The sequence below is a fragment of the Melanostigma gelatinosum genome (assembly GCF_949748355.1).
Source record: "Melanostigma gelatinosum genome assembly, chromosome: 12".
NCBI classification, from domain to species: Eukaryota; Metazoa; Chordata; class Actinopteri; order Perciformes; family Zoarcidae; genus Melanostigma; species Melanostigma gelatinosum.
This window is the reverse complement of record NC_136645.1, coordinates 26,686,353-26,805,402: the sequence shown is the minus strand read 5'-3', so window position 1 is coordinate 26,805,402 and position 119,050 is coordinate 26,686,353. Positions and strand designations below refer to the sequence as shown.

Sequence of the window (119,050 nt, the reverse complement as noted above, 5' to 3'; positions counted from 1 at the left end):
TACCTCTGTACACAAACCTGCTTTCAGGTCACAGTCCAGCATCTCCACCAAAATATCCAAACTGCAGCACTCATGAGCCATAACACAGCAACTTCAGCCTTCAGCGTTCACCACAAAGAAAACAGAAGAGACGACTGGTGAAGGTCATTATATATCATGTGACCACTACACCGACTTCAAGCTTTTCATTCATTATGTTTGTATATTTTGTAAGTTTAACAGACATTTCTTCTGCTCCACTATTCTCTAAAGTCTAAATGATCTCACAATAGAAGAACAAAACTCTCAACTGAATGAAATTATTTTTAATATTCATATAAAATGTGTATTGGCAGGTGATCGATCACACTCATTCATATTGACTTGTATATTGACATAAGACAGTTCTGACACAAACACATCTTCTAATGTCCCATCACTGATGGATGACTGTGGCTTCATATCATATGTGTACTGAGGACAATATTCTAGCAGCAAATTGATTCAAGAGTGACAGAGCAGTTATTGATTCATTGTGTTCATCTGTGGAAGCTCTGTGCTTTAACAGAACTGGATAAGGAAGGCTGTAAGAAGCTGTGGGAGGATAATTGCCACAGAAAACACACACACACACAGAGAGCTGTGTCAGTGTTGTCTAACAAAGCATGTCTCCTGTCTGCTTGGGACGTGCGAGGTAAAGGCCCCTTCATAAGTGGTCAGCCCCCTCGCTGACCCCTCTCATGGCTCCTCAGTGGAGGAAATGATTCGGTCAGTGTAGAGACAGGAGGGGAGGCCTGGAGGAGCATCCAGCCGGCCGGCAGCACAGAAGAAGAGGCTGCTTGTGTACAGTGGGGAATGGAGGAGCTTCACCAGTGCTTTGTTTACCAGCCACATACAGCTGCATCAATGGGCCTGTCAAGTGAGTTCCCTTATTCACAGCGCTTTTCTATGAAACAGAATCTGGCTGACATGGCCCTGCTGACACTACAATAGTCCTGACTCACTTGTTAAGGCTGGAAATGAAAATGTAGACTGGAGTTGTTGATAGCAGGTCCAGTTGGAAGACATTTCTTTTTTATTTTGTGTCGGTTTTACTAAAGCCGTCATGATTTACATTATTTTAGATTCTAGATTCTAGATTATACAATTGCTTCATTTAATTAAATGTCATGCAGATCAATAAAATCACAACAGGTTTTTCTTCCAGTTTCATTCTTTGTGGTTTCTGAGTTTGCATGCAGCTACACTCAGTGTTGCTGTAACTGACAACCTCTAATCAATGACACGTGCAGACACGAGCTGAGGCCGGACACACAGCGCCGTCTCAACTGAGCCCCGCCAGCCAATTACAATGTTTGGGAAAATAAATGAAATGACTAACAAAATAGGTCAAATTAAGTGTTTCCCTGACACACTAAAGGACCTCCCTAATTGCTGGTCCCTGAAGGGACAAGAATACAAAAACAACAAAACCTTATATTGTAGCAGCCGATGACGGGGGAAAGATGGAGAGCCGAGAATGGGCTGTGGGAGAAGAAAGGGAAACAGCATGGTTTGTGTAATTACATGTTTTGCCTCAATCGGCGGTGTGTGTACCGTCCGTCAATCAACATCAGCGAGTTCCACGGCTGGAGCAGATGGCGGAGGAAGGAAGTGAGCCGGCCATTGACTTTGTCTCTGCTGAGGGAAGGAAGACGGGGACAACAGAGCGGCTCCTCCTCTGAATCACAGACTATATTGCATGTTGGCATATTATTGAGTTTCGCCAGGATTGCCTCGACTAGAATAACCGCATTAGATACGGAGGATATGGGAGGCAGGGACAAGTCAGTACAAAAACCTTCATTTCTTTTTTATGTTACTCCATCTCAAGCAGGTCGACCACTCTCTGACACTCTGAACTCCAAGATGCTATCCAGGATAACTCACACATCCTCATGCTACTTGTGTCATGAGAACACGTGCTCTCTACACGAGTGATTCGTTTGTAGAATCTCCCCACAGAGCATTTCCTGTTTCTACCAGCTCCACCGTTGTGACTAAATGTGCTGCTAAATCAAATTACAGTGTGACTTCCTGGAGTGAGGGATGAATGAATGCGTGGAAGATGGAGTGGAGTCTTTGAAGCCTTCGGCTGATGAATCTGGTTAGAGAAGAGCCACAATGACATTTCCTCCACACTGTTCGGGGGGATTGGGAGCTGGAAATTGCCCCTCAGTGCTGAACGAAGCCTAAGCTTTAATTAACAGCAGCACACAATAGGTGACGGACATCGCCCACAGTTCACAGCTCTCATGTTTCAATCCCTCACTCAAGGAAGTGTCTGGGAACTTTGGCAGGTGTCGAAGGGAAAAGAAAACACGCGAGCAGTCCACCTTTGTGGTTAAATCACCAGCACAGTCATTGTGCTTTTCAAAGGGCGCAGGCTCATCCTCCGCTCCATACCTGACTAACACTGACTCTAACCGGGGCTTAGAGGGGAAATCCACCCTAACACTCTTTAACACTGTCACAAAACAGCGAGGGGTGAAGTGTTTCTGGACTCATTGAAATACTTGCTTTCAGTCTTGTTGTTTACTGAGCAGACTTCGCTCATCATATCATTATGATTTTCCCCACATTGCTATGGAATCTGATGATTAATAGTAATAATCAGATGTCTTGACAGTCACACAGTCATCCATTATAAAGATGTATCCTCCAGCAGTAGACCAGAATGCATTGCAGCTTTAAAATATGTTTGTTACATTTTGAGCAAAATCATTCAAACATACTAAATTGTAGTAAATCACAAACTTAAGTATATTTGAGATGTCTGTAATCCATAGTTAGAGAGAATGGAGTTCATGTTCTATATACAGAGAGGTCACAGCTGGAGCTAAAAGCTAAGACTTTTGGCATTATTAAGAAATTGTAATCTGGGATGAGTTTTGTTTCACTTACAATCTGTTAGCTGTCACAAATTAGTATCAACATCGTTTCTTGGAGAGAGTGTTGATTTTCTGAGAAAAAATGTCAGAAAATCCCTCCAAAAAACTTTGGGAAGTATAGAAGTTTTGCCAAGAGTGCTTTTAACCAAGCTTTCATTTATTTAGTAATTTTTCTTTCATTCAGTTTTTCTTTTATAGCAACAAACATAACAACATGCTCCCGATAGTACAACCACTGAAGTCTGTGACTTTGTTGAACACTAAGTCCTGGAGTGAATCAACACTAATATTACATTCATTTCAATTCGTTGAAACTGGCTCCACTTTTGCCATAACATGCTTCCCCTTTTCCACCAACATGGAGCAGGTTACGTTCCGGCCCGCACACCTATTTAGTACACTGAGTATTTCGACCAAAAATAAATTGGTTTAAAACCAAAAAGTTGCTTCCCAGCTGAAATGAAAAGTAGCATGTTTTCCTTGACCTGAAGTGAAAAACCCGGAATGACATCAGTGGGTGTGTCATATTCTACAGGTTGGAAAGAGAGGATGGGGTTTTGCACACCTTCATATCATAATCGGTAACCTGAACCAACACACCGACACCAATGCAGTCCATTGGACTGAACAGGTAGTTCAAACTGCAGGCGGGATGCAGCCGACAGGAGGCAGTGCCCTACATCTTTATGGGAGCCTGAGGCTACATCCATACTACTTTAAAACAAAAACGATCTCCGTCCACACGGCAGTTCAGCATCGTTTTCTAATTGATCTCCGTCCACACTAACACGCCTGAAAACAAATATCACGTGACTCTTCACGTACACTGGCCATGTGGGTGGTTGCTGATGTAAACAGGAAGTAGATTGGTTGCTTAGTAAAAAAAATTGAGTAATAAAGTAGTCTTTAATAATGAAAGGTCGTGTTTGATACTTAAGATCTTCCTCTATGAACTCAAACACACAGTTCGTGGAAAGTTTCAGAAGTTTTATTTTTTAGACTTAGTTACAGCGCTGCAGGTCTATTTCTCTCACACATCAAATTGACTTTAAAATCATCACTTACACATCAAGGTTTACGAGATTATCATCCATAAAAGTGGTCAACACACGTCTCACACTCGTTTCCTCTCGGTTTCGTTGTCTGTTCTCACTCGTAGCTCTGCTGGTGGCTTATCTGTCCTACTGAATAGCATTAATGCTTTTGTTCCTTTACATTTTATCTGCGGACTTCACAATAGATGTGTAGAACAAAATAAGCATGAATAAGAACCGTGGCTACAGACGTCCGCTCCGTAGGTCTGATAACGCCGCTGGCCGCTTGCTAATCGCTCCAATAACAGCTGCTTCCTCCGTAATAATGCAGACTTTAACTGAACAACAGCTGCTAGTAAAGACAACACGGTCACACCTGTAATCAGTTGTCCTTGTTAAATTAACCTGTAGTCGATCGGTAATCAATGTTGTTGTTTGTGAGCTTCCGGGTAAGGGTCACGTGATATGGGCATGACGAATCAGGGAAGGACACGTCGTGACTGCTAAGAACCAATCGAGTAGCGACCGTGGGTGTGGGCGTCATTGTTTTCAACCGTCCACACGAAAACGCAACCCGGAGTTTTCAAACGTATCCGTTTTCGGTGCTCAAACGCCGGCGTAGTGTGGACGCTCAGTGTAAACGTTACAAAACATATGCGTAGTAGTGTGGACATGGCCTAAAGCAGCGGTTCCCAAACTTTTTAGGCCGCGCACCCCCTTCTACATCCCGACCGGGTTCGCGTACCCCCCCCCCCCCCTTAAAAAAAAAAAAAAAAAGAAGAAGCAACAGAGCCTTTTAAGCCTTCATAGCCACATAAGAATCGGACCAATGAGAGAACAGTTTGCTCGCGCGTGGCATTTGTTTACAAGATTTAGTCCGCTGTTAAATGTTGCAGTGTGAACACAAACTGAACAAAGGAGCAACTGCAACAAAGCAAACGAACTGAAGGTGTGAAAACGCCCTGAAACACTGCAACAAAGTTTCAATAACTTTCAGTGACACAAGGCGTCACTTTTAAAGAGCAATACGGATGCGAGGACACACGCACAGGCTCAGAGGCAGATTATCACATTTAATTTACAATTAATGAGCGACTAATGTAGCCAGGATGTCTTCGGACAAAGCATCGATGCGGCGCGACACAGTGTTGTTGGACACCGGGATCATGTCCAACTTGTTTGCTTCTTTCTCCCCAATCATACATTCCACCATCTCTCTGGCAGCTGGCAAGCTCACGTCTTCGGCGATTGTGTGCGGTAGCCCCTTTCTCGCTATTCTGTGTTGGGATCTAAAGGAGCGTGTTTGGGTTATCAGCATTTAAGAAACTGAATTCTTGACATCAATAGAATTATTGATGTATGTAACAATTATTAATGATTATTAATATAAACGGGGCACCACCCTGCGAACAGGGACCAATAACCAAACGATAAAACTAAGTCTCATAATTAGTAGTCACTCATAATGTCAATAGTCTGCGTATGACTATACATTCAGTGACAGTGAAGGTTTTAAGTTCGAGCACAGGCTACTACATACAGTCTTATCAAATACATATGCACAAGTAATCACAGACGACTGCTCCTGAAAGTATAACAGAGTTTATTAAATCAAAATAATAAATGATCAGATCAATTAATATTGCAACCAACAAACGTTATCATACAATTTTATATGCCTAAACTAAAGAATGAATAAAATGGATGAGGGTGTATGTCTGTGTGTGTGTGTGTATGTGTGTGTGGGTCTGTGGGTGAAAAGGAGGGGGAGTCTTACAGCTAGAGACTACAAAGATGGCGGCGTCGAGTGACGCTGGCCAAAAGGGGAGAGGCCTTAAGAACTACAGCTAAAAACTACAAAGATGGCGGAGTCGAGTGACTCGGACAAAATGGCAGTTAGGCTGCTGTATGTAATCACGTGCTGCCCAGGCACACGTGATTACATACAGCAGCCTAACTGCCATTTTGTGATGTGAGGCGATCGTTTCAACGGGGTTTCTCAGGTGTAGAGCTAGGAGCTGTGTGTGTTACGTGAGAGGAGGAAAGAGAAAAAGGTGGGGGCTCATGAATCAAACTTCTGCGCGCGGTCCGCGTTGTAGTGAGCCTGAGTTTGCTGGTTCCATCACGCATAAGTATACCGCTGTCGTCTTTGAACTGCCGGTAACATATGCCGTGATAAGCCACGCACCTCAGCTCACTCACAGAGTCGAGTTAATGAAAAGAGAACTTCCACACGGAGTGGAAGACAATGAATGAAAATAATCCCAAAGAAACAGTCATAGCAGTTAATACACGAATACAGCGGCGCTTCTCTGCGCCGTAATGATTGCGTAATACCTCAATATCACGCGACAGTAACTTAAACACACAAAAACACGGGAATATCAACATATAAATGAATGGCCTGAATTAAACTTACGTTAATTTAAGCTAAGCTATGCCCAAATGCCAAGAACCTTACTTGTCGATGCTTCGTTGCAACGTTGAAGTGTTAGTGAGCAAAGCGTTTTCCTCGTCGGGAAGGGGGACAGGGGGGAGCTTGCTTGCAGCGCGGCTTTGCAGCGGGCGCTGTGTGTCGCACGGCTTTTGCTGGTGCGGCTTCGGTCCGTCGGCGTGGCTCTGGAGCAAACGCAGGTCCGATCTGTACTCGCTGCAGGGAGGACGGTTAACTTCGGATGAGACGACGTGTCTGCGCGTCTTGCCGGGAATCCTCGGTCACGAGAGGAGCGAGGCTTCGTCGGGCTCCTCTGTGCCGGTTTGTGCACAAAATAAAAAGAAACAAAAAGCAGAGAACGGATCGCTGAAGCGGAGTCGTCTCGCGGGCTGAGTGGAGCCGTACTCAAAGTGGAACACTGTCGTTTCGTCCAGCAAAACGGCTCGTGACCTGACAGGGTTTGAGTAGGGGAGAAGGGCCGTTGCGTCATCGTGGCCTCCGTCGTGCTGGAGGGGGGAGGAGAGGCCGATGTATCTTCATGCGTCCAGGACGAAGGTCCGGGTGAAGAGCGGTTGCGTGCTCCCTAACTCAACCGAGGTCGATTGGAAAAAGCAGAGAAGTGTGAACCTGCAGACAGTTTTGTAGAACAGTGGTTGAACCACAGGGGTCCTGGGCCTCTGTTGGCCTTCGGCCAATGAGATTGCAGCGGTGCATTCAGGTTACCATGGTTTTTTTTGGGGGGGGGGGGGGGAATTCACACCCTAGTGGGAAATCCCTTTGCTCTTATCAACTACAAATCAGGATGAACCCTTTGCTCGACAAAGTGAAGGCCTGATTCTCTTTGTCCACAGCACATATTTAAGCCATTTGGTCAGAGCCCAACATCTGTAACCAGATATGAAGCCCGTAGTGCGTCATTTATAGACCCAACACATGAATGAGACTCCAGTTGTTTTTGGCTGTTTTGTAACTCCTCCAATTTGGATATAAAGAATGTAAGGGGCTTTTGACTTGCACTGGCATGCTTGGTGTTCAGGTGGCGACGTAAATAAGAGCTTCAGACTGTTAGCCAGAACCTCACTGCACACCACGCACTGTGGCTTTGGGGAATCTGCGTTGCCAATCCAAGTGAAGCCCAGACACAGATACTTTTCATCATATTTCCTCTTTTTTTCCCAGTCTGATGCTCACTCTCATTTCCTCTTTTTTCACCTTGACTCCGCGATGGGCCGATGTGCTCCCGATTTGTCTGTGCTATCCCTTCCTCCTTTTCGGTCTCCTCCGTCTCATCTTCCTCTGACTCTGGCTCGATTTCTTCTCCCGGTCTCTCCCCAACGCACCTCTCCGTTCCCCTCGCCTCCGATTCCTCTCTCTCTCTCTGTCCCTCTCCTCTTTTACGACTGATAGCTTCAGATGTCCCACCTGACAGTTTTTAAATTAAAATTACATTTTTTTTTTTTATATGTAATATTATTACACCATCAGACCGCCATTACACTTTTCCTCTCGCGCACCCCCTAGAGGCAGCTCGCGCACCCCCAGGGGTGCACGCACCCCACTTTGGGAATCCCTGGCCTAAAGGTTGGGGGGGGGGGGGGGCAAGTGAGGGTAATAGTGGAAACAAAGTCTGCCACAATGGCCTGTAATTGCTCATGGGGAGGCTACAAGGTCTAGGGAGAAGAATTCAGAAACATACTTTGCTTTGGCAGATGCTCAAGGCTGCAAAACACTGTTCCCCGCAGTGCATTGGGCTTTACCTTCAGGATTAGAGAAAGAGCTGAATGAACCCTGCACAGGTGGAGTGGGATACACGGCATTCATTCCACTGAAATGAAATGGCCTCAATGTAAATCAATGACACACTTGTTCTTAGTTCAGGTGTTACGTAACCTCTGTCTTTATTCACCACCACCATTACTGCTCTAATTTATTTTCTAAGTTTGGAAATCCTTACAACACAGTCTGAAATGATTATTTTAAATGCATGGTGTACACACACAATAAAATGAAATGCTAGAGGATTTGCGTCATGTGATCTTTCGCCACCCACATCCAGTCTACAGCTCATGGGTGGATCCTCACGTCAGGGCCGGCCTCAGCCCGGTGGCACCCCTCACACAGTCGGGGAGAGAATGGAATGGAGACCTGCAGATATGCAAACACTCAGTGAAAATATTCGTGTTATTACTTCTCAGACTGCACAGGTAAGAAAGAGTATGCTGAGATTCTGAAGACACTATCACAGATGTGTTCAAGATCAACTTCTCCACCATCATTTCTATGACTGGTGACACTCCTCCTGAACCGATGACTGTCATTATTTCACTCTATCTCACTACAAAAAATGTATGACTAATAATTATAATTCATCCATCTGCTATACCCACTGATGATCATACTGATTCATTGTTTGCCTTTTCATTTCTCTGGAACGTACTTATTTTACTGCTTCGTTGTAAAATATATTCCATAGCATTCATCGAATTCTAGTTTTTCTATTTGTTGCCGGTATTCTGGAGCTGGGCAGAAAATAATTTGTAGTACTGTGTATGATTGGGTATGTGACAAATCATAGGATTAGATTTGACTTGGTCATTTTGGACACGGGTGTGGTCTGATTTGTTGCTCGTGCCATCCACTATGAAAGTATACAAGTTCACATTAAAGCCCATGAGAGAAGTACAGGTCGGCTTTAATGTGAGCTCTATATTCACTTCAACCTCTGTCACAAAAATCCACAGAATCACATGTACACCAGCTTTTCAACAAAGGCTAAACATTTGAGGGAATCCAATTCTAACTGATATTTTACATTTGAAACTTTGTAGATGCATCATAGCCCACAGACAGCTTAAAGTGAAGGAGGAGAAACTCACTGGGGCCGTGTTGGGACTCCAGTGCACCCCGTCGCCTCAGCAGGATCCTCTGCAGCTGCTCATCGTGGTTTGATGACGGAGACACTGCCTTTGGTTGGGGGGAGGTTCTACTGAAATTCTCCTTGACAGATTCAACAAGAAACACATGCATACATACAGATGGTGTGTTCAGGAACAACGGAGCTCAAAATGAGAAGATCTTGAAGAAGCTTTGGAGTGGATGCATAATCAACAGTAGAATAATCTGCTGGTTTCATTCTTCTTCGTGTATGTATAGTGTGTCAACGTTGACTGCAGCTCTTTAAATGTTGCAGTAGCACTTTCTCTTCCTTTAATACATCAGACTAGCTGTTCCACCTTTGTTGAAGTTCATCTTGTTTTTTTAAATCATAACTTCTGGTGTGAACACATCCATGTAGTGAAGAATCCAAAGCCTCTCCTTTGGTGTACTGTCACTGACAGTTCAACCAGTCAAAGACGGCTTGTGAGGACATTGGATTGTTTTAAAGTCCCATTACCATGATTCCTTTGAGTTCCTGGATGGCAGAATTAGAGGGAAGCCTCTCCATCTGGTAAAAGGAAAAAAGGAGGAACAAGACGGGTTTGGTAAATAAACAGCAGTCGGACACATTATACTTATTTTTCCTCATTCAGCACTTAGAGGCTAAACTGCACCTCTTACCACAGAGACGAGACACTGTAGGCAAGCATGAGGATGCATGCTTTCTACAAGAAGCAAATGTGTAAACACAACCATTTTGAGTCACGTCAATTTTCCCATCCTCATTATTTATAATTACCTCATAGAGCAGGTCCTAATGCTGTCTAATTTGCCAGCGTTGTGGCGGAGGAACATGCAGACTAAAAGATGTCTTGGCCATCTGAGAGCTTCTTGTTTTGATAAAACATGACAGATAATCCCACACACTGATGGATTTAAGAGCTCTGAACAATATATGCGTAACAATGTAGTTTGGTGATTTCGACAAAAATAACACATTTTCTGCCACAATCATGGCAAAAATGCACACGCACTTCCTTTAATGACTCTCCCATTTCATGTTTTCACGTCTTCTCTGTCTATTTGAGTCACGGTGAGACGTCTCTGCAGATTGTAATGATTGTCTTCATAGCCGATTTTCTGCCTTCAATCCTCTTGAAGCATCATCGGCTGGGTTTTCGTGATGAGGGAATATTTCTCCCCTGAGCAACATTCGAGCTGTCCATTAGTGTAGAAAACGTGTTTACAACAAAGGTTTGAAACCTTTATCCTCCTTTTTAAGGTATTTCATAACTTATGAGCTGTCAGTCCAAAAGGGGAGATGTTAGTGTGAGCTTTTGCCCCCAAATGCAGCGTATACTTAGCATTGCTAAGGGATGCAACTGCGTCATGGCAGGTGTGTTGCTCAGGACCAAAACAAAGTGTGAAGCTGTTTTGATGAGCAACTCTCGAGAAAGTTGTGAGCAGCGACACGTGAGGTGTTATGGGAAAATATGTCATCATCTTATGCTTTAGGATTGAAGAATGTAAGTCTTTAAAAATGCAGGCACAAAACCTATTTGAGTAGATGATTCTATCAGTTTTGCATCCAGGTGTCTTGTTATTTGTTATCTGTTATCTTGTTATCTGGTTTCCTGTGCATTGTTTCTGTCTTCAAAGACGGCGACACACAGAGGTCTAGATTACGGTACTTCCTGATCAGCATCAGCTGAAGAGCATGACCCTCTGTATGTATATGTGATGTGTGATGGTAAAACAGGCTTATTCAGACTCTGTATTTCTTGTGACTGAACTCTTTGATTAGGTCACAGTGACCCAATCAAAGGAAGCAGTATAAATGTCCATGTATCTGACTATGTTGTCAGAGCACCTCTTGCAGATGACGTGATGTATCTGTGAGACTGTGTTCTCTTTGCTTGCAAGCAAATAAAATGACTATTACAACCTTGATCGTTCATCCAGACTCTGTTTCATTTGACATTGATTTGATAACACTTTGACACTCTTCTCCCGACTTCATAGAAATATTCCACAACAATTTGGCGTTGTCGGCAGGATTCGCTGACTGTCTATCAGAGCTCCAGAGGGACTGACCGGGGGAGAGGCCTCTCCCAGGAATCCAAAACTGAAGTTTCCTGTCTTATACCTCATTAGCCGAGAGAGAGAGAGCCGGCGGACCCGAGGGAGTTTCTGATTGACAGCACGCGAATCCAACGAAAAAGAATTAATTTCTACAAACGGGTAAGAAAGTTAAAATTCCAATTGTAAAAGTAATGGTAAAATTATGCTAAGGTCATATGATTTAACAGACACAGATGAATGGTCAAGTAGTCATTTTTAAATTTTTTATTATTTGGGTAACAATTGTTTTTGACGTTCGTGGTTTCGTTTTACGAATGTGGTTCATGTAAACTCCCTTTTTCATTTTCTGGCATATCACTATTTGCACGCTTTTACGTAGAAGACAGACAGTTCCCCGGCACTAAACTGCAGCTTTAATGAACTGGCTGTAAAAACACAGCAGGTCGCAGACATTGTCAGGGTGATACGCCGTTTAAGAGGATTGTTGAAGGTACCTGTCTCCTGCTTCTATTCGGTGACTGGCCGACAGGTCGAAGTTGAACGCCTTTCTTGATCCGATGCATCATCTCCTCCACTGCCTGCTGCCTGATGTCGGTTTCTGGGAGTGAGACACACACAAGCAAGAGAGACAAAGATTAGTCTTCGGTGCCTTTTTTTATTTTTATTTTTTATTTTTTTTTAAACAGACACGTCATATTTAACGGCTTCACTGATACTAAACAGGAGCCTGCCTCACTGGGAACCAGTGCCAAGAACTAAAGTGAGTTTCAATGATTTTGAGAGGCACGAGGCACTGTGTAATTCACAGGCATCATTAGCGCTGCACTTGAAATAAAGCTCATTTGGATCTGAAAGCTTGAAAATAACACAAGCCCCCATGCAGGACCAATCAATGAAGTGTTTGTGCTGCAGCATTTCCCTCGTAATTATGCCATAAACATTGACTGCACTGGATTACTGTAAATACTGTTCTCGGGTGGATTTGGCTGTATTCACGGGAAAATAAATAATCATTGCTGTGGATGTTAATTTTGTGGTATTTAAAGCGCACATTTCGAGTTCAGAGCCTCCTCCGGTGGGTGAGGTTACCAAAATGATACTGAAATGAATTTCTGCACACTGTCTAAAAACACAAACACTATTCGGCAATTTCCATCCAACCTTCTGTGAGGATAAGGTTTATCAACTTCACAAAAGATGGGAACAAAAAACAGAATCCTGCAATAATGCAGCGCATTGGCAAAAAATATGAATATATAATTTTCTAACAGAGAACATTCAACGGCATACACAATGGAACTATTGTCAGAAGATGTCTTTGTAATGTCACACCAAGAGTATTTTGTGTTTAAGTAACAGTCAAATATTTTCCTCCCAAGTGCTCTGAAAGAGACTATTATTCAGGTGTCAGAGCAGAAGATCCTTGGGTGGCACATATTCAACCCTGTATGTGATTCCAACAAATACCACGTGCGAAGCGACCAATTCAGGACTCGTATATTCATTTAAGGGAATGAGGACGCAGTATAGCCTGTTCAGTCAACATGGACGATCCACCTGCTCCAGTCAAGGCTTCCCTTTTGTCTGCACAAATTGAAGAATTTATCACGTCGACCTGATAGGCCAATGATCGAGATTCAAGTTAAAGTTTCGAATACACCACTTGCGTCAACATTTGTCCTTCTACACAAACGTGACATTGATTTGCAAAAGAAAGGGCGAAAAGGATTCAAGAGCAGTTTTCCGACACTGACATGACAAATAGCAGCCCTTTAAAATACTAAATGACCATACGTCGCATAGAGAAAAGAAAAGATAGCCAGGATGTGTGAATTGAAATGAAGTACGAGTTACAGATCATGGACATTAAAACAGTACTTCCTTCTCTGACATCTTGGAATACAAAAGATTCACTGAAATTGAATATCAATTTCTATTTGCACAACGATCATCTGAAATTGTCCTCAGTCCCTCTACTCATACACACTTTTAATTCATAGTGTACATGATTATTACACCATCAGTATACAAAACACGTTATTACAATGGTCAATAACATACAGGTAGAAATCTGACCGTACATTTAACCCATCCTAAGCATTTTCAGGTTGCTGAAAACTAAATTATAACTTGTTTGAAAGATTTGTTGCTACTCTTTAACACCCAACCTGGAAAACACTACAGACAATTGCATTTGTTATACATATTTTGCTTTTCCCGCCTGAATTTAGTTTCAAGTCTAGTCCTTAAAGCAGAAAAGGTTTAGCTGATTGTAGCTGATTTTGATATTCATATGGACGTTGATGATGATAGCCTGAGTAAGCAAAGCTTCAGAGACTCTATGGTGGTGGAGACCTTGCATCTTTCCAGAGTTCCAGAGAATGAGATGATACGTTGATCTCATTCTTAGATTGGCTTCTGTCAGCACACCCTCGACCTCGTCTCAACAAAACAGAGGACTCCTGTGCTAACTTTAGTCCGTCCCAGATTGATCATGTCGATAGTGCTACAGGCTCACTGCGAATGACACTAGACTCTATTGCTCCTCTAAAAAAGAAGATAATAAAACAGGCGGTTCGCTCCATGGTAAAACCCTCAAGCCTGCAAATTTAAGCAAACATCGCAAAAACTTGAAATGCTATGGCACTCCACCAATTTGGAAGAATCTCGGTTAGTTTGGCGAGACAGTCTTAGAACATATAAGTAGGCCCTCCATAATGCCAGAGCATCTCTCATTATTATTGGAGAAAAATAAGAACAAGCGCAGGTTTTCTTCAGCTCTGTTCTGCTCAAAGCTCGACCCCAGTGCCGAGATTCTGATCTCTGGGGACTTCCCAGTCTCCATGCCGGATAAGCAAACTTTCTGTTTCCTCCATCAGATAGGATAGAGCCAGCACTCCACCAACCTATCAGGAGGTACACGGACCGTACAGCCCCGGTTAGTGGCACACAGATGGCACACAGAAGTGAAGAAGGATAGCAGTGGTATCTCTGAGTTTCAGCAGTTTGGTTGAGTTTTGTGGATTCTGTTCTCTTTTTCTATAACTGTTAAGTGAGATGTTTTTGTACGGACCCAGTGGTAGAAGTATAGTGCTGCCCCCTAGTTCTTTGGAGCAGGTGGCCAGGTATTACACAGTGCACCTTTAACTGCATATTTTGCATTAATACTGGTGCTTTATACTTAAGCACAACAAACAAAGACCTGCATGATATAATGCACATTATGTGGATGTTTGATGGGTACCTGGTGCCTTGGCTGAGTCCTGGACCACCAGTGGGATGTCAGTACTGATGTCTCTTCTCTTTCGGATCAATGACAACAGCAGACTACAATGGGGGGCACACATGAAGATCAAGTGGTTGTTATTTAGGCAGCTGCTTTCACAGCATCCCTGTGTTTCTATTTGCTCCCTAATCATCCAACATCCTTTCATGAACAAATAAAAGTTTCAATCACAGTCATCCATCAGCTTTTTTAAATATTTTAATGAAAAAAGAAAACCAGACAGACAGACAGCTCTCTCAGTGACTAATTCCACATGCTGAATTGAGTGAATAAAGTTGATGAAGGCCAACAGTGAGGCTTCATAGTCAACCAATGGCTTCAAACAGCTGTTTCTGGTGCTCACCAAAAAATATGTTTCACTGGAAACGTACTTGATCAAAGTAAAAAGGATTTGCCTGACTGATGACGTGCAGAGCGTATTGTGTGTGTGAGGTCAGACCTGAGTGGGTTCGAGGCCGGAGCTGGGGCTGGAGGAGGTGGAGGTGGTGGGGGAGGTGGAGGTGCTGGACCTGGGGGCGGGTTGGTCACTGCCTGCAGCTTCTTCTGGAGCTCCTCAACTGAAACACATCCAGTTACAGTAGACGCACAGTAACAGCACCAAGAGCAGGAAAGGGAAATCTGACAAACAACTAATCTCATGGTCACACTGTCAATCAAAGGGGCCTGTTGCCTGCTGAGAGCTCGCATAGCGTACAGCACAAAGCTCCACAGTGCGTCCTATCCTAACAGTTCCAAATATGTCTTCACCTGTAGACCGCAGATCCTTGACCTCCAGTTCAGCCTTGGAGCATTTGTCGCTGTATTCCCTTTTCTCCTCTTCCACGAGCTCCAGTTTACGCCTCAATGCCATCATCTCCCTCTGAGCCTCGCAGCTCTGCAGCCTGTCCTCCATCTGCTTTATCTGACAGGAACCACAACACACACTCATTGTTCACCACCATGAGTTTCTACACTTTTGAACCTGAACTAGCGTATTGTTCACTGAACAAACCGTCACTCAACATGAGCAACCTGGAAATATATAAAGAAAGAAAGAAATGTACACGTACAATGAGCTCTGCAGCATTGTGTTGGCCGTGGCGGCTGCAGATCCTACGGTGATGGTTTTTGATATAGCATTGGCTAGCTACCAGTTGACATTCAGTCATCTGCTCCCCAACCCCAGCTCCTTAACCAGTGTTTTAATTGTTCCTCAAATGAAGGGTATGGCTCACCTCCACCCAGCACCAGGAGGGATCAGTGATCCCACTCAGCTCTGATTGTTTCCATCAGTGCCAGAGGAGGTGGGAGGAAGCTGGAGGCTACGCTGCTTTTATTCATCAGTCTGGCAGGTCATGGCCCCTAGGTTTTACCATCATGGCCTGTGAGTCTGTGAGCCTGTGAGTCACCAGGTATTTCCCCCCCTATGTAATTAACCGGCTAAATAATTCCTGTTTTGATACATATCAATCAGAGGCACTACAGGTGTAAAGCACAGGAGGGAGTCATATATGTAATCATTTTCTTTTTTTGAACTATTGTAATGTAATGAGAGGTCAATATGGCAGGCTATAGGGTGGGGTGGTGCAAGGTAATTCACAAAAACAAGTTTTAGTCTTCTTTTATGGGGGAACTCCATTAATTCTCGTTATCAAACTCAAAAAGTCCAAAACAAACAAAAAGCGTCCAAGAGGAGATAAAGCTTCGTTAAACTGAACAGTATTAAAAAAACTCAACTTTGCGTGTCCTCGGTTTCACCGGCTACCGGGTCTTCTTCCTTTCAATCCTCCTCAGTCTGGCTCGGCTCTTTTCTTTACGCCGTTCTCCAGTCCAGGTTAGTTCTCAGAGCTCCTTCCAGCCGTGTGCTCTTCCTCCTCCTCTCCTCCTGCAGCTCTTAAGTCCTGCCTCAATCAGGTGGCTAAAACACCCACCTGGGTGAGTGGTGAGGCCTTCTGGGAGCTGTAGTTGGCGCCATCGGCGGCCATCTTGTGATGTGGCTGCTGATCATTAAAGGGGAGGTAGCATCTATCTACCACCTGGCCCCTGGTGATGCCACAGTATGTTTTTGTTTCTAATGAGTAAAGCATGAATGAATATGCACACAAGCGATTTTGGTCGACTGCTATCTGGAGCTGTTACATACCAGTGTTACATACCAGATCCTGGGTCTTCAACCAAGATGTGTTCAGGCAGCCACAATATCAAGAATCTGCTTGGAACTTTTATTATTCTGTGAATGTTTGTTTTGCAGAATGTGTTATTTCCAATTCAAAAGATGAAAAAGTATTCTTCTTACACTGTCGTCAGACATGTTTGAGCCGCAGAATGCATCAGCAAGCAGTGACAGCGCACTGATTCATTTAGCACCTAAAGGCTAAAGTCATGGTGGAGACAACGGAGGGCCACGGTGGAGCCAACGGATGGCCACGGTGGAACCAACGGAGGGCCACGGTGGAGTCAACGGATGGCCACGGTGGAACCAACGGATGGCCACGGTGGAACCAACGGATGGCCACGGTGGAACCAACGTATGGCCACGGTGGAACCAATGGAGGGCCACGGTGGAATCAACAGATGGCCACGGTGGAACCAACATATGGCCACGGTGGAACCAACAGATGGCCACGGTGGAACCAACGGAGGGCCACGGTGGAACCAACGGATGGCCACGGTGGAACCAACATATGGCCACGGTGGAACCAACGGAGGGCCACGGTGGAGTCAACGGATGGCCACGGTGGAGTCAACGGATGGCCACGGTGGAGTCAACGGAAGGCCACGGTGGAGTCAACGGAGGGCCACGGTGGAATCAACGGAGGGCCACGGTGGAGTCAACGGATGGCCACGGTGGAACCAACGGATGGCCACGGTGGAGTCAACGGATGGCCACGGTGGAACCAACGGATGGCCACGGTGGAGTCAATGGAGGGCCACGGTGGAGCCAACAGAGGGCCACGGTGAAGTCAACGGAGGGCCACGGTGGAGCCAACGGATGGCCACGGTGGAGCCAACAGAGGGCCACGGTGGAGTCAACGGAGGGCCACGTTGGAGCCAACGGCGGGCCACGGTGGAGCCAACGGATGGCCACGGTGGAGTCAACGGAGGGCCACGGTGGAGCCAACGGATGGCCACGGTGGAGTCAACGGAGGGCCACGGTGGAGCCAACGGAGGGCCACGTTGGAGCCAACGGAGGGCCACGGTGGAGCCAACGTATGGCCACGGTGGAGTCAACGGAGGGCCACGGTGAAGTCAACGGAGGGCCACGGTGGAGCCAACGGATGGCCACGGTGGAGCCAACGGAGGGCCACGGTGAAGTCAACGGAAGGCCACGGTGGAGTCAACGGAGGGCCACGGTGGAGCCAACGGAGGGCCACGGTGAAGTCAACGGAGGGCCACGGTGGAGTCAACGGAGGGCCACGGTGGAGCCAACGGAGGGCCACGGTGAAGTCAACGGAGGGCCACGGTGGAGCCAACGGAGGGCCACGGTGGAGCCAACGTATGGCCACGGTGGAGCCAACGGAGGGCCACGGTGAAGTCAACGGAGGGCCACGGTGGAGCCAACGGATGGCCACGGTGGAGCCAACGGAGGGCCACGGTGAAGTCAACGGAAGGCCACGGTGGAGCCAACGGAGGGCCACGGTGGAGCCAACGTATGGCCACGGTGGAGCCAACGGAGGGCCACGGTGAAGTCAACGGAGGGCCACGGTGAAGTCAACGGAGGGCCACGGTGGAGCCAACGGAGGGCCACGGTGAAGTCAACGGAGGGCCACGGTGGAGTCAACGGAGGGCCACGGTGGAGCTAACGGAGGGCCACGGTGGAGCCAACGGAGGGCCACGTTGGAGCCAACGGAGGGCCATGGTGGTCATGGTCACCACACACTAAAGCCTGATCTTCTGCACTCATCTGCCACTGCCTCAAATTTGGGTTTGTGTTTTTTCTTTTTCTTTTAAGAGAACTACACATTGAGAATGTAATTCAATCCAAAAGTCCCCAAATGACAAGAGCATATGAGTTTTTTTCAGGAGAAGACATCTCAAAGTGAGGCTCAACTTCCACCTGCCTGAAGAACTTGCATCCTCTCTCCCTTTATCTTTCAAGGGCGTAGGTTTGCTTTCAACATTGGTGGGGGTCTAATTAATGCTGAGCATGAAAATATTTCATTTCCAGAATTCATTTATGGTGGAAATGACTAGTTATGTGAAAGAAAACACAACATTTGAGGTTTGGACCTCGGTGACCTCATAGCTGGTTACAGTCGTGCTGTTCACACCAGAGGCACATTCCTCTGTGCAAACAAGCGATTCTGCTCCTCAGTGTGTGTGCGTGTTCACTCCAACGATAATGTGAACGACTTTGGTAGGGACAATTATGTCCATGTGCAAACCTACACCCTTGCTCTCTCTCTCCGTCTCTCAGCCCAACCAGAGACAGGTTCTGCCAAGGTTTTTACTCGGGTTTTATTTTTTATTGCCATTGTCACCCCAGATCTTGCTTATGAGGGAATGTTGGGTCAATGATAAAGTACTGCTCTATATGAAAAGCCTCTCCAGATAAATATATTTTTGTTCTGATTTGATGCAACGTCAAAACAAATGAACTGAATTCTGTACAGATGTTGTATTCACCACTTCCTCAGTCTTCCATGTCCATCATGCCCAATCAAGAACCAAAGACGCCAAACTCTATATGTAATGCTACATCCATAAATTGTGCAGGAGTTGTGTACACAGACCTGGTTCTGGTGCTCCAGCCTCTGTGTCTCCAGATCCTGGGTCAGTCTGGTGACCTGGCTGAGGGCTTCTTGTACAGCTTGACTGGGCGAGGAGCTCTGCATCAGGATCTGACTCTGTCTCTTCAGCTTTGTTTGCTCAACCATCATCTGAATAAAGGAAAATGGATATTCCCCCATACCAAAGACAGTCAGGGAGTACAAGTGACAAAACAGCATAGTGAAAGTCATCAAACGCAGAATTAAAGAGGACCACAGAAGGTTATTATAGAAAACTCACCGCTGTGGCAAAGCCTTCTGCCTCCGTCCTCAGGTCCCTCTCCAGCTTCAAGGTGTCCTGTAAGGCCTCATATTCCTCCACAGCGAACTGAGACACTGGACAGGAAATAAGACCATGCTCATGATTAGCATACGATGATTAGCATAGCATTCACATAATGCCGACCCCCCCCCCCCCCCCACACACACACACACACACTAACCTCTGTTATATTTGCCCAGGAGTTTCTTTTGCCTTACTGTCTCAGCAATTAAAACAGTGTTATCGTGTTTCTCTTTCAGCAGCTGTAAGGAGGAAGAGAGTAGAGAATAACAATATGAGTTCTGTTTCATAGCAATCACTGTCATTGTTAAAATGGAGATAACAAACAAGGTTTTTACAAATAACATTTGAAGTCACTCGTTTCTCATTCAGGAGTTATTTCTTTTTTATATGAATGATGGAACCAACAGCTGGTTGTTGGGGAGGAAAATACACCACAAATGTTTTTTAAATAACTATACACGTATGCAAAGTGTCCATGACGGGTAGTAAATGGGGTTTGGTCTTTGGAAAAGCATCCAAATGTCAGCCTTTTACAGCTCCATTGAGGAAACATATGGAAACTGGTCGGGATGAAAATGATCCAGTGTTATACTGTCATCAGTGGTGTTCTCCAAGCCTACAGTAACATACTGACAGTCTGGCAATGTAGTGCAGAGTCCTGACAAACGTCTTCTGGGAGAAAAGTATCATGGTCACATGGTGATTTGTCCTTCTGATTGGTTGCAAGCGGGAAGGTAGAGCAAGAGGAGAGAGAGGAGGAGGAAGGAGATGTGAGAACAAGCATTTTGGTTTAGGTTCTGTCTGCATCCATTTGTTGACCTGCAGATACTGAAACCAACACAGAGCTGGGAGCCCTCAGTAAGCGGTGGGCGACGCAATAGGACACCAGACCAGAAGACCATGTAGTGCGAGTAAGTCCACCCTGCAGGAGGGGAGTGAGGAGTTCACTGGGGTTCAGATGGGCCCACATCCTTTCTTGAAACCATTGCCATACAGCACACATGTTGGCCTTTTAGTAGCTGGTATAACTGCAAGGCTTCGTGTAAATGTAACTCCCTTATACCTAACAACAAGTCATTGCTCCATTTCTGCCTTCGGTGTGACAAAACTAACTCAAACAGAGACAGATGCTACCAGCTAGGGTGAAGAAAATAGCACAAAAAGGTTCGCTTAGCTCACTGCACCTCAGAAACAAAGTCAGCTTGCCAGTACAAATATAGAGATACAGCAGTGCCTCTGCTGTCACAGTTATCCGAGGTTAAAACCATGCCTAAGTGTTAGACATGGTGCATTTACCAGCAATAATTGAAATCATTCTGAACTACTGCTGGATGAGTAATACAGGTGGTTAGTGTGCACAGCATCCAAACTAAGTTGGCTGCAGGTGCAGGACTAAAAACCGGTCACAAGAAAAGGAGAACCTTCTCTCAGTAACAAGTCTGAACAATTTGGTAGCCTTGCCGTTGACATCAATTCATTGGAATCATAATGACAGAAACAGTGCTGGACAAAAGGAACAATCTCAAACCTACATCGTCCCTGGTTTCCCTCAGTTGTTCTCTCACGGCCCCGAGGCCAGCGACTGCTTGATGTTTCTCCAACTTATATTGTTGCTCTGAAAGAAAGGAAATCAAAGTCGTGTTAAACACGGCTCTTTCTTACACACACCAATGGTTGTTTATCATATTGGATGTATTTGCAATAAAGTTCCCCTGGTGGAGTCCTCACTGTGATTCTTTATGTCATTTGGATGTTTGGATGAGGTTGTTGTCACCTGATCAATGCTATCAAACACAGTAAACCCTGTCCAGCCGAGGTTAATGTGTCCGACCTTTAATGTAATACTAGTTCTATCACAGTAACTCAGTATCTGAGGCCAACGTACACACCATGTGATCAGATACAGGATTTGTGTTGCTTTTAGATTGGGAATAATTGACATCCTTTTACCCCAGAACAAAAGAGAAGATCCGAGAACACAGGACAATATACTGCATTCATTTATTGCTTTGTGATATGTTTGCCAAATTAAATGTAATATACTGAGGAATCAAACAATGCTTCGCCATCACACTGTATTGTTATTGCTCTATGTTTTAACTGCATAAAATGAATTTCTTTGCACAGGAAATTACACAGAGTTTAAATCTGTAACTACAAGCAGCTCACAGCAGGACCAGACTGGGACATTTATGAGAGTGCTTAGCAGGAAAAGGTTGCTGACATCTGAAAAAAAAAAATGTTGTGGGGGGAGGGGGGGAGAGATGCCCTTTGCTGAGTAAGACATGTATTGTGAAGGATTCTCACATTAAATGGAAATGCTAAAGAAATGTCTGAACAGATGAACAGTATGGAGGATGGCAGCAGGACCCCACCTGTGATATGCTCAGCTCTGAAATGACAACAGATGTTCCGTGATCACACCCAGCTGAGACCTTTATGTAACTGTCAAACAGGGAATCTTTGTCTGACTGTCAACAACTGCTCATGTCATCTGCTTCACGCCGCCCTGCTTTACTTTACACCCTCCCTCTAGCTTTGAATGTTGGTTTTGACAGTGATAGAAGTATTATTGATACAACTATTGATATTGATACCACACAGTAAATGTCCTGCATTCAAATGTTTAGTTCAAGTAAAGAGTGACAGAGAGGCAGTATAAGCACGATGAATTCAGATTTACTGAACGTGTGTTGAAGGTGGAGCTTTCAATTCCAATATGACGCTGGGTAGTTTAATAAATGACAATGCATCATATTTACATTGTTGAGTCAAATGTGAATCTGCAACGGAACCAGTAACATTTCTCTGTCAGGTAAAAGTAGAACTACAATGTTTTCCTCTGAAGTAGCAGTGAGTTATTTTGGGGTGCAATGAGTAACAATAGTAAGATCTTTCAGTATTTTTCACAACTAAACATCATAATAAATCTATAGCTGTTTGGGGCCCCAGACCCAGGTTGACTACCTTGCTGAACGTTAAATTCCAGTAACTGTGAAGTTGTTTGTATAAGCAGTAAGCAGCAGCACAGGCCAAACATTCAGCCCGCACTCGTCAAACTGCACTAGTCTGATAAGAGTGTCAACTTGTAGAGAGAGAGTATCCTCTTTGTTCCCTGGCAGGAAGTGAGTTGACCAGCTGTCCATCAACATGCAACTGTGAATGTTCCACGAAATCAGCCAAAACTCTTTGAGCAAGTCAACGTCTTTCTGTACATCTTCTACATCATAGTATATCATTTGTAAATGGCATGATTATCACTCCTTTATAATGCCTACAGTCTTGAATAAGACTGTAGGCATTATAAATACTTCAGGCATTATAAATACTTCAGACATTTTAAGACTCACTGAACATACTCAATGTAGTTATTGCTTACTTGCGTTATGCAGATGAAACGCACAGTTTAGCAGTTTGCAACATGACTAGTTCACACTTTTCCACCCACCATATTGTAGATATTCTTTCAATACCTGCAGTTTGGTACATTTAGCATGTAGAGTATATACTTTGATTGAAATTATAAATACATAAATAATATTTTTATAAAAATAGACAACGTGGAAGTATTGCACTTCAATCAAAATGTCCAAAGAATTCAAAAGAAAAGAATCCTGCACATTATGGTGATATACTGCTGCAGTCCTAAAAACAAGAAGTGAGTCAACATGTTTGCACGTCCGGTTCCTTCTTTGCCTCTGAGTCAGTGGGTTTGCTGAATGTGTTTTTGGTCAGAAGCCTGAAATAAGGTCTGTGGTTAACACAAGCTGAAGAGTCTAAATGAGACGAGTAAACGTCCTCACTAGTCCTCCTTTAGCTTCGTGGTGGTGACATGAAGTCATGTGACCGTGATGGAGTTCCTTCATAGCCTGACGTTAGCTTTTTACTTCTGCTGATTGTATTCAAGCTTCAAAAATCATAACAGTGGTGTTCATTTGTGAGAATTTTCATGCTTAACAAAACATTTAAATATCATAAACGTTTGTTTTCCACAGATAATCCTGCAACAATCCAGAATCTAATGGAAGAATCTCATCGGCTGTTTGTGGAGGGAACCAGCGTGTTGGGTTGGCCTACATCATTCCTGCAGCACTCAATGGATGGACTTATTTATCAATGATGTTTTTCATTAGACTTAATGAGGTCAAATTTATATATTTCAGAAGAAGGTCGAAGGCCCAACATTTGAGTTTATAAATGTAAACAAGTATGTCGTGTGGGTTGTGGACAGGAGGGCCACGCAGGATGTCAGAGTTTGTGTCAATTCATTTTAAAAGAATCGAAATACTCCTGACTAGTTTCTTTCTGATCTTCTGCTACACTATGAACCATCCAACCCTCTCACTTGGTCCGGGTCAGGTGTGCTTTCTGTCCTCCAGTCAGAACTAAACATGGACAAGCATCATTCTGTTTTTATGCTCCACATATCTGGAACAAACTCCCAGAAAACGGCAACTCTCACTTCTTTTAAATCCATGCTGAACACTTTTCTGTGTGCCGCTGCCTTTTATCAAATCATTTCTTACACTGTAACTTTTATTCTTGTATTTTACTTATTCTATTTTAAGCTTGTTTAATATGTTCTATTCTCTTAGATTTGTAATGAGTTGTAAATGTCCTTTCATAATGTCTTTTTGATGCACTTTCTTCGAGGGTTTTGATGTTTTATGTAAACCTTTTTACAAGCATTAGCTACAGGAATAATGCTAACAATCCCACTAATATGTTTGCCGTTTCTATGTGGCTCGAGCTACGATCGGTGACATTCATGGGACATATACATCCCAATGAGAGGAGTTGGAGACAACTTGTACCTGAGATGGTGGTCTGACACAGGGGAGAGAGGCAGAAATGACTGGCTGCATGTAGCTCTTCACTCTCCTCCTCCTCTTCATCATCAAGGTTGATCTCAGTGATGATCTCTGGGCTGAGGTGGGGCAGCAGCATCATGCTCTTCCTCTTCAGAGAGCGTTTCTGACGGTTCAACTACAGTCAGGAGGCACAAAGAGAAACATTAAAGGACATTCATATGTGATTGTCAAGAATATCATGCATATCACAGATCAATGGCACTCTGTGGCAAACTATTTAAGGGGACATATCGTGTTCATTTTCAGGTTCATACTTGTAATTTGAGTTTTTACTAAAACAGTTGAACTCTGTCTGGAATGCTTCATCTCTTTTAGCCCCCGTCCCCCAAAACAGCCCCGTCTGCTCTGATTTGTTTGTGAGCAAAATTTGGTGCACCTTTGCAAAGGTAGTTCTCAAGCCGTGGGCGGTATACTGTAATGAGCCTGCATGTGACAGATGAAGAGGAGGAAATCACACTAGAGCAGCGCTGGGAACAGGCTATTGCTTGACTCCGGGTATTGCTGCCGACAGCAGACAATGTCCACATTACCTGCAAAATAAAATGTTAAATCTTTTGTGCTATAAAGTACCAGCATATTTTCATCCAAGTCTCAAAGCACAATATGTCACATGGCTTGTCAGAGCCAATTTTGGGGCAATAATCCCATTCATTTTAAAGGTTAATCATACAAACATCATTAAATACAAATATTTAATTGCCACATGAAGCACTTTAGAAAGCATTGACTCATCGACATAGTACTAAATGTAAGCTTCAGACATGCTGAACTAACTTCTATATCCTGGCCACTCACACCATAAACAGCTTACAATCAGAACCAATCAAAAAGAAGGAAGGTGTGATTTGTGATACGCTGAGAAACGTCTTTCTTCTGATTTTCTTACTTCAGGGGACTTTTTCTATCTCAATAACACGAGAGCTTCAGGTGGGACTATGTTCACATACATTTATGTCTAAATGAGTACTGTAACTTATCATTCAGCACTGACACTCAGTATGGTCCAGTAATGCCATCCTTTTTATTCCAATTCACGGACTGAGATTAATACCATATCCATAATTGGCCAGATCTGTATTAAGAGTATGCCTTTTTGAATACAGAAAATAAATAATATATGGTCGTAGTGTGTGCTTTATAACATAAATTGTATATAGTGTGAGAAATGGTCTTGGGGGCTTGAGACCCTTGATTGACACTCGAGACTCCCTGAAAGCCTCGATAGCAACATTTTGGGGGATCTCTGGAAACTGTCAAAAAACAATATTGTCAGTATTGCAGTATTGAAACTGTACTCATGCTGTACAGATTGTAACGGCAAATGAGGCAAATTTGGAATTTTGGGCTATACAAATAAATTGAATTGAATTGAATGGATATGAAGATAGAAAACGTGGCATTTTCCTCTCACATATGACCATTGAACACCTGGTTGTTCCTGGTTCCAATGTTGCGTTTCCCCGAAGAACCTGAGAAGCAGTGGATGTTTTTCTGCTTCGACATCGGGCCTCTGTGACCCAGTCTTTTTTAAGATTAGATAGAATATTTTTCAACCTCTGGCCTGTTTGCTGCGGCTGAATTATTGCGATGGACCTGCTGCGCATTAGGTGAAAGGCTGTACAGCGACACACATGTTCCTACATGTGACTTGGTGGTGTGTGTGCCAGGCATGTTTAGTAGTTGATTGCATTGTGTTGCATCTATTAAATCTTGCAGACTTATATTATGAATCGAGTCTTAAGACTTCAGCATGCAACACTGGAGAACCAGGTAGATTGCTAATGGGTCATTCGCACACTGTATATATTTAATGTATAGTATTTCATTCATTATACTTTCTTTAAAAATACGATGGTGAAAGTACGTGGAGGCGATAGGAACAAATCGGATGGTTGGACACATTAACATAGCTTTCTCATGTCATACCTCCTTCTAAACTCAGGTGGACATGATCATGCAGAGAAGGATGAACAAACAAGCTGTAGCACTCAACTTTTCAAAGATTTGAATGGAAAATTATTTCACAGATAATTTGCTCAACAACACAGCCATGACGATAGTGTGTGAATACGCTCACAAGATTACATTGTGCAGCCACATGACCAACACACAATTGATGGCATACTCAGCACGTATTTCCTAAAAGATGACATGAATCCAACAAAAAGTGACATCTTACAGCGCCTTCATTTCTCAAACCTGCATAGAGAGACGAAGTGTTTGTATTAAGCCAGTAGAAAACAGGCACAGAAATGAGGAAGCAAATGAGATGTTGATTTCCTCTTTTCTTTGGCCCTGCAATCAGTCATAATGGCAGGACGCATGCGAAGCAATGATAAGGTGTGAAAAAGCAGACATTGGAAGGGACGCAAAAGCAGTGAATATCTCTCCTTTTAGATGTAACCACAGTTTTTTTGATGGGACATGTATTTGCATCTTGCATTTCTATGCATCAAGTTTTTCTGTGCGATTATCACTTCCAACACGTATTCTCAGGTGCTATCTACCTATGAAATGATTTGCAAATTGATCAGTTCTTCATGACAGATACATACTAAACTGCAACAACGGCGGCTCCCTTTTTGAAAGTTCAATCATCAGGACGGCCATAAGGAGGCCATTGCTAAGTAAATCCGGAATGAAACCGAGGGGAAGGAGATGGATGCAAATGTTTCTGTCATCTGAAGGAAGAAACATGCCTGGAGAGAAGACAAAGAGAAGGCCAGCCATAAAAGAAACATTTATTAATGGCATCCTGGTGGGAGCAGATTGTAGCAATTCCATTTTTGACGATGCCCTTTACACCAAACTGCACTCAACAATACATCATTTATTATACACTGGAGGTCACCGTTACAAAGACACAGCATCTTCATCTTACCGTTGATGACATCAACAGAAAAAAACATTCAGCATCAGAACTCTGATCGACTGGTTGTAAGCTGTTAACTCCCTCCATTTGCCTTTTCAATTTAAAGAATTGCTCTGAACTCTCATTGTGGGCTGGGGAATACTTTGTATGCAATATTACCATCATTAGGTACAAAGAAATGAATACAGAGTTCAATTTGTCCATCCTTCTCTGGGAACAATTCCTTATGTATTTTTGGTTGGATTTAAATGAGTAATAAAATAATGTTAACACCCTCAGAGAGCAGGAATTGTGACTCTACAATACAACTGAAATGCTATGGAAAGGTCAACATTGTTCAAAAAGGTAATGTCACTTATGTGCAACCTTATTCTGTTCACAGCACTTGGATTTATGGTGACTGAATGTTGCTTTTAACTAAAGTAAGTGAATAGTTGATGTATGTATATATTCTCGGATATGGCTAATCAAGGACCACTTCCACAACAAACTGTCTCTCGGGGTCAGGGACTTGGAGGATAGGGGCAGAAGTAAACCGGGCCTTGAGGTTCTGAAAGGCCTCCTCAGCCGAGGGGGACCACTGGATGAACCTCCGGTAGAAGTTAGAGAACCCCAGGAATCGTTGCAGCTCTTTACGTGAGTAAGGGACTGGCGTAACAGCTGACACCTTGAAAGGCTCCATCTGCACGATCCCCTGTCTCACGATGTACCCCAGGAAGGAGACAGATGAGTGGAATTCACACTTCTCTGCCTTAACGAACAGAGAATTCTTAAGGAGGCGTTGAAGGACTGCTTGGACATGGTGAATGTGCTCCTCTCGGGACCTGGATGTCTCTCAGCACATCATTCTCCAGGGCCTGGAAGACGGCTGGGGCATTGGTGAGGCTGAAGGGCATAACCAGGTACTCGTAATCGCCAGTGGGAGTGTTGAAAGCAGTCTTCCACTAGTCACCCTCTCGGATCCGGACCAAGTGATAGACGTTACGCAGGTCTAGCTTGGTGAAGATGGTAGCTAGCTCAAAGGCAGAAGAGAGGAGTGGGAAGCGGTTCTTAATGGTAATGTCGTTGAGGCCCCTGTAGTCAATGCAAGGCCTCAGTGACCCCCACGAAGAAGAATACCACACCAGCAGGTGAAGAAGAGGGACCGCTGATCCCGCTAGAAAGGAATTTATGTACGCCTCCATGACCTCTCTTTCAGGTGCAGATAAGGAATACAGGCGACCACTGGGTGGAGTGGTGCTTGGTTGCAGGTCAAGGGCACAATCATAGGGGCGATGTGGAGGCAGAGATGAGGCCCTGGCCTTACTGAATACCTCCCGATAGTCATGGTCAATGTTCCCTCTAAGCTGCGCGCTTGAGCAATCGCGCACTGCTCGCACATTCTCAGCGCACAAGAAAATATATGCAGCGCATAAAATAAAATTCAACATAAACGTATTAATTAATATCTAATATTAGTCCTAATCTTATCTAATCAATTAAACCAATGATAATAATAATAATAATTTTTGTTTTCTGTACTATTTTGCGACGTAACTCAGTGAGTGACAGGTGTCCAGCCAATGATACGATTCGGTTCACTTACGCTACGCAGCCAATCATAGCATTGACACTATTGCCCTGCCCATTCGCGCCGTGCAGGTTAGCTAGCTAACAACAGTGCGGCGGAGTTACGAGACGCAAATGCTAACCCCTTATCATGGCGAAACGAACGGGCAGCGACACATCCACTCACCAAGCCATTGGAAAAAAGAAATGTGGTTATTTTAAGATGGAATGGCTGTCGGAGTATGTTCAAATAGAAGAACAAGCGGTGAAACTGGGTGAGATTTTCTTGAAGTGGCACATTTGGACCAGCTGATGCGCATAAAGTCAAAGCAAGAAGCAGACGAAGCCATCAACCTGGACAAAGTGTACAACCATTGGAGAAGTGAGAAGGACAGACGTGAAAAATAAGGTAAAATTTAAGTCAGATTTGTGCATATTCTAGTGACATTTATTAAGATTTTTTACTTATGGATATTAATCATTAAATTATGTTACTACTAGATAATTTATGGGTAGTAGAAATGATAATAAAAAACTGAGTAATTACATATTTTACAGACAGAGTTACAGGAATTTACACTGTATCACACAAGCTACAGCACACGTCATTGTGCAAAATGTGAATGTTTTAATGTGAACAAAATGTTATGTCTGAAAGGTGTATATGTATCATTTCTTCCACAACAGGACCCTCACACAGGCCACAACAGGACCTCACACAGGCCAAAGCAAGACTCTTCCCATGGCCAAGCAGGACTCTCACATAAAACATACTACACATCTCATGAACAACAAGATTTTTGTCTTTTTCCTTTAAAGTTTGTCAAATCACTTATATTAAAAGTAAACTAGTGAAAATTGCTGCTGTAATTTGATTCTTTTAATAAGCCATGTAACTTGCTATGATCCAAGGTTTTGAACAGGTGTGATACTGGTGTGTGGCCACAGCGTGCACATCTGATGTTGCTCACAGTGGTCCTCAGTGTGCTCAGGGAGCTTGTGTGTATGCCCAGACACATGAAAAATTAGAGGGAACATTGGTCATGGTATTCAGTAGGCACCCCTGAAAGGTCTGAAGCAGAGCTGGACAATTCTGACTGCTGCGGTGCAGGAGCTTGTTTCAGAAAAATCAGGTGACAGGATGAGCTCCACCCCAGAATGGTTCCTGTTGCCTAGTCTATGTGGGGGTTATGGTGGCGGAGCCAGGGGTACCCCAGGATTAATGGATGCTGGGGTGACCGCAGGATAAGAAACTGGATGGTCTCATGGTGGTTACCAAACAGGAGCATACGGACTGGTCTGGTGAGTCACTGTCCCTAGTAGGTGACCATCCAGGGCATGGCAGGGGTACCCGGTCGATACCCAGCTGAAGGGCTAGGTCCTCATCAATCATGCTGTCGTCAGGGCCAGAGTCAATGAAAGTAGCGAGGGTGTGGGATCCATTTGCGAGCAGAGGCTGAACGTGGCACAGGAGTCTTTGGTTGGGGGAGAGTCTTGTGGTTCGGCTCACCAGTACCTCCCCTCTTACTGGCGGGCCATGCCCTTTTGCTGGGCACCGGGATATAAAGTGACCCGCCTGGCCACAGCACAGGCAGAGATTTCCCCAGCGGCGGCGCTCACGCTCCTCTGGAGTGAGACTGGTGTGCCCCACCTGCATGGGTTCAACGCCCCCAGGTTGAGGCCCTGGGGTGACGCTGGTAGCTGCCGGAGGACCTTGAGGCCGAGTGGAAGAGCAGCGATCTATCACCCCCTTGCGTCGCTCCTGTCACCTTGCCTGGATGAGTCTGTCCACTCGGGAAGTCAGTTCAACTAAGCCATCCAGGTCGGAAGGCAAATCAAAAGAAACCAGTTCATCTTTAATATACTCAGCTAGTCAAAAGCTGAGTATACATACACTTAACTGCAGAGTTGCAGTCGCTAAGGCGTGCTTTCGTGTGAAACCCAATGGCATAATCTGCAACTGTCCGGTCTCCCTGACGCAGATCCATAAGTCCCCCGGTAGGATCAGGGCCCTTGGAGACCGTCCCGAACACCTTGTGTAGCTCCGCAGAAAAAGCCAGGAAGGAAGAGTAGGCTGTCGTGCGCCTCTCCCATTCAGCGGTGCCCCACAGTCATGCCCTGCCTGTCAGGTGGTTGATGGTGAAGGCTACCTTAGCCTCCTCCAAGGCAAACGTGTAGGGCTGCAGGGAAAACAAGATGGAGCAGTTTGTGACGAATGGGTTGAAGCCCTCAGGTTCTCCAGCATAGCGCTCTGGGGTTCCCACATGGGGCTTGTGTGCTGGAGTGGGCGTCAGAGGGACAGGAGGAGGAGGAGCTGAGACTGCATGCTGGGTCAAGGCTGCTGTTAAATGTTGGACCCGAGCGGCTAACGCAGCCAAAGCCTGCTCCTGGGCTGCTGCTGACTGACGTGTCTCAGCGGCGATGTTGGTCATCAGCGCCTCATGCTGCTGGAGAGCCCCTCGATCCTCTCGAAACGGCTCCATGGTGCAGGGGTGTGTGCTGGGTCCATCACTGGCCACATTGTAATGTAACCGGTTGTATATGGACCCAAATGCAACACACAAGATTCCAGGGATGGTTGGCTTTTATTACAAACTTGCACGTACAGCAGGCAGAGTTAATCAGAGTCAGGAACAGAAGGCTGGTGGTGTTTACCGGGAGTCAGGCGAGACGGTAGACCAGGGGCAGGCAGGGTTGGTAACAGGAGATCAGTCTGTGACAGAGTGCTGGAGAGTCTGGCATCCAAAAGCAAAGAACCATCTGGCAATGTGTGTCTGGGAGGCGGGAGTCTATATAGTGGCTTGGTTAGTGATCAGAGACAGGTGAGTGAACAGGTGAAGAGAGTTGGACTGATGAGGAGGGAGTGGCTGACAAGTAGAGTGAGGAGGGTGTGGAGCTGAACTGTGACAGTATCACAAAACAAACCAGCCATGACATTCCTGGTTACACTTCTCACTGGCCATATTACATACAGAGATAAATTCATCTTCAATGAGTGCATCATTTAAGTTATATTGCAGCTTCAGATGTTCATATTGATATTGTAGCATTGTACAACAGCATCAATGGCCAATTTGGAATTATGCTCAAAATTCAAATTACAGAGTCAAAAAGGACAAATGTCAACATAATTATGATTCATATAGGATTATCTAACACAAATTGCTTCAAAGTAATGATTACAATCCATTAGTGAAGAACTCACTTTGGATCACAGCAGACTGTTTACACATGGTGGTTCTTGAGGCCCATTGTATTTAAATCAATATAATATCTGTTGAAGGTGGAGCTTTCAATTCTAAAATAATCCTGAATGGTTCAATGAATAACAATGTATCATATTTGAATTGAATTGTTGAATTGTCATATTTGAGTCAAATCTGAATCTGCAACGTAACCAGTAACATTTCTGTCAGGTAAATGTAGTACTACAGTGGTTTCCTCTTAAGTAGAAGTACACAGTAGTCTTCAGTTCAGTTGTATATTTCTTACGTGCTTTGGGGGGCTTTTATAAGTTATTTTAAGGTCCAATAAGTTTCAATATTTTTCATATCAGAATACATCTATATCTTTGGGGCCCCTGGCCCAGGTTGCTACCTTCCCTAACAGTAAAGTGTCCCCTGGTGTTCTCTGAACCGGAGTGTATTCTCTGGTGTTTGTGACCGCGAGGAGCCGTGACTCATCTATGACATGTCAGGTGTGTTGCTGAGGACCAGAGGATCAGCAGTGATCAGCCTGTTCTGAACAGACGTGTGATCAACGAGCACTGCACTAGTCTTTTCAATGCAGAAAATAAACTACAGGATTACAACAGAGATTCACATCGAGAATATCACCATGCTGAATAGTGGAATAATAATAGCAGTACTGACATTTGTAATGTGTGAGTTAAAATGTTATGCAGGTATTGGGAGTGTCCTGAGAGCCCAAATATACTGTTTTTAAAAGCCAGACATCTCAACAGGCCCTGTAAGACGAGGGCGACAAACAACCCAAGGTAGAGAGGAGGACTGAAGGCCGGGGAGCGCGAAGAAAATAGGCCTAAAAGTTGACCTTCACCATAATTCTCCATCAGCCTCCCTCCCACTGGCCCAGGGGGACTGTGAGGGATTTGTCCAGAAATTGAATGATAAATGATTACAGTGATAAGCTCGACACCAGTGGGCTGCAAAATCACTATGTGCCAGGCTCTCCCACTCTCAATCACAACTCCCAAAAAGTGTGCTCAAAAAGTGTGCTCTGAATCCAAAGAATCCAGGAACTGGAGGACCACAGAGTCCTTTTGATTGCAACGTACAAATTGAACATGTCAAAGTGACAGTTCCTGGAATACACTGACCAGAGTGTCTTAAAAAGCTGATTTGATTCTGTAGTGTCATTATTATTCAGCCCAACGTGTTCTAAATCAACAGTTCTGATTCCATTATTCCTCTCTTGTTTTAATTTAATGAGACAATTATCTTGGTTGTGAGCTTGTTTTATTGGACTTCATTTAAACTTGAATCTAGGCTTAGTTAGGTAATGTAAGTAGCACAGATAGGACACAGAACACATTGGTTATAATACTGAGCAGTTGACAGTAAAAGTGTACCTTGGAGGCCAGGGCTTCAGCACTTTCTCTACATGTCCTCTCCATCTCCAGGTTCTGCTGAATAGCATTGACCTCTTCAATGACCAGCTGAGAAACTAAGAAAAAAAAGAAGAGACAAAGTAAAGATACCTCTCCATAACCACATTGCCTGTAATTCATAACTTGCTGAGAAGCATAAAATGGTATGTTAATCTATAACAATGTTTTGATATTTAAATCTAGATTCATGAACTATGCCTCACAGGTTTCCATGGATCGTGGTTATATCTGGACCATGGTCCAGCCTCCTGTCAGGGCCCTGCTGACACCCACTGCTACTGTCTTTATTATTAGTAGTCGCATCGCTTGCTATTGCTGATACCCTTCCTGCTTTTGTCATCAGTGTTGTTCTACTATATCTATCTTTGCTGTTATCACTGGTAGTCATTTTTCAACATTATTTTACAACTCTCATTATGTGAATCATTTATGTCATATGCATTGAATGTGTAACTCTGTTGTGTTCTCTGTTATGTTATGTACACATGACATCTATACCAGCCCGCTGGAGGAAAGGGAGGCACGGGAGAACCAGAACCAGGATTGACTGAAGACTGTCAGACCTCTGCTGCAGTAAAATGAGAGGTTTTCTACACGGACTCTGGTGCCCGGAAACACTGCCACTTTTAAAAAGCAACACAAATTGAAAGTTCCTCGTAGTAACTTTAACAAAAGTATCTGTTCTGGCCTAACCAGTAAGAATCGCTCCCTTGTTAAGAACCATTGTTAGTTTCACATTTAGCCCCTCAAACAGACAAAGCAAAAAATGAACAGATTGAAATCAATCCATGTTCAGAGTGGCAAACATACAAGAAAGACAAGAACATGATGCATGGTCGTCTTACAATTTGAGCCCCAGAGCCAAAAAGCTCACAAGTGAGTAGCCTTTTCAGATGTGACAATGTTAATGAAGTACGCAAGGAAGATTAACAAATGTACTGAATGACTGCTTTCATGTCAAGACAAACTTTAAAAGTCACCTCATGGCCATCCAACCCGATGAATATGGCATCGACAACACAAAGAACATGATTCGGATTTTCCCAATGAATGGGCGCATGCCTGTAACTTCTCGCTTCATTGCGCAGTTAATTGACAGAAGAGTGCTGCAACACTTGACACTGGAACATATTTCTGCTCGCTATTGTGGCTGCCATGTGAGTAGGCTCAATGCTGAGTGCCCTATGTTCATCAATATCATTTGAATTCAAAAGGAATGGAACCAAATTTTGTTCGCAATGTATCTTTTGTAAAGATAATTTGCCCGACCTTTTTATTTCCATTAGCCATCAGCCATTAAGCCTAAGGTGCTTATTGACTGCATATAGACCGATTCAATGCAGGAAACAACTTTAGCGCTTACGACTATAAATAAAAGTTTAGAGTGCACACAGGCATTTTGTTAAGAATGTTGCACGTAACCCAGGGTGAACAGAAACATTTGCTTTTCAGCCTTATTTGTTTAGCTAAACTACTGTAGCATGTACAACAACACGGCACTACAAAGGTATATGACGAGGAGTACATTTTTATTTGAAAAAATCCTGGAGGGTGTTAAATCAAGTGAGTATAGGCACTGGATTTATAATCTAAGACTGTATTTTTATAAAAGTATATCGAGGACAAGCTGGAAACACAATATACCTCAGTTTAAAGGAGCTGTATTTAAAATGTAGAACATTAATATAGCATCAAACAATATTTTCAATGCAAAGATAAAGTGGAGTACCGTCTCCCTGAGCACTCTGTGTGTGTTGTTATCAAAGCCTCTCGTCTCTTTGTTCCCATAGCTGGCCGGCCGGGGGTCTGTTAGTGCATGTTAGTGCATGTGAGCGTTCCCCACAGCGAGGCACCAACGAGGCGTCCCCCTCAGCTAAACACGGTGAGCTCTGCTCATCAAGTTTAACAAGCCACAGATCTACAAGATCTCCAGGAAAACTCCAGAAGACATGTGACCATGTATCGTATTTTACATTTGTCTTCATAACTCAAAGACTTGAAATACACAAATCATATTTTGATCAAATAAATACATATATATATATATTGTATGAACAAATATAAGACACAAAGTATTTTATTGATGAGCTGCTGTATTTTAATAGGCGCTTGTCAAATGTAATTTTTTTACATTTAAATTGAGTAAACGTCAACATAAATAAACAAGGTGCCTACACTGGGCCTTGTTTGTTTACTTTTTTATTTTCTGTTTAGTAATGTAGTCATGCATTCAGTGCAATACATATTTCATATATAAAGAACTTGATTATTTGATTTGTGTGGATATGAAACAATAAGTCATTGTACACAATGACAACAACTCCGTAGCGATTGAGATTTAATTGATTAACAACAAAGCTTTCCCTGTTATTTTCCAAAACTGTGTGCCGTCCTAAATGTTATGTAAAGTTAGACTCTGTTACCCAACCTGACCGTGTCTGAAGGCTGAAGCTGAGCGCCATCATCACCCTTTTTATACGAATTCATGGGTTTATGATTAACAATTTAGTTATTCATATATTTTACATTTAGATAAACATTTTTATTAAATCTGCAACAATGCTTAATCTTATATATGAACTCAGATGTTTTCAAGTTTTGAGATTCGGTAAACCTCAAGCTTTATGTATAAAGGCACATTTCAGTCAGTAACCGTAGATGAATTTTATATGACTGCCAAGCAAAGGTTAGAACAAATGCAAACAAATCTTGTTAGTAAATTGTGACTGGTTTACAAATATCAATTATTTACACTGAGCTAGAATAAAATGATATATCCAAAATAGGAGGATAACTGGGATATGGCATTAGTGTGCATTCAAATTTCTGTTTAAGATCTCTGGGGACGTAGAAGATGTATATGTGAAAATAAGGATCTTGCCATGATTAATATAAAGTATTGGTTTTATTAGTATGAGTATTTTAGTCATATAAATTGAAATCGACCAAAATAGAAAAATAACTTAAAGATGTGGATTATACCTCAAGAAATCAGTCTATTGGAGAGAGTTCAATAGAAGGACTACATGTTATTTTGCATCAAAACTCAGTGTCCTTCAGTCTATTAATCACAATTGGATGTTTCTGTGTCTTATCTACTCCTCAGGAATGTATGCCCATAAACCTAGCAGGCTCAGCCATATACTTCCTAAATAGTTTGAGTGTTCAGATTGAAGCCCAGTTGTTGTGTGTCTTATCTGCTGTGTCTATCGAGGCACGTGGTAAATTGAAAGTTCCACCGCTTAGTGAGCTGGGGGTCTTGAGAACAGTTTCTGCAAGGAGTTTATCAGTTAAAATGTTAAGGTTAAAGCGTCTTTATCGTCATCGTTACTGTAGCGGCAATCTTCCCTCCGTCCGATAGTCCACATTAGCACACACATTAGCACAGTCCAGTACGTTTGGTGCTGGACTGGCAGCGTACAGTGGGTTTATCAGAGCTCTTTGAAAGTAAAGAACCAACACAACGAACCAAAAGAGAAAAACGTTGCATGGAGCCGGGACAGGCGGCAACCTACGGGTCTGATAAGGTAAGACGATGCGGAAGCACCTTAAACTTGCATTCCTTCTAATAGCCATCAGGGGGGCGACTCCTCTAACTCCTCTGGTTGTATACAAGTCTATGGGAAAATGACTCTACTTCTCACTTGATTTGTTACCTCAGTAAACATTGTAAACATGAGTTTATGGTCTCAATCTCTAGTTTCAAGCAAGTGGCAACCTACGGTGCTGAAGAATGTAGCCAACGCAGTTCCTCAAATGTCCACTTGAGGCCAACTGAGGTCTCTATAGCTAATATCCCCAACTGTACGGGAGAATAATTTTGATATCACTCACCTGTTTCAATTCTATTCAGGTGTAAAGTTATGCATATGGTTGATTTTAGTGTAAGTTGGGTGTTGCCTTAAGTCGCTTAGCTGCTAGCTGGGAGTGAGGCTGTGTCGACACTGCCAAGATGGAAACAGCCGCAGCCACCCTTTGTGCTTCACAACGGCACTGTGTGCTTTTAGTTCATGAAATTGAATTATACCACTTTTGTTGCCTGAAAATATATATCTTATTCAGCGTTCGGTTGCACTTAGCTCCACCATATTGTGTCACATCTGGTTGCGAAAAAACAAGATGGCAATGGCCAACATGCCAAACTCAAGGCTTCAAAAGACATCCTGGTGACTACGTCCACTTCTTATATACAGCGTATCAGCTGAGGTTAACTGCTGAGTTGGTGATAATTCTCTGTGCACTTATTGAGTGACAACTTTCACATTACAGCCATTCAGTCATTTGATGTATGGTTGATATGAAACATATTGATTAGTGCAGCTTAAACTAAACCTTGGTAGTTTAAGTAGAACAGTTAGTAGAAAAAAAAATCTGGTAAAATTAAAAATCACAAACCGTAATGTTGTTTAAGATGCAATCACACCTCAGTACAAGAAAAACGCCCCTGAAGAATGGCCTGCCACTTAGCTAATCAAACATTGTGGTTGAGCGAGTAAGAAATTAAGCATTAGTGCCATTGTTGTGGGCAATTCCTCCCCCCAGTGACACCTAATTAAGAACTTGATGAACGGCGGCGCCGGACGATATCCACGTTCCTGCAGCGCCCTCCACATCAGTCATTCAACAGCACTTAGCTGCCAGTTTCCATCCTCGGCCTCGTCTCCGTTCCTCTCTGCCTGTCTCCATAATGCTGTGGCCACACTCAGCAACCTTACGAAAGGACGCCTTGAACTAAATGACATGTTAATTATAATTACTGGTAGCCATGGTAAATAAACAGCGGTGGAAGTGTTGAAAGTGTATGAGCACGAGTCAACGGGGGGGCTCTGACACGTCAGAATTGGCAGTCTTAATTGTAAGTTTCGGCCTCCCCATCATCATCACTCCATCTTTTTCTACTCTCATTTTTCTGCCTGTCTTTTTTCATCCTCCTCTCAGGAAAGACAGTGATTACCCCTGTGCCGACGGGCTGCATAATGGTATCAGCGCCGCCAACGGAGCAGTGAATTAAATTGTATCTGCAGCCGCTGTGAAGCCTTGATGAGGGGGGAAGATGCCTTTGTGGTGTTATCATTATAACACAATGGTCATGTTGTCGTCAACCTTGCCATCGGCAATTGAAAAGGCATGATTGTGTGTTGGGGGCTTTTTCTCCCATCCCCATTCTACCCCCCCCCCCCCCCCCCCCCCCCCCCCCCAACCCTGCTGGCCCACCCCCAGCCGTTTCGTTGTGAATAGGAGCAATTTTCTAAGAGCTATGAAATCACGTAATAGGTCCTAATATGCAGCTGCTTGGCACAGTGAGGCAGCCTCTATTAATGCGGAAATCAAACACAATATGTGTTTTGGCTGGAGAATCGCTGAATACACAAGTACGGGCCAGATTTATTCAGATGAAAATCCACACAACTCCACCTTTACAAAGACAAACTATTTGCACTATCTTTTGACATGTGGAGCCTTATTTTAAATGTGGTCTTCACTAAAGTGGTCATAGCAAAGCATTCAACCTGTCAGGAAAATCAGTTTGTAAAATTGAATGATGGGCCAAAACATTTTAAACGTGCAGTGTTTGGAAACAGGTTTGTGATGAAAGCTGAAGCAGTGACATTGCTATTCCAATGCCATTATCTGGTTCACATATTTGTACAGCTGTGAAGGTTTATTGTCTGCAACTGCCCGAGGGGTCAACTAAAAGGGCCCCAAACAGCTATAGATTTATAAAGATGTTAAGATATGAAAAATGTTGAATTATCTCCCTATTCTAACTCATTGTACCCCGAACTAACTTACACAAGGCCCCCATAACACAAAGATGTATGCAACTAAACTGTATACTACTTCCTATGTACTTCTACTTCAGAGGAAGAAGATTGTATACATTTACCTGAGCTGTACCTGAGAAATGTTATATGTTGCAGATTCAGATTTGACTCAAAAGAACATATAACAATTAAAATATGACGTGTTAGTAAACTGTTTAGCGTCACATCAGATCCACGTTGAACAGACATTAAATCAATTCTAGGATGTTGGGCTTAATTCACAAACTGCTCGACACAAATCTGTGCTTAAACTGAAAATACAAACAATTTACGCACAAAATATTTTTTTTACCTGAATTTGTTCTTAGTCTGCATAAATATTTAGAATTGCCTCAGACCATGCATATGCACAAATGATAAAGGCCAGCCCAGCTGTCTTACTGTAGACAAGCACCTTTCTACTGAATATTCATCAAAAATGGCTTTAAAAGGCTTCAATTAAACAAAAATAAAACTGTTAACTTACAAATGCATTGGACAAAATGTATCAAATGAGTTTGAAATCGTTGCTGTTGGATCACACGAGCTGAAAACAACGCAGCCACCACAGAAATCTAATTCTACAAATCGCTATAATATTAACGATATAAGCAAAGCCTCATTTGTTTCTGCAATGGTGCAGAAACACTGAATGAACAGAGTGAATAGACAAAACAAAGGTGAGCAGCATTCAAATGTTGATTAGAATTGTAATGCCAAGGTTATGAAAGAAGCTTTAAACTAGTACAGCTGTAATACATTAATTAATGAATTACATAATTATGAAATCAATTACATCAGGATGAAAGTCCTTGGTGGATGTCTTCACTTTCACACTCATTTCATGGACATATCCCACTTATGGATGTTAGTCCAATAATTGTAGCGAATGTCTCTTCTGGAGAGTCTTACTCACAGGGGAAACACACCCAAGTTATGGCTGACTCACAGCGGTGAAATACACTCTGGTTCGATTCCTTTCTAGTCGGCTATCTGCCCATGCTGACTCCAGGGGAGTGAAGAGGAGTTCGGTTGTAAAGTGAACTGCAGACTTGAGCCCACGCGGACGACATGCTGGACTCAGTCTGCAGAGCCCTGGAGCACTTTGGGTTATTCATGTTGAGCAAATGAAGTGTCCAAATTACACCAATTTTGACAGAGCACTCCCTTCGGTCCCCAGCAATGGACCTGCCAAGTGTGGAGAACATCTGATGTTCTCAAGATGTTGATGGATTGACAGACAGACGGACATTCCTAGCTCCACAGTTAGATACATCAGTGAGTTAGAGCTTGTTTATAGAATGAAACACGTATTGACCTAAGAGAGAGAGAAACTCACCTTGCTGGAACTCATTGAGCTTCTTGATGGCCTCATCTCTCTCCTCCTCCAGCTTCTTGCACTTATGTAAAACAGACAGACAGAGAACAGTCAACGCAGGACCACTGCTGTTTTAATCAACCGTCAGCCATCTCAGTACAAATGAGTGAAAATCAAACCAGACATTTGATGCCAGTTTGAGTTTATAAACAATTAGAGTCACTGCTCAAAAGGTATTGAGCTTTAATACCGAGCCCAAACTAGGGTTACCTATAGTGGTGTAACGGATCACGGATCGATTCGTGATCGGTTCGGGTCACCCCTCGCGGTTCGGGTCACCCCTCGCGGTTCGGGTCACCCCTCGCGGTTCGGGTCAACCCTCGCGGTTCGGGTCAACCCTCGCGGTTCGGGTCACCCCTCGCGGTTCGGGTCAACCCTCGCGGTTCGGATCAACCCTCACGGTTCGGCACACTTGTGAACCGCAGATTAATTGAATATTTTTTTCAAACAGTTTAATCATCATAGTGTGCAATAAAGTCTTACTGCTGCTGTTCCCTTTCAAGAAACAAATCCCTGAATATCAATGCAGAGTGAACAGATATAAAGCAGTGGTGTGTTCACGTGAACGGAGCAGGTTAGAAGCATTTAACTGTGAAAGTCATGGTGAGCGTAGGAGCTTGAGAAGCCCCCGGTGTCATTTAAGTCGCAGGTTTGGGAGCATTTTGTCTTCCCTGTAACTTATAATGACGGGATGAGGGCGGTGGACAAAACCGGCACGGTATGTAGGCGTTATTTAAAGAGAGACATATGACGACGGCAATACATCGGGCATGGTCACACATATGAAGCTCCACCATCCCGTCTGTCAGCGACGGGAGCCAAAGCACAACAACAACAAGGTATCATTTAAGAAACCGTTTGTGGTGGAGGAAATTTAGGTTCAGAATGGTGTTTTAAGATTATAATTAGAAGTGTTTAATGATTCATAATTAGTAGGATTATAATTAGAAGTGTTTAATGATTCATAATTAGTAGGATTATAATTAGAAGTGTTTTAGGATTCATCCTTAGACGAGTCATAATTAGAGGTGTGTTTTAGAATTCATAGTTAGAAGTCTTTCTTACTAGAATTTGTAGCACCTAGGTGGATAGTAAAATGTTAGCAAGTACTTGGGACGTACCATCTATGCTTGTAAAACTTGTGAAGTTTTTGCCAAAAGTTGCAAATCCTTATCTTTATATAGTATGTTGACCATAGAAGTGTTAAGCCATAAAAGACAGTCATTGAATGTATTAAACTGTGAAGAATAGCCAAGGGTCAGACAGGGATTTACACGTCACACCCGTGGGAGGGTTTTTCAGCTGGCTGATGAGAGAAGGAGGAGCCAGCCGGATTTAGCCAATAGAAACTAAGACGGACATTATGGGATGTTTTTCAACTATGTAAGGAGAAGCAGAGAAAGAACTTTCTCTCTCTGCTCTCGTTTCATCTTGTGGGTGGTGACGCTTTCAGGGTGAGGCGCGGGTGAATGCTTTTTCACGCGGATCATATTTCTATATATTCTGTAAATAATGTACTTCACTTTGCAATTGTTTTAGCTTCTGTAGTATTAAATACTCTTGTTTATAATTGAAACCACCTGACTTTTTGGTTAGGCTGGAACACATGCGGTCTCTCCCACAGTTGCAAGAGGCTCTTGAACCTAACAGTGGCAGAATCAGACCGGGTTAAAGATATGACAGCATCTATTGGGGTCTTTATTGATGGAGACATGAGGCCATTCTCCGGTGTGGAAAACAAAGGATTTCAAAATCTGGTTAAAGTGCTCTGCTTTCTCTTTTTTTTCACTCTTTGATGCTGTAGAGTAGACATTGGCTGTTTCTTTCTTTCAATATTGATCAAAGGAAGAGGGCATCATCATGTTGCACTTAAACTTAACAGAAATTAGTATTTTTAATGTTTTATTTGTGTTTGTTGTTGATTTAATTTAGTTTCAAATTGGACATCTTCAATATTTTTGTTTTTATGTAAGACTACAGCCAAACATTCTTTACTTTAAGTGTTCTTGAAGTTCTTTAATTAATAAATGGAAAGCAAAGTTATGTTTGACTCCTCCCCTTTTCTTTGCTGATCCGAAAAATTATCCGAACCGTGACTCAAGAACCGAAGCGTGAGGTTTGTGATCCGATGCACCACTAGTTACCTAATATGGGTTTCTGAGGGCTGATACTAATTAGGGCTGAACAATTTGGAGAAAATATATTTATTTTCTTATTCTCATTTTTATTGAAAAACATTATGGTGTGATGTTTCGGGGATCTGTGCAAATCCAATCCAAATGTATTTATAAAGAATTCAATAGTTAGCCAAAGTCCTGTGCAATCAAACTAAACTACAGCAACAACCATAAAAACAACACAGTTAACACAAAAGACAATAATATCGAGAAGCATCTCTCTAAAAACCAGAGAATAAAAATGTGCTTAAAAGGCATTGGGGACTAACATGCAGAGACAACTCATTCTACAGTCTGGGGGCAACCACTGAAAAGGTCCGATCTCTTCTGTGCTTCAAACCCGATCTAGGGACAACAAGCAGCAAGTGGTCAGTAGACCTGAGGGACTTTGATGGGATATATGGTTGTAAAAGGTCAGAGAGATACCGAACAAAGATGTTTTCTTGAAGGCTTTTACCAGGGGGATAGACCAATACAAATCAAAAGAAATAAAAGAAATGCAAAACATTTGGCTGCCAATATTATACGTCGAGGGCTTCATCGTGAAAGGTAAGGAAGGAGGGAGTGGTCTGTGCTGCCTTTGTCAAGGTTGAAAGGACTCAGGCAGCAACCTCCGGGTCTGATAAGTGAAGCTGATGTGCAAGTGCCTTAAACGTGAGTAGTTGAGTTTAGTCTCTATATTGTATACGGCATCTCTATCACGGCTTCACTCCTTCTCAGTCCAAATAGTCACCTCACGTTCACTGTTTGCAAAGAAACAAGATGGTGACGGACAAAATCCAAGTGGCCCAAATGATGAACTCGAGGCTTCAAAATGGCAGTCCACAAACCAATGGGTGACATCACGTCGGATGCGTCCTCTTCTTATATACAGTATGTTTGGACTACAAAGCCTTGTGTTGGAGACGCAAATCAAGCCGTTCCCCACAGCGTGATTGCTTGATGCCTTTACTCGTGGTGAAAAAGCTCACAAAAATCGACCTGGTTCTCAAAAAAGCATGTCTCTTTTTAAAGTGTTATATTCTCGTTCTGTGTGAAAGTATTGATGACAAAAACACCGGTTCAAAAAAACGTATTGACGCGCAAATGAATCACACGAAACAAAGATTGTTCATGGAGTGTGCTCTGGCTGGGACTCTGTTTGGCTTCGGCACAGAGGCAGCTTGGTTCGAGAGGCAAACAGCAGACACCCTCCATTGTAACAATGTGGCACTACTTAATAATAATAATAATAACTTTAATTTATATAGTGCCTTTCAGGGGACCCAAGGCCGCTTTACAAGAGTAACAAAAACAGTTTAGACAAACAGTCAGAAAAACAGAACAAGTAAACTAGGGGCCGAAAGCCTTGGCGAACAGATGGGACTTGAGGGCCCTTTTGAAGGCGTCCAGAGTGGAGATGTTGCGGATCACCGCAGGGAGAGAGTTCCAGAGGGTGGGGGCTGCCACACTGAAAGCTCTGTCCCCGAAGGTTCGCAGTTTGGACAGTTACTTCCACCTTTCATGCTAGAGGTGCATGTCTGGGAGAGGTAAACATGGTTCAACGGGTTGTTTTTGAACAAACGATAAGTGCCGTCATTTGTCTTGTGGACGGAGTCTTTTAAATAAGTCTCATGTGTGCCGAAAAAGCTCCTACTACTGTTACACTACAAGTGCTTTCAGGTAATCCGTCTACTACTACTGCTAGGCCAACTACTACTTGTACTGTAACTGTGTACAGATCCCATAGTACTGCTGCTTCTAACTCAACTATATGGATCAAGACTGTATATTGTCTTTCTGATGATAACACTTACCTCCATGGCTGCTGTCTCATGCTTCCTCTGCAGGCCCTCATACTCCCGTAGGGCTGTGGGGGGTAAAGGATACCAGTAAGCCATATTCAGTAAATCACAATAAAGCAAATGTCAGTGAGGAACAGAGAACTCTCTTCACCCTGTTTAATAATAACAAGTGGAAGCTTCTCAAGCATGTGACACCTCTTCATTCAGTGACTGTCCTGAGTCACCTGACTATTACAGCAGGGCAGTGACGCTCTGCTTCTTTTAATATTTCCCTTTGGTTTAACTACAATAGTAAAGGGAACTGCCTTCTATCATGGATGCGTAGATAATCTGGATGGTAGCCAGATTATTAAAGAAAACAGGGCTTTTATTTAACACATGTACATGTGTTAAATACTTTATCAATGAGAACAAATAGGTGGAGTTAAAAGGCTGCTGATGTTTTCCTCTCATGAGTAAAACAAACAGAAGGTACACTGAACTTTCATATTGGAGTCAATGTTATGAGATATACTTTCCAATGCAATGCAGACATAAAGGACAATGGAATAAATTGCACAAAATGACTTGAGCTCAATAAAATCTCCTGCAACCCACTTGTGGGTCACGACCCAGCCTTTGGGAATGACTGTGAACCTTCCAACACAACCAACCAACCACTGAACCCAACACAACCAACACACACTGAACCCAACACAACCAACACATACTGAATCCAACACAACCAACCAACCACTGAACCCAACACAACAAACACACACTGAACCCAACACAACCAACACACACTGAACCCAACACAACCAACCAACCACTGAACCCAACACAACCAACCAACCACTGAACCCAACACAACAAACACACACTGAACCCAACACAACCAACACACACTGAACCCAACACAACCAACCAACCACTGAACCCAACACAACAAACACACTGAACCCAACACAACAAACACACACTGAACCCAACACAACCAACCAACCACTGAAAACAACACAACAAACACACACTGAACCCAACACAACCAACCAACCACTGAACCCAACACAACCAACCAACCACTGAACCCAACACAACAAACACACACTGAACCCAACACAACCAACACACACTGAACCCAACACAACCAACCAACCACTGAACCCAACACAACAAACACACTGAACCCAACACAACAAACACACACTGAACCCAACACAACCAACCAACCACTGAAAACAACACAACAAACACACACTGAACCCAACACAACCAACCAACCACTGAACCCAACACAACAAACACACACTGAACCCAACACAACCAACCAACCACTGAACCCAACACAACAAACACACACTGAACCCAACACAACCAACACACACTGAACCCAACACAACAAACACACACTGAACCCAACACAACCAACCAACCACTGAACCCAACACAACAAACACACACTGAACCCAACACAACCAACCAACCACTGAACCCAACACAACCAACCAACCACTGAACCCAACACAACAAACACACACTGAACCCAACACAACCAACCAACCACTGAACCCAACACAACAAACACACACTGAACCCAACACAACCAACCAACCACTGAAAACAACACAACAAACACACACTGAAAACAACACAACAAACACACACTGAACCCAACACAACCAACCAACCACTGAACCCAACACAACAAACACACACTGAACCCAACACAACTAACCAACCACTGAACCCAACACAACAAATACACACTGAACCCAACACAACCAACCAACCACTGAACCCAACACAACAAACACACACTGAACCCAACACAACCAACACACACTGGACCCAACACAACCAACCAACCACTGAACCCAACACAACAAACACACTGAACCCAACACAACCAACCAACCACTGAACCCAACACAACCAACACACACTGAACCCAACACAACCAACCAACCACTGAAAACAACACAACCAACACACACTGAACCCAACACAACCAACACACACTGAACCCAACACAACCAACCAACCACTGAACCCAACACAACAAACACACACTGAACCCAACACAACCAACCAACCACTGAACCCAACACAACAAACACACTGAACCCAACACAACCAACCAACCACTGAACCCAACACAACCAACACACACTGAACCCAACACAACAAACACACACTGAACCCAACACAACCAACCAACCACTGAACCCAACACAACAAACACACACTGAACCCAACACAACAAACACACACTGAACCCAACACAACCAACACACACTGAACCCAACACAACAAACACACACTGAACCCAACACAACCAACCAACCACTGAACCCAACACAACAAACACACACTGAACCCAACACAACCAACCAACCACTGAAAACAACACAACAAACACACACTGAACCCAACTTAAGCACACACACTGAACCCAACACAACAAACACACACTGAACCCAACACAACCAACCAACCACTGAACCCAACACAACAAACACACACTGAACCCAACACAACCAACCAACCACTGAAAACAACACAACAAACACACACTGAAAACAACACAACAAACACACACTGAACCCAACTTAAGCACACACACTGAACCCAACACAACAAACACACACTGAACCCAACACAACAAACACACACTGAACCCAACATAAACAATGAATCCACTGTACAATGCAGTAACAACAGACTTATGTACAGACGTATGTTGTTCTTCAATCAGTAACCACAATTTAGCTCCTCGAGACATTCAGGGATTTTGGAACAGGAAGCTGACTAAGGATGACATTTTCTTGCAGCGAGGTAAGCTCTGAATCGAGGGCTTTGTAGAGGAACAGTCTGACATTTTGCATTGTACAGTATTGTGAGACAAAAAAGATTGTACAGTACATCCAATACAGGGTAGAAATAACTGAGTAACCTCTCTCGCTGTCTTTTCTTTACCGCAATCAAGAAGTGTTTGGTGCTGATGGCTTATGACAAACCTGCCACCGCACTACGAGGCAACACGTTCAACACCACATCGTCACCAACCGGGCCATGACAAAAGAGTGAGATGCACACAACCAAGCAAGTTAACAAATGATGTTAACTTAAAGGCAACATAAGAGGCAAGCTTAAACTAACAGCGGCGTGTGGAGTCAGTACGTTCAGCAGTGTAGGTGAGTGCATGAGTGGAAAGTGTGTGTACAATGTTTTATAGTGTAGAAACAAACCATGATGTCAACCAAAAACCAAATGGGTGTTTCAGGAAGGAGAGAGACCGACTGAGCTCAAAAGAGGGTTTTTAACAGAGTGCACTGGCACACATGTGTTGCCAGTGTTGCTGATGAGCTCAGCTGTCTCCAGTCTTCCAATTATTTTATGTGACTGCTAGTTTTGTAGTGTTTACTACTACTACTACAAATAATAATAATAATAATATTTTCTCCATTTATTTGAGTATTTTGGGGGTTTGGCATGCAACAGAAGTCAGTAATGAGTTCCTGGGTTTTGCTCACCCAGTGACAGCTTGGGCCACCTCAGAGTGGTACCGGGTTTCATCGTTATCGGAGATGAGGCCCGAATGGTTGTGTCATCTGCGTATTTAATTGTTTTCACAGAACTGTCGTTGGATTTAAAGCATATAAAAATAACAATAAGAATAAGCAGAGGGAGAGAGCACAGCACTGAGGAGCTCCTGTGCTGAGGTTCGATAATTAACCTTCACCCTCTGGTCTGATCCACAGGTTGCCACATGGCGGAGTCCATGTTCATATCCAAGTATGTGGTAAAGAGTTTGACTAGGTTGATGGAATTAAAGGCAGAGCTGAAGACTATGAACAGGATGCGGGTGTAGGTGTTTCAGGGTGGGTGGGGTGCTATGTTGACTGCATCCTTAACAATCCACTAAGCTTGGTCGGCAAACTGATATGGGTCCATCAGTGCAGGATTCAGATATGATAGAATGATGCGATCAAATCCTTTCCTCGCCACATATGTCAATGTTGCATGAAACTCTTAATGTATCTGGGTGGTTAGGGTCATTATCTGGAAGGGAGCATACTTTTTTGTAATCAGTCGTGGCCTTAAGATTTGTCCATATAACCGGTATTACTGGATAAGAGTTGTTGAATAGCTGGACGTAGCTTTTCTTATTGCAGCACACAATTTATATTTGGCCATAAAATGTCACTGTTTTGGTTGAGATGCACATTTCTTCGCAGAACTTTGTGTATGTATGACGTCACTATGTCAGCCATTGTGGGTGTTGCCAGCTGCATTGAATACGTCCTCGGTCTGTGTTTGTTTTAATAGTTTCCTTATTGGATGAAATTCAAAGTGGCAGAAACGTGACCATACTCCAAGCCACAAGGAATCGAGGGAACAGCAGCTCCAGGAGACGGACCTGTGGCTCCGTGTTAGATCAGGGTCGTCCCTCAATCAGACGATAGTCCGCTAGTCCATGCCGATGTGTCCTTGGGCAAGACCCCAAACTGCTCCCGCAGGCTGTTCCTGGGGCGTGTGAATGGGTATGAATGATAAGACAGTCCTGATGAGCAGGTGGCACCTTGCATGGTGGCCCTTGTCATCATAGTATGAATGGGTGTGAATGGGTGAATGATGGTGCTTTGAGTGGTCGGATAACTAGAAAAGTACAGTACAGTCTATTTACCTTCAGTTAGTGGCTGTGATGCAACAAGCATTCAACCAGGAAGCAAATCTCTGATTCTCTCCTGTGTAACGGCAGCAGCAGAAAGTTTGCTGATCGGGGAATCGGGTCGGTCCGTGCTCACACCATCGGCACATGGGCGAGCAGGCTGAATTTGAGTTGCTACAGCCGCTAACGAGTCATTTTCTTGTTCACTTTTTGGATTTAATCCAACTAACAACTATCAGAAGGTAGGAAAGCACCCTGTACCTCCAATGTGGTTGAGCCCTCAGGGCAGCTCTACCTCATGTTGCACTGAGGGCAAGCTGGACGCTACAGTAGCAATGTTTACACTCAATTGTCAAGCCAATTTTAAGCGAACTTTTTAAATGTCATATTAAAAAAGAAAGAATTCTTTCTGGTCTGGAGCAGGTAAACTATGCAAATCTCAGTCTGGTCAGAAGTGTGCGCTACAGGCTCGTATGTCTCTAATCCACACGGGAACACAGTAGAAGACGTAGAGGGAGAAAAATCGAAAGATCTCTTCAGGTATTTGTTACAATTGGGCAAGTTTTAAAATTGTTTCTCATATCAGCTAATATTATCTATGTTTCATGCCGTCTGGAGACTAAGACAAGCATTTGTGTGTCATGGGAATATGAGTCATATGAGTACAATTTTTGCAATATCAGAACTTATTCAGCAAAGGCGTTTTCATATCAACTCTTTATCTTTATTTAAAACACCTAGAGCGAGCGGAAAAGGTTTTTGGCCGAATTGAAAAAGTTGTATTAAATTTTGCAGTTTCCATACCGCTTTTCGTATACTTCAACATTTGCATAAACATCTGAATGGAAAGTGACTCACTGTCGACTCTCGAGGTCATTTAGATATCTCTGCAGCACAATGTACAGACGTCTTTGGCCAGATCTTACACATTGCACTGTTCATCTTCTGCAAAGTACATCAAAACAGAATGGCTCACAAAAGCAATAGTTATACATTTTTTTCATAATTTCTCCCATCACACGATCCATTGTTGTGTGGAACCAAGCTCTTGTTCATGCACTTTGTGTTGAGCTTTTGTAATCTGTTTTAGTATACCTAGCCGAGCATTTCATGAGAAATCAGAAACACTTGGAATCTTTACTGAAGTACATTTTTACATCAGTGTCAGATACACGTCAAATCAATTGGGTTTCTGTATTCATGTCATTCTTTGACAAATATCTCAATAACAGTAATGGCAACATATTACATTTGAATGCATAGATTTATATTGGCCATTACTATCCAGTGATATCTTAAAAGGCGTGCTGGTTTCAAGTGGCTCTGCAGTCATAATCCAGGTTATGGCCATCCACTGTCATGGGTCAGTCACTCTGTGACCAGCAGCTCCCTTTTGTCCAAGGACGTAGACTGCGTTTGCAGATGCACAATGGGGACATGTGTCACAGTGCCTTCCTTACAATGATGCTTTTCCGCTCGCTCTGTGTGCTCGTGTCACATGTATGCGCCTGGTTTCGATGTGCGCAGGTTGAGACTAATTAAAGCCCACGCACATGCACGTAGCAGTGCACAGCGCTGGGTAGTGGTGGAAAACTTAACGCAGCGATCCATTTTGATCTATAGCGGTCTATAGCTGATTCTTTTTATAAACTGTGACTCAGACCCCACTCGTGATGAAAGGGACTGAGCCATTGATTAATAGCAGTGGTGGAAAAGTACTAAGATCTTTCATTCAGAAAACATTTTATAATAGCATACTATAATACATACAGAACAATAAGCAAATGTCCTGCATTCAAGTATAGAATCAATAAAATGTACTTCAAGTATTTATGTAAAAGTGCTTGCTATGCAGCCACATGGGCTCTTTAGTGGTGACATTATTATATATTATAATGTTAGATTATCAGTTTTATCATTGATGTAGTAACATGTAATGCTGGATGTAATAGAGCAAATTTAATTCATATTTTATATTTGTGGATGCGTTAAATTTATTAAATACAATGCATTGTTATACAGAACAATACATTGTATTTAATATTCTCATAAATCAAATCTAGTGAAGTAGTTTTAGTTTTGTAGGGCGGGAAGAGTTTTTCTTGCATTATCATAACTTTATTGACATAAAATCCCACATTTAGTGTCGACGTCTCAGAAAACAATGTGCAGAAAGTTTTGAACATAAGTAGAAATCTTTCTGAAAGACATTAGCTATTAACGTCCAGGGGTTCATAGATGAATTCAAACGAGTGTTGCCGTCAAGGAGGCGAACAGGTGCACGTTAGCAGAGGTTGAAGACACCAAAGAGGGGAGAAGAGTAAATCACAGGAAAACGACTACAAGTGTGTCGACACAACATGAAAGGAAAAATAATTGATTTAGAGGAGAATAAATCTTTGAAAACAATACAGAACATCAAGTTGGGCCCACTGGCTGTTAAACCCATTCCTGGTTATAACGTAAGTAAAAGCCAAGTCCCTCTGCCCTACATGGACTTTGACCATGAAAACAAACACCCTTAAAGTTCAGAACAAATTCAGTTTAAAGCAGTGAACATCAACCACGAGATAAGTCCAGCAGCAGTGCGAGACTCCCTCAGAGTGGACCAAGCATAGAACGATGACTCAGCATTATGCTCCAGCAGCGTGTTTTATCCACACACACCTGACCCCAAACACCAGAGGTGTATCATTTACATATTACCGCGTCATCTATTTATCACATACTAGCATTTAAACACGTATTAAAGCCAGTGCTGCACGAGCAACTAACGAGCACAACTCAATATGCATCGTTTGTATTTGTAGTCTCAGTCTAAGAGCGAGTGACGTCGGTGCGGGACCACGTATTAACCAAACTTACCTTGGTTCGACAACTTTGTGATCACTTTGATTTTATTCAGCTCCTCAGCAGCCATAGCGAGAACAGCTTTATCCAAAGATCAACAGGAAGTGCTCCCACGCGACACACCTGAAAGGTAAAGTTAAGTCCCTCGCGGCAGCTACACGCGCACAGTACATCGTCTGTACTGTAGAGTACAGTAGCCTACAAATGAAATGCATACAGACACATTCACTCTCACATTTCAGCCCTGCGCATTCCCTAACACGCTTCCATTAAAGTACTCAACCTTTCTGGGAGAGAAAGGTTGACTTTTATTTTGGAGGAGGAAATATATAAGGAACACACAAAACTAAGATGAAGCTTCAAGAGAAGTGTTTGTAGAAATCTCAGCTCAAAGGTCTGTTTACGTGCTTTGAACCAACACTGAATGAAGATTGAGATTAAAAGCTTTAATAAGCTGGTAAGAGGACATTGTTCTGTTAAACATAAACAGATTTCTGTAGTAAAGTGTTTCTGTAGTCAATCCTGTATTTTTAGAGGTTAGCTCGTGTTGTTCCAAAAACTGATGAGTTAACGTTACTCTTGCCAAACTGTAAGAACGTAAATATTTTTATTAAAGATAGCAGCTCTTGAAGAATTATTTTGTTTTTAAAACATTTTAACATTCCACTTATTTTTAACAGAGAATAAATGATTCCTATGTAATATCTAATAGAATAATTGTAATGTGAAATACAGCAGATCAGATTTTCAGAACTGCTTCGTAATAAAGCTGTGCGCTGAACTAACTAGTACCCCTCATCGCTGATGTTCATGTAGGTGTTGAATGCCAGGTGGATAGAGATGAGACAGCATACTCTTATAATTTAATTTATTCATGGACACATTACCTCACAAAAACATTATTGTTGCACAACAAAGAATTAGTTTCTGCAGACAGATGGGAATGTTTAATAATATCTTATATACCGTACTCATCTTTTTGCAACACAAATCAAAACACAGAAATAATGTAAACATCCGCACTATTTTTTCCAGAGTAGACAGAAGAAGCAAGAGGGAAGAAAGAGTCAAAGTACTGCGTCAACATCGAGCAAACATCTGATCCCAGCTGTGTCTGGTCACCAAAGATGCCTTCTCAGCATATCAAGAAAAGCAGAGCAACAGCCAACTTGAAGCCACTGACATGAAAAAAATACAGCAGCTGCTTATTATTAAACAATACGAAGGGGGCGGACAAAATAAGAGAAGTACTAGAGTAGACTATAAAATCACCCTCGGGTTAATACCAATATGGTGATGTTTTTGTGGTTCAGTTTGTGAAGCTGTAAACATGTGTTGTTAAGCATTTGTTCATTTTCAAAAGCTTTTACTTTAGAAAATGACATGTTGAATCAGCATCAGTCTGAATAAACGTCATGAGCTTCACCTGACTGACCCAACAGCAGGAGTACTGGATGTGACCCTCTTCTGTACACGTCTGTCTTCAGCTAGAAACCTCTCGTTAGTGGGCGATGAGGGGGATCAAGCAGTAACACCCCCAATAAATAACGACTCATTTATCATTTGTAGGATATGTTCACCTTTTTTTTTTTTTTGCTATTAAGGAGTAGACATTACAACCACAGACACTTGCCATACACTTCTGGACACATATACACTACATCTACAGCAGGGGGAGATTATTAGCCTGTTCTCATTCGGGGAAGGAAGTGGGGTAATAAGAACAGTGGAGAAGAAGAGGGCAGCTTTGGGATGGGTGAAGGCTCAACAGCTTCTCATCTCTGAGCCCCGGAGCTGCAGGGCTGTCGGGTGAGATGAAAGAAGGGAATAAGGGGAGAAGAGGATGGTGGGTGAATGGTACGAGAACCAGGGCATCCCTCTGTGGGCCTCAGTGACGGGCGGCAGACTCCCTGGGGTAAAACTCAGCCAGGGTGCTCTGAGGAATCCTCTTGAGCATCTCCTTGGGGAAGATTCGCAGCAGCTGCCAGCCGATGTCCAGGGTTTCATACACCGTCCTGTTGTCGTACGGGCCTGGGGGAGACGAGAGGCACAGCGGTGCTGGTTAGAATACAAACAGGTGAGGCAGTCTGATGCACACACACGGTCTCTACTCGACAACACAAAGTAAAGAACGGTCTTAAAAATGGACCATGAGGAAAGAGATGCAGAGAAACTTATTGTTGAAGCTGCAGTAATTTAATTTTGTATTATTTGTTGTGTTCACAGTGTTGAAATAATTTATAACAGAATAGTTATGACAAATGTGTTACTCTGTTCTTATTTACACAAGCTGCACACTTGAAACTTGACCTGAAAAAAAATATATGAAGTGAGCATGTCAGGGTTAGAGAGGCTAGAGGGATGGGTCAGTTTACAGTAGATTATAAACTGCCAGTTAGAGACACAGTGCAATTATACAGTATGGTTGTACTAGAATAGGCTACTTCATTATTGCATGCCCAATAATGTCAGCAACACTTTCCTGTTACTCTTATTAATGGTAGTCTGTATTTTTATCTATTCTATATTCAGAAAGAATCCATCAATATCTCCTCCAACAGGAGCTTAGAACCAGTTCTCCTCCCAGAACCCTGTGGTTCTTTACTGTCGCTGTATGTTAATGTGACACGGTTAAAATACACGTATTCACTTTAAAGAACAGCTTTCATTATGCGTCGCAATAGCCTGTTTACATGCGGATAAAGGAGTCTCTTTGAATCCCTCAGATAAAGCTGTGCTGTGCTCTAAGCAGACCAACGGCATGCAGCAGATGATACAAGCTCATTACAAGCAGAAGAGACTGGAGACTCGTGAGCAAACATTTGAGGCTTGTGAGCATCTCCAGGAGCAGACACATTATCATCCAATCAGAGTCATTTCTGCGTCCACCTGATGAATTGAAGTCCAACATTTACTCTACTTGTAGCTCTGGTTTGGTCCCCACCAACTCCTGTGAAAAGCCTCTGGCTTTGTAGCCACTAAATGCTCCACGATGTTCATCAGATAACCGTCTCTCTGCTGAGCAGTGTGGCTTTATTCAAGCATTCATTCTCACTACAAACAGCTGGCTGCTGGGAGTGAGGTTAATGAGAGCAGAGTTCGTGGGCTGTAAAACCAAAACAAGGAGCTAAAATAGCCTAAAAAGTTCCTTAAAGGGAAGGGGAAGTACAGGTTGGTGACAATTATCTGTGGGTTATAAACAAGTGACCACTTTAACATTACACACAGCACTTTTAAGCTTTGTTGATCAACAATGATTCGTGCCTCTTTTAACACCTTATCCGTCATCCTCAACCACCTGAGAACAGGTACAAGTGGTTCGAGTACCGTCTGATAAGAGGCCACCATGTGTGCTTTTTGGTTCTCTTTTTTTGCTGAAGTTTGGTGAATCCTTAAATAGAAGCATGTGATGTACAAGTCATCATATTGCAGTTGTGCTGCCATCTGTCAAATACTAAGAAATCACAAAACATACTGTACAATCAATTCTGTTAGCATTTCAAGGGCAACATACCAAGAGCTTTCATTATGACAATCTCTTGAATTGTTTGACATCAACAATTCCTGATCAAGGACACATTTTGAGATTTCACTTTCTTTTCTCCAGTCATGTTTGTCAGGTTACCATCTGGTGAGCAAGAACTCCTCTATGATTGTCAACTTCAGGTGGCAGGCACTGTGCAGACACTGTTCTGGATTGAATGCTCAGTATGATAGTGCTGGGAATCTGCATCATGATTCATCCAAATATCAACGGCTCAATTACACAAAGGGACATTAAAAAGTGACATTTCTCCCATAGAAGGCAACAATGCAGCAGTGTTCGCTCGTCTTAATCACCTGATTTGAGTGCAGCCTCAGTTGCACTGTGTGTTTAGGTGAATTATCTAAAGTTAGCATGCTAATTCACTCCACTATTTCTTCATGCTAAGCCATGCAAATGACAGCCTAAGTTTTCCTGTTGCCATTTATTATGCTAAGTTAGGCTAATCACATCCTACCTCCAACTACTTCACACACATTTAGCAGCAGTTCATTCAAAGCATCTCAGCTACAGCTGCTGGACTCCATCAAATCTTCAGTGTTAGTAGACAGCTCTACATCTGAGAAAATGTGACGCGAAACAATGACGCCCAGAAAGGAAGTTGCAGTCGTCTGAGAAGAAATGCCTCATAGTGGCTTGTATTAAACTCGATCAAAACAAACCTTTTTCTATAGCCCGTGGCCTCTGTTGTGATAGATCCCCAAGATAATAAATGAATTAATCTGACCTGAGGTTGAGTTTGTCTCTGCTCTGGACTCGGTTTGGTTTCTAATAGAGGTTGTTGTACTGAGACTGTTTAGTCTTTTATCCTCCAACTCACAGCAATAATATCTAAAAATATGTCCCTCTCCTTCTCCCATCTTTCCTGGTTATGTCTATTCTCCTATGGAAACTATTCGTTTTCTGAAGGAGAAATACTACCCAGACCATTAAACCATTGTAACCGTGAGCTTTCTTCTGTCAACTTAAAGAAAAGAGACGGAACAAGATACTCAGGTATGCTTCAGCAACAAAGGAGGAACCCACACAGACCAATATCTTCCAAGGACACACGTAAACATGGAATACAATGTGGATGCCACTTCTACCACCATTTAGCAATATACTGCAATAACCTTAAGGCTGTTCCTACACCATTTGAGATAAATACAAATGTAAAAGCCTCTGTGGCTTTACTCTAAACTACCAACGACAGCATGTTGCACTATACAGACTGTGGCATCTGCAATCAAAGTCAATTACCATGGATGTTAAAGGTTACTCAACTGTGACAAACACAGTTTCAGTAAAGGTTGTCTCGCCTATGCATGAAAACTGAATCACACCAACACATGACTTCAAAGTCCCCGAGTGTCCCCGTTAGAGACCGGTACTAACTCTCTCTCCCCCTAAATTAATTAGCTTACTAAACTTTACATCCTCCAGGAAATTAAATGACATTTTACTTAAAATCACAAGAACCCTATGAATCTATCAAATTATTCAAAATAGTGAAAAATGCCCGTCCTACGTTCACGGAGCAGGGTTATGTCTCCTTTCAAATGGATGCCTTGCCTGACCAACAAATACCGTACTTTTCGGACTATAAGCCGCTACTTTTCACCCCCTGCTTTGAGGCGTCGGCTTATAGCCCGGTGTGCTTTATATACGGAAATCCGTAGCTTTTCTCCGCCACAACAACCGCAACTTCCGGTTCCGGTCTAACACAACATTTACTAGCTCCCGACATAGAACAGTTGCTACCAGCTGTTACTGACAGGGTCGCTACAATATGGATGAAGTACCTTTGACCTACCTCTCACTAGGACTGTTAACAAAAAAGGTTGAACGGCAAGATGCTTAACAGTACATGTCCAACTCGCTAGCTTCTAAGCTAATTTTAACATTACGGCCAATGGGGAAATGCTAACCGCGATTAGCATTAGCGAATATATAATATATCTTTGTACATCTTTTCATGCAGACATACTTGCATTACAGACTAAGGTCTCTCACGGCTGCCAAACGAAAAGCAATGAGGCAATAACTGTTGTTGCTCATAGCTCTGAATAGCTGTTGTGCTAGCAGCAACTGGCCAAGCCAGTTAGCCGTAAATGCTATTCAGAGCTATGAGCAACGTAGACACGCTGCATGAGGAGAGCAACTTTTTCTCAAGTCTGCCAGTGGATCCTAACAGCGTGGAGCAGTGTGAAAGAATCCACCATCACCAACGGGTTCCGAAAGGCTGGACTGCTGCGAGATGATGAGGACAGGCAAGCTCAGGGGCGGATTTGCCTCGGGAGCAAAGTGACACTGAGGGTGCAGACGAAAGACTGACTGAGTGCAACGAAGCAATTCTGAGGCTGTTTAATTCCGACACTGAAGAAGAGGACTTCAATGGTTTTAGTGCACAGGAGGACGAAGGTGACAGCGATCAACAGCGATCCTGTGTCGATCCAGCCACTTTCCGGCTCGGATCAGAGGGATGTCCGGTACCGTAAGCCACTTCCCGGCTTGGACCTGTGCGGAGCGCGTGGTGACGCCTCCTAGTTGACTTATTACCGTTTTTTCCAGTTCTACAAAACTTGTTCTACAAAACTTGTTCAAGAGTTTTTTTGTGTGTTTTTGAGTGAGAGAAATAAATCATCTTGGTTTGCAATATAACTCTGCTGTCCTGAGTCTGCATTTGGGTCCTTGAACACACCACATCATGAACCGGTAGGTATGCCTGTATGAAGCATGAAAAGATATACGGTACAAAGGTGGATACAAAGATATACTATGTTCGCTAATGCTAATCGCGGTAGAGGGTGGGGCCTATATACCGGTGCGACTTATAGTCCGGAAAGTACGGTAATTGACGAGTGCCGCAACAATTGCCTTTTCAAATATAAAAATGGTTGGTAATTAATGTCAGCTAACATTCAGGTTGCCAGCTAAACTGTGTGTGAATTGTTGCATCTTCTTACCCTGAGCAATGAAGTTCTTCTCAAACTTCTGGAGGAACTCAAGGTAGAGCAGGTCGTCAGAGGTGAGGGCCTCTTCTCCCACCACAGCCTTCATCGCCTGAACGTCCTTACCAATGGCATAGCAGGCATACTGGAGACAGATTCAGGATCAACACTTCATGAATTGTTCAAAGAAATATGTAATCAAGCGTCTTTACGTTGTCCTCCTCTTCATGTATTATCATTGTCAGTGCTTTTAGTTATTCATCCAAATTCTATTCAGAGGTCAACCTTCTGTCCAGGTTACAGGACGCATACTTTAGGCACAAGAGGGGAGATCTTTTACCAGCTGGTTTGAAACGTCAGCGTGGTCCTTCCTGGTCATCCCCTCACCGATGGCTGACTTCATCAGACGGGACAGTGAGGGCAACACATTGATAGGTGGGTAGATCTGAAAGAATCATGAGATTACATGTATTGTTAATACAAAATGTGTAACTATTTTACTTTAACTATGAAGCTTACTAATAATCTCAGTTGAAATCTTAGTGGAGAGGTCTATTGAGGGACATTTTGCCTTTGTCATGAATACGAGGACGGGTGAGTCTTGCATTCCACTTCCTTTCATTCTGCGTTGATATTTTCAATGAGGAGCAACATTGATAAGAGAAGGACTTAGCTAACACCATCCATGTTCTAATGAGTGGAACATTTTGACAAACGTTAAGTTGTGCACAAGTCATGAAAACCTGTGCCTTGAGCAAAGTATTACTTCTTTACATTCTGCTCATTCAGCACTGTACTGACTCAATTCAGACATTCATTCAACCCAGACTGGTTTATTTCCTCTCTCTAATTATCTCAGGGTGACAGACCTTTCCACTGCACTGGCACAGTGCACAATGTAGCGTGGAGACATAAGATAATCCTTTATGAGTCCCGCAGCGGGGAAATCGACATGGAAGGTCACCGAAGGTACGTCAGTGGACCTTCCTCTTACAACTGGCTTGTATAAAGGGATGCTCAATGGGTATTCCGTTTATTCCTTTGGATTGGTTATACGGTGTAGTATAATTAGTCACTTCCTATAAAAGTCAATATAATTAATTCCTACCCCTATTATTTAAACATATTTGACTCCATAAGCAGTGAGAGGAGATTATGACATTCCAGCTACTTCTGCTCTGAATCATATCTCAATCAAATCTGAACACACATTTTTAGATTCCGTTGACTTGCACTTCCTGAGGATATCATCTTATTTCTGATGTCCATCGCTAAAAATCCACTGAGAAATCATAGAAAAGACACTCCTGAGAATGATCAAGGGTCAATAACGCAGTGATGGGAGTCAATACATCCATGGGTACATTGCAAACAGGAGCTTTACATACTGATGAACTCCATGGCAATGTTATTCTTCCTCTTTGGCACAAGTTGGATGAATGTTGTATTAAGAAATGGCTTTTGTCAAGAAGAGTTGAGCCCACAGAGCTGCCTCGAAAACATGCATACACGATCAGGGGAAGGTCAGGATATAAAAAGCATAAAGCATATACTCAGAAATCAATAGTTAAAGTGTAATCTAAAGATAAAGTGTATGATCGTTACATAACAAATGTTTAATACATAGAGTGATTTAACAAATGTACACCTGATAATAATAATATGTGTATCTGAGTATAGTGCAGTCTGAGTGTAGAAAGTACGGAGAAAGAGGAAGTAAGCAGGGTGTTGGCTTCAAGGGATGGGGAAATAATGATGGTTGAGAAGAAAAGACACAAAGCACAATAATGATGAAGGATGAGATCAATAATCATTTTATAAGCAAATGTGTACTAACCAAACCGATTTAACAAATGTAAAAACTGATTAACAAATGTTCTGTGTGACCGGAGCTGCGATGTAAGAAAAGTGCTTGTCAGGATGACTTGCAGAAATTAGGAGAAGACTGTTGCAAGAGATGAGTCAGAGGCAGGAAGCCTGGACTTATATGGACATGTTCGAACCCAACATCCTTTCCAGAGGGTGGGGGGGATGAGAGCATGTATTGAGCAGGAGGGGGGCTAACAGCCCAAATGATGAATAAAAGAAGTGGTTTGCTTGCTGCAAGCTGGGATTTCAACACGCGTGCTGTCCAAATGCACCAGATGAGAAGATACTGAAGCCTGCAGCTGATGTATTGAGGGCTTCGTCTCTGTTCACGGAAAAGAGACCTCTGTTCGTGGACATTGAGATTTAAAGACGGAGGTTTTCCTCTCCCCACTGCTCGACTCTTAAACATCTGGACAACAGAGAAGATGCAGCAGCCCGAGAAAGACTTTGTACTGAGTTTTGTGGACTGTTGGACGAACTCCGTTGCAGAGCAGGAGGACCGAGGGTCCGGCCGGACCTTCGCTCCTAACAACTCCAAAAGAACTCTTTTCATCGCACCATTGGACATCCAGCTCCAACCGAGCCGTCTCGGCGACCAAAACTAATGAGTATAATCGAAGAAGATAATTAAATTGACTAATCATGTGTAGTGACATTTTATGTGAGCTGTAGCTTTAACCCTTGCAAACTAACCAAATATAACCTGCAATAAATATCTAATCTGCATTTAAAGTAAATTTCTCAAGTGCATTCATTTGCTCAAGTAGTAAAAAGTTCCTCGTGGCAGTAAAAAGTTAAAGCCATTGTATGTCTAACAACTGAGTTCTGAAAGGTTATCCTAGAGACCGTATCCACTTAACAATCCCTTACGGTTTTAGCAAGAATTAATCCTAGCCGTTAAAACCTAACCTGGCATTTACCAAGAGCACGGATCCATAAGAGGGAAGCTGCCATAACCGACGCGACCGGTGGGAGCGCCCGGGGTCAGGGTGGCCCCTCGACCGAGTGCACTCACACCGGAGGAAGCAGGGTAGACGTCGGGAGTAACGGCAGTTAGAAGAGCCAGGCGAGTTCCCTCGCAAGAACACCAGCTCGACAATCTTTTAATAGAGAGCTGAGTCAGTAAGTAGCCCCGTATCGGGCCAGAAGTACCCAGGATCTAACATGTGGCGCCCATAACGTGGGGCTCGACGGAAAAGGAGTACGTTGAGTCCAAAAGAAGAACCCCGGCAGCCGAGAGAGGCTGTCGTTCGTGTACGAAAAGACCTGAGGTGAGGCGTTGGGGTAGAAAGTAAAGCTGCCCAAGCCTCGAAGAAGTCCGATGGCGAGACATCCACGCATCGAAGCTGTGTGTGGTATTTACAAGCCAGCACAGGAGAAGCCGCAGGCGACGGGGAGCATCGACCAGACTCGCCCGACCTGTAGAGGGGCCAGAGCCTGATCCCATCCCTTCCTCAACGCGCGACGAGAGGCTTTGGGAGGAAGGCGACTCGAGACAACAAAGACAAAGACAAAGTCCAAGATGCAAGTGCAGCAGAACGGACCAGATGTTCCAGGGACCGGCCGGCAGACGGAGGCGACCCAGCGGGACGAGCCAGCGGCCCAGATGAAGGAATCGCCACCGGACGGCAGAGAGGACCCGATGGCGACGAAGGCAGCCCGCAGACGACGACGACTCAGCAGGACGTGCCAGCGACATCGACCCAGGACCCGGCAGCAGACGGCAGCGCGGACCAGGAGGAGGACGGCGCTGGAGCTCGAAGTGGTGCACCAGAGGGCCCACACGCGAGAAGAAATTCACTGGCAAGGAAACGAAGAAGTGGATCGTTTCGTCCAGATGACACAAATTGTCTTTGTTGGGATCGAGAAGTGGGAAGAATTGCCCAAAGGAAGGGTAGTCCCAGAAGAGAGCGTGGAGGAGGTGGTGCAGGCAGTGCATGGCGCACTAGGATTTGCAGGCACCGTTCCAACGCAAAGGGAACTGGACAAGCAGCGACTCTGGATTCCTGAAAAAGAAGTCCGCAGAATCCTAAAAAAAACTGTGAGTTGTGTGGTCGATACAACGCAGGAAGGAGAGGACAAAGGGAGGGGAGGACTCACCATTAAGAAAAGAGGAATCCAAGGAGTAGGGCAGCTGAAGCCAGTTCTGCATTAGGAGAAAACCAGGAACTCAAGAATGGCCACCAACATACAAGATTTACCACCCTACGTCAGAGTGGCCAATGTCAAAGGGGTGGTTAACATGAGAAGGAGTACTACGGGGCTCTGGGCAGGAAGAGCCCTGAGGAAGTTGGGTTGTGCAAGAAGTGATTTCTCTCCGGAGAAAAAAGAAGTGTTGCAATGGAGAGAAATTAAGAATGACTGTGTGGTCTGCCTGCTGCCGACCACCCTAGCCGTTGCATGGCAGGGACCCGGAGACCAGAAACCACTCCGGGTCACAGGAAAAAGAAAAGAGTTTAACCGCATGCGCCATAAACCGGTGAAGGTTATGGATGCATGCATATGCGGTACATGCCGTGTGGAGAAGTTAACAAGGTTAACCTTCATCACCTAGTGGTGATCGACAGCTGGGAGCAGGCATCAGGACCGTCTTCACCAGAGGACGACGTGCTCGTCATCACTGCCCTGGCCGACGAAACCTTCCTGTGAGATTCCTACTAGCTAAGGCGAGGCAGCCTGTGACCTCAAGAAGGGGATGTCAAGAAGAGTTGAGCCCACAGAGCTGCCTCGAAAACATGCATACACGATCAGGGGAAGGTCAGGATATAAAAAGCATAAAGCATATACTCAGAAATCAATAGTTAAAGTGTAATCTAAAGATAAAGTGTATGATCGTTACATAACAAATGTTTAATACATAGAGTGATTTAACAAATGTACACCTGATAATAATAATATGTGTATCTGAGTATAGTGCAGTCTGAGTGTAGAAAGTACGGAGAAAGAGGAAGTAAGCAGGGTGTTGGCTTCAAGGGATGGGGAAATAATGATGGTTGAGAAGAAAAGACACAAAGCACAATAATGATGAAGGATGAGATCAATAATCATTTTATAAGCAAATGTGTACTAACCAAACCGATTTAACAAATGTAAAAACTGATTAACAAATGTTCTGTGTGACCGGAGCTGCGATGTAAGAAAAGTGCTTGTCAGGATGACTTGCAGAAATTAGGAGAAGACTGTTGCAAGAGATGAGTCAGAGGCAGGAAGCCTGGACTTATATGGACATGTTCGAACCCAACATCCTTTCCAGAGGGTGGGGGGGATGAGAGCATGTATTGAGCAGGAGGGGGGCTAACAGCCCAAATGATGAATAAAAGAAGTGGTTTGCTTGCTGCAAGCTGGGATTTCAACACGCGTGCTGTCCAAATGCACCAGATGAGAAGATACTGAAGCCTGCAGCTGATGTATTGAGGGCTTCGTCTCTGTTCACGGAAAAGAGACCTCTGTTCGTGGACATTGAGATTTAAAGACGGAGGTTTTCCTCTCCCCACTGCTCGACTCTTAAACATCTGGACAACAGAGAAGATGCAGCAGCCCGAGAAAGACTTTGTACTGAGTTTTGTGGACTGTTGGACGAACTCCGTTGCAGAGCAGGAGGACCGAGGGTCCGGCCGGACCTTCGCTCCTAACAACTCCAAAAGAACTTTTTCATCGCACCATTGAAAATCCAGCTCCAACCGAGCCGTCTCGGCAACTAAAACTAATGAGTATAATCAGAGAAGAAAATTAAATTAACGAATCAAGTGTAGTGACATTTTATGTGAGCTGTAGCTTTAACCCTTGCAAACTAACCAAATATAACCTGCAATAAATATCTAATCTGCATTTAAAGTAAATTTCTCAAGTGCATTCATTTGCTCAAGTAGTAAAAAGTTCCTCGTGGCAGTAAAAAGTTAAAGCCATTGTATGTCTAACAACTGAGTTCTGAAAGGTTATCCTAGAGACCGTATCCACTTAACAATCCCTTACGGTTTTAGCAAGAATTAATCCTAGCCGTTAAAACCTAACCTGGCATTTACCAAGAGCACGGATCCATAAGAGGGAAGCTGCCATAACCGACGCGACCGGTGGGAGCGCCCGGGGTCAGGGTGGCCCCTCGACCGAGTGCACTCACACCGGAGGAAGCAGGGTAGACGTCGGGAGTAACGGCAGTTAGAAGAGCCAGGCGAGTTCCCTCGCAAGAACACCAGCTCGACAATCTTTTAATAGAGAGCTGAGTCAGTAAGTAGCCCCGTATCGGGCCAGAAGTACCCAGGATCTAACACTTTCAAAAGGGATGGATACCTGTCTGTTGTGCAGCTGTCTGTCAACGTAGACCTGACCCTCTGTGATGTATCCAGTCAGATCAGGAATCGGATGGGTGATGTCTGTGAGAGGCACAAAGATGTATTCAATCACAACATACCCCACAATGAATTGTGTCGATTTAGGAGACAGCATGTATCTGCATGACCAAACTGATATCCAAAAGATACACAAGCATATAAGAACCATCAACATTGCTTTGAATGCATCAAACACATCAGTTTAGAATTAATATCTATGTCCCCCACAAGACTGACGGATGTGAAGATTTCATTTTGGTCCAACTGAAAGCGTAGAAAGCGCAGAGCCATAGCTGCTGCTCTCACCATCATTGGGCATGGTGAGAATAGGGATCTGGGTGATGGAGCCATTTCTGCCCTCCACGCGGCCGGCACGCTCGTAGATGGTGGCCAGATCAGTGTACATGTAGCCAGGAAAGCCTCTACGGCCGGGCACTTCCTCTCGGGCAGCAGAGACCTACAGGTGAGGAGTGGGAGGACATGAGAGCTGTGAGAAGCATAAGATAAAGGAAACAAGGTTGTTAACACGCATTTACATTTCATCAAGTTTGAGAACATCTTATTGCTGCATTAATTCCCTTTTGGCAACCTGGGAGCAGCAGAACAAGCAGACAGCAGACACAGAGCAATGATATCATCCATTTGGAGTCGTGTTTGTGTCCACCTGGTCCAATTCTCTCTCTTATAGCGCTGTGTTGGTTGGCATAAACTCCTGAAAGGACTATCTGTGTCTTTAGCTTCTAAATGCTCCACTACGTTCACCAGCTAGTCTCTTATTGTTAGCTAGCTCAACTATGCTCATTAACTTAGCTCAAGCTAAACTAACTAGCCTGCTAATGAAACCAGCAAGAGACAGCCGTCTCAGACAAAATGTCCAAAGGCGCTGGTTCAAAATCACAAGCTGGAATCAAGGATGCAATATTTAAAAAGTTGCTATGATTCTCTTCGCGAATACTATCCTTGTAAACTGCATACATGTCATGCTCAAATGGACATTTTGAGAGGCATGCAGCATGTACAAGTTATATGTGTGTTATTCACTACATGCAACACATTTCATCCGGTCGTCTCTTCTTTGTAGAAAACAGATTAGTGCAGCATTAATGTGCGAAAGTCTTGATGTTTCCAAACAGACCTCTGGTAACAGGGTGGGAAATAGATACTTATTTTTTTAAATCTTAAGACTAGTCTTTGCCATACTCTTCCACATAAACAAAGAAAAACATCTACTAAAAGCATTTACTGTTCGAGAGTCAAGTGATGCTAACTCCTTAAGCATCTTTCACAAGAGGCCATTCTGTTTGGCCCTCTAAAATGACCAAAAGCAAATCCTTGTTCCCAAAGTCAAGTGAATTAAGAGCAAGAGGGAAAGAAAATGCATCCCATTCAATCTCTGATTCAAAGGTTGATAGGCAGGCTAAACACTTACGAGCTGTATATTCAAAGCAGAACTCAACCTTCACACGCGTGAATGGGAGCAGAAGTTAAATGTTAATGTCCTCCTGGCTCTTTGTAGGGGCTGAAATACCCAGCGAGCTGCCCGAGTCTTAGCTGACTATTGGTGCAGCGAACATGTGCCAAGGTTACGGGCAGCAAACGAAGAAGGAACACATATTCACATGGACTATTTAAAACCCTGCATTGTGCTGCCAGCACACTGTACTGCATAAAATAATTATCACAGACACACAAAAGTGAGTGAAAGAGGCCCGACTCCTCGCTTCAACTGGAGAGGAGGACAGGGGCGGGGGGGCCTTCCTTTTGAAGCCGATCGGACAAGGATGAACTAAGGTATGAATGAAGGACACATTATCCTGCCTTTCAGCAAGGAGCACAATACTTTAGTGAGTCCATCACCTTTGTGCTAATGCTGCAGAGGATTTACATTGATGTGTTGCCACGCGGCTTGGTCTGCTGCTGGACTCTCCAGAGAGGATTCCGTATGTACTATACCCTTCTGACAACAAGACTCGGTATACGAGACATGTGCTAATTGTACGCAAAGAAAACGGAACAGTTAGTCATCAGAAATATATCTGCTTATTAAGTTATCAGAAGAATACTAGTGATGGTCCAACACACGTACTGTAGTTTATCCTAATTCAGCTGAAAATAGTCCAACACATGATCCATTTTCTCCAGTTTGAGTAACATTTGCTAAAAACTACATTGACCAGCTGCTGTAGGAAGTGACTGACCTATTTGATGAATTTAACCATTTCATTGTGAACAGATTTTAAGTGTTTAAATCTTCAGTTGAAAGCAGAGGGCTTTGGGCTACGTCACAAGGTAAGATCCACTCGCAGATTTGTTGTCGGTAATAATAGTTTCTGTTTCCTAAATGGCAGACTCGTGCTTTAATCCTGTCAGAAGCGGTAAAAGTGAACGGTAGCAGCTAAAGTATCAGGTGATGAAGTGAGAGGACACCACAGCTCAGGCCTGGATACAGTACGTCAGCCTGGTCCTGGAAACGCCTTAAATGGACAGGAAATAAATGATATTCTGGTAATTTGCTGGCCCGCCGTCACTCATGCTGAGAAAACATTAACATACATAATACGCACTTCTTCAGCAGTGTCTACTTACCAAGTGTCCATTTACTGGTACCTGTGTTTTTGTTTTTTTGTTTCCAGCGGGGCCAACAACAACCACACCATATCCAGAAGTAAACTACGGGCTTCTGCTGCTTGGTGCAGATGGTGCATGTGAACGACTTGAAGAGTGTGACGAGGAAGTTTCAGACTTGGTGGTGGTACCTCTCTCAGAGCCTCAGCGTAGGCGCTCATGTCAGTCAGGATGACCAGGACGTGCTTCTCACACTGGTAGGCCAGGTACTCCGCTGACGTCAGCGCCAGGCGGGGGGTGATGATACGCTCGATGCTGATTGGTCACAGAAACAAATAAGTTATTCTATTGTACACATAAGTTGAAACCTAAATTTAAACATATTTAAGAGAGTGGTCATACATTTTACTATAGAAAATATGAAGCCAACAAACAGAACATTCTGTGGATAGAACACCATTAAGAGTCAATAACTAAGCTCAACATACACACTGGGATTGGTTGGTACAATGGCTGCTTTCATTGCTCAGATCATTTCAGCTCTGAATCTTACGTGGGGTCATTGGCCAGGTTGAGGAAAAGGCAGACGTTGTCCATGGAGCCATTCTCCTCGAAATCAGACTTGAAGAAGCGGGCAGTTTCCATGTTGACCTAAAGTTAGTGATACGGAGGCACCTGGGTGAATCATCTTGAACCACTTTAACAAAAGATTACACACAAGCCTTTTTCAGACATGACATATGTAATGTAACAGGCTTCTCCGAGGGAGAGACATGAGGCGAAGACACAGCGTGAGGTGAAAGAAACGGGTGCATGCCAGCTCTGAAAACCACACGGGAGTTACTGTAGTTGGGCTTGTTGATTTGACCGGTGAAGAGTTCGTGGCGGCAGTGAAGGCACTGCAGCGGTGAGTTGGAAGAGTGATCAGAGTTCTCACAGGCTTCATCACTGATGGATCTTAAAAACATATCTTGCTGTTGAAGCCTTTAAGGATGGCGTCACATGTTTTTCACGCCATGGAGAAATGCCTTTCTGATGCAATTCAAACTGATCCAAATGATGGGGCACAAAATACACATTCCTCATTCTGTTCAAAAATATATTTGAAAGTTTATGCGGAGCCAATATGAGTATGTTGTCCTTTAGCACAACATGAGCCCTTTGTTTAGCAAGGAAACAAAAAGAGGATATTATGTCCTAAAACAGGAGTCTTCAATACTATATATATTGTGTTTTATATTAAACTGGGCCTAGTGCCATGTATAAACATACCTCTTTATTGTGCATTCAATACTAAGCTATTCAAACAATACAGAGGTTCATATGTTCATGTTTTATTGTAAACATGTGCAAGGTACAGTGAGTAGGGAGGCCGTGCCACTGCCATGTATAAACATACCTCGTCAGCTGATAATAATCAATCAATTGCATGATAATCATGCATACAAGCTATTCAAACTGATGTTTTCATTTTAAACAAATGTGGAAACGAAAAATGAGTGATGGCCTATTAGTACCACTGCCATGCATAAACATACCGGTTGTCTTTCATACAATACTGAACTATTAAAATAATGGAAAGACTCATGTTTTTTGAGTTACAAAAACGATCCATTTTTGCTCATAACACTTATAATAATATACTGGCCTCAGTAGCTGGCTGTTGTGGAGAGGAGCTGCAGTGCTTTAGCAGGAATATCTTGCACAAGGATTCGTGGGTGAAGTACTTTTTTTTTTACAACGGTATCATAATAATATGGGTCCTTGTGTCCAGGATTTTAGTCAGCTGGGGACTGAATAGGCTCTTGGTCAATTATGGGGAACCTGACAGAGCCAGCATGTAACATGCAGCCTCGTGATTGGCACAGCAGCGATAGGGGCGGGTCCTCCTCTGTGTGAGGAGGCTTGGAGGGACAGGTCCAGGCTCGTCTCATGCTGTCAGTGAACGGTGCCCAGCTTGAGAGAGCTCCTGTGTGTCGCTGAATGTGTGCATTCCTGACTGAAAGATAACATCTTCTGCCTCCATTTATCCATTCGCTACAATATGTTGGATTCATGTTAATGTGTATTTAAAGACATTTCAATTTGTGAAAAAAAGAATTAAAAATTGTCTCATCAACCAAAGATTTCACGACCCCCCTGCAGTACCTCCACGGACCCCCTGTTGAAGACCTCTGTCCTAAAAGACAGATCCCCACTTGATTTGACTAACTCAGACTGCTGAAGGCTCATATTAGCTTTAACTGAACTTTAGAACGCATTTTCCAAACTAAAAGAGGACTGTGGGTTTTGTACCTAATCTCCTCCATTGGAATCATGGTCCTCTTCTCAAAGTGAATTCCCAAATGAATTTAAATTTCACCCTTTATTAGGTGAGGGATTCTGCTGCCTGTGTCATAATGTCCCAAAGCACAGAATGACAAGAGGTTAAGTGTGGACTCATTTATTATTTTTTGCTCGCATGCTGGGTGTTTAGTGCTTCGCTGGATATTCATAAAAAAAAAAAATGGGACTCAAGCGCCTCAGAAATGAGACGGATGTATAAAATCGTCAAAACGTTTACGTAACCAGGTGCACGTCTGAAGGGGGCTGAAGTAAAGCAGCAAATCTTCACAACTGAGAAACTAGAAGTGTGGGAGGTTTGACATGTGTGATGTGAAAATGGTCACCAAAAGTTTGATCGACAACTCAATTAATGGTTTTATACTCTAGGTCAGGGATTCCCAAAGTGGGGTGCGCGCACCCCTGGGGGTGCGCGAGCTGCCTCTAGGGGGTGCGCGAGAGGAAAAGTGTAATGGCGGTCTGATGGTGTAATAATATTAAATATTAAAAAAAAATGTAATTTTAATTTAAAAACTGTCAGGTGGGACATCTGAAGCTATCAGTCGTAAAAGAGGAGAGGGACAGAGAGAGAGAGAGAGGAATCGGAGGCGAGGGGAACGGAGAGGTGCAGCACAGACAAATGGGGAGCACATCGGCCCATCGCGGAGTCAAGGTGAAAAAGAGGAAACGAGAGTGAGCATCAGACTGGGAAAAAAAAGAGGAAATATGATGAAAAGTATCTGTGTCTGGGCTTCACTTGGATTGGCAACGCAGATTCCCCAAAGCCACAGTGCGTGGTGTGCAGTGAGGTTCTGGCTAACAGTCTGAAGCTCTTATTTACGTCGCCACCTGAACACCAAGCATGCCAGTGCAAGTCAAAAGCCCCTTACATTCTTTATATCCAAATTGGAGGAGTTACAAAACAGCCAAAACAACTGGAGTCTCATTCATGTGTTGGTCTATAAATGACGCACTACGGGCTTCATATCTGGTTACAGAATAGCGAGAAAGGGGCTACCACACACAATCACTGAAGACGTGAGCTTGCCAGCTGCCAGAGAGATGGTGGAATGTATGATTGGGGAGAAAGAAGCAAAAAAGTTGGACATGATCCCGGTGTCCAACAACACTGTGTCGCCGCATCGATGCTTTGTCCGAAGACATCCTGGCTACATTAGTCGCTCATTAATTGTAAGTTAAATGTGATAATCTGCCTCTGAGCCTGTGCGTGTGTCCTCGCATCCGTATTGCTCTTTAAAAGTGACGCCTTGTGTCACTGAAAGTTATTGAAACTTTGTTGCAGTGTTTCAGGGCGTTTTCACACCTTCAGTTCGTTTGCTTTGTTGCAGTTGCTCCTTTGTTCGGTTTGTGTTCACACTGCAACATTTAACAGCGGACTAAATCTTGTAAACAAATGCCACGCGCGAGCAAACTGTTCTCTCATTGGTCCGATTCTTATGCGGCTATGAAGGCTTAAAAGGCTCTGTTGCTTCTTTTTTTTTTTTTTTTATTAAGAGGGGGGGGGGGTGCGCGAACCTAGTCGGGATGTAGAAGGGGGTGCGCGGCCTAAAAAGTTTGGGAACCGCTGCTCTAGGTAAACATAACGGTTTGGTGTTTTAGCTTTGTGTGTTTTTTACCATTGAACAGATGCATTGCTGCTTTTGTGAACACAAAGTACTGACCACAATGGGATGTAAATTGGTGGAGAAGTGGAAGAGTGAAGGATTAGTATTTAGCAAGTGAAGCAAGGGTGTGTGTGTGTGTGTGTGTGTGTGTGTGTGAGAGAGAGTGTGTTTGGTACAGGTAAACCTGTCACAATCGGGGAAACAGGAGGCGCAGCTGAGGAGCAGCGAACTTGATACTGTGAGTCTGACAGCGTTAAAGGGCCTGTTGAATTAGTAACCTGCCTACATGAGCGGGGATATGCTCAGAGGTGCAGAAGTAACAAGAGGGACTTAAAGGTTAAATCACCTGGTGAATAAGACAGACAGCAGGGCGGCAGAGAAGGGACAGGGTGTCACGTCGGGGTTAAAAGGGGATTAGAGTCACAGGGGGGGGGGGGGGCTGCAGTTTGTCCACTTACCCCCATGGCTGCGAAGACAATGGCAAAGTTATCATCACTGTAGTCCATCACGTCCTTGGACTTCTTCACCAGGCCGGCCTGGCGACAGATCTGGGCAGCAATCTGGGAGCGAGAAAACAGAGTGGGATTCAGACATCAAAGTGTTGTCAAGGCCGCCACACGGTCTGTACCGACATATCCAATGTCAACCGAATGGAGCCATGTGTAATTGTGAGAGAATGTGAATGGTAACTTTCTCTTTCTGTCTGAGGGTGTATGTCAAGTAGAGTTGGGATTCAACAACATTTTGTGGAGTCTGAATCCAGTATTGAGTCTGCTTATTGAGTGCAAATCCTTTTGAATCCCTTATTATATCAATTACATTTCACTTTTATCGTTTGCAAGTACCTACGGTTAAAATAACTTCTCAAAACTCAAAGATTCAATTGACATATGCCATGTGAAATAATGCAGGAACACGATAGCTTTTAGTGGTGGACTCATTCATGTTCACAGCCTGTAGCTCCAAACTGAAAACTAGATGAGCAACACTAGACAGGAAATCCTAATTCAATGCATCCGACACACCGCAAAAACAAGTGGAGCCTACTTACTTTGCACACCTTTAATCTAGTTGAAGGAAATTGAGCATTATTTAAAGAAAATCCAACTACATATTCTTTTTCATAAGAATCAATTGGCTTGGAGCTAAAACCATTCATCATTCACACAGATATAGAATATCAGCATATGGTTGACATATTCCACTTATGTATGAATACAGATAACTTCCCGTCTTCAATTCTTTTTAACATGCGTTTCACCACAAACTACAACAAAGGTCTTTACGGAAACCCCTAAACCGAAGTAGAGGCAAGAGTCTTGTGTGATACTTCATGAATTTGTAGAATGAAAGAGGAATTTCACGCTTATCACATAATGTCACAGCCCCGGTGTTGATCCGGCCTGACCTCTCTGTGCACCCCCGAGTTCAGGCACCTGGCCCATAGAGGAGACCACCACATGAATGACTTCTGCGACATGTGCTTAATGAAACAATGAGCAAAGTTTTCACACCGCCCCGATGGCACGGCAAGCGGCTCATCATTAGGCGGACAACACTCGCCGTGGTTATTTGGCCGCTTCTGCAGCGGGACTCGTTTGATCTCAAACAGCGGATGGGATTGGGGTTGATGGCTGTATGTACGCTCATGTAACACAAGTCTTTGAAGAAAGGGATGCTATGACAGATTTGCTGAGTACGGTTTCCCTCGTTCAAGTCAAGTATTAGGAGTCGCATGTATTGTGTTTGCTTACCACTCTGATGCAGGAGCTGCTAAATGCTCCACGACGTTGCGCGGCTAGTTGCTCACGGTGTGCGTTTGCTGTATGGTGCGGTAGCAAGCAGTGAGCGGTGGGCTTCACACTGAAGACAGCGGCCGTAGGTTGATGAGCGCAGAGACTGACCCAGAGTTTGTTTCTCTTCACTTTCTCAGAGCTTCTGGAATGATTTCAGGCTTCTCTACATTTTAAATCAAAGTCAAATCTTAAATATACTTTGTAAGACAAATAACAGGCCTGAGCTCATTAATGCTTTTTTTTGTGAATAGATAGCACAACATCGGAACTTCCAATAAACAGTGATGGCATTGGTTAACACTACAATCTGCTTTGATGTAAACCAAAATCTGACTATTCAGAAGCATGTGTAGAAAGTATTTCCATGGACTATTTTACTGTAAATCTGGTTGTTTTGAGCGACAGGGAGGGAGCGAAAAACGACCTTAAAATAAGAGTTTAACAGTAATATCAGCATTTACAGTACCGACTGTTGAGTTTTTACAGACATGCTGAGATTCCCAGACAAATAGGCCACACTAACTAGATTTATTCATAATCCATCACTTTTATATTTTAAACTACTGCTACTTTCGCAGAAACTAAAATTTGTCATATTTTCAATTGCATTTTGGGAAAAACTGATGGTTGCAGATAAACATGAAGTTTAAATACAGTCTTGTGTCAAGGTGCTGTATATCTGGCTGTCATAACCACTTCAAAATAAGGTTTTAGTGGATATCAAAACATTTGCCATAGAATGAGATTACTCACTGACAACTGCAAACCATTTCCAGACCGTAATGTATTATATTTTGTCCCCGAGCATTGATGTGAACAGGATTGTGGGAGTGAAAAGAAGAGTACAGGGGTCCACTTCCTCTTTTTTAAGCTACAGAGCATCAAAAACAGCCAATGGTCTATCACACAAGGAACCTCAGCTGTGCTGGAGTGCTTCAGCAGACTGAATGAAGAAACATTGTTTGTCCAAATACAACAGTGTTGTATTTGTGACCTTTGCTCATTTCATTTGATCAGATTTTTGTTTTTGCCTTGACATTATATCCAAAGACGTCCTACTTAAACTTGTGACAAAAAAATCTCTCCTTCGGTTCTCAATACCATATTCAGAGCAGTGGGATTGCCTCCACAGGGTTAACATCAAGACGGCCGAGTCGGCGGCTATCGGCTGACGTTGCCAACAGCCTGAACAGTGCAAACAATGGCAACAGTGCTGACACAGTGGTAAACAGGGGGGCTACTTCACGGCCCTCACGATCCGATAACAATCCACCCGTCAATGATTGTTGATGCACCGCGATGCATCTCCGTTTCCTAATATGGCTACTGTTTCAAGAATTAACACAGGCAGTCACATAAGTTTGAATCTCCATCTTTCAAAAATCGAACTATTATATAAAAAGCAGCATCTTTTTAATACGAGCATCGCTTCTGTGTGAGCCACCTCAGTACACACACACATTACAAAAACTAAACATAAATCCTTCTGCAGTGCATTGCAGATGCGCTTCTACTCGGTTGAAGTCACTGAATCTCCCAACACGGTTAACACCACCAAGGTTTTTTAATTGGGTTTTTTCAGCCCTACATTAATGACTACAGAGCAGCTAACATTGGTGGCAGACAGACAGAGTGAGTAAGCTCCACCCTCAGTGAAACGGAGATCAGAGGAGAGAAGTAAAACACAGTAAAGACTCACAAAGCTGAAATGAAACCAAATTCCTGTTTATGTTCAGTCACTGCATTTAACCACCTTAAAAAAGACACAAAGAGGTCTCTTTGAGGTGAAGCGTCAACCCCATAAACAGACTGGGTTTTACACACATTTTTGACTTCATCTCAACACAACAGGATATATTCCAGTATGTAACACACTTGTAATTTAATAACATTTCTATTGTGAGGCATGAAAAACCCTGGACAGGAAGCAGAAGTCAAATTGTTGTCATGGGACACAGAGTAAAACAGCTGACACACATGAATGACCCGAGTCATCAATGTTAAACATTTCCATTGCTGCCACAGAAATAAACACACACTCATCTGTGGGCCGTTATCTTTACATTCTGGCACTCCAAGTGGAAAACGTTTGAAGCTATTAAAAACAAACTGCAATTTGAGCATGAAGAAGACGCAAAGCTGCTTAGTTTCAGGTAAAGGTAAGTAGCGGAGTTCATTGCCAGTTTGCTTCAGAATTAATTCATAATAAAAATAGGATTAAATTTCATTTCAGCAAATGAATGCATTTGAAGAGTTATTTTGTGACAAACTACTGCAATTTTTGCTGCCATCATATCTCTACAACTATAATGCATACTGTCATCGGAGAGGAGTGATCATCTCTATATGATGGAATACTGCTTGGAATATGACATTTCACATTTCTTGCGATTTAGTCTCTCATAGCCAGACCTTTCTCCATACTGTTTTAGCACCGTGCCAGCTCTGGAGAAAGGTCTGGCTTGTAGTTGCTTTGAAACGATGATCTTTAAAGTTACAGCTATTTTTTTTCCTATTTGCATAGCTTTGGGATGTAATACCCTGCCCAAAGGGTATGAGAGATGCGGGGCCCTGTGAACATTCTCAAACGACAGCTAAAATCTATTATTTATTTGGCTCATATTTAATGTTATTACCATTAATATTATGACCATTGTTTAATCATCGATGCCTTAGAGGTGAAGCCTGCCCATAATATGTGGCCCTTGCAGAATGTTACTTATTAATGTTATGTTGTTATTAGTGCTGGGCAAGTTAACGCATTATTATCGCGTTAACGCATTAATTAATTAACGCCGACAATTATTTTGTGCCGCGTTAACGCATTTTTTTATTTTGAAAGTCAGTTGCTCACTGGCAGCGGTGGAGGAATGGAGACTACTGGACATCGCTGCGGTTAAGTCAGCAGACACTCATATCTCCGTGGTCAACTCAGCAGACACTTGCATGTTAGTGCGCCTATATACTGACATTCACCGTAAGTGCATTTAAACGGCACAGATCATACTATATTTATCCCGTAAGGTATATCATAGCAATTGGTCTCTGCATTTGACCCATTCCTGCATATAGGGAGCAGTGGGCTGCTGAGAAGCACCCGGGGAGCAGTGTCTTGCTCAGGGACAGTTCGACACAGGACACGTAGCAGCCAAGGATCGAACCGCCGCCCTTGCGGTTACCGGACGACCCTCTCTACCCAATGAGCCACGGTCGCCCCAAGTGGAACGGATTGGTCCATAGCGCACGCCGCTGAGTTAAAAGATGTGCCAAATCAACTCGGACTGATGATAGCTATGAGTTTGTTGTTGTTTCACTTAGCAGGGACTGGAATTTTGAAAATAGTGAGATGCAGATGAAAAAAGAACTGGTTTGTGTAAATAAAATATATTCATTCACTGTTAAATAATATGCGCCATACTTGTAAAGCTTATATTGCGGAGTTGTGAGGTCACTGTAAGTAGGTCAAAAACGCAGAATGGGGCATTCCGTCACCCGTTCGTACGATAGGAACAGATACAGTGGCCCTGAAAGTAACGCTTGCTTAAACCACCAGATTAGGGCAGAAACTGCCATCTTAGAGTAGGAGAAGAGCTCTTTTTATCTATTCACACAGAGACTTCGAAATAGTTTAGAACTGCACCCTTTCCTTTTCTGCACCTTAAGTGTTAACAATATGCTGTACACCAACATTTCACACACACTGACGTTCCAGAGAAGGCGGGTTCCGGACGTGAGCCATTGTGGGTGAAGTTGCCCAGTGCTCCATCAGGCTATTTGAATGCTAGAAACAAATCCGCCTCTGCTTTGATTTTGACCAATGGCTCCACAAGGAGAACCAGATGGACACGCCTGCTTACTCTGTATAAGCGCTTTTAGGTTTCACTTTTGCACTCTTTGCCTTTGCTAGAGTCCGTGCACGTTTAACTGCTGGACATAATACTTCTGTCACAAATAAATGTTATTGCTTGAATTGAGCTAAACGCCTCGATCTCAGTCTGTTCACTCGATCTTCATTCTTAACATTTGGTGGTCTCACCTCGTTGTGGGGCAGCCCAGCAGCGGAGAAAATTGGGATCTTCTGTCCTCTGGCAATGCTGTTCATGCCATCGATGGCTGAGATGCCGGTCTGGATCATCTCCTCAGGGTAGATACGACACTGAGGATTGATGGGCTGACCTGAAACACATAACAGCTACATTAGACAAATCACTGGAATCCTGTTAGTTATTAAGGAATTTCAATAATTAATAAACTCTATATCAACATTTTTTGGTGAAAATAAGATCAAATTGATTTCTTCCGTTCGTCAGAAATAACGTTTTTTAAACAAAGTGTACAACTTGTGTTGCAAACATTAGCCTGAAGGCGATGGGCCACCCACTAATCTGGCTCCAAGACCACGGCTCCTAAAGCTCTGAAGCCTTTTTTCTTCTTTATTTGTAAGTTGACATGCTATGAAGCACGGGGGCTGTTCACACTCAGCAATGAAGTGCATCGTGGGTTATCCGCTCACAAGCGGACAGCTCGGCTCTGGCAGCCGGCCCGAGAGGGGATAGCCAGGTGGCTGCATCTGAACTTGACAGTTTTGAAGTGTCAGTGACTGTTATGCACACCTTATGTGGATGAGCTTACAGATGTGCTATCTGCATTTTTATTGAGCTGCATTTTCATTAAAGAAGTTAATTACATTTTATATTCTATTGTTTTTGTAAAATCCTAATTTTACCATTAAATATTTGGGGGATGTTAAAGTAATGTGTGGCCGGGATGGTCTTCTGTACACAAAGACAAATTTCCCTATGGGGACAATACAAGTGTAAAATGACACCATTTTATCAGCATGTTTTGTTTGTTATTGATGAAAAGGTTTTCTTCATGTAGCATTCTTGTAAGAGACTTCCATTTGGCTCCAAAGATATCCTAGAAAACAGGAAGTCAACAGGTCACTGAGGTCATACCCATGATGTCCAGGTAGTCCTCAGCCAGAACATTGGGCCCGCGGTCGATGGGTTTGCCCGAGCCATTGAACACACGCCCTGAAAAAGGAAGATTTTCTCCTTTGAGCAAAGCAGACAACTGCTTAAAAATCTAAATACAACTATTTGGAAGTTAAATTCAAAGATAATTACTAAGAAACACAGATCAAATGAAATTCATTAGATGACGCTTCCAACCACATCTGATCTATTCTGTATCAGACTCTAGACAGATAAGAGTGGCTCTGATCGAGTCTACAAGTACAAGTAATTATAAATTCATGGACGTGATTAATGATGCTTGACAAACAAAAGCAGGTTTACTTTTTGCTGCTATTGAAATACATGTAACCTTGTGCTGTGCTGAGATAATCACACTGATTGAAATACTCAAGAACATCGAGACAAAAAGGTTTGATTCAGTGCGGTTTTACTTTTACCATTTACTGAGTAGATTGAAAAAGTAAGTAAAATAAGCATATTGAAGGAGAATGCAGTATAACACTTTAAATAGCATTAAACACGCTTTAAAATTGTCATCTTGGTGTTACAAAGAGAGAAGGATGAAAGGGGTGAACCGTATGGATGTAAACAAACCTGAACTAATCAGAGAAATATTTACTTCATTTTGTAGAGTCTTTTAAATATGCAATGTGAAAATCAGGTCGTCATACCAAGCATGTCCTCCGACACTGGGGTACGCAGGATATCACCAGTGAACTCACACGCAGTCTTCTTGGCATCGATGCCAGATGTTCCCTCAAACACCTGAATAAACAGACATAACAAGCCATTAACATTACAATAAAATCTAAAGACAAGTTTCACTGCCATGGTTTGTGGCAGATTTTGTCCATATCATTTGAGCCAGATTTAAGATATATCACAGCACAGTTAAACACTTTGACCTGCTGCTGAAGCTAGAAGTAAAGTCAGCGTACCACCAAAGTCATTATAGAGTATCCTCTAAGGACCGGTACCGGGCCGTGGATCATTTGGTACCGGGCCGCACAGAAAGAATAAATATTATTTCCGTTTTATTGATTATCAGAGTCTGAAAGAAGTTTTATTTAGAAAAATGACCGGATTCTCTCGCAATTTCATCCCCCTGTGCACCTTGACACATGTCAAGACGCTCGTCTCGGTCACGTGATAAGTTACCTCAAAAATTAAGCCCGCAAACTAGCGAAAATGAGTAAATTACTTTTGGAGAGCTTCTTTGCAAAGGGGGAAAGGCCACTAAGGAGACAGAAGAAGAGCTACAACTTCCAAGAAAAATAAAGCTTCATTTAACAGACATCAGGAGTTATTCTGACGCGCTAAACCCGCTCTGCAGAATATGTGGGACAGAGGAGAGGAAGATCAGCTGCTGTAGATTGTAAATGACGGTGGCCTTAAAAGTATCTTTGAGACAACAACTCTGCTGGTGTTTGGATTAAAATCAAGGCTGAATATCCTGAGATCACCACTAAAGCACTGAAAACCCTGCTTCCATTTCACACATCCTCTCTGTGAAGCGGGATGTTCTGCAGTGACGGCAATCAAAACTAAATCACGGAGTAGACTGGACATAAGGAACAGACTTCATTGTCATTGTCTCCCATTAACCCAGATGGGACGTCGCGTTGCAGAGAAACAAGCTCAGGGCTCCCACTGATTCAGCATTATTGTGAGTTGTATTTTTTATGCATTTTATATTTGTTTTCATGACGATCGTATCCTTTTATTTTGTCGTGTTTTTCCGCCACACCTTGAAGGCCGGTCCGTGAAAATATTGTTTTACATGAAACCGGTCCGTGGTGCAAAAAAGGTGGGGGACCTCTGCTCTAAGGACCTTGAACATTTGTTGAAAATGTCATGGCAATCCTACAATTAGTTGGCAAAACATTTTACTCTGAATCACAAATGTCAACCTGCTGGGGTCCCCAGAGGAAAAGTAAAGGAATCACCAGAGGTAAAAGGAGGTATGCTCTGGGGACAAAGGACGCATACAATTTCATAACCATCCAGGGTTCAGCACAAACATTTAAAAGTGGTTGCTAGGCTGGCAACCAGTTATCGACTTAATAATAAAAAGCTTGTGAATGGTGGTGTTCATCATCAATGATGTGCCACCTCTTGCATCCTCCATCTGATTATGTCGCTGAACTGTGTCACACTCTTGTTGCTTCAAGCCTCAGCACTTGTCCAGCCCTCGTGGTTCTGTAGGATGTGCTACCTTGAACCAACCCCCCAGGAGGAGCGTCGGGCATTGAAGCTGCTTCTCGTAGTGGACAAACCGTGGAATTACAACTTCAGGGTCCGTCACGTTATGCCATGGGCCCAAAAATACTTTTCCCCATAGACTTACATTGGGAAAGAGACACCTGTAAACTTCCCAGTATGAACATTTAAGAGGCCAACTCATTGAGTCTTAAGAATTGTAAACTCACTAATAGCGGAGTCCAGAGTCATGTTTGTTCTGCCGTTCATATGAATGAGCCAGATAAGTGCGAGACCAAGCGGCTTGGAGGCGGGGTTAACTGGAAAGCTGGTCATCCCAGTCATACTTCATTTGCTTCACCATTGTCTCCAAAAGAGATGCCGGTCAGCAGGCGAGTAAACAGTCACATTGCAGCGTCGTCTGGTTCTAGTTCTGACTGTAATAGAAACATTCAAATATCACTAATGCAAGAAATATTTATTTTGGAGTGCACCTTTTTCTGTCCCTATTTGTTTATGTTAAAAATTGGTTGATACTGATGGCAAGCAAAGTCAAGAATTGGTTGCCAAAGTCTCGAAATGGCAACCCTTAGCCCTGAGATTCATTTAGTAGTGGTTGAGATATTCCAGTCTGGACCAAACACTCAGACGGACAGATAAATATTGCCAAGTCGATCTGTCAACTCTGTTGAAGCTAACTGCAGGTGTCTGCTGTTTTCTGTAGAGTAAACAGTAGAGTAAACAGTGACAACATCCGCAGTGCAAAGGGAATTCATCATTCCAAATTGTTAAAAGATTGGTAAACTTTCCAAAAATAAACCGAAAATTCGTCTGACATTTTATTCCCGCGTGAACCACCTGACGCTGGAAATTACGCTTTGCAAATAGTCCACCGCTTCCTGTATTCGCTGTGTGGCACTACAGAACACGCGCAGACATTTGCGCGTGAAGCATAAACCACATTGGGTAAAAATCATGTATAGTAGAAATTAGTGTGCAGGGGCTTTATCTGTTATTAAACCACTTGTTTCAGCTCTATTCCTCTCTGTTAAGATCATTGTTGGACAGTGAATTAAGGTGTTCGGATTCTGATCATATTGGACTCTTGGGTTTATTTTCTGTGTCTTCATTTCAGATGTGAGATGGTATGTTTGCTCCATATGAGGCATGTTTTTAAGCTGCCCGTGGGAAAAATTCACCTACATGAGTTTGTCCAGTCAGAGTCTAATAACTCTGGTCTCTCCGGCCATTTTTCTCTTTTGGAGACAGTCCTTTGATTTTACCTTCACAACTCACATTATAAATGTCCTGCTCTGCTATCTCTTTCCTCGTCTCTCCCCCGTGTGTCACGGTGTGTGCACATCTCACTCGAGTCAGGAAACTTCAGGAAGCTGCATCACGTGATGTGAGTCACAACGCATTGGTCGGTGTTTTTCCTGCACCGCTGAAGAAGTGCTGTAAATGCTGGAATAATTCCGCTATATAACAAAATCCCCTTCAAAATAAAAGCATACCATTTGTTTACCAGTTGAGAATCACTGGTTTAGAGCATGGTCCGAAGAGACATTTTTTTAAGTCTCGATGGGATACATGTCCCTACCAAGTTTCATACATGTACCTGAACCGTAGTGCTGGGACTGCTCTTTTGAAAATATTGTAGGGGGCGCTATGGAGGCAAATTAAAGAGGCTAAGCCAAAATCCCATGTAAAATATGTCTTCCCATTACCTATGAGCCTAGTTTCATGAGTTTGAGCATCCCAAGCCACTGAACCATCAGCTTCCTTTTTCACAGCGAATGATGCATTGCCACGGCAACAGCGTTCAGCAAAAACTCACAATATTCATGGCGAAGCATATTCAATGCAGTGGCGGGCCGTCAGGGCCTGCAAGGCCTTCTCTGCTGGCCTAAACAGAATCACAAAGCTATATATATATTTTTTTATTTTTAAGAAAAAAAAAAAGAAAAAGATCCATTTTATAATTTTTCTTAAATACACGACATGTATTATAATTTATAAAAATATTTTTCCCATTATCTTATTTTCTCATTGCACAGCTACTGTCTTCCTCACTTGCTCTGCTTCCAGTGCAGCTTGTTTTAAGTAGAGCTTTTATCCAATCAGATCTCACCTCTGTGTCTCTATGTAAGAACAGAGCCAGAGGCCTGCAGACTCACCTGCAGCCAGTGCAGATTAAAGTAAATGGGGACAATATTGTTGATTGTCATGGTGTTCAACCAATCAGATCTTTAGTTTGACATGTTTGGCGTATTCTTTGACGTGTCAGCGCCTGCTAGCGGCCTATAATGACGTCAGCATTACATGTTGCTCAGTGTTCATCTGTAGCTTTCCCGCTAGGTGCAGTGTGCTGTGATTGGTCAGTGGGCGAGCACGTGACTATCGTGAAACTTAACAGCCAGCAGAGGCTGATGGGTAGTGAATCACATCACGTGATGCAGCTCAGCCAATCAAATATGAGCATTCTGACCAAGTGAGCTGCACCATGACAGAGAGTGCTGAGAGGAGGAAAGCCACTGCAGAGCAGTACGTTCAAGTTGTGAAAGTAAAATCCTGTGATAATCTCTTTGGGTCGCGGCTTGTCATTAAGGAATGACAGTGGATCCCACAGCCAGACTAGCTGAGAACATTATATTTTCCTGAATTTAGGCTTTTGCATTCTCTAAATGCTCGAGCGTTAATCAAACGACTCGTACCGAACGGTTTAATACGAAGACGTACATAGTTACAGCCTTAAAAATTAGCTGTGGCGCCACAATGTGGTATTTCAGCTGCAGGACCAGCAGTGACGGCCCAGGTATAAAATGCACAGCCCGCCATTGATTCAATGTCTTAAGGCTTCCCTTACCAAATTTGAGACTTCTCATGTCAACTGGTTAGGAGGACTAAATAAAAGTATAAAATGTGACATTTCCTTTTGCTAGTAGGTGGCCCTATGACTATGTGAAAATGTTAGCATTGAAATATGATCATGCATAAGAAATGTTGTGCAGATATCCAATCTGATGTACCTTAGAGTTACAACTTCATGTTTCATGCCGAATAGTGCAACATGGCCGCCCTGCCACGTCATGGTCCTTCAATGAAAACTCAAATTTAATCATTTTTCATCACAATGGTCTTAAGAGCATCCTGACCAATTTTGAGGTCGATCGCATACATTTTGTAGGAGGAGTTCGTTGAAGTACAAAGGCAGAAAACGATGAAAAATGACAAAAAAAACAGAATATAGGTGAATTACTGTAGCACCCCCTAGTGGTTTAATGAAATGAAAATATATACAATAAATTTCGTGATTTTAGGTGAAATGGTTTTGAAGTGTATTGATGTACAAGCCACACCCCTACGAAGTTTATTGGTCCATATATTCTATACGCAATGATATATCACCAAGTTAATCAAATGTTTAATGACACAGATCAAATAATGATCCACAGCAAATTTGGTAGCAATCTGAGTAAGCGTGTAGGAGTTCGCAAAAATGTTGCATCTTGTATCCACCAGTTATACTTTCGATTATTTGCATATTCATTGAATCGTTTACATTTTTTTCCCCCAATGAGGGTGGAAGAGTTGGGGGCTGATCACACCGGGACACGTTGCTAGAAACACGTCGCCTGCAAAACCATTGTTTCCCTATGGTACGGCACGACTAGCATACGCTCCTCTCTTGCGCCAAGCACCATGTTTTTTTAGACACACATAGAAGTTTCAATATTCTCACATTTTCAGAGCCAGGCGTGGAGTCGCAGCGTTCGTCAATGTCACAATTGACCAAGGCAGCCAATCAAATCAAGCAAGCACCGACATCCTGTTTTGATGCCGGTAGATGTGGCAGGAACGGACATTGATATTAGTGAAAGTTAATTACGATAAACTATATAATTTTCCCCTCCTCATTTAACAGCAGAGCAACAGCAAGGCCTGGATGTCTGCATTTGATCGCCTGGTTGCGCACGGACGCCTCGCTCCACCGGCTTATCAGCTGTTTTGCCCGACTCGCTTCACCAAGTGGCTGTTTTGTGATCGGCCCTATTAGAAGAGACATTTTCTGAAAAGGCGCCGTTATTCCCCTAAACAGTTGGGTTCTGTGGTATTTCGCAAATGCTACTCCCACAGGAGTAAATTTTGACTTTGTTGGGACCATTTTCTGCTGTGGGGAGGTGCAATAGATGCCAGTCGGTCAGCAATTTTGGATTCTGTTTCTCACCTGGACAACCGCCTTGCTTCCAATGACCTCCAGGACCTGCCCACTCCTCTTGGTGCCATCTGGCAGGGTCAGGTTAACAATCTCAGCGTATCTGGGGAACTGGTTCAAAGAGATTAAATGCAGGTTGACTACAGCTGACTGAAAACTACATTCATAGAATTAAGAGTAGATCTATATCATAATAATATAGTGGTGATTTACATTGACTTCTGAAATCACTTTTACAGTTTGGTGGGTGGATATGTTGCCAAAGCAAACCTCAATGATCAATTCTCAAAATGCATTTTCACAATAGGAGAACAGCGAAGGATAGAAGTAATAACATGAGAACTCATTCATAGATAAAACAGCCTCACCTTCACATTATCCAGGATCACCAGGGGCCCATTTACACCCGACACAGTAGAGTAAGCTGAAAGACAGAAGAGTTCCATACATTTGTTTATTACAACAAAGACATATCGCAGGCAATACTGACAATATACCAGTTTCTTTGTGCAGCTGAAAGCAATCAATCCACATGAGAATAAATAGACATCCTTACAACCAACAATGTTCATAATCACAAGCTGACCTTTCACGGTGAGATTTAAACAGCTTTCATGGACTTCCAGGCCCAAATGTCAAGAGGAAGGCAAACGTCAGGAAGAAAATGCATGAAATTCACTTGTATAGTGTGTACAATTACACAGGCATGTGGTTAGTTCTGAGCCTCACAATAATAGAACACTAATTGAAGGGTCATCATTGATGAAGGCGAGTGGAAACAGCCTGTGGCCTTCCCAAATCCTAATAAATGCCACATAGTGTACTAAAAGAACATTCTAGAACTCCATGGACACAACACATCAAATATGTGAGGAAACACTGACATTTCCCTGTACTTCAGCTGCGGTGTATTACTTTAATCATCAATAAGATGAAGCGGCAACTTGCTTCTCCATTTGTTGGGCTCTGTGAACTTTGGCCAACAACGTGAGGAAAATAGGAAATGTCCAATACAACATGCAGTACATCATAAATTGCTGCTTCCTAATAGTTTTTTTTTGGTTTTTAAAAGGTAGATTCTTTTTAGCGAATGTATTCGCTATTTGGTGGCATAAAGTCTGAAGTGTGTATAATAATTGAATGGGTAGTACCAGAGGGATTAAAGGCCTAACCCTGGCCATATATCGTAGGCCATCATATGAAAGAAAAGAAAATGTTCATGGTACCCTCTGGGGTACAACTGTGATGCTCTCTCATTTCACAAGATAACGATTGCTCAATGGGCTATATGGCCATTAGGTGTGAAGTAGCAACATTTCCCATTAGGTTTGGAAAACTTTCTCCACCCCTCTTTTGCTACTTCAACTCAAGTGCAGCAGTCCCCTGGCTTGGCATGCAACAGCAGTATGGGTCACCCTGCAGCCTGTTCAGCTGCCAGAGCCCTTTGTGTACAAAGATGTTAATTGGTCCTAATCCGCCACTAGAAGCTGTTTTGGTAGCCTGACCTCGCACCCTGAAGGACACCTTGGTGTGAAATACTAAAGAGCCCATTCAAGTGCCAGAGAAAAGAGGCACAGAGCATTCCAACACAATTCAATTTCCCAGCTGAAAGTGGGGGGGGGGGGGGGGGGGGAGCTCGAGGGGAGGCGGGGATCAGAGCTGGGATGGAGAGCATCATCATTCTGACAATAAATGAGCGCTACAAAGCAGTCACTGCTGTGATGTGCAGCCTCACAATCCCGTCTTAGCCTCTACTTCAAGGGATTCCCACAGCCCCATTGGACATGGGAACACTAATTGCCTCAAACCTACAACCAGCTCTCACCCCCACCACACACACACACACACACGATAGAAAGTCTGAGGATTTCAGTCATTCTATGTTGTCACTGTCACTTTTCCATTGACACTTGATGGTTAAAGGTAGCAGTACACTGTCGAAAATTAACTTCCCAAAATGGGCTGCGACAGTCTGTAGACATGTCTGTCAGGACCCTCCTCTTAACACTTCCAGTTGCTGGTGAAAACACAAACCATGATGCCAAAATCTCTGAATATTGGCCGATATGAAGATCCCCATTAATCACTGAAGGATAGGTTGGAATTTTCTTCCAACCATAATACAACATTCAAATGCCATATGTATGTTAAGAGATTTTGTTGGTCATTGCAATCATCCGATCCAATCATCGTATACGTTGTGGTTGTAGAGGAAGGCAGCTGCTTTTTACAAAGTCAGCAAACATGCCTCATCTTTGTTGGGGATTTTATCTTCAGTGAAGAACCCAAACTACTTCCGCACACTGCTTCTCAAGATGCTTCAGTGTTGCGATTCTGCGATCAGTACGGCTTCGGTGCCAAGCGTCCTCTTCCATTTTTATAGCTTAGTTTACTCCCTCTGCTGGACCACAAGGCAAGCTACCACAAACGGGCTGTTGCGCCTATAGTCTGAACATTTTAAATTCTGGTCATTACAGTTTTGATTTTTCCCCCCTGAAAAAAAAAAGCTTTGAACAAGTTTGAAGTCCAAATAAAAAGTGACAGCCCTTCATCACGGCGGAGGCTTCAGTTTGAGACAAATCCATTGGAATTATCTCTTTGTGTTGCCAGAGACAGCATTTCCTTGCTGAGCCACAACAAAGGGATACGTGCTGGCAGTCACATGATAGGCAGTCGCCAAGAGACAACACCGACAATTCACCAACATGACTGCTAGGATGAAGATTCCTTCTGGATTTGAATAACTTTAGCTTTAGCTCAACTTGAGAATGGATAAAACGATAACTGCAGATTTTGTGTAACATTTTTCCAAGCCTAGCCAGTGCTGACAGGAAGAATGAATACCAACATCATTGAAATACTTTAAGTACCCGTTATGTCTTTAAGTATCAATGTCACTGTTTACCAAGGAAATACAGTATGAAATTTGCCTAGAGGCACATGAAGCAAAAAAAAAAGTTTGACTTGCAAGTATAAAATGACTTAGATCTCGGTGTAAAAGGGGTTCATGAGAGTGTGTCTCTCAGAGAGCGAGAGCGAATATGGTGCACATGTTGGAGACCCCCATTAACAAGAGCTCTGTACTGAGGAGGGGCTTATGGCCAGATAGTATTTCAGCACAGTGTGTTTCGGGAGTAGCAGGTGCTTCCATTTCTGCTTCCATCAGTCATCGTAGAGTGGAATTCTACTCATGTAGTCGCCCGCTAGCTATAGCATGCAGCATCCTCGGCATCACTGGGAATCAAAACACCGCGGCTTTGAGAGCACTTTGCAATTGCGCATTAACGTGATTAACAAATGCTTTAACTTGCTGCTAGGACCACTGATTCACAAACCTGCTTGCAGTCTGTGTTCCACCATTGGCCCCGACGCTGCTCTCATGATTCATTTTGTTTCTAAAGATAGATTTGATTTTGTAGCGAGTAACGAAGGTTTCAGGGGAACTGTATCGGAGTAAAAGTATCAGTTTTCTTTGCAAAATGAAGTGAAGTAAAAGTAAAAGTCAACAGAAATATTAGTAAAGACATTGGCTTTGACTGTACTTAAGTACAGTCTGTACTTAAGTACAGTAACGAAGTATTTCTACTTCGTTACTATACACCACTGCTTATAAGCAATTACGGTACATTTACATAGCGCCTTTATAGTCTTCCGACCACTCAAAGCACTTTTGAACACAAGCAACCATTCACACACAAGGTGGCACCTGTTCCTCAGGAGCGATAGACACTCACAGCAAGCTGGGATTCAGACACTTTGACATGTACTGCAGGGGCCAGGGATTGAACCACCGATCCGATTAGTGGACAACCGCTCCAGCTCCTGAGCCACAGTTGCCCGACTGTTTAAACACCGTACGATCTATTATCTTTTTTCATTAGGATTCAGTCTGTCAGCAAAAACCTACAACTCTGTAGATAACACTCTGCCCAATACCAAATCGGTCAGTCGCTACTCCCGCACGTGTTGTGTGAACTGATGAAAATTATCTCGGAAGACAGCACAGGCTTTTCATTCTATGACTATATTTTTACCATCTCAATGACTCTAGATCAAAACAAACTGAGGTAACCTTAAGCAGAAACATTTAAGTGTCAATCCTTAAGATTTCAGTCCAGGTTGATTTACAATTTCTATTCAAGTGAAAAGTTTAAAAACCTGGAGTGCGTTTTTGATACATGAGCTTTAAGTTTTCAGAATTGTGTGTATGTAATGGGGAAAACAATTGTAAAGGGAGCAACCATCACGGTCGAGGCAGTATAGGCACTGAAAGTTCAAAGTTTAACTCAACGAGAATGCTAGGATGCAAAATTGCTTCGCCACTGGAAGAAAATGTTTTTTCAACCATTCACTTGCATAGAGTAGAAGTCAACGGGAGGTGAATGTTAGTTTTGTGCATGCGTGACATGCGTGACTGCGCCTTAACACACACACACGTTATATGTAATTGCATTTTGTAACATCTGTATGAAAGGTGCGATTTTTTGACCGCAGCCTGCATTTTGACATTCCTATTAAATGACACAGGCTTCTAACCCTGTAGGTACGCAGGTACTCCATAAAGAGGACTCCCTACCTCACTGCACTGATTGGGAGGAAATGTAATCAGGTACGAACCAGGAAATGTGTGAGCAGAGAGGTGCCTCTTGTCTGCAGGGCCATTTTGCTGGTGGGTAGAATAGTAGAGGAACAAAGCGGTCTTTACAGAAAGGCAGCTGGTTAACAACAGTTTCATTACAAAGGGTGGTGGGGTGCTGTGATTACAATAGCTAGAAGCATAGGCTTTGACAGAGCAACAGTTTACAGCCATTTGCTCTGGTTGAGGCACATTTTGGCATAATGTCACCTGCTAACTTCAAAGCTTTTTATACCGTTTCCTAATTACCCCCATTTAAAAGTTATAGGCTAGGCTTTGTCACAGTTAAAACAAACTAGTTTACAAAGGTTTTATGTTAGAAAACAAAGATGTTCAAATTCACATAAAATTATAGATTCAGAAAATATCTCAAATTAAAAAGAGTATTTTCTCTGCATTACTTTCATTCGGGGCAGCCTAGCTGTTAATAAGAGCTGTATCGATGAGTCGCGTTGATGCGTGACAGCGGTGCAGTGTCTGTGTGTAACACTCAGCTTCCATTGTGGCCGTTCCAACCAATCTTTCTAAATTTCATATGCACTCTGCAAACACAAGTACTCGAGCAGACAGTCCACGGCTTGCTGTCAAAGCAGACTCACCAAACTAAATGTGGCAGTGAAGTATTATAGCCCAGGGTTGAGCCTATACTTATTAAGGCAATAAAATAACACTGAGACTGAGTCTGAACCAAGATGGCAAACTCTATTGATCCCACCTTGTCAAAGGCAGCACATTACAGCTTCACTCTTTCTGTTCTAACCTTTCACAATAAAAGCCCTACCCCCATAGCATCTGTGCTCACTAGAGAACTTAAACTCACTCAACGCATTTCACTAAGCTGTAACTCAACAAAATGGCTTACAGTTCTGCTCGCACTTATCTCTGCAAATATTTAACCTTTTATAAGCAGCAGTGTGACAAGGTGGAGAGACGTGAACATGTAAAAAGCCGATCTTACTAACGACTACTACTAACTAAAACCATAAACAAGACACAAAGCTTTTAATGAAGAGAATAGTTTTCATGCAAGGCTTAAGGAAAATTGTATAGCAAAACAAATGAGACCCTTCCCAACACTGGACTCACTGCACAGATTTCATCTATGGAAATGACCTGACTGATACATCGGGATTTTCTTTTTCAGACAATACGCACTTCTTTAAATGACCCAGACATTTTTAAGATGACAAATGAATGACGAGCGGTCAGCAGTGTGCCTTTCATGTGGATTGGTTTCTGCTCATGCAACAGACGGAAATGGTGTCAAATCCTGAGCCTACATTTGAATGTTCTTTCATGAAAAGAATGTCAAACGCCCACGAACGGTCTTTTCTACTGACAAGCTAGCTGCTTAAGGCTAATTAGAATGTGGATTATAGAACAGTTACAAAAATAACATCGATTTTATAGAAATTACTTTCATGGTGACAGATGAGACATTTGTTTATCGTGACTACATTATTACCATTAATTAAATCCTCACAAAGAAGTATAGCGCCTTGCTCTATGTCTTTTCATAGCACTAAATGACAGAATGCACAACTAAAACAAAGACCAGCCATTTCGTGGGCTAATAGCTTTTGTCGCATTTGACATGAGAGAGACAAAGGCCTCTAAAAAGAAAAGACTTGGTCTGATGAGAAATCTCTTTATTTGTTTATTTTCCTGCTCTGTCTCACAGCGGCTCTTCAATGGCTGCCTCTCATAAAGCTCTGTCAAGTCAATAAGCTGGTGAAAAACCATCTCAACACTGTGATCTTATGGACTGTTTGATGCCTGGCAAATAACTACACTGAACAGTCTGAACTGGTCTCTGGGATTTCCTACACTAAACACTGGAGGTAGCAGCTTGCTTTAACCAGGGACATGGCTAATTCTGAGGCCATCTGTAGCAGTCAGGTCTTCATTCTGAGGCATTCTAACCATAGCTGCAAACACTCTGGTTTTCCATATTTCAAGGCCATCTCACAGGGAGCAACTTCTGGTTCTGCCGAGTGAGTCTTAAAACGTACAGTCTCTCTACTGACCAGCAGTAGAAAGAATGTCTCAAATCTTCTGGTTGTAAAAAGTCGGATTGTATGGAATTCTATGACAAAATGATGTTGGGATCTAAAGGAGCGTGTTTGGGTTATCAGCATTTAAGAAACTGAATTCTTGACATCAATAGAATTATTGATGTATGTAACAATTATTAATGATTATTAATAACAACGGGGCACCACCCTGCGAACAGGGACCAATAACCAAACGATAAAACTAAGTCTCATAATTAGTAGTCACTCATAATGTCAATAGTCTGCGTATGACTATACATTCAGTGACAGTGACGGTTTTAAGTTCGAGCACAGGCTACTACATACAGTCTTATCAAATACATATGCACAAGTAATCACAGACGACTGCTCCTTAAAGTATAACAGAGTTTATTAAATCAAAATAATAAATGATAAAATCAATTAATATTGCAACCAACAAATGTTATCATACAATTTTATATGCCTAAACTAAAGAATGAATAAAATGGATGAGGGTGTATGTCTGTGTGTGTGTGTATGGGTCTGTGGGTGAAAAGGAAGAAGAGTCTTACAGCTACAGCTAGAGACTACAAAGATGGTGGCGTCGAGTGACGCTGGCCAAAAGGGGAGGGGTCTTAAGAACTACAGCTAAAAACTACAAAGATGGCGGAGTCGAGTGACTCGGACAAAATGGCGGTGAGACTGCTGTATGTAATCACGTGTGCCGATGCAGCACGTGTGTTGTGAGGCGATCGTTTCAACGGGGTTTCCCCAGGGGCAGAGATAAGAAAGAGAGAGCAAAGGTGGGGGTCATGAATCAAGCTTCTGCGTGCGGTCCGCGTTGCAGTGAGAATGGGGATCGCTGGCGTATCGTACACAACGTGCCGTTGTCGGTAGAACTGCCAGCATTTATGTACGATAGCCGAGATTCCACACTTCACTCACAGAGCTGATTTAATGAGGAGAGAATACTACACGAAGTGTAGTAAAACAAATGAAAATAAATCAAATAAATCCCAAGCAAACAGTCATAGTTGATACACAAATACAGCGGAACTTCTCTGTTCCGTAATGATTGCGCGATATCTCAATATCACGCGACAGTAACTTAAACACACAAAAACACGGGAATATCAACATATAAATGAATGACCTGAATTAAATTTACGTTAATTTAAGCTAAGCTATGCCCAGATGCCATGAACTCTTACTTTGAGATGCTTCGGAGCAACGTTGAAGTGTTCGTGGCAAAGTGGCCCGTTTCCTCGGCAGGAAGGGGGGGGGGGGCTGCTTGCAGCGCGGCTGGTAGCGGGCGCTGTGTGTCGCACGGCTTTTGCTGGTGCGGCTTCGGTCCGTCGTGGCGTGAGCTCGTCCTGGAGCGAAACGCAGACGTGAACTATCCTCGCTGCAGGGAGGACAGTTTAACGTCGGCTGAGACGACGTTGTCCGTACGTCTCCCGGTAATCATCGGTCAGGAGAGGATTAGACGTCTTCCTGCCGGAATGTGCACGAAAAGAAAAAGGAGCAAAAAGCACTGAACGGATCGCTGAAGCAGATTAGTTATCGCGGGCTGTTTCGTCCAGCGAAATGGCTTGTCAGGGTTTGATGAGGGTTGAGGGGCCGTCGCTTCCTCGTGTCCTCCGTCGTGCTGGAGGGGGGAGGAGAGGCCGATGTGTCTTCATGCGTCCAGGACGAAGGTCCGGGTGAAGAGAGCGTTGTGTGCTCCCTGTTCGACGGAGGTCGAAGGGAAAAAGCGTGGAGGTCCGGGGCGAAGAGAGTTTTATAGAACAGTGGCCGAACCACAGGGGGTCCCGGAGCCCCTTGGCCTTCGGCCAATGAGATTGCAGCGGTTACCATGGTTATTTGGGGGGAATTCACACCCGAGTGTGAAATTCCTTTGCTCTTATCAACTACAAATCAGGATGAGACCTTTGCTTGAAAAAGTTAAGGCCTGATTCTCTTTGTCCACAGCACATATTGAAGCCATTTGGTCAGACCCCAACAATGACTACTTCTGACTTCATTTATTACCTCAGTAAACATGAGTTTATGGTCTCAATCTCTAGTTTCAAGTCTTCAATACAGCATGATGTTCATTTAGTAAATGATGGTCCATTTAGACTCAAACAGACCATGAAGCAGGGGATGCTTTAGGGCGGGTTTACTGTGATTGAAAGATCGGTACCAGAGACGTATCCGGCGTCTACGTCACTCCACATTCCAAATATGGTAACTTCCATTAATTGGTTGCAAAAACACAACATGGTGGTGACGGCCGTCATCCCAGATGCTGATCCAATCACCAAACTCAAGGCTTCAAAACCGCAGTCCACAAACCAATGGCAGGCAAAGGGGCCAGCTAACTTAGCGGTTCGCTTAGCAGTTGTAAAAACAGCAGATTACTTAATATGGTCATGAAATTATTCATTTCAATGATTTTTTTGCATATTGTATGTGTGTCTATAAATATGTTTTTATTTACTTCTGACAGAAGCCAGTATAAACAAATATAAAAGGCCAACATGCAAAAAAACAAAAAAAAACATGAAACCAGCAGATAAAAAACAAATGTGGTCATACCACCCAGCACTACGCCCAGGGCACTCAAACAAATTGTCATTATTTAATCACTAAGGAGATCCACGCTAACAATAGCTTCCTCTCTCCTGCTCCTTGTCAGAGGACCAGAGCTGACTCAACAGAGGGGGAATTAGGGTCCACCACCATGTTATGTATCATGAGTAGTTGCAGTCTCCTCAAAATTACCCTGGAGTTAGCCAGGATGTACCATTTGGTGAATAAAATTCCTCAGTCCTCATTTTTCTCTCGCTTCCCCACTGGGACAGGCTGAGACATGAATGCAAACAATGAGAGCCATTATTGTACAGTAATTCCATCCCTAGTCTGAAAGTCTCACCCGACTTCTATATGTTCACCCCAAGTTATCTGAAAATGTATGGTATCTTAAAAAATAGTTTTTATTCATTTGTCTCTCGATACGGTTTGGCACAAAATGTGATTCACATACCTTACAAAAGAGTAAGTAACTAAAAGAGGAACAAGACCCCCTCACTCTGCTCAGCAAAATAAGTTCAGAAGTTACAACACTCACTGAATATTAAACCATAATTCACTGACGCACTGTCAACTGAAAAAGAGTATTGAAGCCTACTCTGGATGTGTACCCCCTGCAGTCCATATCAGTTGGCTTTCTATCTGAACAAAATCAATGTGAATCATCTAAACTGACATAGCTTCTCAACCCTCCTGCTGAGCAGGACTGAACGTGGGTTTGACACTCGGCTCTGGTGAACAGGCGTTTGCATTGGCACTCATGTAGTATAATGTGCATCTATATAAATTCTATAGTTGTGCACTTAAGTCAATAAAACTACAGCTGCAGACCGTGGGCCTCTATGAATGCTCCTCATATAAAAAGCAGCATATGAGACATTCAAGGATCATAATCTCTAGCCACCAGCAGGGTCCTAAAACATGCTAAACATATTGTAAATGCAGCACCTGCAGTATTTGTGGAGCATGTAAAAAGTTTTTTTTAACAGTTACTTCAGATAGTCTTCTGGCACCGACTTGCCGCCTCAACGTCAGAATGGATTGCTGCTGCTTAGTAATGTGTTTGATGAGCGAAAAAGGGGAATTTCAAAAGTAGGATGATTAGATGTTTCATCCCATGTTGCCCGCTCTATGCTTACCTTTCTGACGGCCCAAGCTCCATTAAGTAATTTCTTTTTAGTTGGCTAAGAGGCTTTCAGTCCATGCCAGCCTCTCTTGCCACTTACACAAAGGGGGAAACAAATCATCACCTTGCTGGCTTCAAGGCTCGGGATGTGTTGAAAAGCAAAATAAAGTCACGATAAAGACTCAACATCAGGTTCACAGAGTGTCAAACAACACTCACATCTGTGAACCTCCATATGTTGAGTGAAATCATGTCAATGCTATCAATCAGCATGGCCATAAAATTATCCATAAGACCAGCGCATGAACACAATTAATCACAGTGGTCACAAACGTAGATTACGCTTCATAAATGAGACCCTTGTTTTGTTTGAGTACGAAAACAATCATTTTTACCTTCTCTTCACAGAATATGTTGTAGCCCAACTTGCCCTAAGCAGGACATTCATCTGAAACATAGACATCCTCAAAACCAATAGGATTCACTCAACCTATTCCATGCTGACAGTATCAGGCTGGTGGTAAAAAATCAGCATTCAGACTCTGATAAAAAAGAAAAAAGTATTTTCAAGATGTTTCTTTGAACTAAAATGTATTATACAAGTAGTAGTAGAGAGCGAGTTATAAAACATAGCAGTGCAGTGTGTGTACAATTCATTTGTTGGTGACTAAATGCTACAACTCCTCTTGGCACAAGCCAAGTTCCATGTTTTCCAGCTGCTGATTAGAAGGAAGGGGTTAGCTCCGAACTTAAAGTGGGCTAACCTTTAACGTGGAACAGCTATTCTCACTTTATGCAAACGCCTTTCCCTCAAGTTTTGCTCATCAATTATTTTTTTAAAGCTTGTGACAACTTTTGACTAAAATATTATTTGGTGACTTTCATAATCTTCAATTAATTGAATATCAATACAATATCTTACGGTTTGTGACAATTGGTCTGACAAAATTAGAGATTTTAAAACATCAAATTTGGGCTTGGTACAACAGCCCAACTATAAATGTCAGTTTCCACAAGACGTGGTAAACACCTAAAAAAATTGCCAATGTTACAATTATGTAGTTCCCCGTGGACACATCTTTTGGTTTGAAATGACCATGTAAAGACAGAAAACACTTTGACACTATGCATTGCGAAATATCACAACTTTTATGGCAAAACTCATTTCCTAAAAACTATTATCATCAGCAGAGAAAAACCTTTGAAGCAACACTCTAACAGCATACGACCTGTATTCAAATAAAAGATTACATCAACAATTGTGGGTCAAAGTGTAGGTAAACCAATATGAAAAACTTGGAGGTTTTCCGGTCTCATCAACGCCCCTGCAGGCTGCCCCTCTCATGAGACACGGATCATGTGACACGGATCACGTGAGCGATCATCCCATCTGTCACGCTAAAGTTACCAACATTCCGTACAGCGCCACACATTAACAATCCGGCAGTTCTGACGACTGTGAAGCGTGCCTTACATGTTCCAATCTCAACACTCGCATTAAACACAAACACGGCACCGTGTCTCATTCAATCGTGTGGCTATCAGTATCAAGTCAGCTGATTGTGTGCAATGTTGGCTAATCCACTGCACTAGTGACATTTAGCTAACGTTAGCCGTGTAGGATTTCAGTAACGCTGGGCGTGTACGCAGTCATCGCAAAAGTGACAATGGTGCATTTGTCCCTAAATGAACATACGACTTATAGTTAGACTATGCTTCGTAAAACGAATTTATTCAGTTCAAGTTGAGTGTACCGCTAGCTAAAATGATGAACGATGACTCTTGCCAGACTAGCCACTACAGCTAGCATGCTAGCTTAGCTGATTTGCTGTTTGGCACCAATGGCATACGTGTAACATGTAGCTAGTTTTATAAATACAGTATGTTAAGCAAATGTTGATGGCAGTTATACTACTAATCTGTAACTTTAACATGCATTACATTTATCATAAAAGCAGTTAACGTTAGCTTGTTTATAGTCGTGATTCACAATTTTAGCATCATAGCCTGATGGCCCTGTATGTATGCTGCATTACAGGTACCTGGGTATCCGCACTCGTATAAAAAGCCACGGCTGAGTATTTGTATTTTCTGTCATGAACATTGTCACACTTAGTACAAATTGAACATACGTTTACAAACAAACAGACACAGTAATTGACTATATTATTCCTAATTTATCTGATCCTGGACAGTGCTACTAACCTTACATATTTAATACAATGCATTACTATCCTAGATCAAAGCTAATAAAATGTAAAACTGAAGCGTAACAAGAATGGTATCTAGTATATGAGTATTCTAAAAAGAGTGCCATAATCTTCAATTTCCTTGTCATTGAATGCAGCACAACAACCTTGTTAGACACTAGCTGCAGCAGCCTGCTAACGTCACGTACTTAGCCTAGGTTGAGAGATGTAATTTCTGGTCACAGCCTGGGTGTGTGTCCTCGCAGCTGCTCCCGAGCAGTTGATGTCCATCGCCCTGTTTGCCACCAATGTTGCCATAGTCTGATGAAGAACAGGAAACCCGAGAAAGCTAATGTTGGTCGATGTGCTTTCCGAGCTTGTTCTTATGACACTGAGGAACCGGATGTTTGTGGAGAGCGGATGGAGCCGAATGATGGGCGTGCGCATGAACACAAATATGGGTGAGTAACGTCAGAGCTTTAGGGTCTAACCTTTTAATCAACACGTTGCCAAAGTAAAGTGTGTAAGTATACCAATAACCAGTGGTGTATAAAGCACTCAAAAGCCATACTTGAGTAAAAGTAAAGATACCTTACTGGAAAACTACTCCAGTAAAAGTAAAAAGTCACCTATTAGAATACTACTTGAGTAAAAGTCTAAAGTATCTGATATTTATTGTACTTAAGTATCAAAAGTAATTTTCTGATATTAAATGTACATCATAACCTGAACATTAAATGAACATCATAACCTGTTCATTGAAAGTAAAAGTACAAGTAAATGCTGTTAATAAAAAAGCAAAGGGTCAGAATTATGAGAATGATGAAGTTTATTCTTTTAAGTGTTGTGGCACCATGACCAAGGACATGGAGCTGTGTTGAACATAATTGGGTTGGCTGTGATCCATCCAGGAGCAACAATGTTCAACATAACATATTGTACATAAGTATACTTTTGCATCTACTATGAACTTATCATCATAATTCTCCGAAAAGCACATATGACACTATGAAGGAGTTGTAACAGTGCGTTTATAAGTCTGCTCATTAGACTAGAGGATGTAGAGGGCCAATGCATAATATTATGTTCAGCAAAACATATCCACTTGATGCATCAGGTCAGTGTTTAGAGAAAGGACACCTGCCTTGTAAACTCCTATGGGCCTGATTTGAACACAACAGGCAAAGGTTTTGCTCAAGCTGAATCTGCAATTGGGCGACTGCTACCATCATAACTTCATCTGATCATCCACAACATGACTCAAATATCAAAACATGATCCATACTAAAGCACCACCGAAAGTAACAACCCAGTCATTACTTGAAAGTGAAAAATGTCCTGTTCATCTTCAAAAGAAGTTGGTTTTCAAAATTGTGAGAATTCAGTCTCGCTCTTCTTAGGCTGAAGACTAGCACCACATCGTTACTATACACCACTGCCAATACCAATATAATACAAATATAATCACCTGCATAAAAGTAGCATGCAGTTATTAGTTCCAGCCACCAGTTCTGCAGCATTAACAAGTAAAAGCAAGTCTGGGATTCTTGACAGGTGGGTTTTTAGTGAAATGAGAGTTAATCATATTTTATTTATTTTCATGATTTGCCTGGTACATTTGAGAGCTTTTGTCAGCACCACAACTTGTATGATTGCACCAGTTGGTGCTGAATGAAAAATAAATTCCATAAGATATGGAATTCAAGCACTTGATGTTGTTAACCTAATAATACCTGTAACTAAATGTTTCCACAAACTGTCATAGTAACTAACATTACTGCAAAACCTGACATAAAACATGCCAACTGTAATATCTGTCGTGACAAATTCCAAACTTCCTCAACATTAATTCCACATGCAGTTTCACGGACAGGGAATAAGCACAGAGAGAAAGAAGAAGCTAAACTTTAAGAAATAATTAATGTGAATGCTGTTTCTGTTCAAGGAGAATCTCTGAACAGCAGAGCAGTCAGTATCTATTGACTTTGTTGTTCTTATGGAAATCATGATGTGAAAATGTACATGATGCTGAATTGAACATGACAACAGCTAAACACAGAGTAAAGCCTTGGACATACTTTCCACATTCTGCATCCGCAGACAGCTGCAGACCTTTACCGGTCACGCGAACGTGCACGTAGTCCCATTCATACAACAATTGATGGTCCACGTCCGGCTTCCATGCATGCACATTTCCTGATCCACACACTATGGTAGTAATGCACCATAACGTTATTTGCCTGGAGCTTAATACCATTTGGCTGTCTTTGCATTCCTTTATAGACAAATGATATAAATGTGGGTAACGGTAAATCTCTTCGCACAACCTTTCTTCAAAAGAAGCATCTGTTTGTTTTCTTCCTCTTTTTCTCGGCAAACCAGCTAGTGGTGCACACGGCACCAACTGGACTTGAGTGTGGAACATCTGGTATGCGTACAGTGCGCTCGGTCACAAACACTGGATTGCACATTGACGTGCACAGAGCAGCATCAAACAGCATCCTAAAATGGGTGAAAAAAACCCAAATCTCATTAGTATATGACAAAATATACTTATAAAATGGAAACAGGAAATTAATGTTGAACTGCAGATTCTAAACAAAGGCCCCAGCTAGGCTACTTTTTGAAATTGTATGGGAATTACTTTGTTGATAAAAATGTAACATCAGAATATGCTTAATGAATAGCAGCTGGCAGAAGTGGATATCGCTGCTCTATCTAATGTATATGTGCTTTATCTGTGTGTCTCCCTCAGTCTTTCTCTCTCTCTCTCTCTCTCTCTCTCTCTCTCACATACACACTCATTCACCAACACAATGTATATTGTTGAGTGACAGGTAAAATTACATGATTGCACACATTTTCCCCTTAAAATGTCTTAGTTTGCTGTTTTCTCATATATGAAGCTCTGATGCATTCTCATTTGACGCAGCATGTTCTGCACAATAGCTTGTAAGCGGCTGTTTGAAGATGATTTTGAACCATGCCCCCTGCACAACCAACACACTGGCATCACATGCAGCAAGGCACAGCTCTCTCTCTCTGATGGTGGAAAAGCACTACAGACTGAAGTGGTAAGCTCTGCCATGGTTAGGCTGATGGCAACCCCTAGAGAGCTCATCCAAACGTTTCAGGCTGCATGCAAAAAATAGAAAATGAATGCAAGTGAAGGGCTTCTGCCTACAGGAGCAGTGCCCTCATTTTTGAAATACCAGTCTTTTCTGATGAGTTTAAAGGGATATGATTTCCCTCAAACTCCTCAGATTAACCCATCTCGGCAAATATGTATCATAATATTAATGCATTTATTGTGTATGTTTGCTGCTGTTGTTAAAGGGTTCACACAGTGTCCTGATGTATAAACAGTATGTTAAATTTAGCCTAGTACCCCTATGAATGACATTCATACTGAGTAATTCCACAGCCTTCAATATATGTCTAGATTGTGTGTCCTTTATGTAGCCAAGCTGAAAGTAAGGGTGTGAAGTTTGGAAAGTTGGAAGGGTGTGTACATCTGTTCATTCATGCAGGAGACTGGCGATCACTTACCGTGCACGGCAGCAGGATTCTCGCAATGTCAAGACATCATGCGAGATTTGTGTATAAGCCAGTGCATGGACCAATCAGCGTCCGGTGAGTAGCCACTGGCAGCTACAGGCGGACTACGTGATCTTGGGATATCGCGAGAATCCAGCTGCCGTGCAGGGTAACATGTAACCCATGTCCTTAGGAATTTCTTGTTTTTAGCGAGTATTGGCCACATTTCATGCTGTCTGGAGAGGAAGACAAATGAATGCAATGATTGAATGACCAAGTCATTCTTTGGTCTCCTCACCTCAAGCGAGCGTAACAACTTTTTACATTATAGAGGAAGTTAATGCGTGACTTCAAAATGTGCAAAAGAAAACATTTATGGAAATACAGTAGTCATGTAAAATGGTATGGACTGTATTGACATGTATATAGTGTTTTTCTAGCCTTCCAACCACTCAAAGTGATTTACATGTCAACATTCACTTATTCAAAAACTGTGGTGTTGCTCTCCACCACTGTTGCCTAACCTCCAGTAAAGGGGGCCAGATAACAGGGCGGAGCCAGCACCAGTTGGTAAGAGTTATCTTTCTGGATAACCTACACTGCCGACTCACCCTAACCTGGAGGAAACCCAGATGAGGTGCACAAGCAATAAGTGACTGCTGCATAATAAGGACAACAGGAGCTGTCAGAGGGTAGAAGGAAAACAGAGGAGCGAGGGAGGAAGACAAGGAGCATACGCTGACACTCCTGCCTTTTTCTGGTTGTTAACAACAATAATAAAAAAGTGCGTTGGTTACTCCAACATCTCTGGGCCAGTCTGGTTTCTCCTCCATTGCCACATATGGTGGAGACTGCAGGCACCGGGATCTTATTGCTCTGATTCTAGGGAAAGTGAACACGGAAGATGGAGGAGGCATTCGCAGCCCTACTGAAGAGCCAGGCTGAGCTACAGGGAAGGCTGGTACGATTAGCACAGCGACCCCCACAGGCAAAAGAGAGGCCCAGGGGACCCCGAGATAGATCTGATCAAGGTAACACCCGAAGATGACATTGGGGTCTTCCTGGGGGTGTTTCAGAGGACAGCCACGAGGGTAGCAATCCCGGCTCCCTTAGTCATCCGGAAAACCCAAGAGAACTCGTTGGCTGAAGGTACGCTGTTCAGACTTCACCCAGTAACGTTGAAAGACTGATTGCGATGCTGGAGAATCATCAGGTTGCCCCACAGATTCAATTAAATTTGTTTTGCATAGCCCAAAACCATAAACTTTCCTCAGAGGGCTTTACAATCTGTACACATACGACATCCTCTGTTCCAGGACCCTTACATCGGTACAGGAAAAACTCCCCCCAAAAAAACCTTTAACGGGGATGCCATCCACCCAAGCTGGGTCCCCTCTGGAAGGGAGGTCCAGTTGGAGTCGGAGAGACAGGGCCCCGCCAGAAAGACCAACCTTCCTGTTGAGGCATTGCCGGCCTCCTAGTATCAGCCTCCATGCTCACAGCTGCCTCGGGCTCCAGAGCACCCTTCTTTTGTGTCACATTGATTTGAGCAACACGTTGCTGAGGGCTAGTGTAGAGGAGAACCTGCCAGTGCCAGTCCTGATAGGAAGGGACTGCCCCACTTGCAAAATATTTGTGGCAAGGCACTTAGACCCTCCACTGGAAAATAACCCGGAAGAAGAAGTGCTCCTCTGGGCACGTCGAACACTTCTGTGTGGAGTGTCAGCTCACCATCCACAAAAAGAACATCAGGAGCCGGCTTGTTCCAATCCCTACTATTCCAGCGTGTGGCCTTGGACATTGTGGAACCCCTGCCAAAGACCACCTGAGGGCACCGCTTTATCCTGGTCTCGGTCCTCGATGCTACCCATTTTCCTAAGGTGGTCCCACTATGCACTACCTTAACAAAGGCCATCTTAAGAGGCTCTCTTGTTTTTTTTTACAGTTGGCACAGCGAAGGAAATCCTGATTGACCAGGGAACCGTTCTCATGTCAAAGGTCATGAAGGACCTGTGCACCTCAGTCTACCCGCCCTCCAACAGATGGCTTGGTGGAGTGGTTCAACAAGACCTTGAGGTGCATATTCCGATAGTAACTACAAATTGCTGGTAGAAATTGGAATTAGTTGCCTCATGTCTTATAAGCTGCCGCAAAGTCCTCCAGAGCTGTACTGGATTATCCCAATACAAGCTCTTGTGCGAACGACGACCCAGGGGAATTCTCGACCTGGCTAAAGAAGCGTGGGAGCAGCAAACATCCCACATGGACAACATGAAACAGGGGTTGGCTCAAGTATGGCCCATGGTCATACTTGGCATACGGCACAAGCTGGCATCTATAATAGAGGGGCCAAGATCAGAGAGTTCCTTCCTGGAGAAAAGGTCTTGGTGCTCGTACACAGAAACAAATGTAAGTTCTTGGCAAAAGAAAAGGCAATCAAGGTGGTGGATGAATCACCAGGAGGACCAGTCAAATTTAGGGCTCAGTATTTACCCCAAAGACACTTTCACCTGCCTACCAGAAGAGCAATTCGCCATCTTCCGATTAGTGGACAGCTCGCTCTACCTCCTGAGCCTCTGCTGCCCCTCATGCCACTCTGCTCTGCAGTAATGCAACACAGTGACTCTCCTCAGTAGGAAGTTTTAATTTCCGAAATTTGTCCGAACAGAGCTTCTCTCTCTGTTGCTCCTTGTCACCTAGTATTAGCATTAGTGCAGCCACCTGTTCTCTCCACTGCAGAGCAGGGAATCAATCAGTAGCTGGACTCACTTGTTCACTAAAATACTGCTCATTGTACGGGTTTAGCTTAACACGTCGAATGACAAAGTCTTATTTCTTGTACACAAAAGTAACTGCAAGTTCACCTAAGGTCACCGAGCATTAACATGAGCATTACCACAGCCACCTGTTCTCTCCAGCAGCTAAACATTCAGCAGCAGGATTCCCTTGCTCACTAAAATACTGCTCACTTTCTGACTTTAGCTTGAGAGAAGAAACTAAAATGTCTGCCGATGTAGTGATATTTCTTAAGTGAACAGCTAGAGGAAGATTTAAGTGAACCACAGACATTTAACCTTGGATTCCTTCCAGTAGCTACACAGTGAAAGTGATGTTATATCAACATCCACAGCACACCATAGTGTGATGTTAGCTTAACTTTTTATAAATCAACCTGCTGGCTGCATGTTTTTGTAGTTGGTCTCAGCCAGTGTGCAAAATCCCCGCTGACAATTTGGGGTTCCCAACTACCTAATGCTTTAATGTTATGCTGAAGTCTTACACAGACTAAAATGTTTTTTATTAAAAACAGTGATTAGTTCTTTTGTCCGTCTTAAAGGGATAGTGCAGGTGATTTGAAGTGGGGTTATATGAGGTACTTATTCATCGTCATTATTCATACCTTAAGTAAATGACACCTTAAGTTTACCTTAAGTAAATCATCCTGTTGGTGCTCCATGCCAACACAATAGCAAATTGGTTAGTAGTAGTCCACTCTTAATGTTTAAAAGCCTGAACTCTAAGCCAAACAAAGATTTTAGTCATTTAAATGTCATAAATGTCTCTTGATACATAAACTCAAAAGTTTTCTCGTAGATGTAGCCAGGTTTTAGAATTGATTTGGTCTGGCAACTTTCTGCATCCAGTTTTCTTGCTGAGCAAAGTCTTTCTCCGTATGGTAGAGACACAAAGATAAATTGTCTCCGGTATGCTGGCATTTTTACAGTTGCTTTAAAGCTACGTTACTTGATTTATCTTTATGTCTTCGGTGAGCCTATCTTTTAAGTGTTCGCAAACAATTACCTATTTCCACAACCACCAGCCGTCAAGCAATATCAGTTTTGTTGACAAGTATCAAGGTTACAAGGTTTATTCATTTTTTTATTGTATAACAGGGTTTCTCAACAAAATGCAGTCACATTTGCTCGCCAACTTTTCCTCGGTACAAACAGTGACAGTAAAACATCAAAGCACTTTACTCAGCTCGCTATTTTGTCAGAGAAGAAATGATGAGCCTGTAATCGTTTGATATATTATTAATACGACAGCTGAGTGAAGTGCGTTCACGCCTTCACAGGCTTGCCACTGCGGTGCCACTTGCTGTCTCCAGCATGATGTAAACATATAACCTTGTGGTGGCGCGCTCATGTGATTGATTGAAAATGGAGGAGACCTCTGATTGGCTACAGATAGTTCCCTGATAAAATCTATTTGTGAATTGAGCAAGTGGCAACCTCCGGTGCTGTGAAATGAACCCAACTCAGAAATGCCAAAAAACTGCAGTTGATTAAATGGCCACTTGAGGCTGGCTCCAAAAGTGAGTCAATCCTCAATGGCCCCCATCATAAAATGCCGAAGTTTACAGCAGAAATTAGCATGTTTAAAGCCCGGTACAAAAACTGGTTTCGTCTTTATGCTAATGCCCCCGTTCATGACAACTTTACGGAGGCTGAAGTTTTATACAACTCATCCGTTTGAATCCTATAAAAAAGGCTGAAAGTTAGGCATAATTAAGGGTGTAGCCGCGTTAAGTGACAGGTGGGGGCCGTCATAACCACCAGTTGTCAGGTAGGTGTCATCTCAGCTTATTTGAGTCACTGGACTTAACCTCGCGGCCATGTTTGGGGTGTTGGTAACTTTGGGAGATTTATTTCACAAAATGATCCGACAAATATGGCTTGCTGTGCGGTTAATTTTGAGCCGGGCATCCTGCTGGCCAATTTTCAACAGTTTGTACATAAATGTACCAACATCCAAATATGCTTTGAATGAATATTTCATATCCTTTAATTACATTTATTTGAAACCAGAAATATTTGAGTATGATCAGACATATATTTATGATTCGGTTTTTATATTTGGTTTACATTTATATTGAATAACTCTTTTTGTGTGCAATGAAAAGCATTTTTGTGGAGATTCATTTATATATAAATCACAAAATATATTTGTGAATCCTTCTGTGTGCATTGATTCATTTTGTGATTGATCTGTCCCCACAATCTTTTGCCATTTTTGGGCCTTAAAGGTAGACTAAATGAATTAGTGTATGTCCTTATGGTATTCTGTTTTTTATGCATAAATGACTGACCCTCGACTCAAGAGTAATATGTTTAATTTTTTCTCGTTTGCTCTAGTCCACCACCTGATCTTCACAACTATCTTACTGTATTTGTTTCAAGTACTGCATAGACTATAGCCCGTTAGTAAAGCGTCCTTGTTATTTCTGTGTGATTATTTTCTATTTCACTGTTAATGATTGCAGTCGTATCGTATCCATTTTCGTTAAAAAAAGTTTTTTTGAGCCTTGCTGTTAAGTTCTTAGACAGGAAATCAGAATTGGCCAAGAAAATTACCATTGGTGCATCAAACAATACTTCAAACTAAAACAAAGACCTCAAAGAGGCTTAACCGCTCCATAGAACTGGGGAGAACTGCAGTCACTTTGGGTTCATCTTTTTACATGACGCAGTCACTTGATCCGCTGTTGATATGAAGAGAATGCTAGTGCAGCTTTCAATAGTTCCATAAGTAAATCAGTAAATAAGTAATCGATCAACAGAATAGAGACACTGCTAAATGACATTCGCTTTGATAATTTTATTTACGTACTTCCACTGCAAATAACATTATAGCTTATTTTATTATTTGTATTTGTTGTGCTTCCGAGTAGCCATTGGTAGCATTGGTGATATTGTAAAAGCCACGTGAATATATCGTGGTATTCTAAACTGCAAACTCAGTGCCAATACAACACAGTAGCAAGGGCGCTGCAGATGTAATTAAACATTGTAGTATTTCAACACATTTGGTAATTACGGTTATTTCATTGCTTTCTGCTAAGTGTTTCACAGAATACACAAGTGGAACCCTTGCTTTGGAGAGGGTTCCGCTCCCCTCACTCTTTGATTACTTAATGGGATTAATTATTCTTTGAAGAAGCAGAGTGACTAAACTGTGCAGGTTTTTACAACCTGTAGCTCCGTAGCACTGCGGAGCTTTAAGTTGCTGAATCAGTGTGCTAGAAGAGGGTCGCTTCTTCCGAAAAACTTCACATATTAATCCCCAGATTCACTGTATGGCACAATAAGGACAAGGCCAATGACAGTAACTGAAACAAGACAGGATGTAGCCTTTCTTTCACCTCCTAAGACCTGAGCGTAAAGACGGGACCATGTGATGGGTGAAAATGTGTTGGTGGTCTGCAGCTATAACAGCCCTGCCTGCACATGCATACACACACAGTCGCCCGAAATCCCCCACTGACAAAAACCTCCCCGACCTTCCTTCTAATTGGACTCGGGTGAAGGGAGAGAATAGGGGGGGGGGGTGTTGAGAGGTGGTAGGAGGCGTAAATGTGACCTTTCTTTTTCCTCCGGGGAGATTCCCAAGACACAGTGGGGAGGATTGGTTTCTTTGCGTCTGCTCACAAAAGAGCTTCGGTTTCCTCTGTTGCTGGACAGTCCCTGCGTTTCTACTGTGATTACTCTGCCAGAAGCAGTACAACTAAACTTGGTACAGAACAAAAACTTCTTATTACAGAAAAGCTTAAGCTCATGCTAACATGTATGCAAACCATTGTGTGCCAAAATGGAAGTCCATTTTTCTGTTCACAGCAACAGCCAGGGGTGGACAAAGTACTCAGAACATTTACTTGAGTAAACGTTGCCGTGCCACCATTGCACCTTTTACTGTTGTAAACATACAAAAGTATGTTTTAAGTAAGCAAATGTAGATCTACTATAGGTCTAATATGTATCTAATTTATCATGTTATATTTGTAAAACCTTAATCTGCAAATAGTATATTAAATAGTATAGTTGTCTTAGATATAAAAAGTCTAAACGTATTAACATATGAATATTTGCCTCTGATATGTTTTTGAATTCAAATAAATTGAATGTGAAGTACCTCAAATTGATGCTTAACGTCAGCTCTTCTACCGCTGGTAACGGCAGCACACCATAATTCCCCATGCTGAGCATGGACTGCTGTTTCCCTTCATTTATTCCTGTAATGGTGAAATTACTCCACACTCAGTTTTTGTAGTGAGTTGCTTTCAGATACGGTGTCTTTTATGTGTGTTATACTTGAGTCTTTTCATGGTCCAGGCGAGGTGTTGTGTTGTTAATGGGGGAACCAGCAAAGCTGTCCTGCTGCACACGTCGGCCAGAGCACACCAGACTCACCCAGCACCTATTTCCTGTTCGATGTGTCCTGGTACACGCTTTCAGCTCAGTTTAATTGTGCTCAGTAAACTAATGCTGAATGAAAATGCACATGAGGAGCATGAAAGTTCATTATTGACCTTGGAAACCGTGGTTTAGTTTAGTTGACAGAAAAATGTCTTTTTCCAGAGCTTTCAGCCACATCTCACAGTCTTCATCAGCGAATGTGATTAAAACCAGGAGATGGTTGAATGCTCTGGAAAAGCTAGTAAGTTGACCATGAGTTTTGATTTATTAATGCTCTTTTTTTGCATTTGTATTTCAATCTAATAAATTACACATTTTCATGAAATTGGTTATTTCCATAATAATGACATTCCGACAAAAAATAAAATAAAATCCGATGTAAAATGCTGTATTATTAATGCACTATGTTAAAATCACATTTAGTTACATTGACCGAGACCCGATACAGCTCTATGATACTTATCATTGACTGATGTTTTTAGGAGAGAGAATATTAACTCTAAGCGAAAATGAGCATTATGTGATTTATTTTCACCCTAAAAAAATGCAACATCAAGGTACGTTTAAGTCATGCAGGTCGCTGAGCGGGCTCAACCAAACGATCAGAGGGTTTGAGCCGCCTGTACGAGAAAAGGTCCCAAAGCCCTTGCTGCTAAAAGCTTCTTGTTGTGAGCTCACAGTAATTATTGAAGGCAAGCCAGATGAGCATATCCTCATTTAGATCAACTCCACTGCTCTGTCATCGGGATGAAAACTGCTGGACAGACAGATTTTAGTTGGTAAATCAAACCGAAACTGTATGTAAGTATTGTGGGATACAAGAAAGTATTTTCCAAAGTGAAAGGGGTGTCCCCATTCCCATTGGAATTATACCTGCTGTGTCACATATTTATCCTCCATTAGTCACAAAGTGGCTATCCCATTTCAGGCAAATATGGAACCTAGAGGTGATAGAAATAATCACTTATTTCATTAGTTGATGAACAAAAAAGTTATTGGGAACTATTTTGATCGTTGATTAAGAATTTAGGTAATTTTTAAATCTAACATGTTAAAGCAAAAAAACGTATTGAATGTGAGGATTTGCTGCTTTTCTCCGTTATAGATCTTTGTCCATTAAATATATTTGGGTTTTGAACAAATCAAAACATTTGAAGACATCACCTTGGAAATTGGGTCTTTTGGTCTTTTTCAATTTTATGAAATTTTATCGACCCCACGATAGTGATAATATTTAGCTGCAATCCTAATGAAATATGTTGAAAATTGAACACAATGTCATGACTGCTAGTACTCCTGTAATTGCACATTGAAACCTCTCATTCCAACTTGTAATAATGCTATTATTACAAGTTTGACTTTTATCCAGAAGTTGTTACCGTTCCACTCCAGTCAAAGATTCGTGGTGATAACATCATAAGTACTGTTACCAAAATCGATGAAAAACTGTCAGGAGCATACACATCAGGCAGTGGTGAGTGAGGTATAACAGTCATGACATTTATCATAACATGATTCACAGCAACATGTATGAAATAAAAATTAATAACACACTTGTCTTTGTCTGTAGCCATACATAATATATATGCACATTTGTACCACACGTTTCACAAATTTCAAGATATTTCACAACAACAGCACCAAAGAGCTTTTGATTGATTCCTCAACCCGCTAATACATTCATTCATTCATTATTTTCCAGATGTACTAATAATCTATTAGATACAGAAGTGAATAATTTACAATAAAATAACAATTTTGAATTTCCAGTACTTTTAAACTACAATAATTCATCCAGTCTCCAGATGCATTCGTCTTTTATGAAGGCTGTGGATTTTCACACAGAAAGGAAAGGTTATTGTATCGTCTTATTGGTTGAAAAAACTGTTGCCTTGTAGTGTTCGACAAAGCAAGCAGCTTACTAATGCTGAAAAGCTTTTCTTCAGAACTCCCCCTTCTTCAGGAACTCATTCCTTTGCTTCGCTTGTGCATGGAATATAAATTGTACAGCAAATACTCTGAGAACTCACAGTGGTATTAAAATCACAGACAAAAGAAGAGTCAGGTACTGCATCTTGAAGACTAAATGCCACAAAGTGAAGACTTTTGTTGTAAAATGTTGAAGTCCTCACCAAATCATATAGAGAAAACAACACTGAACAATAGAACAATTGGACTGTATGAAAACACCTTCTCTGGATTATGTTTTGGTTTGGTCCAAACTTAATACAAACAGATATACAAAGAAAATTTTTGGACGCTGAATTTTTACGAGCAAATCGCATTCACATGTCAAATGCATTGGGTTTGATGCTGACAGCGGCCTTGCAGTGACCTTCAAACAGAGCCACTTTTATTTCCTTCCCCAATTCTGTGTGGAGAAATTGGCCTTGCTTGTTCATTCATAATGCTGCATTTGAAATTTACATTTTTTGCTTTGCTGATTGGATCTCACAAACAGCTGCTCGCTTTCTTTCTCTACATCTACCCAACACAATCAACTAATAAATCACAATTCAGAAGAGGTACCATCACTTTACACTTGCTGTCACCAATCCTGTGCTCCGTGCTATACAGTATGTCCCACTTCTCTTACAGCGGCAGCTTCTGTGGTAAGAAGCAGACATATTCTCTGGGCGCCTGTGTTGTGTATATTGTAATTTGGGATTCATAGAAATAATTAAACTTGTTTTAAGAGAAACCTGAAAGATCCCTCATTAATCTCATTAGCTGTCAGTGTTTCTCTGAGTCTCTGTAACAAAGTCCTGTATGAACATTTTGTGCAAAATCCTTCCTCCGCCACCCTGTCCTTGTTAGATGAGCTTGTGTAGGTCTTTGTTTTCTTCCTTATACAAGGCGCCATTTGTGCAACTGGAATACATGAACTGCTACAGAACATGACACAGACAGATGAAAGAGAATGAGCAAAACCAAATAAAGACAATAGAAGCCAGGAAAACAACCAGAAGGTGTCCAGACGAAACAGGAATCCAGTTCTATGAAAACAAAGCATCATTCCACAATTGTCTTGTCCATGGATTCTTTGCCATTGGTCCGCATGTAAGGCTCAAAAGCAGAAGAGCTCAGGTAGCGGGCGGAAAGTTCCTGCAGGTTGCCGGCCAGCGAGCTGGCCATGGACAGGGGGTTGGAGGAAATGCGGGTGGTGACGCCAGTGAGTAAGGAGGGCATGGGGAAGCTGAAGAGGGCGTGACCCGCCTGTGAGCTCTGCAGGCTCGCCACTGTCCCTGAGCTGGTGACGACGGGTAGTGGAGGGCTGCCCCTCGCCGTGCCGCTACTGCCGCCGCTGCTGTTGCCACTGCTGCCGTTGCTGGCCATCGTCATGGAGGGAGGGCGCAGGGTGGAGCCCAGTGTGCCGCTGCCACAGTGGGGCAGGAGGCCCGGCAGGCAGGGAGGCGTCAGCAGCCGTCCCTGCTCCAGTAGTCTGAGGACGCTGCAGGTCGCTGCTGTTTCTGAAACCACTGAACGCAGCTCAGAGTCCTTCCCCTGGTCTTTCTTCTGCTTAGTGCGCCGGTTCTGGAACCAGACCTTCACCTATAGAGGAACACAGATGAGAGAAAAAGCCTTTAGAGACACATCCTAAATCGAATGTAAACATTTAGTTTCGTCATAGTTCATGTATTATTGTGTATAAAAAATATGAATTTAAATGCATATAGCATTACTTTGAGAAACATATTTCAAATGTTGGTGTTAAAACGGCAATAATTCTTATTCATTGATAGGTAACCAAGTTGTTACAGCGCATGATACGTAACCTTTGTTGCATGTCATACCCCCATCTCTCCCCAGTCAACGATCCAATAAAGATGCCAAACAAATGTCGTTAAAAGAGGCCAGTGATCATAGTCCATCTGATAATCTCAGTGCTTGGGAATAAGTGCACCATGAGCTACACAACTGTGTCTCCACAGATGCACTTGATTGCTTTTACCCATAGCTTTTGTTCTCAAATCAAAAGTAGCAAAGCGCCTGTCCATCCCCAACTTGACCACATGCACTTTCAGATACTCACTAATGCACTGGAGCTGTATGTAGGGACGCGTTGTCCACCAGGCAATGATTGATCAAAAGCTGCAGTGATTCAATGCAGTCATGGAGGAGAGGGCTCACTGTGCCGGTTTAGAAGGTTGGAGGCTAATTCAATCAAAACCTGCTCAGAAGCCTTTCATATGTAAAACACTGCTAAACTTCCTCACCCGCCTACACTCCAAAAGGTTCAAGCATGAACTCACATCTCAATATTCAGCTCCCGTGTGTTATTTTGTCTTTGAAACCTGCATATAAAAAACAATACAATTATTTTATTGTTTATTGATTTATTGCTTTTTGTTGTTGTCATGTTTAAAAAATGTGGTATGGTGTTATTTTACTAAACTGAAATTATTAGCTGAGAATTACAGAAAATCAATCATTTTGATAATTGTTTGATTGTTCAGTAGAAAACATAAACATTCGCTGGAGTCGCTTCTATTAAGCATTTGGTAAGGATCTAGTAAGGATTTTGGGATTTCTTCTGTTTTGGATGATTGTGAATTGAATATCTTTGTAAACTTTTTTCATAGATTAAGCAAACAATTAGAAATCTACATCACAAATGAAAGTCATTTTAAGTTGCACCCTTGATGTTGTTTGTCTACAGTAGCTGTTCCAAGATAAACTACACATTTGAACACATTCACCAATTCTTTATCTCCGACCTCCAGATTCAAAATGGCCACCATGAATGATCCGTACCTTCTTTAATTAGCATCGTGGCACGTCCTAGCCCTGAACAAGTAGAATTACATAAAACCTAAGAAATTCCTAAGAAAATCTAAGAGAAGGCTGACATGATTACATCTTGTAAAATGATAACATCTGATTGGTTATTCTTGTAGTTTCTAATAGCAAAGTTCATCTACTCAATTTGTTTCAGAAATGTTGCGAATGTTTCACACTGTTTTTAGATTTTAAGGGAAGTATGTCCAGTATACTGTATATTCAGCAGTTAAAGAAAAACTCATACTCAATATTCCCATCATACCTCAGGATGAGAAAAGAATGCACTCCTCGTGATAATTTAATAATTAGGTCAAGTCATCCATCTGACTCAACAGATCCATTCAGAGATTCTGACGTATCCATTGTTCAGTTTCACATCATCTTAATTGAACAATTTGAGAGTTTTCTATGATTTGTACCTGTAAGTCTACTGTAGTCACACCTGACTGCTTTTATATGGAATAAGCAGCAATCCACCATCTCAATCCTACTGCTCGTGCAATCACATTCCATTTCTTTTAGTCTGTGGTTTAACTCTTCAACCAGCTGTTAACAACTATTTCACATCAAGAAGCCCTGGGGCTCCATCCTTCTGTTCGCCACGTAAAGATTTCTCAAAGAGGAACATCTTTTTTGGACCATTTTGGGGGTTACATTCTCAGTGCAAAGACAACAAGGGGACGCTGAGCCTTAATAAAGATGAGCTGTGCACACAACAAATGGCTGTCATTCCGTGAGTACCGGGGAACAAAATGTTCATTTCACCTGTTGTCATTAAAAGGCATTTCATCAGGCACTGCCTTTGTCCTGCATATTGGAATAAAGGTTATGTCTATATCACCTTTATGTGAGTGAAATAACATCTTCAGACACTTTATTAACTTGTGTTGAATTTTTGTGAAAAAATAAAAGCAGCAATAATGTTGTTCAAATTAAATATTTAAAATGTCAAAAACTAAAGCAAATAAAAACGTAAAATAGCTGTTGATAAAGAGAAAAGTGAGTTTGCTGTACGTCAACAAACAGTTTCAAGTTGTCGGCTATGATGTCATTTTGTGAGAAAAGGTTGACCTCTCGCAGACCTCACTTAAGGTCAACCTCCTTCCGCCGCATGAAAGCCCCGACACATTAGCACCAAAGACCAAGGTAGCCCGTTAGCCGCTTTGCACATTTATAAAAATAATACCTAGATGAATGAGACTGGAGGTGAAAACACACCAAAGCTTTGAAGAAACCGTCCAGATCATACATGGTGACCTGTGGACTGGTGTCAAACAGGGTGCAAATGCTGTTCCTCCGCAGTGCATGACCCGCTGCTGACCCCACGAGTCTGCGCTTTTTCTAATGGCAGCTTTCCTTTCAGCAGCTTCAGGTAATAATGTCAAACACTCCATAAGTTGTGTTGACACTGCATTAGATGTATTAAGAAGGCCAATGCACTCACTTGAAATGGATGCATAGCCTACTAGAAATATTTCCGAGGGAAACTCTGTAAGATAGAATCCAAGAGATGAAAGCAAAACAAAGGTTCACCCCGGCGTCTATATTCAAAACACTGAGTTGGAACCTGCGATGTCTGTGAAGACTAACACTCAACAACTACAGGTTTTTAATGATTCTTGGTGGCATTAGATATCTGTTTATTTGTATCTGTAGTGCTCATAAAACAGGCCGATTTCCATCTGGACTCAAACTGTAACTTTGCATGCGGGTATACCTCGTGTTATATGGAAGAAAACTGATTGGATCTTTAAAATATTCTATAACTGCTTTGTCAGAAATAGACTTGATTATTTATTTGCCGAGGCTTACAAATGAATCATTTCACCTTCCTTAGCGGTCCTAACAGATTGTAACATGGTTATCTTAAATCAAAACAGATGGTAGTGTTTGGTGTAAAAACTGAAGACGAAAAAGGAAATGACATTAAATTCACACGATATAATATTGCTATTTCAGTTCAAGCAAAAGCACCCGTTATGTCTTTTGCACATTAGATTGTCCGGTCTTCACAGAGTAAATGCACATTTGTTTCAACATAGTATGGAACAAGAACAATGCATACATACCTGAGTTTCAGACAGATTGAGCTGACGGGCCAGTTCTGTCCGTTCCCTCCCAACCACATACTGGCACCTCTGAAACTCCATCTCTAACCGGTAGAGCTGCTCTGCAGTGAAAGAGGTGCGGGTTCGTTTGGGCCGGTCCAGATCCAAACCCTTCGGCAGGATAATCTCTCGGATAGAGCCTTTAGCATCTGCAACAGTCAAATTAACTGTGAATTAACAATACTGGGGCACAGAACAATTACAACAGATAAATAAGAAATATGTTCCTAGCTGTAGATAGCTTTTACATTGTTCATTACACAAAACATTATTATTATCATAGCACAGTAGTGGAGGTTATGAGATTGTAAAATACCGAGTCAAATTAAGATTTGATTTACTAATTTAAACATATGATAAAGTGTATAACATTTGACTGTGGGCTTGATATCAGTGGATGTGGAGTAAATGTAACATAATGTGTTTGAATAATGCATTACATCGAAGAGTTTACAACACATTCATTCTTTAGGGTACAATTAATCCCAATTAAATCTTATGAGCTTCTGTTATTTGGTATGAAAAGATGAGATGTGTTTGAAAAGTTACATTTATATAATTTACAAATGTGTGCACATAATAAGTGATTACATAAAAATGTATTCTACTATAAATAACTGAAATATGTTGGTTCCATTTCAGTTCACACATGTAGTCTGTGTTACCACAAAGAGAAATTACAACAATGGGTGAAGGCCAAAATTCTAAAAAACCCAAAATAAACCTAATCTCTGTTCAACAATGTCTGTATAATTTTTAAATGTTGAGATTTTAAAAAGATTTTGAAGATTTTAAAGTATTAAACTGACTACAATTCCATACAATGACAAATAAATGTGGTTGCAATGATGTAGTCAATGAATTCATGTTATTAAAAACAAATATCAATGCAGTGATATCCAACAGAACATTTTAGTTTCTCTATATTTCCGGTAGTGAGGCTGCTCTTTCTCATTACATCTTGCGTAACTAATCCACTGTTTTTGGTGAAGTTATATTCATAGTTTGCTTTCGTCCACTCTCAGTGTTGAGCCAACACTGCATGAAGGACATTACATTAATCACTCTCTGGGCAACTGACACTCATACACACAATTTTACGCTATCACTTGTTGACATTCAATATCTGTAAAAACAAACTCCCGTCTCCTTTTTTCTGTGTTTTAATATTTATAATCTCAATATTTATCAGCCTGAAAGTGGAATTTAAATGAACCCAGGGGAATACAAGTGAATTGTTTATTTTAAATATGAAATCCCCCCGAAAAATTTGCCCGTCATGACAAAATCATCGCGGTCATAAAGAACGTCTGGCCTAGAATTTAAGATACATATCTTTAAAACAATTAGCTCCTCTTCATGACAAATAATTATGTTCTCTTACATTTTTATATTCCTATAATTGTACTTTTTTCAAAATAAAATGTTTGATTGAGATGTGAAATGTTGAGATGTAAAATGTTATCTAACTGCAGTTTAGACAATGTTTCCTCAAGATTGTGTACGAGAACTGTATGATCTCAGAAGTACCACATGCACTGCAAGTTCCAAAAAGAAAAAGAGAGAAAGACCACAAGTCTTACCTCGGACTAGTATTCTCCGACAGTAGTCTGGGTCCGCCGTGCTCCCTCTGCTCTTCTCGCAGTTGTCCACGGTCCCAGAGGGGGAAAAGGAGTCTGGCTGCTCCTTGAGGAAGCTTTTGGACAAGCTGCCCTGGGAGTCCTTCTCATCTTTCCCCTTCTTTAGTCCATTCCTCAGACCCATCCCTTCCGTCTCTTGGTTGTACCTGACCTCCATGCTCAGTTTATCCTCCTGGACCTGTGGCTTGTCTGCCTCTTTTTTTCCTTTGTCAGGTTAAAAAAAAGGAGATTACAGAGAACACGGAGCAGCCGATCGTCTGGACAGTGTGGGGTTTAGTTTCAAAACAGCACCTTTCAGCAGGGCAGAGTCAGCGATCTAATGTCTGGTGAAATACTTCCGTCCGCCGACCAAGGAGCCCTGTTATCACGGACCAAACTCCCTTGCCCAATGATCATGGACTTCTCAGTGAAACTCAACAGTAATTCAATGCCCCCCTTTCCTCGTTACATAGACATCAGGCTGATAGATGATCTCCAAATAATCAGAGCCATGGATGCGCACTCGCTGTTTCAATTGAATACGGTAATTTTACTGCCTCCACATTTGCGTAACCTCATGAATACACTCAATTGTTTGGGGAAATAGATCAGGTCTTGATAGAGGGATTTGCTCATCCCGTCCCCCTCAGTTTGCCTGCTCTCAGCCCAGAGAATCAAGAGAAATGATTGGTCTTGCCTCGCAGCCAAGCCTCCGCAAACCCCACATCAACGCACACAATCACAGAGATACGACTCTTCCAGACCTGAAAAAAGTTCCCGGGCGCTTCATTCTTCCATCCGCAGACCACAGCCAGACAATTTGCCCCGACTTTTCACAGCGCACCTGATAGCCGCAGCATGCCAGTGAACTTTGATCCTGTTTTTCCTTTTGACTCTCTCACCAATCAACGGAATTCTGCAATGTGCGGATCTCGCCACTACGCTATTGTAGGCAAGAGGCACTAGGAGAGAGCCGGAGCGAGAGGAAGGTGAAAAGGATAACGAACAAATCCCCGCCGGTCAAAATGTATCAAGGCATTGACGACCAAGCCAGTTTGAGCACTGAAAAACCGCCAGGCTCTACTTCACCGGGGACGGTGTTCATGTTTCCTGTGTTTATTCAAAGAGCTACGCAGAGCAAGCCAGCGACGTCCCGGCCGCTAACGCTACATCCTTCAGTATTCAAATGATTGCACCCCAGAAGCCACCTTCAGCTCTAATATTCTTAACCTGCACATTTGAAAATGACAAAAAAGGGGAACAAAGCTTGTCATTAGTGTTTAGGCTGCCTACACTCTCTCTCATACACGCATACCTCTGGAATGGCCCCTTCCTCTCTCCACCACTCGCCTTCCAGCCCACTACACACCCACCCAACCGCCAACTCTAAGCTATTTTCATTGTCAGTGCAACAATATCTCTGAACACAGCAGTGGCCAGTAATCCAATAAGACCATTGATTAGGCCACAATGATTCAATTCAAACCCGTGGCCCAGTGCAAGGAGCATTCTCTGGTCCTTCTTGTCACCTTAGCTGGCCAGAAGCCCTCTTAAATCTGCCCCCCTCCCTGAGTGCCATTCATGCCTTTATGGGAAACAGGGAGGAAAAGGAGTGAAAGATGGCAATTATCTAATTGGACTATTAACAAACAATTCTGCGAGTGTGGCTGCCCGGCAGTAGTCTAGGGGTGGGTTTAAGGGCCACATGTTGGACTAACTTTATTCACTGAGTGTTTGGGGGGCTGCTGCTTGGAGAGGGGCAGGATCCATTGTTTGAGAAAGGTAAAAAGGAGGCAAAGAAGGGACTAAAGGGGACCTGGGCTTCTCAAGCTGTGGTGCAGAGCCTCAGCCTGGGAAATCAATTGAGGACGCAGCGTCTTGGCCTCTCAGCTGCACACAATGACTGAGGAGGAGAAAAGACTGATGTGCTCAGTTTCCACATCCCAAAAAATATAACACACTTAATACTGCCATGTGTGAATAACATGTAGCGCAACATGTAATCTATTCAATTCAATTTATTTTGTATAGCCCAAAATCACAAATTACAAATTTGCCTCAGAGGGCTTTACAATCTGTACACATGACAACCTCTGTCCCGGGACCCTCACATGGGAACAGGAAAAAATCCCTGAAAAATCCCCTTTACAGGGAGAAAGGGTAGGATCCTCTATCAGGGTGGACAGAAGTGTGATAGATGTCATGAGTACAGAATGAACAGCATAACAGAGTCACAACACATTCAATGCATATGACATAAATGATTCATATAATCAGAGTACGAAGCAGAATAATGATGGAAAAATTACAACTACTAATAATAACAGCAGAAGTGGACACAGTAGAATAACAATGATAACAAAAGCAGTAATGGTATCGGTAATAGCAAGCAATGCGACTACTAACAATAAAGACAGTAGCAGTGGGTGTCAGGCAGGACCACGGCAGGAGGAAGGACCAGGGTCCAGATATAACCACGATCCATGGAAGCCTGCGAGGCAAGAAAGCACAAAGACTCCGGGAAATAAGCAGAGTCAATGTGCGTAAAGGTATCATTACTGTATGGAATTACAATTGATCGATTTTACAAGCACATTCCTAAATGTATTCGCCTTGTAAATGATACACGCTGACACATACATCGCAGTGCAAGTCCCATGGAAAATGTGAA

General features: G+C 42.6%; 3 protein-coding genes across 3 annotated transcripts; all 3 read right to left on the bottom strand.

Annotated features, from left to right (window-relative positions):
* Positions 1-8,392: 8,392 nt before the first annotated feature.
* Positions 8,393-52,294, bottom strand: shtn1 (shootin 1; the record flags this gene model as incomplete). Its single annotated transcript, XM_079280771.1, has 16 exons — positions 8,393-8,522; positions 9,254-9,374; positions 9,772-9,822; positions 11,831-11,934; positions 14,581-14,663; positions 15,062-15,179; positions 15,370-15,523; positions 19,335-19,481; positions 19,612-19,706; positions 19,814-19,895; positions 21,189-21,271; positions 24,471-24,642; positions 33,539-33,633; positions 40,721-40,781; positions 44,733-44,785; positions 52,240-52,294. The coding sequence occupies 16 exons, from the start codon at positions 52,292-52,294 to the stop codon at positions 8,491-8,493; spliced, it is 1,506 nt and encodes a 501-aa protein (XP_079136897.1). The 3' UTR covers positions 8,393-8,490.
* Positions 52,295-53,075: 781 nt separating this feature from the next.
* On the bottom strand, positions 53,076-97,524 carry atp6v1ba (ATPase, H+ transporting, lysosomal, V1 subunit B, member a). Its single transcript, XM_079279725.1, has 14 exons — positions 97,350-97,524; positions 84,969-85,024; positions 84,613-84,711; positions 78,857-78,950; positions 78,165-78,242; positions 77,243-77,382; positions 71,869-71,970; positions 68,017-68,114; positions 67,655-67,778; positions 65,205-65,355; positions 64,858-64,940; positions 59,042-59,146; positions 58,717-58,846; positions 53,076-54,255 (listed from the first exon to the last, which is right to left on the bottom strand). The coding sequence occupies exons 1-14, from the start codon at positions 97,456-97,458 to the stop codon at positions 54,113-54,115; spliced, it is 1,512 nt and encodes a 503-aa protein (XP_079135851.1). The 5' UTR covers positions 97,459-97,524; the 3' UTR covers positions 53,076-54,112.
* A 13,358-nt stretch (positions 97,525-110,882) lies between these two features.
* Positions 110,883-116,575, bottom strand: vax1 (ventral anterior homeobox 1; the record flags this gene model as incomplete). The annotated part of the gene is made up of 3 exons (XM_079279992.1): positions 116,344-116,575; positions 114,722-114,909; positions 110,883-111,422 (listed from the first exon to the last, which is right to left on the bottom strand). Exons 1-3 carry the CDS (start codon positions 116,555-116,557, stop codon positions 110,883-110,885), a joined length of 942 nt encoding a protein of 313 aa, XP_079136118.1. The 5' UTR covers positions 116,558-116,575.
* Positions 116,576-119,050: the final 2,475 nt, after the last annotated feature.

What these genes read in the sequence shown, in the direction of transcription:
- atp6v1ba (XM_079279725.1), bottom strand. Translation starts at nt 97,458, where the DNA reads ATGGCAACATTGGTGGCAAACAGGGCGATGGACATCAACTGCTCGGGA. An exon ending in GGACTACCTGGACATCATGG is followed by an intron (nt 77,383 to 78,164) that starts GTATGACCTCAG and finishes TATGTGTTTCAG; the next exon opens with GTCAGCCCATCAATCCTCAG. An exon ending in TTGTCTTCGCAGCCATGGGG is followed by an intron (nt 68,115 to 71,868) that starts GTAAGTGGACAA and finishes CACTAACTTTAG; the next exon opens with GTCAACATGGAAACTGCCCG.